The sequence below is a fragment of the Gymnodraco acuticeps genome, unplaced genomic scaffold (genome assembly GCF_902827175.1).
Source record: "Gymnodraco acuticeps unplaced genomic scaffold, fGymAcu1.1, whole genome shotgun sequence".
Taxonomy (NCBI): domain Eukaryota; kingdom Metazoa; phylum Chordata; class Actinopteri; order Perciformes; family Bathydraconidae; genus Gymnodraco; species Gymnodraco acuticeps.
The window spans coordinates 310,710-434,988 of NW_022989742.1; the positions used below are offsets into that span (position 1 = coordinate 310,710).

General features: G+C 40.4%; 1 protein-coding gene across 2 annotated transcripts; it reads right to left on the reverse strand.

Annotated features, from left to right (window-relative positions):
* Positions 1–60,602: 60,602 nt before the first annotated feature.
* Positions 60,603–121,689, reverse strand: stxbp6 (syntaxin binding protein 6 (amisyn)). 2 transcript variants are annotated; one of them, XM_034214501.1, is made up of 7 exons: positions 121,357–121,689; positions 110,353–110,572; positions 75,703–75,833; positions 75,372–75,537; positions 70,357–70,455; positions 63,781–63,938; positions 60,603–62,348 (listed from the first exon to the last, which is right to left on the reverse strand). In XM_034214501.1, exons 2-7 carry the CDS (start codon positions 110,504–110,506, stop codon positions 62,325–62,327), a joined length of 732 nt encoding a protein of 243 aa, XP_034070392.1. In that variant the 5' UTR covers positions 110,507–110,572; positions 121,357–121,689; the 3' UTR covers positions 60,603–62,324. The 2 variants fall into 2 exon arrangements, with proteins under 2 accessions (XP_034070392.1, XP_034071112.1); XM_034215221.1 differs by lacking the exon at positions 70,357–70,455.
* Between the last annotated feature and the right edge of the window lie 2,590 nt (positions 121,690–124,279).

The following is a 124,279-nucleotide window of genomic DNA, read 5'->3' on the forward strand; positions in this document are numbered from 1 at the left end:
TCAGCTGCAGCTCATTTGCCACAGAATCAGCCCTTGCAAAAACAGGGCTGGAAAAGAGCAAATAGAGCTAAATGAGGCATGGCTAAAATGCATGATCTGTTTGGTATTTTGAAAAAAAAACTTCACAGACATGTTTAATATAGGTATGGCCCTACAATATATTATTCAAATATAGCATGATAGGTCCACTTTAAACCATGGCAGCTTCAGTGTCTGATGTTGGTGGGGATGTTGATAGTCGAACCAGCAGGAGAAAGTTGACAATGACAAGTTCTAACATTTCACCTGTGATTACAAAAACATGCTCACATCTATTAATGGAACTAGTCAAATCTTACCCTCTTGGTAGCTTTACAAATTAATCAACATAATTGCTGTGAGGAATATAATACAAAATGTATGAGGCTTATATTATGGTCCAAAAGAATGCTGTGAATATTAAGACAGTGCAATTTATCACTAACCGAACTCAACATTATGACTCTCTAACCAACTTATATTATTCATGTAGATATCATAATCATAATCCATGATGATCAGTCTTTTTTCAGTACAAGTTATAACTACAGCTCTGCTGTGAACGTTCAATCTTCTGCACAAATGTGTTATTTGTTACCAAAGTAAATGTGACAGTTAATAGGAATACAGATTTTTTGTGATAATGCAAAGAGCCTTCATGCAAATGCACTTTACTCTATACTGTATATGTTACGATTATTGTGTTATGTCACGTTTTGTATGTCTTGTTTTGGGTGTTTTGCTGTTCTCCCTGTCATGTTTTCCTCTTGGTATATTGTCTGGTCCTTTTCCCTGTGTTTTTCCTCCTGTCGTTAGTTTCCCTGGTGTCTAGTTGTCTGATTGTGTTCACCTGTGGCCCTTGTGTTTCTCCTCCCCTGCCCGGCTGTTTCTCGTTTTGTGATTACCCCTCCCTGTATTTAGTCTGGTCTCTTCCTGTGTTCAGTGTTGGTTCGTCTTTAGTCTGTGACTGTGTTCACCGGGGAGTGTTCTGATTTTCCGTGTGCCATATCCTTGAAATAAAGGTATTTTCAGTTTTTTCTGCATTTGGGTCCTGCCTGCTTCACTCACCGTAACAATATATGCATGTACATGGACATATTAAATATTCCACCTACACAGCAGAACATGGTAGTTATGTGTGACTTTGTAATTAGTGATTGCTTATTCCTGTGTCTACTACAGTCAGACGAGAAGGTACAGCTAATGAGCTTCCCACCCTCTCACCGGGAGTCAACACACACACACACACACACACACACACACACACACACACACACACACACACACACACACACACACACACACACACACACACACACACACACACACACACCACACACACACACACACACACACACACACACACACACACACACACACACACACACACACACACACACACACACACACACACTCCTCTACAAGAAGATGAGTGAGAAGAGGGGAGGCAATTAGTGGTGCAGACCACATTGAAACACCTGGTCAGAATCAATCATAGACCTAAAGACACAATGTTTTGTTCAGTTTGTGAGTGAAATTCACTCACAAATCGCTGCTAAACTATGCACAGCTGTATGAAAGATTAAAAACTAACAAGTCGACGAGGAAGAGCTGCCTATGGACATCAGAAGGAAAACCAGAAAACATTAACTTAATCAAATATGATCCAGTTTCACCAAAATCGACTTGCCGTAAAGCCTCATGCACTTGTCCCAGGAGTTTGTACGTCCAGATCAACAAAGAAAAACATTCTCCAAATCAAAAAAAACAGTGTAGCCTCAAAATGCTGGTCATTTAAGCTTAACATATTTACATAAAGTTAGATATAAACCTATAAATGAGCTGGTGAAAATAGATATTATTCAACATGGACATTGCAGTCACAGCTGTTACTCCTTGTCCTTTGCATAAAATGTGTTTTATGACCCCCAAATGTGTGAATTCCTGATAGTTGGAACAGATGTCTTTGGTTCTGCATGAAAAGGATGCTAAAATGCAATCCTGCCATTGTAAGATATACATTGAAATATAGCATAAAAATAAAAACTGCCTTCTGTATTGTAAGCTCAAATTCACCCGGCCATTACAGCCATAGCTATTTCTCCTGCTCCTTATTTTAAAATGTCACCATCCAAATATTGCATATTTCCCAGTTTAGCGGCATTTGTACCTAGTCCCATATTCAACAGCCATTGAGAACGCAGGACATTTGCATTCATTTGGAGCATACAGGAAGGTTAATGCCAACTCAGAGACAGATCTGTGGGTCACAGAATCAACACATCAGTGTAAAATCTGGAAGTGACACAGTTCTGAAGGAAATTAATTATGCATGTGTTTTCGTCGGATAATATCCCTCTTTTGGCGTCTTGCTGTATTTTGATGGTGGGGTTTGTTGACGGTGTCCTGCTTCTTGAAGTGCAGGCCAGATCTGTAGCCGCCCATGTGGGATGACAGGTTACCCTGCTGATGCCTGCCTTTTTTAGAGGTTACAGCGCAACAGGACTGGAAAGATTCTCTGCATCCGCCTGTGACATGAAATATCTGCCGTGACACCCTGTTGAGAGGGAGGAGATTCCATAAAAAATTCTGCTGACACCTGCAGACGTCAACTTCTATTACTCAGCAGACATCAGCAAAGTCATTTTCATTGGATAGTCTTCCTCTGTCACCTGTTTCATCTTCTCCACTTCCCTTCTCTTCCTCCCCTAATAAACAGAGGCCAAATGTTAAAGGACAAATATAAAGATTTATTTAAAAATACAAATATTTGTATAGCTTAGCATCCATTTTCATTCCTTTATTTTCATTGCAGCATACTGTCAATGTCTTCTTGGTCTACCTCCCTTTTCTCCTCTGTTCCTAAGGATGTTGCCCTCTGTCCTCACAGTATTGGCTGACATTGAGTGGACATGGGTCACCAGCTACCATCAATAATACTGACAACTGGTGTTTAGACAGCAACTCCACTAGTTCATAATGTATGACAGAGTGCCGTGCGTTTTTTTTGCCATATGAGCAATGGAAGCACTTTTTCCAGATGCTCGGCAGAATGTATAAATCTGAAATATGTCTGCTCTAACGAGTTAGTATTTAAACCCAACAAATACATTCTACAATCTACTGTATGAATTAAATAGCGACATAGCTCCAACCAAAATGTTTTTTGGCTGGTTGAACAACATCTGAGACCCATTCAACATCCATTTTACCAATATATTGGAATTGCAGAGGCTCTTTTCTCTCAGAACACAACTGTTTCTGACAGTTTGTTTGTGTATCCAAGTGCAGTACGTTCCAGATAAGGTTGTCCTAACGTCTGCAACATGTATTACAAACATTCTTTTTAAGAATACCCCATATTTATACTATACATAGAGTGTTAGAGTTACGTTAGAGTGCAACGTTAGAGTGCAACACATGGGCATGACCCCCAATGATAAACTGCTGTTTTTGACAAAGATTGCAACATCCTAGTGTCCTTCATAATCCATAAATCCAAGCTACTGTATAGTCAAAACCCGACACTCCATTACATTCTCTAGCCTTTAAAAGATTGGTTACACCGCGTCTAATGTTCTTTAAAAAGCTCTTACAGCGCTTGCATTGGACCACTGAACCACTCATAGTTGTTTGGTTGAAAGAAATGCACTTAAACAGTTTGACAACATCTTGCTGTTGCTCTTATAGAGATTGAATGCACTTATTGTAAGTCACATAGGAAAAACATCTGCTAAATGAATGTGATGTAAATATACAGGGCCTGAAACCTGCCTTCTCTGTGTTGTAAATCTCCACATGACATGTACAATGATTCTCTGACATATACGGTACTTTACACTAAAATAATACAGCACATATATACATTTTGTGAGGTCTGTTTATAACACATCGTAAATGTTGGCAATAACATTATCATTTTATTTCAGAGTCTCTTGTTTTCTTGGTCATTTCTCTTAGCACCATAATATAATAATTTGACTCAAGGCCATGAATGTCAAAATGATTTATACTTGCGAGTAGTAGGCCATGAATCAATAATTAACATTTGTGTTTTCAGAATAACAACAGAGCATCTTATTTGAATACTACGATCCTTGCTCACATGAATGAAGAATACAAAATATATATCATATGAACATGATCCTGTAAAAGAATATATCCATATGCTCACATTGTTTTTTAGATTTGGTAACAAAGCTACATGAAAATGGCTCTTAAAAGTTATCCCTCCATGCATGATTTAGGCCTTTTAAAATTGAATCAAAGTCACAGCATACAAACTTCCTTTTTTTAGAGATTGGTTGCTACTAAACATTAGCATCCACTAACTGCCAGGTGTGTCTGTGTTGTAGCGCACTGAGCTAACTGTCAAAAACATTAGCTTGCTAATATGCAAACTCTGAGATTAAGGGGTAATACAAAATAAAAGCATATCTGAACATGCATTAAAAATGGTGTTAGAATATAATATAAACTGTAATGATTTTCAAATACATTTAAAAAAAATAACACTACAACCAAGTTTTAAAAAACTAAACATTGCATGTAAAATTAAACTGAATGACCAAAGGACATCTGTTATGTGGGCATGAGATGGTATTTTCCATTCATTTTAACCGCACATTAACATTAGTTTTATGTGTGGGTGGGTCTCGTTGTGTACGTATGTGTACAATGACCCTCATATGTTTTGAGGTTTCATATAATTTATACAATAAATATTCATTAGTTCAACCTTAGAGGCGAATAGTGCTCAAAACGGTGTGCACATAATGGCTCTAGGCACATGCTAATACACTAATGTAGCACTTTAATTTCAAGATCTTGCTCATCTTTTTTAAAGGTTTGACCCCTTTTTAAAATCTAACACGCCACCATTCTCTATCTTTCTAAATCCTACTGAATTTACACATCCACCTGCTGAAAAACAAGTTGACCCGCTGCCACTCCAAAAGCCTTAAAGAGTAATCTATGTACAGAATTAAGTTGGACTATTAAGAGTCACCAGTCAGAAGGTTTGAGGTTAGTCAAGGTGACAAACACTCCCTCGAAAGACAGCTAAAGGCCTGCAGATGTCACTTGTCTTACAATCTGCTTTTCCCTTAGCCCTTTTCTTTCAAACTAATGTAATGCTTTTCTGACAGTACAAGTAGCGGGAAAAATCCCTCTTACCACTTCTGAACAGATACAAATGTTTGCAGCAGAATCTATCTGTCAGTCTGCGGCGACGGTTAACTTCAACCCCCCCTCCCACGTTATAAAGTGTTCTTTGGTTTCCATATCACAGCGCTTTTCTTTCATTCTCTTTAGCTCACAGCTCCATTTTAATCATGCAATGTCAAAAAATACGAGGATTATGAGATTTGCATTGTTTCCACATGAAACAGACTGGGGGGCAAATGTTGGATGTGTCAAAGTGATTGCATTGTTCAAAACAAAAAGCATGCATTCACAATCAAATCCAGACGTGCACACATACAGTACCAGTCACAAATACCCGTAGCCGTACAGTATTAAGGGGTTTTGAATACAAGGCAAGGCCCACACTGGGATTTGAGAGTGGAAAGAGCCCAGCAGCAGGCTCTCCACAGCACACATCATTAATAACCTCATAGAAGAGAGGAGAAGCTCTACTGTTACTCCTTTTGATTTATGGCTCTGTATTTAAGAGTGGATTCAGAGTCTCACAACACAGGCCCCGGCCAGCGGTGAGTAAACCAGAGTCCCCAGAGTGTGAAGGTCAAGGTTTGTTTGCAGAAAGGTCATGTTGTTCTGGATCAGGAGATGGAGAGGGACGCACACAGAGAGAAAGAGAGCAGGGAAGGGGTGTGGTTTCAAGACTGACATAACATCCTGCTGTTTTTCATTCGTCTCCTGGAAGGTATTTGTCCCTCCAGCGACTTTCTGTGCCTCTGTTGGTGCTATTTTTAAGAGCAGCATGCATACAGTTAGATCAATACATACCCAGAGCAAACAGTGAGCACTGGGTATATACCCTTCTGACTGCAGTGCAGAGGGGAGGATTAAAGGTGTGCTAACTCCACAGTGTTCGGGGACATGCTGTTCGAAGCTGTTCTCCCTGGCAGAGAGCTTTCCAGATTGGGAGACACCGAGAGGGCCAAGTCAGGTAGAGGCTTTAATGTTAAGTAAACAGTATGAGAGGACTCTTGTTCCTTCCCTTTACATTTCATTCAGTCTCAGAGAGTGGAGGTGACATTCAAGTGGTGCTAAAAGATCCCCAAGTTAAGGGGAGAGTGTAAAAAAAGCATGGTGAGTTTCCTGAGGAAGAAGTCAAAAAAGATGGAGTTGTTTCTTTTTTGACAGTGTCAGCATCCACATGCACACAGATGCGGGGATGGAAGATGTCTGTTGATTTCTCACTGAGAACCTAGCTAGGCCTGTGGGCTATCCTACCCGATATATGCTTAAAATGCTTAGAGTCAGAAGAATGATAAGGCAAGCAAGAGGGACAGAGAGGGCAAGAGACATAACAAACAATTGCAAAGACTGAAGGGTATGAACAGAGGAAAAAAGAGAATAGAATAATGCAAAAAAAGTCCTGAGTCATGCGAGAGTGGGAAGATAAAGCAAGTAAATGTACAAGCATCAGCACAAGTGCAAAGTTAGGAAATTATCTTACAGCAGCAATTAATTAACACTATCTCTTTGGGTATGGGTAGGAGGAAAAGATAAATCCTGATCATGTCGAGCTTTTGGTTGTTCTGGTGGATTTGACGGATGGAAACTTCTCATCAAACCTTATCATTAATTCAAACATTGAAACGGAGTTTGCCCTACATTATCTCTGGGCATATGAAAGTGCCCCACATCAGGCTTTAGGATCAGTTTTATGTTTTTCCATTACATACCGGAAGCTCCCAAGATTGTGTTTAAATAGATTTGTTGGTATTTTTGTGACTCTTATATGGTAAACACCTGTGATCAGCTGAAGAGTTACACAGATATGAGTTTACAATCAACACCTTCTAATTAGGCTGTCTGAAAAATCACACCCCTCCGTCTCTCTTGAGCTACTAGCAGGAGGTGCAGGCAATGGAGAGCATAATGGGGGAGTATTGATTCTACAATGTTACACAGATTTACTGTTATTACCTTTATTTAGTCGTTTTTGCTGCAATATTGCTTTAAAAAAATCATTACAACAGGGCCATTTCTCCCTAATGCTTAGTGTTACTGCTTAGAATATTTCATTCCTCTCAGTCGGGAAAATAAACATTATGTAGATTGCAAAAATAGTGTGGTTGAAGTGTGAGTCAACATTTTCTCACTCCTCTTCCTCCTGATTTCACATTGCGGGTAAGGGGTGTCTGAGAGAGAGCCAACAGTCCTCTACAGCTAATTTCATAATCACAATGCCACGCCCATTCTGAACTATCCAATCAAATCAAGAGGGTTTGATATAAATCAGTCAGGTTACTAAACCCCGCCCACACGAGAAGTGCACTGTACTGTATTTCAGTCAGTTATGAAATCCTTATCAAGGGAACACCGGTCTTAAGCCTTTTGACCTGTGACATGTGTTTTTCAAGAGAAATACACAGCAAGTAGAGCTTTGAATTGGATGAAAGTGAACAGCTCTCAAATTGTGTGTAATCCTCATGACACAAAAGAGCTAGGGGGCATTTTGGGTAACCTTTTTCCAGTTCACCTCTAAGGCCAGGCTGCTAAATACCATGTTGGTTCAAGGAAAATCCCCCTTACAAGAACACATACTTCTCATATTCACTTGCTGTAAACAGAACGATAGATAGGCCTACTCTGTCAGCACTTTCGTCATATCATGCTTTATTACAAGGTTAGCTGAAATGTCATCTCCTCTCGCTCTTGTGGCATTCAGTTTTATGGCTACATTGTAGCTCGCACAGAAAATGGACTTAACTCAGTATTTTATCTACATGCAGTCAGGGGTGGAGGGATTGCACCGCAGATCAGCACCTTACCTGATCGAATGAAAGACCGCTGTGAGCAAATGTCCCATAAATAAAAAAGATTATAGCTTAGCGTTATATGCATCGCACATAGCATCAATCAACTAAAGGCCCAGGGTCTAGAGCAGGGATGGGCAAATGGCGGCCCGCCGGCCGCATGCGGCCCCCACCTCCTCTTTTTGCGGCCCTCAGATTAATTTATAAACAACGTAATTAATAAAAGAAAAAAAATGTTTTACTTGTAGTACTGATACCGTCCACTAGACTCCTAGTTACGTCGCGAGCTGCGTAGATGATTTCAAATACCGCAAAATAATCTGTGACGCATTTGTGTGTATTGTGTTTGTTTCCCGGGGAAACCCTCACAAGAAACACCGGCTGTTGTTATGCCTGCTGTGACGTTAAGTTGCCTCTTGTAATTATGCCTTTACAAGCTTAAAAGTTGTTTTTATCATCTGAATTTGGCGAAACAAGTTTAATATTCTTAAAACCAAGACTTTGTTTATTTGAAATCAGATGAAAACAAACTGTCACGGACCCTGCCGTGTTATCTATGATTACTACGCTTTTCATTCATAATTTCAGCGGGAGGGAGGGGGAGCGGCGCTGAGGAACAGCAGAGTGCGGGCTGACAGATGTCTGTGTGGACATTCACCTTATTGTGGAATAAGGGGAATGCAGAGACTGGCTACAAGTGTTTTAGGTTCAAGTTAGACAACTAATGTCTGGGTTAGTGTTCATGACTTCATGTGTATGTCATCTAAATGGTTAATCTCAATACACACACATTTTCCGTGCTTTCCAATAGTTTAAAATAGTTTTATTCCACTGTTTAATAACCTGTTCAATACAAACATGCCACTTGTAAAAATGAAATAAAATGTCTGTGAACTGATATTTGTTTAGTGAGCTTATTAGAGGATGTTCCCATTTTTTGGGGATGTTCCCTTTGATTGTAAAATGTCAATGAAGATGTCAGACTTAGTATATTTGTTAATAATTACATACAACACATGGAATTTGTGTGTGTGTGTGTTCCAAGTGAATCTGCGGCCCCCTGGTGGCCAGTACATCAATAATGTGGCCCCCACCACCATCAAAGTTGCCCATCCCTGGTCTAGAGGATAATCTTATATGATACATTAAAAAAATAAAGTATTCAAGCAAGGTCAGAATAAGCAGCAACACCAGACACTCAAGAAAATGTGCTCCAACATCTTTTCTCCCTTAAAATGACCACAATTACCACCTAATTGGTGGTTAATATATGAGGGTGTACAGTGAGACAGCCTTTAAGCTCCATTAACCCTCTGCATAGATCCACAGCTCACTTTATGGGGCTTGTTAGCAGAAGTCTTTCTATGGGGGCGATTTTTCAAGGGCCATATCAATATCCAATAGCAGCTGCAGCATAAGCTCTGAGGGCAGAGCAGTGAGTGATGAGCGCAGCGCTGTCATCATGCAGGGAGGGCTAATGGGAAAACAGTTCCAATGCCTGCTCCTGCATTGCACATATGATTACATATATGCAGTGTGAAGAAAGAAGTTGTGCTAAATGACAGTTGATGACAAGAATAGGAATTATTTACCTCCAAGGTATCAATACCATAAATACTGTAATCTGCACCCTGGTAGGGTTTTCATAGAGCTGTAAAAAGAGCAGATTGAGTTACAGTGACCTGCCTGTTTCCCTGACGTGGCCTACAGTGTGCGGGTGGATGTGGAGGTGGGTGGGTGGAGGAAGACGAGAGAGTATGGGGTTGAAGGAGTCAAGGTTCCCGAGATGGGGGGTTTGATGGTAATGTGGAAACAGGCGTAATTAATCTCCAGATGGGCGGGGGGGTGCTGGGCAGCGGAGTGTCTGTGTCGTGCCTCTCTATGCTGGGGTGTTTCGTGATGGCCCCCTCATCCTCCTCACCCCGGGCCCCTGGGGCCATCCTTCATTCTTATTTATGAGCTTCCACACGGCCACTCAGCTCTGCTGTACCACCTCTGTATCGATCCTTCAAGGTCGACAAGGAGGTAAGCTGCTGCCGGTGAGCTGTATGCACGAACAGCTATAAGAGAAGCGCTTGGTGTGTGTGTGCGGAGACTTTAGCGGCTTCCGACAGTATTTCCATCTGCCCTTTTAAGGAGGGGGGTATACCTTTGAGCATCCATGCAGCAAAAACTCCAGGGTGCCACACCCAGTCCTGCTGCAGAACCACGTCAGGACAAGGTTTCCTCGTAGGAATCACACCCTGCTACAGTACGTAGGATGAGACTGTTTCAAGAACAGGTAACAACTGCTTGTTGTTGCTCTTTGAAAAGTGACACAGGGGAAGCATAAAATGCCAAGTAATTGTTTACCAATGGATATTGAGATAAACATTTGCAAAAGTGTATATTCCAGCAAAGTGCAGGAACACCAAAAGACCCTCAGGAATGCAATATTTGGCATTAAAATACCAAATAAGATGTGTGCTCTCAAGATAATGTAGTATTTCAACTGACTTGAATCAGAGGATGGTAGGAAATGACTGAGTGGACAGGCCCGATAACCTCTGTCCCTGACAGCTCAAGCCTTTCTACTTATAAACTCCACTTTCAATATGTCAGAGCAGCTGCAGCCTTGAGCCTGTTATATCCTTCTGTAACTCAAATGACTAATCTTCCAAAACTCAGTCCTTTTCAGCATCTGCCACACATGTTGTCTGGTACATACGGACTTAGGCTGCAACGTTTTCAGTCGAGCTGTGAGCAAAAGTCTGCATCGTCATCCCTCCTCTAATAGAACTTTGTGGCCCTTGTGCATAAGTGAGATGCTCAAAGTCAGAGGTTAGCAGAGAGGGCAGAAGGATTCAAGTTGGGGGAAGATGTCATTTCTGTATCCAGGCAGGGAAATTCAAGCTGCGGGTAAGAAACTTACTGCGCTCCCCTCAGGGCTGGACAGGCACTGGGTGGGTGAGTGACGCAGAGCTCATAAAACCCTGCGGAACAAGGCACTACATATCACGATCTTACTCATGTTGCTCTGGAGCATCCCCCGTGACTGTCAATCTGTGAGTCACACCAAAGTCTGTGGAGATTCTATTTGTTTTCTATTTGTCTCTGGTTTTGACTTTCAAGAGGAGCAATGATAATCTGTTCCTCCTCACGGGACCTCATGGAACAGGGGAGACTACCACAACAATAACCACATGGGTTGCTGGCGATCAAATGATGGTCAGCTGTGAAAAAAAGAGAAAAAACAATATTTGTATTTGACTTGTGGAGGCAATGAGAAAGAGCACGGGCTACCGAAGTCCCTGGCTTTCCACAACAAATAAAAAATACAGCATTTTCTCATCAATCAGTCCTTTTCAATATTCTGTGGAGTTGTGCTGTCTTTACTGAATGTACAGCACTGTGGTCATTTCCTGCATTTTCATTATGTTGCCCACCCTCTTGATTTATGACACAACTCAACTGATATTGATGTTCGATAGAACACCGCCCATTTGGTCATTACTCTTACGGCTTATATCAACATTGCAGTGTGGAACTGAATTATATTGTGTGGGGTACAGAAGCTGTTGTTTCTATATTTTACCGCCTTCCAAACTGCAGGATTGAGAGGTTGTAAAAATATATTGGTTGTTGTTGGCTGTGGATTCTATCACTTCTTGCTAAATGTCCCTAGGTGTGTGTTTAAAGCTTTATCTAGAGCAGTGTTTCTCAAACGTTTTCATACCAAGGACCACTTAACCAATAAAAAAACACTCGCGGACCACCTAACTCCACAAATATCCAAAATCACATCGTTTTTCTAGAACAGATTACAAATCGCCTGAATATGGTACAAACAAGTGGCAACATGTGGGATGAAGGTGTTGCGCGGGGCTATATCATGCAATTGAAAGTGAAACTTAAGCTTGCTCCATTGCGGAGATATTCCCGCGAGAGTGCGGAAAACTCTAATTAATTAATTAAAAATGTGAAATGTTACCAATATACTCACGGACCACTAGGGGGCGCTCACGGACCACCAGTGGTCCGCAGACCACACTTTGAGAAGCACTGATCTAGAGTAAAATGTTGGGTTGTGGCAGAATTGATGCTAGTCTTGACGCCTGAGTAGTTATACTGATACTGTTTCAATCACATTAGCATGAAAAAGTGACAGATGACACGCCCCCAATTATGCAAATGAGCTAGTCCCGCCTCCCATTGTTCGAGATCCTTTGATGTGAGTGGGTAAAATCATGTTATTGAGCTAAGTCCCGCCTCCCTTTGTTCGAGATCCTTTGATGGGTGTTATAACAGCTAGGTGTGAAAAGCCCCCCTATGTAGTGCCTTTGTTGTCTAATTCTTTGATGTGTTGATTAAGGCAGTCTCTTTGAAGTTATGTTGTCTGGGCCCCTGCCCCCTCACACCCCTTTGTAGTCTAATCCTTTGATGTGAGGTGTTATAACAGGTAGGTGTGATATAAGCCTCTGATGTTAATCTAGGTGTTGATTAAGGCAGTCTCTTTGAAGTTATGCTGTCTGGCCCCTGTCCCCTCAGAGTTGACTAATCTAATTAGCCTTTGATGTTTGCCCTTTGATGTGAGGTGTTATAACAGGCAGGTGTGATTTCACACTGGTGTGTTATAAGCCTTTGATGTTAATCTAGGTGTCTCTTTGAAGTTATGCGTGAGACTGTCTAGCCCCCCCGCCCCCTCCCAGCCCAGGCCTCTCCCCCTTTTCTCCACCCCTTCCTTTTGGCTATGATGCCAACAAATAGTGGGGGTGGAATTAGATGAAAATAGAAATACGCTCAAACTAAATAAAAAGACAGTCATTTCCATTTACCAAGTCACCTTTTAAAAAAAGAAAAATGGCCAAGAGACGCCTCGATATGGGTTTAATCAGCGAGACGCCCGTGACAACTTACCGCCATCCGTCCGGAGCACCAGTCAAGAAACGAATGCAGCATCTGTGCGGGGTTCAGACGCATACAGCCGAAGATCTGTGCACAAACTTATCTCGTGCCCTCTTTTGGTCATGTGCGCACGTTCATGTGTGATGGAGGAAGGGCTCTGTGAGGAAGTGGCAGATTTCCCCCCCGGTTGTGTACTTTCAAATTCTAGCTCACTCGAGATGGTTTCTCCAAAATGATCTACCCCCTACCTTTAAGAACAATTAACACACCACACACACACACACAACAACACACACACACACACACACACACACACACACACACACACACACACACCCACACACACACACCACACCACACACACACACACACACACACACACACACACACACACACACACACACACACACACACACACACACACACACACACACACACACACACACACACACACACACCACACCACACACACACACACACACACACCACACGTTGGAGTTGGCCTTTGATGTGAGGGTTTGAGATAAGCCTGGGATGTTAATCTATATGTTGATTAAGACACTCTCTGTGAGGTGTGAAGCGAGGGGGATGGAGTTAGTTTTAAAAAAAGAAACCTTACACTTTTAGTTGTTCTCTCTAAATTAGATGTAAGGTTTTTTTTTTAATGATTAGTGTTAATTAAGGGCTATTGTTATTTTGGTTTATAAGGGGATAGGTGTTCAACTTAAAAAAATTGCACAGGATCGTTTTAAGAAGAGTGAGAGGGCTAATGAGCCAGCACCATACCTCCTCTATGCATTTTCTTGACCTGTATCTGATCTTGAAAAACTCTGGTAAGTACTTTTTATTTTATTTTAAAATATCATGTAATTATTAAATGTTTTTTTTTTTTTTTGGTAGGGGTTAAACTAGTATATTATGTGGATAGTATATTATTAGATACTTAAAAATATTATGTTTTTTCTGTCAGACCCTGTGTTCTGAAATCTACTCAAACAGAGTACTTCATGGTAGTGGTCAGCTTTTAAACACAAAATGGTATCTTTCAGTAACTTTCTCAGAGAATTTAAGCATAAATCTGTCAAATGTTTCAAAACAGCCTTGTTTCACTGAAATAGCCTCAAAATCACAAACTGCCATTAAGAGTCAGATTCTTAGCCAAATCTACTGACACAAAGTCTACTTCATTATCTACTTTTCAGCTTTTAAATACAAAAGTGTATCTTTCAGTAACTTTTTGAGAGAGTTAAGCATAAATCTGTCAAATGTTTCAAAACAGCCTTGTTTCACTGAAATAGCCTCAAAATCACAAACTGCCATTAAGAGTCAGATTCTTAACGAAATCTACGGACACAAAGTACTTCATTATCTACTTTTCAGATTTTATACACAAAAGTGTATCTTTCAGTAACTTTTTGAGAGAGTTAAGCATACATCTGTCAAATGTTCAAAACAGCCTTGTTTCACTGAAATAGCCTCAAAATCACAAACTGCCATTAAGAGTCAGAATCCTGATTAAATCTACTAAAACAAAGTAATTCATGGTAGTGGTCAGCTTTTAAACACAAAAGTGTATCTTTCAGTAACTTTCTGAGAGAATTAAACATAAATCTGTCAAATGTTCAAAACAGCCTTGTTTCACTGAATTAGCCTCAAAATCACAAACTGCCATTAAGAGTCAGCATCTTAACGAAATCTACTGACACAAAGTACTTCATTATCTACTTTTCAGCTTTTATACACAAAAGTGTATCTTTCAGTAACTTTCTCAGAGAATGTAAGCATAAATCTGTCAAATGTTCAAAACAGCCTTGTTTCACTGAAATAGCCTCAAAATCACAAACTACCATTAAGAGTCAGATGCTTTACGAAATCTAATAAAACAGAGTACTTTCATGGTAGTGGTCAGCTTTTTAAAAGAAAAGTGTATCTTTCAGTAACTTTTTGAGAGAGAATTAAGCATACATCTGTCAAATGTTCAAAACAGCCTTGTTTCACTGAAATAGCCTCAAAATCACAAACTGCCATTAAGAGTCAGATGCTTGACGAAATCTACTAAAACAAAGTACTTCATGGTAGTGGTCAGCTTTTAATCACAAAAGTGTATATTTCAGTAACTTTCTGAGAGAATTAAACATAAATCTGTCAAATGTTCAAAACTGCCTTGTTTCACTGAAATAGCCTCAAAATCACAAACTGCCAATTAGAGTCAGATGCTTGACGACATCTAATAAAACAGAGTACTTTCATGGTAGTGGTCAGCTTTTAAAAAGAAAAGTGTATCTTTCGGTAACTTTTTGAGAGAATTAAGCATACATCTGTCAAATGTTCAAAACAGCCTTGTTTCACTGAAATAGCCTCAAAATCACAAACTGCCATTAAGAGTCAGATTCTTAACGAAATCTACTGACACTAAGTCTACTTCATTATCTACTTTTCAGCTTTTTATACACAAAAGTGTATCTTTCAGTAACTTTTTGAGAGAGTTAAGCATACATCTGTCAAATGTTTCAAAACAGCCTTGTTTCACTGAAATAGCCTCAAAATCACAAACTGCCATTAAGAGTCAGATTCTTAACGAAATCTACGGACACAAAGTCTACTTCATTATCTACTTTTCAGCTTTTGAATACAAAAGTGTATCTTTCAGTTACTTTTTGAGAGAGTTAAGCATACATCTGTCAAATGTTCAAAACAGCCTTGTTTCACTGAAATAGCCTCAAAATCACAAACTGCCATTAAGAGTCAGATGCTTGACGAAATCTACTAAAACAAAGTACTTCATGGTAGTGGTCAGCTTTTAATCACAAAAGTGTATCTTTCAGTAACTTTCTGAGAGAATTAAAGCATAAATCTGTCAAATGTTCAAAACTGCCTCGTTTCACTGAAATAGCCTCAAAATCACAAACTGCCATTAAGAGTCAGAATCTTAACGAAATCTACTGACACAAAGTACTTCATTATCTACTTTTCAGCTTTTATACACAAAAGTGTATCTTTCAGTAACTTTCTCAGAGAATTTAAGCATAAATCTGTCAAATGTTCAAAACAGCCTTGTTTCACTGAAATAGCCTCAAAATCACAAAATGCCATTAAGAGTCAGAATCCTAATTAAATCTACTAAAACAAAGTACTTCATGGTAGTGGTCAGCTTTTATACACAAAAGTGTATCTTTCAGTAACTTTCTCAGAGAATTTAAGCATAAATCTGTCAAATGTTCAAAACAGACTTGTTTCACTGAAATAGCGTCAAAATCACAAACTGGCTGAAACTGTACAGTGAATTGGAGAAATTACAGCACCGAGTTTTCTACTACGACACAGATAGTATAATATATGTGATAAGACAGGGGGGAGATTCCACTGCCCATGGGTTTATCTGGGGGGTCCCTAAAAGTTATGCTTACCAGACCAAAAATCAAAAAAGATGCGTGTGAAAGGGAATACTCACACGCATCTTTTTTGATTTTTGATACACTTTTGTGTTTAAAAGCTGACCACTACCATGAAGTACTTTGTTTTAGTAGATTTAATTAGGATTCTGACTCTTAATGGCAGTTTGTGATTTTGAGGCTATTTCAGTGAAACAAGGCTGTTTTGAAACATTTGACAGATTTATGCTTAAATTCTCTGAGAAAATTACTGAAAGATACACTTTTGTGTATAAAAGCTGAAAAGTAGATAATTAAGTACTTTGTTTTAGTAGATTTAATTAGGATTCTGACTCTTAATGGCAGTTTGTGATTTTGAGGCTATTTCAGTGAAACAAGGCTGTTTTGAACATTTGACAGATGTATGCTTAAATTCTCTCAAAAAGTTACTGAAAGATACACTTTTATTTTTAAAAAGCTGACCACTACCATGAAGTACTCTATTTGAATAGATTTCGTTAGGATTCTCACTCTTAATGGCAGTTTGTGATTGTGAGGCTATTTCATTGAAACAAGGCTGTTTTGAACATTTGACAGATTTATGCTTAAATTCTCTGAGAAAGTTACTGAAAGATACACTTTTGTGTATAAAAGCTGAAAAGTAGATAATGAAGTACTTTGTTTTTAGTAGATTTAATTAGGATTCTGACTCTTAATGGCAGTTTGTGATTTTGAGGCTATTTCAGTCAAACAAGGCTGTTTTGAACATTTGACAGATGTATGCTTAAATTCTCTCAAAGAGTTACTGAAAGATACACTTTTGTGTATAAAAAGCTGAAAAGTAGATAATGAAGTAGACTTTGTGTCAGTAGATTTCGTTAAGAATCTGACTCTTAATGGCAGTTTGTGATTTTGAGGCTATTTCAGTGAAACAAGGCTGTTTTGAACATTTGACAGATGTATGCTTAATTCTCTCAAAAAGTTACCGAAAGATACACTTTTCTTTTTAAAAGCTGACCACTACCATGAAAGTACTCTGTTTTATTAGATTTCGTAAAGCATCTGACTCTAATTGGCAGTTTGTGATTTTGAGGCTATTTCAGTGAAACAAGGCTGTTTTGAACATTTGACAGATTTATGCTTAACTCTCCCAAAAAGTTACTGAAAGATACACTTTTGTGTATAAAATCTGAAAAGTAGATAATGAAGTACTTTGTGTCCGTAGATTTCGTTAAGAATCTGACTCTTAATGGCAGTTTGTGATTTTGAGGCTATTTCAGTGAAACAAGGCTGTTTTGAAACATTTGACAGATTTATGCTTAACTCTCCCAAAAAGTTACTGAAAGATACACTTTTGTATTTAAAAGCTGAAAAGTAGATAATGAAGTAGACTTTGTGTCAGTAGATTTTGTTAAGAATCTGACTCTTAATGGCAGTTTGTGATTTTGAGGCTATTTCAGTGAAACAAGGCTGTTTTGAAACATTTGACAGATTTATGCTTAAATTCTCTGAGAAAGTTACTGCAAGATACACTTTTGTGTATAAAAGCTGAAAATTAGATAATGAAGTACTTTGTATTAGTAGATTTCGTTAAGAATCTGACTCTTAATGGCAGTTTGTGATTTTGAAGCTATTTCAGTGAAAACAAGGCTGTTTTGAACATTTGACAGATTTATGCTTAAATTCTCTGAGAAAGTTACTGAAAGATACAATTTTGTGTATAAAAGCTGAAAAGTAGATAATGAAGTACTTTGTTTTAGTAGATTTCGTTAAGAATCTGACTCTTAATGGCAGTTTGTGATTTTGAGGCTATTTCAGTGAAACAAGGCTGTTTTGAAACATTTGACAGATTTATGCTTAAATTCTCTGAGAAAATTACTGAAAGATACACTTTTGTGTATAAAAGCTGAAAAGTAGATAATTAAGTACTTTGTTTTAGTAGATTTAATTAGGATTCTGACTCTTAATGGCAGTTTGTGATTTTGAGGCTATTTCAGTGAAACAAGGCTGTTTTGAACATTTGACAGATGTATGCTTAAATTCTCTCAAAAAGTTACTGAAAGATACACTTTTATTTTTAAAAAGCTGACCACTACCATGAAGTACTCTATTTGAATAGATTTCGTTAGGATTCTCACTCTTAATGGCAGTTTGTGATTGTGAGGCTATTTCATTGAAACAAGGCTGTTTTGAACATTTGACAGATTTATGCTTAAATTCTCTGAGAAAGTTACTGAAAGATACACTTTTGTGTATAAAAGCTGAAAAGTAGATAATGAAGTACTTTGTGTCAGTAGATTTCGTTAAGAATCTGACTCTTAATGGCAGTTTGTGATTGTGAGGCTATTTCAGTGAAACAAGGCTGTTTTGAACATTTGACAGATTTATGCTTAAATTCTCTGAGAAAGTTACTGAAAGATACACTTTTGTGTATACAAGCTGAAAAGTAGATAATGAAGTACTTTGTTTTAGTAGATTTCGTCAAGCATCTGACTCTTAATGGCAGTTTGTGATTTTGAGGCTATTTCAGTGAAACAAGGCTGTTTTGAACATTTGACAGATTTATGCTTAAATTCTCTGAGAAAGTTACTGAAAGATACACTTTTGTGTATACAAGCTGAAAAGTAGATAATGAAGCACTTTGTGTCAGTAGATTTCGTTAAGAATCTGACTCTTAATGGCAGTTTGTGATTTTGAGAGATTTCGTTAAGAATCTGACTCTTAATGGCAGTTTGTGATTTTGAGGCTATTTCAGTGAAACAAGGCTGTTTTGAACATTTGACAGATTTATGCTTAAATTCTCTGAGAAAGTTACTGAAAGATACACTTTTGTGTTTAAAAGCTGAAAAGTAGATAATGAAGTACTTTGTATTAGTACATTTCGTCAAGCATCTGACTCTTTATGGTCCTCTCTAAATTTGATTCAGGGTTTGTTTTAAATGATTTGTGCTTTGTGTGTACAGACACACAGAAAACACTGAAAAACACAAAAAGAAGGACTGTAATACACATGTATCAGACACGCTCCCCTTGCTATAATGAAGACAACAGTTTTTTAAATGTAAAAAAAACACTTTTTTTATTTTTTCACACACAAAAATCAAAATAGTTACACTGATTGCAACATCCCCAGGACCGTCTCCAGCTTAGAATTCCCCATATTACTGGAAATATCGTGATGGAGTTTTTTCACTTCAGTCAGAATATTCATGTGTATGCTGCTTTCGACACAAAGATGCATTACATCTACAAACAGAGCATACAATGAGAGCACATGATACACTTTTGATGTTTGTTTCATTTCTGAGATAATGTTACAGAATGTTTTGGAAAATGAAGATTCGAGGACCACTTTAAATGTTTCGTTTACAATCGTTTCCCAATGACCCGGAATAGTACTGCCAGAACGAACGATATCCAAAATGTCTTCCAGTTTACAAACTTCAGCCATTATTTTTACACAGGGGTCACTACTCGTTCTGTTTTCAATCGTCCTCATCACCACACTTATTAAAAGGGTATTGACTACATTCTGATCAATATATACAGAGCGTTTTGCATAGTAGTTTCCATTTTTTTTTTTACTTTAAAGAAAAAAAATCAATGTATCGAACAAGTCCCTGGCTTCAGTCAACTGCTGGTTATTAGGCTTCTTCTTCTCCATCCAACTCGGCATGGATCTTTTCAAGTCTCTCCTTGAGGCGTCTGCAATTTTTGAGATTGTGAAGAAAAGCCTCCGAAGCGCCTTGGATCCTCCAATCATCCATGAAAATGTCTTTATCAATAAGAGTCTGGTCGATCTCAGTAATGAAGTCGGTGAGCCAGAGTCTTTTCATTAATGCGTTGTAATTGTTTCTGCAGTAAAAATCGGACATGTCATTCAGAAAATCGTGTTGCCTCTGGCCGGGGTGACTGACTCGGCACCCGTTGCATATTTCTTCTCTGTACCGATGTATCACCCTCTCCACAATATCAACCAACACCGATTTCACTGTGTCCATAAACAGAGATGTTTTGGCCCAAGGAGCAAAATCAGCAGCAGTAGTATTGCAAGATTCGGATGTCCAAAATGGTGGTGATGATGGTAGTCCAGGAGTCTGTTTCTGGCTGCAACTCGCGGGGGGAGTCTTGGTTTTTCTCAGCTCCATGGCTAGTTTACAATGGTCGTCTTAGTGGGGTCCTTCATTTTAGATGATTTGCTGAGTGGAGGGTGGGGCTTATTGCGTTGAATGGGGGGAGTCATTTATAGAATTGAGAGTTTTAAAAAAAAAAGTTCTTTAAGCGTTGTAGCTTTTTCATCTATCATCTCCAACCAAGCAGCAATAGGTCAACATTTAAGAATAAGTAATAGTTTGTCAAGATTTTACGGAAAAAGTCAAAAAAAGTATAGTTTGTCAGAAATATGGAAAAGTCATTGTGTACAAATAGTATGTTGAAAATTAAAAGAAAGAAAACTCAATTCATTACAAATTAATGAATATTTTACCCTGTTCTAAAGTTTTGCACCCCTTAAAGAAAAACCCATTCCTTACCAAGTACTTCATATTATACCCTTTTGTTAAGTGTTGCGTACATCAAGGTGTATCTTAAAGTAACTTGGTAGCAGAAAATAACAAAAATATGTAAGGTTATCAGAAAAGAAAAAACCTTGTTTAACTGAACAAGTGTTGCATACGCCAAAGTGTATCTAAAATATCTTAGTAACACAAGAAAAGAGAAAAAAGCATTGATGTTAACAAAAACTGGATTGTTCCACTGAAATAACAAATAAATAATTTCAAAAAGTGCGCTTAAAAAGAAAAAATGTATTCAGATAAAGTATTTTGTTAGACTATTAAGTCCAAGATGGTTACATTTTTACCCCCTAAACCATTTGTATTATATTTTTGTTTTCCTAATAAAGACAGAGTCACCTGAATTAATTTTGTCTCCAGACCTTTTATTTTTTACATTTTGTAACAATCTTAAAACATTTGTAGAGAACAAACACTGTGGTTAAAATGAGTGTCTTTATGACGTCTCTCACACAGTTGGTATTTTTCACAAAATTCATTTTTAAACACATCATCTTGATACAGAGATAACACATGTAAGACAACCCTGACGCTCTTTTTACATAGGTAGAAAACACATTGCTTTTCTTTGAGGGGCCCTTAGTTTTAAATGATCTGGTGAGGAGGGTGTGACTTGTTATGTTGATTGGGAGGCGGAGTCCTCTGCAAAAGTGAGAGTCTTTTTCACCAGTATAATGTCGATCGATGTCTGACTCTGTTTAAAAAAGTTCTTTAAGCTTTGTAGCTTTTCCATCAATCATTTCAGCCAAGCAGTCAGAGTAACCCGCAAGGATGTCTGAAAAAACCCTGCATGTAGAGTTGAAATACTCCAAAACAAAATCATCAGAGGGGTCCTCCCCCAGCGTCACCAACTGGCTTGCGCGGTAATACCATCGCCCCGATGGTCCGCTTTTAGTTTCCCAGACGGTGCTTGTCAGGACTCTTCTTACTTCTGTCGGCGGGGAAATATCTCCTTCTTCTTCCTCCACCTTGAGGGGCAGCGGTGAAAACTCTTCTTTGATCTCGCATGCTGTCTGCGTTTTCTTTGCTTTTTACTGCAAATATCTTGTGTCACCGTATGTGACGTATGTGGCCCGGTTGTAGAGCGTCCCGAATGGCCATATTGAACCGAATGAACGCCAAGTTGTTGATTCCCCTGGAGACTCGGATGGAGTAGATGGAGGTTGATACATATCAATGTCAGCCATATCAATGTCAGCCATAGCGCTGTCGAGATCGGGTGTAAATATTGTTGGAGAGGATGGGGGTCCTCCAGGCTTTTTCTCCAGGCTGCAACTCGTGGGGAGAGACTTGTTTTTTCTCAGATCCATGGTTAGTGTTCAACAAATGTCCTTGAGGGGTCCTTACTTTTAAATGATCTGGTGAGGAAGGCGGGGACTTGTTATGTTGAGTGGGAGGCGGAGTCATGCTGAGTGGGATGATGACGATGAGGAGGAGGAGGAGGAGGAGGAGGAGCTAGGATTGGGAGGATTAAGACGCAATTCTAAGATTCCTAGTTCAAGAGATTTAAGAATGATTGACAGCATACCCTTTGACAGATCACCCCTTAAAAGAAAAAAAAAAAAAAGACCTCTCCCAAAGTCCCAATAAGGACGAGTTCGATTCCTTTGGACACGATGAGTCCTTTATCCAGGTGATTAGCTATGCGTCTTTTGCCCCCCACAGAGTGAGACTGAGCCTGCATTGATCTCCAGTAGACAGAAAAAAGCCTTCTATGTTTTTGTAAATGACTATTTTAATTTACCCTCAGACTGCTGATTAAGTATTTTAAATGTTTACAGCTTTTCTTTGTTCTGATCAGCCCCACTGGAGCCGCCTTGGAGTGAATGGAGCAGAAACACATTTTTAAAAGATACTTCTCTTTGTTGCCTACAACAAAATCTAATATTACACTCACACAACCTCACACGGCTTCATATCGGGTTTCCTTATAGTGGTGTAAAGTAATTATAAAAAAAGACAAAGATCATGTTTTTTTTTTAATTGTTTTATTATTTCCCTCTTTACGTATTTGAAAAGTACACAACCGGGGGGAAAATCTGCCACTTCCTCACAGAGCCCCTCCTCCAACACACATGAACGCGCACATGACCAAAAGAGGGCACGAGATAAGTTTGTGCACAGATCTTCGGCTGTATGCGTCTGAATCCCGCACTGCTGCTGCATTCGTTTCTTGACTGGCGCTCCGGACGGATGGCGGTAAGTTGTCACAGGCTGATTAAACCCAATTCGAGGCGTCTCTTGCCATTTTTCTTTTTTAAAAGGTGACTTGGTAAGTGGAAATGACTGTCTTTTGATTTAGTTTGAGCATATTTCTATCTTCATCTAATTCCACCCCCACTATCTGCTGGCGTCCTAGCCAAAAGGAAGGGGTGGAGAAAAGGGGGAGAGGCCTGGGCTGGGAGGGGGCGGGTAGACAGTCTCACGCATAACTTCAAAGAGACACCTAGATTAACATCAAAGGCTTATAGCACACCAGTGTGAAAATCACACCTGCCTGTTATAACACCTCACATCAAAGGGCAAACACCAAAGGCTAATTAGATTAGACAACAAAGGGCTCTGAGGGGCAGGGGCCAGACATTATAACTTCAAAAAGTCTGCCTTAATCAACACCTAGATTAACATCAAAGGCTTATATCACACCTGCTATAACACCTCACATCAAAGGACTAGACTACAAAGGGGTGTGAGGGGACAGGGGCCAGACAACACAACTTCAAAGAGACTACCTTAATCAACACATCAAAGAATTAGACAACAAAGGCGCTACCCAGGGGGCTTTTCACACCTACCTGTTATAACACACATCAAAGGATCTCGAACAAAGGGAGGCGGGACTTAGCTCATTAACATAATTGTACCCCCCTCACATCAAAGGATCTCGAACAATGGGAGGCGGGACTTAGCTCATTTGCATAATTGGGGGCGTATCCACCTGTCACTTTTTATGCATACTAATGTGATTGAAACAGTATCAGTATAACTACTCGCCTGGTCCTAGTGTCGTATATATAGTGGAAAGAACCACCCATTTAGAGGAAAAAAATACAGATATGTCTTGCTTAATATTTCAAAAACAAACAATCTATACTAGGGGTATAACAAATTACATTTACTTACAGTCATGACATTGAGGTGACAATAATGTTACCTACACAAGTATACAATAAGCAACCCGGTATCACGGCAAGACGTGAACATGTGACGATTTACCATGCTGGGAGACGTGAAGATGTCACGATTTTGATTTCGTCCCTTCAAACGTGACAGTTACACGGTATTGTTAACATGGCCCAACCAGTGGAGAAATACCCGGAAATGCCAAGCAAATGCTCTACCCCGACGGTCGGTTGTTATTGTCAATATTAATATAATAATTATTTATTTTGTAATAGTCACACTCGATTTCGCCGATTTTCTTGTTGCCCCAGCTGGTTGACACCTTTTTTAGCAGAAACAAAGGCTACATTGGTTGTGGAATTAACGGACGTGACGTTGTGCGATTGCGTTGCCAGGCAACAGCTTGGGTTCATGTTAATTTACAAACTCTTCAACTATAACCCTAGTTATATTTAAAAACATTTTAGAAGGCCTCACGAAATACTTTAATGTAAATTAAAATTAAAATGTGAAGGAATATGTGTATAACAAAATACATCAGTCATAAACAATACCGGAAACAGACGTCGGCAAGATCCTCAGCTCGGTGATTGGATGTTTTAGCCGCAATGCACGTTGGAATATGGTGTTTATGCAACACATTCTCACTCCCAACTCGGCCTATGTTGACGTTATGTCAGGGTCCCTGTCGTCATTTTCCAACGCAAGGGGGGGCCCTTTAGCGTTGAGTTTCAACTATCAGGGAGTCCCATTGACTTGCATAGAGCTCCCTGAACGTTGGTAATAGGCGAGTTGGGAAATGCTCTCCGCAGATCCATTCTCACAGCGTTTATCAACCTTTTTCTAACTCAATATCAAGCCACACTTATTGTGTTTACTTCTTTATTTTAATTGAATAATGTCGGACTTTTGTTGCCGACAGTTAGGGGGAGAGTAGGGGCTCAGAAAACTGAAATCTGTATTGTTTCATCGTGTTTTCCTTCTAATTTTGTATTATTTTCTAAACCACACACTGTTATTTACTCAACAATAAGACACAATTATCCTTGTGTTTATTTATTTGTTTGATTGTATAATGTCGGACTTTTGGAGTCTGTCAGGACCGAGGGTCGGAGCAGCTCATAGTAGTTGCTTTAGAGAATTTTACACCCGGAAGTAAGTATTCTCTCCGCTTTGCTTGACAAACCCTGTGATTAGTCCTCAAGCTCTGTGATTGGATGTTTGAGTGGCAGTGCGCCGAGGGTTACGCCGAGCGTCAAACAGCACTTTGAAATGGGATGGAACCACGGCAGACTATCCAAAACTGGATTTGAATGGGAAGATGCTAGTGAGTGAACAGGTAAAGGAGTTTTTATGTAAAAATAATATCCTGGCTAAACATCAGTCAGGCTTCAGAAAGCAACATAGCACCATCACTGCGACAATGAAAGTGGTGAATGACATTACGAGTATTTTAGATAATAAGCAGAGTTGTGCAGCTCTATTTATTGACCTTTCCAAAGCGTTTGATACCGTTGATCATCGCATCTTAAAGCAGAGTGTTACAACCTTCCTTAACTTAAGGCTGGAAACAAATAGGGAGGCCACACAGAGTTAAATGCCAATCATATGTTTATTTAACAGGTTAACATAAAATACCTCTGAGTAATTGTGTACGTAAGAATAAGACTGTCAGTAGTGTCAGCAGTGTGTGGATGTGTGGAAGTGTGCTGTAGGCATGTTGGATGGTGCATCGAACCAAACACAGGTGGTAGGCTGAGGTTGCTGCAGCAGGCCAGGATCAGAATCAGAGACTGAACCTTCCAGATGGGCAAGCCTTTATACCTTCTTGAGGCTCCGCCTCTAGAAGCAGAAGGGGGGAGGGGTCGTCACAAGAGGCTACTCAGTATTGGCATATCCAGCCATACAGTGGGGTGGTTTGTGAACTACCTCTCTGAAAGGTCCCAATGTGTTCACTTTGATGGGCTGTCTTCTGAGTGGTTAAACATTGCTAATGGTGTTCCTCAAGGTTCTGTTTTAGGTCCACTTTTATTCTCCATATATATCAACAGTTTAGGTGAAAATGTGGATGAAGCTACTTTACATTTCTATGCGGACGATACCGTTATGTATTGTGCAGGTCCCTCCATTAAGAAGGCTGGTGTTAAATTACAGGCTGTTTTTAACTTTATTCAGACTCAGCTCGCTGAGCTTAAGCTTATTTTAAATGTTGATAAAACCAAGGTAATACTATTTTCAAAAGCTAAAAAGACACCAGAGCCTGTTTTAGATATTGTTACTATGCAAGGACAAGTACTAGAAGTGGTTGCCTGTTATAAATACCTAGGTATCTGGCTTGATGATTGTCTTACTTTTAAACTTCATGTCAATGACCTGCTTAAAAAGCTGAGTGTAAGACTAGGTTTATTTTTCAGAAACAAGTCCTGTTTCTCGCTTGAGGCCAGGAAAAGGCTAGTCACTGTGACCTTTTTATCTGTGCTGGACTATGGTGATTTGTTGTAAATGAATGCACCTGCCTATTGCCTGAACAAGTTAGATGCCGCCTATCACAGCGTACAGTAGTGCTGGGGGGAAACGATTATTTTGAAAACGATTAATCGGGCGATTATTTGATCGATTAGTCGACTAATCTAACGATTATTTTTCTGTTGTTCAATTCATAAAAAACGTAATGTAAAAAAAATGTAATGTAAAAAAAATTGTTTTCACGATACTGTGTCTCAGGGGATCTTAATATTTAAGAACCTATTAATGTGTTATACCAGATTAACGGAAATAATCTCAGCTAACTGACGATACAAACCATGTTTACCAAAACAAAACACAAGTCTCATAAGAAGCATCTAAATGACCCCTGAGCGAAAAATGCTAACGGACATTGGCACAGAACTCAAGATAAAAGTACCCTTATTACTTATCGTAGCTGCACATACAATATATCCGATTAAAGCTGAGACTCCACAGATTATGTAGGTATATAGTATCATCACTGAGTGATCCGGACTCGCGACAGGGGAAGCAAATACAGTCATCACAACACGTACCTTCACAGAGCTTCTCGGGAGATCGTCTCACCACCGTAATCTGATCAAAAGACGTGTTCAATGGCAATAAAATGAGAAAAAACGCAGCTGAATCGGTTAATCCATAGGTTTTTAACGTCTATGTATAAAAAAATGATTGAATTTATAATCCATAATTCCATTTTATGTAAAAATCGGAGAGCAAATGCTAGCTGCTAATGGTAGCCACCACAGCTAGCTGCTGCTTCTGCTAGGCTATGCAGCAGTCTCAGTGAGATATAAATATATAAATATCTTTGCGTTTTGGACTAACTTTCAAATATTCCCATGCTTTTGAAGACCTAGGGCGAGATGTTTTCGTTTGGGGGCTTCGTGCGCAATCCTGTGAGGAGGAGGTGGTAGCCATTTCAATCTCCATTGTGTTTGAAGTGCGATTGCGAACTGTTTGTTGCTTTGGGTGACCCACGTGTGTGTAGCGACGCGTCGACGCGGAAATATGTCGTCGACGATATTTTGAAGTCGACGCGTCGACATCGTCGACGCGTCGCTACAGCACTAGCGTACAGAGATATGTCACAAATTGTAAAGCACTTACACATCACTGTACCCTGTATGCCAAGGCAGGTTTTTACATTACATTATGGTTTGCCTTCACTTACTGTAAAGAGGCTCAGTCATTGGTACACGTTTATTTATAAAGCTTTGTTGGGTAAACTCCCGTATTATATCTGCTCTCTGATAACACAGAGAGTTGCAAGCAGCTATTGTCTGAGATCGCATTATGTAGTATTGTTAGATGTGCCAAGAGCAAGGACTGTCTTAGGTAAGACACCTTTTATGTGTGCAGCTCCACTTGCTTGGAACAATCTTCAGCAAGAATTGAAACTGAGCAATCTCATTCCTCTGCATGTTTTTAAAGCTAGGCTAAATGAAATGCTCGTTGATACTATGGGCACTTGTAAATGTCTATAACTATGTAAATGTATCCTATAAATATAATGTGTGATGTCCTTTATTGTTTTATGTTTCATGCGGAACCTATTTGCTGCAGGTCTCCCTTGAAAAAGAGATCTATGATCTCAATGGGGCCAATCTCGTTAAATAAAGGTTTGAAATGAAAAATGAAAATGAAAGTTGGACATTTTTTCGTTACAGCAACATGTGTAACAGTTGTAAATATGCAGTGGTGTTTATTTGTAAATCATTTAGTATAATCACACAAATTCTGTGTTTTATATTTAATAATTCTGTGTTCTTTATTTATTGAATGTTCAATACCTGACAAGGTCAGAGATGAAACACTTGGGTCGCAAGTTCCTCCACAGTGCATTACAAGACATCTATCAATATGTGTGTATACCTCCACCATTAAACTGTCGTATTCTGCACATTTCTTATACTATCTACATACATCTTATAAGAGTATAATACATATTTATAATATCAGTTAAAATAAGTGCTTAAACATACAGTAGTTAACATTGCAGGAAAGCAATATATTAGTACTTTGTCAGGCTTAATATTTATCTGTAGATACCCCCAATGCTTTTTTCTTATTCAAAAGAAAACCTAAAGTATTCTTTAATGTTTAAATAAAGCCTTATTAGTTTGTCTGTCTGTGTCTCCTATTAATATCTAATAATACAAATAATAAAATTCAATAACGTGCTTTAACCACTAGGTGTCCCTTTCTATCAGCTGTGCACCATTATGGTGTAAATATAGCCTATCTACCAATTGGATCAAATATAAAAGTCCGCCAAATTAGTATTGATACTGCAAGGAGACGTATATTGTAAAGAGAAATTGAAGATGTTGTTTAATTGCTGATATATTTATGATCCACGTCACATATTCAGTTTCGGCGGCAGTTCTTCCTGTTTGTCCTGAAGTCTTCTCATCAGGGCTCTATAAATAAAGAACTACGGCAGATGTGTAATATTTAATGCAGCCGAACCGTGTATTACAATGCCGTTATGTGATGACTTCCAAAGAGAAAAGCAAGCACACTCGGAATAAAGTATTATTCTATTTTTTATTTATTTTTTCGGATTTCACATCGCATAAACACCATATCCCAATGTGCATTGCGGCTAAAACATCCATTCACCGAGCTGAGGATCTTGCCTACGTCTGTTTCCGGTATTGTTTATGACGGATGTATTTTGTTATACACACATTCCTTCACATTTTAATTTACATTAAAGTATTTTGTGAGGCCTTCTAAAATGTTTTTAAATATAACTAGAGTTGTAGTTGAAGAGTTTGTAAATTAACATGAACCCAAGCTGTTGCCTGGCAACGCAATCGCACAACGTCACGTCCGTTAATTCCACAACCACACACATGGATTAACATCGATTTAATACATTAATGTAGCCTTTGTTTCTGCTAAAAGAGGTGTCGACCAGCTGGGGCAACAAGAAAATCGGCGAAATCGAGTGTGACTATTACAAAATAAATAATGAATTATTATATTAATATTGACAATAAAAACCGACCGTCGTGGTAGAGCATTTGCTTGGCATTTCCGGGTATTTCTCTACTGGTTGGGCCATGTTAACAATACCGTGTTACTGTCACGTTTAAAGGGACGAAATCGTGACATCTTCACGTCTCCCAGCATGGTAAATCGTCACATCTTCACGTCTTGCCGTGATACCGGGTTGACAATAAGACACATACAGCGGGAGCTCTTTATAGCTTCACAACAGTTCATTTGATTAATTCATAGTCTATTGTATATGTTTTCTTTTGCATCAAGATTATCTGTCCTTTGACAAACTAACAGTACATCCCACCAGGCTTTTAAAAATGTGTTTCCTCCGCTCTGATATGGTTGTCATGGTGAGCCTAATTAAATATGTCTAATTTGAGTCATTCCACAAAATTGCATTGTTGTCACAATATACACGCTGATGAAAAATGCATGGCAAAACCGTGTCATGGGAAATCATTAGCCTTAACATTGCCTCCATTCTTTTTCATTTACCACAGTGCCAATGGGCCTTGAAGATGCCTCTCCATAACTTATTACCTTCAGTGGCATGCTAATAATGTGGCCATTGCTTTAATTGTATTTGCATCAGGAAAACTATCTAGCAGGCACACAAGCATGAATACTATTAGGGAGATACTCATGAGAAGCAAGCAGGAGGGCCATTCACTATGGAATGAGTTTGGCTGGTGACAAGTGTGACGTGGAAAGAGCGCAAGCTATTTCTGAATGGAAACACAACATCATTATATATTCGCTCAAAGTGATTCAAATGCCTGTGCCTCGTTCTGGAAACAGAACATTTGTAGATTAAAAACTGCCATAGTGCAATTTAAAAGGCTCAAAAAAGCAAATAGTTTGACAACAACCATGACAGAAAGACAGTAGGTAAAATAGGTGTATGGAGTTCATTTTAAGATAGAATTATGCAGGTTTTGGAAAAGCACCAATCACACCTTTGAGTTAATAATGCCATAGTTTCAAGGTTCAAGGTTTGCATTAGTCATACGTACTTAGCTACAGTATAGTTATGACGATGACAATCTTAGGTCAAAGGCTCCACCAACAGTGCAACACAATAAAACATAAAAAAAATGTGAAATAGTTTCACAAGTGTTTAATAGTTTCTTGAACCGATTTCGTATTTTGTGTGTGTATTTGTGTTTTTCCTATTTCTCCTAAATTTGCACTCAGATGATCATTTCCTTTATAAAGACTTTTTCAAAATAAACTAGACTTTGAGTCTTCCTGAAAAGCCTCCTACACGGTTCAGTGCATTTTGCGCCTTGAAGGGACACATTGTGAAATACATGACCGTCCGTCCACTCATACAGTACATAATGAATGACCTATCCATTCATACTAAATACTGTTCATGCCTGCATGTATTCAGTTACACTAATATCTCCTCTCAGCACTATTTGACCAGATCACAATATGCAAGCAACCAACATTGGCTTAAAGAACCAATATGGCCGGCACAATACATGATGAAGAGGCCGAGGGGAGCTTGAGGGGAACTTGAAAAGAGCTTTGTGGGGGAAATTGAAGAATGCTGAGAATAAATGTTTGCTCTATAGGATGTACCGGCCACAGTGTGCTGTGTTGGTGAATAAATGATGAAGAGGAAGAGGGCCCTGTCCTGCTGAGCTTGTCAGCTTTGGACAGCTTTTTGTGTGTGTGTGTGTGTGTGTGTGTGTGTGTGTGTGTGTGTGTGTGTGTGTGTGTGTGTTTGCGTGCGTATGCAGAGTTGACAGGATAGCTGGCCCTGTTGGATTTATGCACAGCCAAGTTTCAATGTCAACATCTTATGGGTACTATTCGGCATCCTATTTTAGCATTTGCTTATATTTTCTCTCAGAATAACACAAAGTAGGGCTGAAGCTAATGGGAATGTCGACACCAAATGATATGGAAATGCGCTCAAATGTATACAAAACCTAAAAAACTATACCGGGTGGTGGTGACAAAGCAATCTTAGAAGATTAAAAAAGTTCTCATTGGTATCTGTACTGAATTTTAAGGAGATCTATCAAATAGCTGTGGATATATTTCACTCTTGAGAGATTGTGATCCAAGGGGGTTTGCCTCAGCATGCATATTTCAAACAATTCCTCATATTACAAACTGGGAACCACATCTTCTTGCTGCCACTTAGTCATCTTCCCCACATTGATAATTACATTTTGGCATGGTTCAGTAATGAGATCAAAACACACAAACCGTTATCTGTTCTCTGTGCTTGGCATGAAGGATGACCACAAATAGTCAACCAGTCTGAGCTTTCCTTATATACAGTATATATTTAAAATGTAAGGCTTCGAAAAAACAATCGTTCAAGGTGGGAGAATATGAGGAAAAATGTAATGGCTAGCTATAAGGGTCTTTACAATGTCATCTGTCATGTCTTCTAAATTTAAATTATTGAGGGATGCATTAGATGCTGTGATTCTCTGTCTGCGGACGTGCCTGTATAAGCATGAATATATCGGGGACACCACAGTTAACATCACTAATGCAGCATGGAAACTTCTCTAGTGTCTGTAAAGAGATTCTCTGTGGGTTGTAGCCATTGAACCTGCAATTACACTGACTTTCTGGAAGCTCTTTACTGTACGCTCTGGATGCACATGACAGGCTCTCCCGAAGTACTCTAAAAAGCAATGCGTCAAACACAGCTGACACTTGGTGATGTGTCACTTATCCATCATGTTCCATGCAGCACATAAAGCAAGGATGCCTCGACGTTGAGGATATCATCTCTGTAGTCAAAGGGAAGATGCTGATGTCGTTCCTTACGGCACCAGAAAGATTATGTCACAGATGCAAAGCTGACATGCATCAACACACAATTACATTTTAAACTCCTCAAGAGCAAACGCAGACAAATCCTCAAGGACTTGTTGGAATGTTGAGTCTTTGTCATGAGCAAGATACTGTTGTTTTTATACAAAAGAACCAAACCTGCAAGGACACTCCTAACCTGTGTGTGTGTGTGTGTGTGTGTGTGTGTGTGTGTGTGTGTGTGTGTGTGTGTGTGTGTGTGTGTGTGTGTGTGTGTGTGTGTGTGTGTGTGTGTGTGTGTGTGTGTGTGTGTGTGTGTGTGCCCATACGTGTAGTATTGTGATGAGCCGTGGAGTTGTCACCTGCTACTGCGTGTGGCTGTGTTCCTCTGTGGTGTTGACAGGGAGAGGGGGTTATGGGATAGGTGCGGCGACAGCGGTCTTTCAGACTGCAGCAGGTGCTGTCAGCCCACTGTGTTTTCTCTCTCTCTCCCTTCATCTTTCTCTCTTTCTTCCATCAAACTCCCCGTCCTCTAGTCTGTGTGTCTCACCTGGCTCTCTCAAGATTTTAGTCTCCCCACCAGGATGCATCTCTAATCCAAATATGTGAATAAGACCTGTAACTGTTTTTAAATGAGTATGATTGACTTGAACAGCATGTGTTTTAAGGTTTTAGAATGCGAAAGGAAAAGAATATCAAAAATAAAACACAACTTCAGCACAAGTTGATGTCAAGAGGTTTTTAACCAGTAGCTGTATAATGTAAAATCTGCTAGAGAGCTTAAAGATTTATGGGATTATGACTTCTAATCAAGGAATTTTTCAATGTGGCCCAACATATGGAATGACAGCCTGACCACATGCAACATGTTTACTTTCATCAGATAATTGAACAAACATACCTAAGCCTGATTAATCTGGCATGTCACGCATTCAAGTAAACACGGCATACAGCATATAATCAGTTCTAAACCTACTTAAATAAATAGTTAGTATACAGCAGTGTGAGTTGAGGTAAAACAACTTTATAGGGAATGACAGGAAGCTGACAGCTGCCAGTCAGTGTGTTATGCTCCACAAAGGATTAGTCCTTGCATTAACAAACACCTAATTACCCTAAACTGCTTTTCATTCAGATTCTATGAATATTTAATGGCGCACAGTAATGAAATTGCGTCGAAGTAAATTCAGCAGCTTTAGGCATTACCCTAACCCTAACAATGCAGAGTAAAACTGCAATTATTAAATGGCACAGGCCATCGCAGCATGAGGATATTTAATGCAAGAGTAATTAAAACTGGGCACAATTATTGGCAACAATAACTACGCATAACACTTACTCACAGTTGAGGGATTTAAACATGATGTATTTGCAGTTCTTATCATACATTTGTTTAGTAATTACATTCGTAAACCACAGCGTATCACCAATAAATACTAAAAGAACAAAGTGGATGGTAAACAAATCATTTATATGCTAATACCCTGTGTTGATCAGTGAAGCAGCTTTTGATCAGCAAACAATTGGAACTATTAAAGTGTGATTGCACATTCCAATGAAAGCAGGGGAGCTGATGCTAGACCATGCTCTCAGCAAGAGAAACCAATTAGTGTCTTCTTTTCTTGTGAAACCCAGGAAAAAAAGACATCAGAGGGCTTGTTCCCTGATTTTCAGCTGTGTGTTCACATGCATTGTCCTGGACAGGTATTGATCCAGTGAGAAATGAAGAGAAAGAAAAATCAATAGCTTTTACATGAATGCACATCAAGCTGTTTCAGAACGTGTGTGTGTGTGCAGTATGAGAGCCGAAAGGGTAAAACACAATAGAATGGCAAATGTGCGTGAACCCACGCACATTTGGTAAGCGTATACAGTATATATATGTGCAGAATTATAACAATGGTTGTTAGGGCCAGGATCGGTTAACTGCTCCTGCATTCATTCCCTCTGTAAGGGTATGTTAGGGTGAGAAAGTTATGCCGAGCCGGCCACACTCCACTGGAGAGATTTAAGAGGTCCCTGGATCAAAGCCAGGGATTTCATTTATTTGGAGTATCAAGGCTGACAGTGGCTTAGGTTCCTAGTGATACACACATTAAAACCATCAAAATGCATCCCTCTTTTTTCTTCTCACACACCGTCTTCCTTCCTTCTCTTTCTCTCCTCTGTGTGCATTGAGACGCATGCAGAGCAGTCATAGGCCTGTGACTGATTAGGTCTAAATGACCTGTCATTATATTTGACCAATGGCCAATCAGACCAGATAGAGACGCGGACAGACAGGCAGACGCTTGCGTAGATCTAAATCTACGAGCCAATGTGCCGCCATGGCTGAATGAACAAATCACCAAAACCACCCACTGTATCACCCATCAGCAGCAGGTCCTGGAGGAGTTATTACAGCAGATGTTTATCAGGGTTTAGATGCTGCAGTGCTCATAAGTGTCTGCAACCTGCTTCTGGATTATCATGTTAGATTCAGCCTGCAATGTTTTTTCAAACGAAGGGTCAGGTCACACCAGCATTCAAAATGGCAAAATCTTGCGATGAATATATACATTACAATGGAAAAATCATTAACAAAACTGCTCACAGGGCAGACTAAATTGCTTAAAAAATGTTTTAATCAAGTCTAACCTTCGGGAAATTTGATGAGCAAAGATGTGCCATGAACCCATTGACAGAGCAAGCTGATTTGTTAGTGCTACCTTGAAGAAAAAGAAAGCCTTAAATAAAGAAAGCTTACGTAGCTTATTAGCTGTGTTGCATGGCATATAGTTTTAAAACAGGAGCTGATGGTTAAAATATAAAATATTTCGAAAGATCCACCTGTGAATTGGTTGTCCCGTTAGCAATCAATTTCACCAAGCATGCTCAGAGGACTTCTTTTTAATACAGTTATTTATCTCTAATGTTTTCCTTTCAGCAACCCTTTCTTAAATGAAATGATGTACAGTCAAGATAAACTGACAGAGGGCACTAAACAGTGCAGAGAAAATAGGGATGGCCGTTGTTACGGCTAACGCTCCAAAGCTGGATAGTATTTTAGCAGTGAGCTGTTACAGTAGTTAGCTTTTAGCAAATATGTGCAAATTGTGTTTTGGTGCCTCTTCCTGGTGTGACCAAGCCTTACAAATACGTTCATACATTTGTGTAAGAGTTACCCACATAGTATAAAATCTGTACTAAAAAAAGTACTATTCTGGATTTGGGTTAGTAGAAACTTGTGGTGCAAGCACAGCCAACAAAGTGACACATCAAAAGCTCCTCTGAGTTACAGTAATCAGGAGAGAGGCTCAAATCTGCCAGAGCGTGAGGCAGTGAGTAGTTAAGCCTTGCTGGCATAGCAAATGGGTGGACAAACGTTTGATTGCACTAATTCCTCACTTTGTCAGTGTAAACTTGTCAAAGTAAACGGTGCGTGTGTGCGTTCCCATTTATTTCCCCTTATGTAGTCTCCTCTGGCTACATACCATCTCTTGCTGTAAGTTTAAAAGCAAGTGAGTGTAATCACACACACACACACACACACACACACACACACACACACACACACACACACCACACACACACACACACACACACACACACACACACACACACACACACACACACACACACACACACACACACACACACACACACACACACACACACACACACACACACACACACACACACACACACACACACACACACACACACACACCCACACACACACACACACACACACACACACACACACACACACACACACACACACACACACACACACACACACACACACACACACACACACACACACACACACACACACACACACAGCTGTCAGTGTAGGGTGTCTTGCAAGTAGAACAGAGGCTGTCATAGGGACCCAATGTCAAAGCAGGGCTGGAGTCACAGTTGAAGCTGAAGGCATCACCAAAGTCCATATTAATTCTCTATTTTCCATCTCTTTAACCTCCCATTTTATTCTACAATCAGAAAATAAAGCTTGGTTCTGACACATTTTGCCCTATCTGTTTTTCCATCACAGATCAGAAGAGATTGGTGTTTTAATACTCTAATAAAGAAGCAGTCGGTCTGATAAGAGAGTGACATGAGGGACCAGTGGTAAATGTTCGTGGGGGATTGGAGTCCATTCCTTGTACGACACGTGTCTAGAAACCCATGACCCCCACAGCTCAGTGCTTGCAGGCCCATTAGTCACTATAGGCACATAAAGCCTGTCTTGCTCTGCTTTGTCAGCTTGGGGAGTTGGATTACATCACATCTGAATCAGATTATTTTTGCTCTGACCTTCTTTGGCATCAAAATCAAATGCACAAGAGGAGCTCAAATAGTGTAGGTACGTCTCAAAGAAAGAGAAACTTAATGACACCTTAATTTATGTCGTTCTTTTACCTGCTTTGACTTCCCAAGGTACAATCATGCATTCATATGCCATTTGTTATCGTCTTATTATCCCTCCTGTACTCTTTCATCCTCTTTAGATATGCTATCTCACCGTCCCGGATTAGGCTTCAAAAGGATTTTAAACACTCATTATTCATGGTTGATTTTTGATGCAATATCCATTACCATTTTCAACATCACATTCCGGGGTTTAAGTTGTTTTTTGTAATCAAAATCAGCACACCAAATAAGACCAGTAAATGTGTAACTACAACCCTCCAACCTTACTTGTTTAATAATTTACTAAGTATTGTTTTAGTTTTTTTAAATGAAAGAATAATGGATTTACTGACCCAAAGTAAAACAGAATGCACAAACACATCACATTTGATTGATAGATCGAGTAAAGGGAATGTAGGTATTTAATAAAGGGGGGTCAGAGTCATTAAATGTTTAAAGTGCTTCATGAAGAGTAAAATATATACATCTCTTAAACGAATGAGGAGATCATACTCTATAAAATGTACTTTCAAATTCAATAATAATGTTTTGATTATAAAATAATAACTTACAGTTCTTACTTGTGGTTTTTGATGCATGTGTGGTAGACCCACAGAACGTCAAACATTTAGGATATATACAAATTATATTTACAGAAGTAAAGGGCGTTGTTTATGGAGACGCTGGAGTGAACGAGGACATCCCAATTAATACCTGAGGACTCCTCTGTCCTCGCGTCTCTTCCTCGTGTCTCTCGCTCGCGCTTTACGGAGGCAGAGCTAAGACACAAGGAAGGGACGCGAGTGAGGGAAAGGAGGAGGCTAAATAATCAATTGAGATGAGCTTAGAGTCTTTACTTGCTTGAGGAAGTTTTGTCTTCACACTTCCAGGTACTGTAGGCTTGCCTTTAGTGTAAGCTGATTGACCCTTATTACTAGATGTGTGGATTAGACCAGGATTGTAGACCTGCTCAAGGACTCTCTGTCCTTCCTCTTTCAGCTTCCTACTTAAAAATGTAGTATGATAAACAGTTGCTTGGTTAATTTACCCTTCAGACCAACCTCTGGCCTTACCCTCTTACACCTGCTCTGGTGTGTGTGTGTGTGTGTGTGTGTGTGTGTGTGTGTGTGTGTGTGTGTGTGTGTGTGTGTGTGTGTGTGTGTGTGTGTGTGTGTGTGTGTGTGTGTGTGTGTGTGTGTGTGTGTGTGTGTGTGTGTGTGTGTGTGTGTGTGTGTGTGTCCTAGCATTACTATACTTGTGGGGACCTAAATCTGTTTACATCTGTTGCAAGTTCGAGTCTCGCTGCAGTCAGCATGTCGTTGTGTCCCGGCAAGACACTTCACCCCAAATTGCTCCTGTGGGGATTGACCACAGTACTGAATGTTAGTCGCTTTGGATAAAAGCGTCTAACAAGTGAAATGTAATGTAAAATGTCTTACAGCATGTCTAATTAATTTTTTAATGTAAATATTTAGTCCAGTATATTATGTGTAGAAGAAAATGCACTACTTTATTTCTCATTATACAGTACTGTAGGTCTATTTCCTCCTTGTCATCTTGAAAAGGATGTGTGTGGTTTAAACACTAATTTCTCTCATCCTCACTGTCTTCAATTTTTCAGTAAAGCAAGACAAGCTGTTTCTGGTTCTAAAGAATACTGAAGAGCCGGTGGGAGTTATATTTATTAGAGCGAAACCTATATAGAGCTGCCCTAAAGTCAATATTAATTTCTCACTGCCAGATGTTTGCTGTTTACAGTGCAGCTTCTACCTAAGTAATGCATACTATCTGAAAATAACCCTTAATAACGGTAAGAACAGCTGCAGTGAGCAGAGGCTGTGCAGCTGGGGGCGGAGCTCTGATGCGCGAGGAGTGAAAAACACTTCCGCGTAGTCCGCTTTCATGTATCCTCCCTTTCGTCTCCTCTGGAAGCCTCCTCCCTCACCCCTCCTCGACTCCTCTGTGTGCATTTCAGCAATGGGGACTTCCTTGGCTTCAACATGGCGAGGAGGGGGAGAGAGGAGTCGAGGAGGTACATTGAGTTGAACCTACAGTATTCAATCCAAACTAATTAAACATACGCCAAGCTAATAAGGTGTTGAGGATGCACACAAGTTAACTGCATGAGGTCTTGGGGAAAGCTAACCGCTGTGGTGCCTGCAGTGCTCTCCAAGTGAGAATGTGGATGCTGTCCACTAGAAGCAATGGTGATTGCTTTGGACAATTTCCATAATGAAGCACCAGTCAGTGACTCTGGTACTAGATTACTCCCAGAGAGACTATTTTCACCAGCTGGCCTCACAATATAATCTGAATATGTGTTGTTTTATCTGGCCTGATCTGTTAAATGAGCTTCTGAGAGGAAGACTACCACCTCTGCCTTGTCTAATTGCCGTATTACTCGTACTCTAATTATCAGGATCCTCACCAACACAAACTCAATACACTCCTTCCCTCTCGGTCACTCTATAATTATCTTTCTGCAGGGTTTTTTCCTCGCCCTTCCATCTCTATTAGTTTGTGCTCTCGGCCCCTATCAAATCAATCTCAGCTCCTTAGCAGTGTGAAGTTTCCCACTTCGTCTCACCTGCTGCTATGATTAAATGGACAAGGGACACTCTTGTGTGACCTATCCATCATGCATGTCTCACACTGTATGTGTGTTGGTGCTGGATATCCCATATGACCCGGAGCTGATGTTTGGTTCTGCATTTGCAAATTAAAACATTTGTCAGTGCACGGTAGCATTTCACTATCAGTTTCTGTATATCTGAATTTCGTGTGTGTAGTTTTATTTGTAAGGATGTTTAAGTGTTAAGTCATATGTCTCTGTGCCAAAATGTTGTATTTCCTTTCCACGCCGATAAATAAGGCTTTTTAATTAGACATGCGACATAGGTATCTTCACGTGAGGGTCTGGATGCTTCATGCATAAATGCGCTTTTAGTGAAGAAGTTTTATTCTGCCTTCTGTCTGTGTAACTGACAGAATGAAATCTGCATTTCTCACTCCCCTCGCTGTTGTGTCTACCTCACTCAACTTTATGTCCACTTCCTAACTCTTCACGGCTTCCCATCTGTCTAGCTGCTTCATTTTCATTCTTTATATCTTTTTTTTAATTAAGTTTTCTATCCCCCTCTTTGTCTTGTTTTATTCATTTAATCGCTTGAATCCCTTTGCCTTGTTCACCTTGAAAGGTCTCTGCTTGTCTCCTCCTCCCCCCACCTCTTCCTGTGTGAGAGAGTATCTGTTTCAGAGCCAGGAACTCATAGAAATGCTGCTTGTGGACAGAAGAGAAACATCACCAGCACTCCCCTCCCCACTCGCCTCTCCCTTCAACCCCCCTCCTCCTCTTCTTCACAGGGATCCATGCTGTCTAGATAGAAGTGAATGAAGGTCATCTTGTCGCTGACTAAGAGCCAAACACATTGCTAGTCTTCCTCAGCAGTTCAAATACTGGAGAGCTGCTCTGTTTTCTCTGCTTAAGCTATGTATACAGCTGTGTAGACAAAGGGCATTGACAGTTATTGCAGTAAACTGATACTACAGGGTGAGTGCATGTGTATGTGCATGCATATATTTGTTTCTAACATGCATACGTCTGTGTTTGTCAGTGTGACTTATATGTAAATTGCAGAGACCTGTGGTTGCAGGGGTGATTATAATCAACCGCTTAATGGCTGATGCAGGCCAATCGAAAATGTGCTTGTGGCTACAGGGGTAACAGTTCCGTTATTGATCCTCAGTAGGTAACACCGGCCAAGGCAAGCAGAGTGGCTGTTTAAATGCCTGACTAATGCATAGGTAAAGAAAAAAACAAAACAAAAAAAGGAAATCAGGTAAATAACTGCACTGCAGAATGTAGGGGAGAATATGTTACTGCGGAAATGTCTTCTTTTCAGAAGTGAGCATACTATGACTGCAAAAAGTAAATCCCCAAGCTCTAGCACAGTGAATAATGCTCTCATTTATATGCATTACTAGCTACATAGCTTACTATGCCGATGTTCCCTGGCCACTGAGGCTGTTGGACTCAGCCTTGCCTAATAGGAAAGAAAATGAACAGGGCAAATCATCCTTAATGAGTCTAAATCCGCTAATAAAGAAAATGAGCTCTCAATCATTCAAACGGGCAGATTTTATTTCTCCGTCTCCTTCCCAAACGCTCTGAAGTAATGTACGAAAGGACCTCAGGGAAGACTTAACAGATATATTGCTTGCTGTATGTGTTCATTCACTTTCATAATCCCTCTCATATTTCATACATTTCCGCAGAGCATCAAGTAGTACACGTGCTCTCTGCAGGATTGTACAGTAACATGGTCTGATGCAGATGTCTTACATGTTCTCCGTGTTTTCTCAAAGGCCTGCACAAGTTTTCTGAGGGAGGTAAGCCATCACAATATGGAATTTGGATACACTAGTAGATACTACTTGTTTTTAATTATTTTTATGGTTTATAAATAGACATCATATACTGTAGTACTGCATGCAAAGAAACTGCAACCAGTCAATTGAAAAAATAAGCTGTACTGACTATTGTAACCTCAACTCCACTCTTAAAACTCACTTTAGGCCTCACAGAGGTGCAATTTATGCTTGGTTAAATCATTACATGATAATAACAAGGTAGTGTATCGATGTGCATTTTGGTCATCAGGGTCATCTATTGATCTGCCTTTGATTCTCATGAGGGTCATTTATTGACGACTTCCAAACCAAGATCAATCTGCGCCCTTTAGACAGGTCAATAGTACGTTGCCTCTTCCTACATCTCTTCATCTTAGTTATTCTACCAAAACAAAAGGATGATAGGAGAGGTTAAACAATGGGAGTTTGGTCTGCATGCTAAAATACCAGCTTGAAAACATTATTTGACTCGCCCTTTTAAAACCTAAGAAATACAAAAGTCAACAAAACCCTATACCAAAATGTACCAATAATGTGATAACAAGTATGGGAGCCAATTAACTATGGGTATAAAGGTAGGAACCTATGTGTGTTGGTGAGAGGTTCCGCCGGAAGGCCCATACAGTTTTTGACCACACACGAAGCACACACGGAGAACACACGGAGCACACACGGAGAACACACACACAGACATGGGATTACAAGCAAAGCAAAGGTATTGTGTAAACGGTAATATCGTGTGGTGAATATGGAAAGAAGCAAGTCAAATGGAAACCAGTAAAATGGAAATAAATGGACTGTTTCAAACTGGAAACTTTGTTTCTGACCTTTATTCAGCAGCAAACTTGTGTGCGTCAATTACACCCACCAAGCGGATCCTCAGAGGCTTAAAGCGTTGGCTTAGCCTCTACAACAAGTTTAACAACAGTTTCTGTCACTTCAGTCTACAGAGACATTTTGGTTGGTGGAGAGTTGTTGAACTTTTCTATAGCACAAGTAAAACTGTACAGCATGTGTAAGGAAATGATGAAAAGACTGTGTGTGTGTGTGTGTGTGTGTGTGTGTGTGTGTGTGTGTGTGTGTGTGTGTGTGTGTGTGTGTGTGTGTGTGTGTGTGTGTGTGTGTGTGTGTGTGTGTGTGTGTGTGTGTGTGTGTGTGTGTGTGTGTGTGTGTGTGTGTTGTTCAATGCCTGCAGTGCAGCCTCAGCAACCAGATGAAGTGTCCCTAATAGGATCCCTGTGGGATTCCTCAGCAGCTTTTCACAGTGAACCTGCACACTGTCAGCAGTCAGCACTGACAGAGCCCAAGTCTAAAACTATAGATGGGACATACTACTCACTCTCTTGCTATCTTGCCCTCTCTCTTCCTCCACATCAACTCACATTCAGTACACAAAAACACACAACTACCAGTCATCAAACTGCATCTGTCAGCTTCCAGCCGAGTGTTTTGGAGTGTTGAGATGAGTCAGGCAGCCATAATCATTTGTAGCTTGCTATAATGTCTACTCTCTTCTACCTTCCAAAATAATTGGATGCGTCCTCTTTCCTGTTTCCTTCCCCTACTTGTGCTCCGGTTATTGTCTTATTTTCCCTCCGACACAAACATGGTAACGGACAGCTTCTTAACAAGCCTTCTAATGCGGAGCTGTATGTGTGTGTGTTTCTTTGACAGGTAACCAATGTCAGAGGTAGTTAGACTTTCATAGTCAGTAATTGATGTTTGCGGCATCAGATAAAGGCAGCCAAGAGGAAAATGGAATGAACACAGGTGGCTAATTATTCAACTTTTATAAATGTTTCATAATACCACACATACATTAAATATCTAAATGCAATGTGAATTGAAGTAAAATAGGTAAAGAAATAGCCATTTGTGTGGGCTATACAGTGGATGTAGGAACATTAGCGGACAGAATCACCCCCACAGTGCAACATAATGTAACTCATAGCCTAAAGGATTGGCTGGTGAACATTATACAAAGTAATTAACCAGCTCCTCTCTTTAGCTAATTGGAGATTGGAAGTGTGATAGTCATTAGCAGCTCCCACTTTCCTGTCATGGCTGCACAGCACAAAGGTAAGAAAAGAGTGGAAGCATACTGCATGCAATTCAAACAGACATTTCTGAAAGCCAACAGAAGACATGAATATAAAAATACCAATTAACAGCACATAATACTGTAGGAATGCCCTTTTCCTTCTAGCCAGAGATCACTGTCTCTGCCAGCTGGCTTTAATCCTCGCTCAGTCTCCATTGTACCAACGCATCCAGAATAAAAGAACAACTCAGGGAAGCCAGTAGAAACAGAAACTTTCTGCAAGTACATTTTAACACGTCTAATGAAGCAGACACAATTTAGAAGCCTAATTGCCCGTCTGTGTGGTGAGCATCATAAGACTCCGATAAAGAGAATCACTACAGATAAAGGACACACCATCCTGCTAAAAATGACTTGGCATTAGATTAATGCAGCCCAGCTAAAATAAGCTGTCACCATGCCTGGGATGAATTCCAATACAGTGCAAATGTTCTAGTTAAGGAAGGCTGGGGCAGCTTGGAAGTAAAGACAAATATGAACTATGCCTCTTGTTGCCATCTTTCTTCCCTGTGTCTGTCTCTGGGATGCCGTCATGAGAGTCTGGTGGAGGATGTTTAACTATCAAAGATGCAGGGTGTAAAACACTCAAGAAACAAACTGGAAACAGACCAGATATTTGAGCTTTACTGCTTACAGAGACATCAGACTTAAGGATTTTTAAATCCAGTTTAATCTATTGTCTCATTATTATTTCACTGAGCACAGAATTTTGCAATGGCCTTAGGCTCGATTTGTTCCACTGTTCAGTTATTTTACTATCATTATAATATTACATTATTGATAGCATGGACGTAATAAACTTGAAATTATTGCCTTTTATTACAAGAAATCTATCACACCATTTTGTAAGGCCTATATTGTAGTCCTAGTTGTACTGTAAATAATATGTACATTATTCAATTCATCCACAGTGCTATACATTTGGACATCAAATATTTATTTGGATTTAAGTATGATTTAGCATTTGGGTTTTGTATAATTTATAGCATTTATGTATACTTCAACGTTTTTATATATCTCCAAGTATGTTCATTATCCACACAACCACCACCTACAAACACACAGCTATCTGTTTTATAAGACGGTAGAATTGTCCAGGGTTGTGACTCTGTGTCTCTGGCTGTTTACGTCAGATGCCTCCTTGGTGACAGAATTACTTCCCAGCACCTTCAATCTATATTTGGTGACATCCCAGGTCCTTCACTTCTCTGACTCTGTGTTTGTGTACAGCCCAAGGACATCCATGCCACGATTGCACTACTTGTCATATGCCTGAACGTATATGTGAGCATGTGAGCATGTGTGTGCACGTGTGAGTGCGGTGTCAGTGAGTGTGTGTGTTTGTGTCATCCTGCTGTCCTCTCAGCATCAGACGCATATCCTCAAGGTCACAAATCAGGCCAGGTGGCCATTCGGAAAGATTAAGGCCACATTTCTAAAAAAGAGACACCTTTGATTTATCACGTCGGGCCAATAGGCGTGGCGATAAGAGGGCAGCAGTTAGAGGTTGTGAAGCGGGGCTTTCTGCAGACACCCAACTCCTAAACCCTTCTACAGTACATGTTACACCCCAAAATGATTGCGGTGAAAGCAATGGAGGGCATATAGGAAGGAAAAGTGGGAAGGGGGAAAAGATGGGGGAGGGAGGTAGAAGGAAAGAGACAGAGTGTAAGTGAGACAGAGACATTAAACCCCCACTAGTCCCCTCTGACAGATGCTAGCTAGGACGGCATGCCAGGGAGGCAAAATCTTAAGGTGACAGGCTCTGCCATAGTGAAGAAATTGATAATGCCATATGGCCAGAGGAGAGCGGATATGGATTCCAGTCACGAAGCCATGAACGAGGAATCATCCTCCTGCCGCTGGTGTAGGACATGCTTTTACTGCCCTGTAACAATAGGAGGAGGGAGGAGGCAAAGAGGAACAGAGAAGTAGGAGAAGGTGGAGGAGATGGAAGGAGGAGGGGCATGCTGCAGGACAGGCCGCACTAATGACCCCCCCTCCCGTTTTTCTACTTCTCTTAGGTGCAACCTTCTCACAACAAGCAAAAAACATCCTATCTCCAAACTGGCAGTTTCCTAGATAGCAACACAACAGAGCTGACATAACTATTCTTTCTGATACTAAAATTCGATAAAAACGTGCATAGATTTTTAAAAGAAAGGCAGGCAGGTGGCACTGAGCGTTTGCACACACACACGCTGCAGAGCAGGGATTGTGCATCATCACAGTTTACACAGGCGCTTTATCGAGATGGGAATTGTGTGAAATGCAGACTCACAGTTACCTTTTCCCCAGGTACACAGGGGGACCGGACGGGAGGTGGTGGGCCTATTTTGTGAGGCAAGAAGCAATTAATTTGGAATGTGTAGCACCGGGAGCTCCGAGGTTAGACTTAAATGGAGCACAGCCGGCTACAGAGACCAGGCTTAATTGTTTGATTGATTGGCTGCGACTGCAAGGCATATTTCTGAAGCCCCTCTGCGCCGATCAATGAGTCAATGAGCGCCTAGCCAAACCTCGCAGCTTCCCGGCGTCGCAATTCAATTATTGTGGAGGCCTTGGTGGCCCTCACCTGCGATCGTGTTACAGCCCTGGAGACGAGCATCCACCTCACCCCCTCTCTCATGGAACTGGGAGCTTAATGCAGCGGATACAGGCTCTGGGGCAGGGTGTGTAGATCAGGGGAGAGGTGCAGAGGAAGAAACAGTGGGGGCGGGGAGGTTGGCTTTATTAGATTGGTAACAGACACTACATACTGTATCGGACACAAATCGAGTTACCCCCCTAATCTGTCATTTAAACAAATTATCTTGGGGGGTGATGCATCAGCAGTATCGCTCCTCTCATGGGAGTTGAGGTAAGGGGGAGGGATGGAGGAATGGGGAGAGGGAGAGGGAGCAGCAGTGATGGAGGGCCGAGGCTAATAGAGACACGGAGAGAGACTGACACTTTGTCAAGGGGGCAATGAAGGGAGGAAGGGTGACTGGGGGCAACACTTAATAATTCACGGTACAAGCTAGGTCAATTTGAAAATGCTGTTGGTATTCACAACAGTCCTGACGGCAAAACATTCTAAATATTGAGATTAAAAGCAGCCTAAAACGTTAGAATATGCACCATTGGCATGCGGCAAATACTAAATTGTATAATTGACATCTAAAGAATACCACAATGCATTAAACACATTACTAATATGGTCAAGGCAAAAAGAGAAAAAAAGGGGGAAAGAGAGCAAAAAACAGTTTTCTAAGAAAAAAGGGGAAAGTCATGAAAATATGTAGGTACTGTTGGAAAGCTGAATATCATTTATTTTATCTTAACCAGCTGAATTCAAACAAGGAGAGAGACACTCAAGCTGAAGTGGAGGCGCTGTTTGCTGGCTTTTAAAATGGCAGACAGCTCTGACATGACGTTTGGTCCAGGTCAGGGTCAAGGCTGAAGCCACCATTACTGAAGATTGACAGGTTCATTGAGGGAAAGGCACACGGATAAACAGACAAACAGAAACACCTGCGACTCGGGGGGGCTGCAGAGCGCTGTGGTCACTGTGTTGCTATGTAAACATGATTAAGGTAGCTGCAGTCTCAGTGCAGCATTGGAAACAAAACAATAGAAGACAACTATTATCGTCAGACAGTTAAAAAATGTTGCCAAACGCTACTGAAGTGGACAATATGAGGGTGCAATATACTGCTTTCAAGCAAATAATGACATTATAGACAGCATTTTGATAAGGCTGCTATTGCAATTTCTTATTACACTAAAATAAATAAGCATTTAAAACATACCTCACTATAAGGAATATTCTTAAGACCTATATTGTGTTCATTATAGATATTTCTGATCTAATTAGAGCACCAACTCTCGTCTGTTATAACATTTGCAGACCCAGATAGCTATGGGGGGGGGGGGGGTTGACAGTGACGTCGCAGGTGTATAAGTAAGGTGTGTGAGATGTCATCATTTCCTACTAGATGCGGTTCATTACTTAATGATGTCAATAGAAAGTTGGACATGCTGCAGTTGTCAGGCTGAGTCACATTCATATAACCAATGCAAATAATGACTGCCTGTGCTGCTGTTGACACACACCGCTGCATGTATACATTAACAAAGTCCCATGTGGATAACAATCTGCCTTGAGACTGCAATTCCATTTCTTTATGATAACTCCTGGCTCAATATACAAGATTTCAAAAACACTGGAGAATGGTTAATGGAGCTTGCCAAGAACCGAAGGGGAAATGTTCCTTAATCTAGACATCACTTCAGGAAGTAAAATAAATGTGAAAACTGATCAGCAGAACAGATCCATATACCTGGCAGCTTATTGAAATGTCCACTTTCTGATTTCTTGAGAGCAACGCATATTCAATATGGTAGATAACAGATAACGGGTGTTTGTGAGATATACAGTATGGGTCCAATAACAGTATGCATCCTCTGTTGTTTAAAGATTTTCATTTTGACAACAAATTATACTGCCTTCCTAGCCAAATTATTTAACTAGCCATTGTAAAACATGAGACATCCAGATCATAGAAGGACACACACATCACAAAGAGAAGCAGTGTGAAAGCCTTGACCAGATGAAGGCAGGTCTCAGAGGCGCTCTGCTTCCCTTGGACCCTCCGCCCTCTGGGGCTCTCCTTCAGAACCCCCCCCCCCCCCCGCTCCTCTCTTCTCCCACTGTACATCTCTTGCCCCCTCAGCGTCCTTTGTACCCGGCCGTGGGATGCTGAGCACACACTATCCAACTCTGCCGACTCACAGAAGCAACGGGTCATGGGGTAAAGGTCAGATTTAAATCTATGACCCCTGCCATTTATACTTGACACCAGTGTCCTCTACAGGCTTTGCTTCCTACTGGGTCTGCTGGTTTTTCATTAAGTATTCATTCAAACAGCTCGCTCTGTAGTTTTCTCAGCAAGGTGCAATTGCTGTTGCCTCATTTACCTGTGCTGTAATGTGCCTCCAAGGGGGCAACATGCTAACCAGCCCCTTTTGCATAATAAATACACAACGTCTACATTCATGCAGTAAATGTACACACATACATGCACTGATATACCAAAGTTACTATTTAAATGTAATATACAATAAGTGTATTGTCAGCATGTTGCCTTTTTGGTTTTAATAATGCCATTTTGTCTGGTGCTATTGCCATCTGGTATGTTGTTATCAATACATTGGAAATAAATTAAAACATTGTATTCATTCATAGTCATTTATACAGGAATTTGGTTTAAAAATGTACCTTTGTTTCAATGAGATGTACATGCTTTCAAAATGCATTGCTCATATTTTCTATATAAAGGCATTGTTAAAAACAGAAAAAGTTGCCTCTATTTATTTACCTGTTTTATCTATGGGGTAGTAATAGCTCCTTAATGTGAGGCTTGTTTAAGGTTAATAAAAAAGATGGTTATTAAAAAAACTCACAGTTATGACCATAACTTGAATTAACTTTTTTCTTCAAATATGTGATAATTTAGATCAAAGTGCAGTGTAATGCTTGATATTCCTGGCATATTCCCCATGGAACTGCAAGATTGTCCCTTAAACAGATGGTTAACAGAACAGGTACCTAAAGAATATATTCTTATTCCACCACCCTGACCTCAAAATATGATTAAACCGATGAGTAATACAGGAATATTTACATATATATACGGTACCATGAGTCACAGCTTTTCCCTGAGAATTTGACTCACTCCTTTCCGGTATCACAGGGCCGATAGTTAAGGAAGATTAAAGGCTGAACATGTTCGGTCAACCACAATAATACTAATCCATACTGAAAATAGGATCATTGCCAGGGTTACGGACAACCCATTACCATCTCAGTTGACTGATAATAAACTGAGTAAAAAAATATGATTTTCCTGAAAATATCCACCGCTGTATTGTTGGTAATTTATTTTCTGGCTGTGAGGGTGCCAGCACTTAGAAACAAATCAGCTCCACAGCCAGAGTAATAAACATCAACTCCACACACGGATGCGGAGATTTCATTTTCTCCTAATTGCTTCTGTGCATTGAATAAGTGAGTAGTTTTGAGGCATGCTGTGGCAGAGTGCATCTCAACCCTGAATATGACATTCGGCTTTTTTTCCTTCATCAAGTGGTTAAAAAAACAAATAAAATTGAGGCACACACAAACAGAGAGAAATTGTGAGTGTGGGTGTGATGCAGCAGGACCGATTTTCTAAGTGCTATGGTTAGTATTTATGAGTGTGTGCTCCTCTCTAAGTCAGTCTCACTCCAAGTGGCTGTTGAAATATGAATGCCTGGTGTAACTGCCCTGCTATCCCACTTGCAATGCTTTTGCTGTCACTGTCTTATCGCAACGAGCTGTGATAAGGGAATTCGGGGGGAACGGGTCTGCTTTAAAAGCCATTTCTACTGCCACTAATTGTCTGTCATCCCGAGCTGATGGGCAGCAGGACACTGACAGACAGCAGCGATAACTGAGACAGAACAATTGGATTCTGCAAAGAGGGGCCCGTCTAATGCCTGGATTGAGTGAAAGTTGGGGTTTCCTTTCAAGGTATGAACTTAACACTACACCTGCAGTACAGCTACAGTGGGGGAAGTCCTTAATTACTGCCTACAAACCCTCGTTTCAGTTGAAGTATTATTAGCAATAAATACTTTCATATTAAAGTACAACAGCAGGCAAAGAAACACTACATCTTTGCCTCATTTAGTATTTGTGGAATAAAACCAATTGTAGACCAGTACAAAGTTGTACTAAACAAGAGATAACATCTAGAGCTCAGAGTTTTCCATCATTGATTAGTTGCTGCTATTTTGAATATTTGTAAGTTATTTTTCATGCAAAAATGCAAAACTAGCTTTACTCTATTATTACTCTCTACACACTAGTACTCTAGTGCCCACTGAATATGTATTCACACCTACAGTAACATATGTTCACACATACTTTGATGTCCTGTTGTTCCATGTCCCCCCTCCATCCTCTACATGTAATTCCAGGTATGAAAGACAGAACGCTCACTGTGGCATTTAAATTAAGTGTAAAGCCCCAAAGTCAGCGTTATATTTACCTCGCTGACGCAGGGGGGGCATTGGATTACACTGATTCACCTGCTATGCTGTCGTGCCTGGCTGAAGTGTGAGAGATTCTGAACAAAAGGATAACGCAGAATGGAAAACACCTGTCCCGCCTGCTTGCAGACCAAAGTGGGCTGAGTTGACAAATACTGCATCCTGCTGAATGATAACAGCTTAATTTCCCGGGAAACATTTAGCTGGTTTGGGGTTTGGAGATGGGAGATGGCTTTATTATTTTATTTTTATTTTGAGTTATTTTTTATTATTTCTGAGTAACTGTATATCTCTTTTTCAACTCTTGTTTTATCTCTGTCTCTATGAAGTGAGAGTCCCATACTGAGACAAAAGAAGCATGCTTTTCCTCTCAAAGGTCTTTGAGGATCTGTTGGCTGGACAGACAACCAGCGGCTCTGCTGACCCAGTCCAATTCAGTTTCTGAAAGCACAGGGGGGCTCTTTTACTCTCCACGCGGGCCTGGATGACAGGCCACCCTCCCTTTTGGTCTGATCTAGGAGTAAGACTGACGCTGATGTTTCAGCTGCATTGCAGTCATACTGAGCATGTCCATATTTCACAGGGGAAAAGAAGACAGATCAAAGAAGAAAAGGCAGCTGAGGACAAGACGGGGCCGAAGAAAAAGAAGAGATGGACAAGAAAGTACTGTAGAGATGCAACACAAGTAAGAGAAAATGGCTAAAAAACAAACACTCCAAGAGTTTTTAACATGCCTTATTCATCCCTGAGTCATTAGCAGGCCATGATTTGCCTTTGGACACTTAAGGCCACTGAAAGGACACATCAGAATGTTTCTCATCTCCAATAAGCCCTCACAGTTCACAAATGCAAAAGTTCCTAGCACTAACGTATTCATTTAACTACTCATTAGATTCCTCCCTCTTATTATTCATGACATTCAGAACTCAGAGCTGCACAATTTACATTCCAGCAGTTCATCAGTTTAGCAGACAGCAGGCAGTAACTTACTGTATTTCTGAGAACTGAAACTCATTTTCCTGACACCCATTGGGAGGGAATTAAATAAGATGGAACTGAAAACGTCAGACAGTTGACCTATAAATCACGAGTGGGCCACGGGTGGTGAGGGGAACGGACAGGGAAACATCTTAAGGAATAAGGGGGTAGGATCCAAAGACAGGTCCAAAATTAGGAAGGAAAACATTGAAAATGACAGAAGGGATGCAAAAATAGACTCATATTGGAAGATGATTAGCCTAATATTGCCCTATATTCAGACGACAAGATATGACATATAGTGTGTCCCTCCTCAAACAGTTCTTCAAATCAAATCAAATCAAGTTTTATCTATATAGCACATTTATAAACGATTTTTGGTCGAGCCAAAGTGCTGTACATATAATAAAAATAGCCTACAGTAGAGACACTTTACAGCAAATACAACAGCACAGATTGTTCAGAATATCAGTATGAGAAAAACGACACCCTCTGTCCTTAGACCCTCACATCGTACAAGGAAAAACTTCCAGAGAAAACTCCAGTTTAAAGGGAAAAAATGGGAGAAACCTCAGGGAGAGCAACAGAGGAGGGATCCCTCTCCCAGGACGGACAGACGTGCAATAGATGCCGTGTGTAAATCGAAGAGATAATACATTTTACAGCATATCGACCGAATGTTAGGAAATGCATGTGTCTGTAATAAGAAGATGAATCCACGAGGATGTCAGCTACAATCCTGTGGAAGCCATCAGGGAAGCAGCATGGCGAGACCCAAGGCTGTGAATGTGGCCCCTAGTCCCCTCTATGAGACAAACACAATGTTTTCCTTCCCTTTCTTCTATACTTTAATGTGTTAACAGGTTGAATATGAGCTGTGTAAGGAAGATGATTTTTCATGCGGATAAAAATGCTTTTATTGTTTTGACAATCACTGCAGAGATTTGCCGCAGCGAGGAGCCACGGATAGACGAGAGAAAGTGAGTGAAAGAGGAAGACAAAGTGTAGAGTGGCAACAGGAAAGCATGATGAAACAAGCTGCGTTTAACGGCTCGCAAGATGCAAATAACACTGATCTTATCCCTGAATGTGATTAAAAAGTGATTGTTGGGACACATGTTTAACCTACATACCCAATCTCCAGCGATTTCCACCGAGAAAGTCCCTCTTATCTGCTAATAGACCTTGGTAATCTCTCAAACACGCATGTAGTGCACACTGGCAGCTTCTAATGAATACTGAATGAGACCAGTCTGCTCGAGCCCAGCAGAAAGTTCAAAGCACTGTGAGTGCAGCACTGTTGGACGAAGAGAAGATCCACGTTGCTTTGCATCAGTCAGGACTCCATACAGCAAACCAAATAGCTTCTGAATGACTCTCATTGGATACAATTGACAACCAGATCTGTAGGTAAGGTTGCAGGACTGCTCGGCCTATCGTATGCCACATTGCTGGATACACCGAGCTATCACACTCAACATGGAAGTTTGAAATTAAAATATACAGTCTATATTGCTGCATCCCTGAGCATGTGTCGGTCATGTCTGAATTAATTACATAAGGAATGACCTTAGTAGCATCAATTGCTGATATGCAAAATGTTGATTTAATCACTTATTATTAGCAAAGAGTACCATAAGGATGAATCATCCAGGGCTTGCTGCAGATCACTTGGAGAGTGATGAATAATACAACCTAAAGGTGAACATACCCAGCTCTGCCACATTTTCACTGGGAGGCGTATATTATATTCTAGGCAGGAAAGCAATTTAACTTTAATTACATTTTCCCTGATACTTTTCATATCATACTTTGTAAACTCACCAGTTTAAATAAGAATCAGTAACTTGTATATACATTATGTGTAGGAGAAGCGGGGAAAGAGCAGGCTCCGGGGGGAGTTGGGCAGAAACTGAGTGCGGAAAGAGAGATTATAGAAGACTAGTAGTGGAGATCAGCAGTGTGACCATATCCAGAACATTAGATTAACTGAATTAGAGGGATTAGATTGACTACAGCCGGATTGGACCTGATGCCTCTAAGAAAAGAGAAAGAAAGAGCAACGCAGCGCAGCAAAGAAGAGAGAAGGATTGCCAGAAGAGTAAAATATAAAGAAGTTTCTTTGGGAGTTGGGTGGAAAAGTCGTATTGCGGTAGAGAGAGGAGCGGAAGGAGGAGACAGCTCAGCAGATTTAGGTATTCTGGGTAACTTTTGGAGGCTGGCACTGAAGTGAGCAGCTGATGCTGTCGCGGCCGGTCCTCGCTGCTGAAGGTTCAGCCGGGTTCTTCTGCTCCGCAGGACTCAGCTTAAGCTGCAGTGCCCCTCAGTGGAGAGATCTCAGCATATCTGTGAACCTCTCAGCATGATAGAGTCAAAGGAAGAGGCAGGCAGGCATGGAGAGGAGTTGGACAGGAAACTGCTCAGGCATCCATACAAAAAACTGCATATTGTAAATGATATCAGTTTCTGACTTAAAAATTGTGATTAGTGTTATTTGAATGCACAGGCCTACAATTAATAAGTACATTTAAATGTATTTTTGCTGCCATTCCCTTCTCTTCATTATTTGGCCTGTTTGTAACTCCACCTCCTCCTTCGCATTGAGACATTTGAAGCCATTATCAGCACATTATCCTCAACAGAACAGTGTCCAATATGAAAAACAGGTAATGTGTGTGTCTGTATGTGCAGCAGAGGAAGATGGAGCTCTAACCAGGGGAGATGAAGCCTAAATCGATGCGATTAATTCATGTTAATGGCTGCCCCCTGGTGTCAGTGCCGCAGTTGTTGTTACTTTGCTGATACACACGCTTTGGGCGCCGCCTCTTTGCCCAGAAGATAAATCTCCCACTTCGATTGTAAGACCGATACAAACTCATGCTGCTTCACAGCTTCACACTGCGGTTACCTCCGGAACCAGACACGGCAAAAAAAACTAGACTTACAACAACTTGCCTTACTTCCACCCCCCCAATCCTCTGGTGGAATTTGGAGAATATTAACAAGGCCATGGTGATGTATCATAGACAAACTGGAAGTGACAGATTTTGTTATGAATTCGCCCTCCTGCATATTCCACCCTGATTTAGAGGCTTCACGTAGCCTGCACTGCAAAACTGTAGGGCGTTGTCTGCATACTGATGTCCTGCTCACTCTGAGGATCAGCGGCCTCCTACCATCGCTCCTACAGGACCATCCATCACACAGCAGTAAACAGCGATGTTATAGAAAACATTTGGCAAATGAACATTCCTTTACATTTAAACGTACCTGTCCTATACCTAGTATCTGCAACACACAGTGAGGCAAGGATCCAGGCTAGGACCAAATCGAGGTTAACCATGTTTGAGCTTATCATGCCCCCATCGTTAAAAACCCACCATGTGGGTCAGAGTTTGAATCAGCCTTTACCTCCTCTGCTCACAGATCAATGGAAGCGAATACTAATTGGAGCTGATATGTTAGAATGAGTAATGGCCTGCAATCTGTCATTCCCAACGACATGACTTAAAGAGGCATGACTTGTATAACTCTGCGCTTTAACATCCAGATATTGAGCTTCTACAAAACTTCCCAAAATATGTAAAATCCAAAGGCCTCATTTATTTAATGTTTTGAATTAATACATTCCTTTCTCACACTGAATGATGCTTATAATTCAAAATGTATTTAGAGATGTTGGTCAAATATGGTTTTCATAAGAGGTGCTAAATGAACAAATACAATTTCTATTTTACAAAAACGTACTTCTTGGTCAAATTATGAAATGTCACAATATAATCATTTTGTGAATGGCATCCTTGGTCCTTTCATTACTGCTTACTGCTCATTGGAATCTCCCTGTAAATCTACCAGATATAAAGCACAAAATAAACCCCAAATGTGGCTCAGGTCAGCACCTTTGGGTGTACAGTATAACATCTGGATGTATCTGCACTGACCTGGAATACAGCCTGTTTAATAGTCTTCAAAAGGAGCAGACTGACTCACATGATCCCCTCGTCCACGTGATGGTGCGAGAGTGTTCCCACAAGAGAGAGGGATTGCATGTCACCGCTTGTTTGAAGCCAATCTGTTTCTTCAGTCAAGTCAATATTGTAACAGCTGGATACACTAAGGGAGTGGACTGCTGGATCAATAATGATGCCACTCCATGCCATGATACTCATGTTTGGTATATGTGCACACACTCACACACACAAACATACAAAAAAAGCATTTCCTTTTTTCCATGCTGTCTACAGACATCAAGAGACACCATGTTCTTGTGAGGCTCTATCACACCCTAGCATTGAATTTCCTTTTCAATTTCACAGAATCAGCAAGCATCCCTAATGTTTTGTACCTTGTATAACAACAATAATCCTGTGTATACTGTATTGTGTACATAAATGGCATAAAGGTTCCTCAAGGAAGTGGGTCAGTGCAGATCTTTTGCCTACACCCCCGTTTGTCTCCTGTAACTGGTTTCGGTTCCAGCAGGAGCTTAAGGTGGTATTTATACTCAGAGAAGATTTTCCCTTCAGCTCAAAAATATCCCTTTTGGTTTATTAATAAACACAACAAACAAAAGTAGGTGTTTTGTCTTACCCAATGCAGAATACAAAGAGAACATAAAACAACTTAGCGTACAAAGGGAAAGTGAGTCAATTTCTGACCCACTTCCACGAAGAGGACCGATACTAATAAATAAAGCGTGTGAGAGAGGAAAAGTAGATTCATATGAGGATAATGAATGATGATTCCAGCATGGCTGACATTGCACTCCACAGGAGCTCAAAGGCAGAGGGGCGGACTGGAGGCCTGATTTAGAGCAAGCAGCTGTTGTGCATTTCGGCTCGCTACACATCTGCCAAGTCACTGTGGGCGGGGCGCTGAGGTGACTTCCCGAGCTCCACGGTCACTCCCTGCTTCCTCCTTACATAAAACTCTAATTACCTCTGGTAAGTGACGTCAGACTGGACCGCTGTGTGATTGAGGGAAGGTACACTTTATTAACTCAGCATCTCATGTGCTGACTCTGTGCCTGTCTGTGAGATGTAGCTCTTGTTGGGGCCATGTGACTATCAATAGCTCAGCCAAGATACAAAGTGCGTCATTACTCTGCATATTAATGCTCAATTTGCATTAGATGAGGCAGTCTTCACCATTTTGTTGTCTAACCTTTTGTATGTGTAAGACATAGCTTCAGTTTGTTGTATTATTTTACAAACCCCACTACAGAATCAACTGTTGGAGTTTCAACAAACACATTCTTAATTTTCATTGCTGTTAAATGGATTGTTGTTTGAATATTCAGATTAATTATGGAAAATGCCTCTAAAATGTTCCATTACTTGATATAGCTGTTAACATAGTTTACACTATTTGTTTATTTCTGGAAATACTTCTTTAGTTATATATATATATATAGGTATAGTTGAGTACTGGAATTATGTTTATGTATACATACATACATACATACAATTAAATAAAAATAAACTAAGATTCTGTGTTGACTGGCAAATAGCAGCTCACACAACATCACACCAGCAAGGGTTTGCAGCAGTGTTTAAAAATAATATAATTATTATTTGCAAAGAAGTGGGGTCATTTAAATGAATAAATGAATAAAAAGCAGAAAAATGCCACACAGCAACACAAATCCCATAATATAGAAAACATACATTTACAATTCAAAATATAGTATAACGATGAAAGGCAGCAGCATGAAAGGAGAAATGACCAATGACACGACGTCGACCACAAGCAGAGCAGCAGGACAGCAATAAAACAGCAGCACAGCAGCCTCATAACCTTAGCTCAGAGTGCAAACCAAGCACAAAAATGCTACCAAAATAGCAGACATCAACTCATTCCCACTAAGACCTCTACTTTTGGATTGAATGTCACATTGGAGACCAATAGAGACAGGTAGATAGACAGGTATTTTTTCCACATAGCCAACCTGGGGAAACATGATGGCATCGTAGGCAGGTGAGCACGCACATGAAGTGTAACATGAGCTGCAGTAGAGGCACAAGTTGAAGCAATACAGCTGAGGTGGCAATTTAGCAGTGCAGGTGCAAAGCAACTAAAAAGGAGTGGGAAGCGTTTTAACAGTTTAAATATATGCTCTATGGAAAAGAGTGCACAGAAATACCGGTATGTTGAGGCAAGTATGAAGCCACCTCCCTTAGTAAAGTTAATGGAAAGGCTATACTATTAAATTAAGTAGCATGTACATTTTCTAATTTATCACATTTAAATTGGAAAGTTAAGTCAGCTTTCTGAATACATTGATGAAAAGAAATATACTGTCTAATGTTATGGGGCATTAACTCTACTAAGGTATATAAATGTCAAATCAATTTTAGCCTTAATGACGTTAATGCGTTCCTTTTTAAAATAAATCCATCATTCATTTTTAATATAAAAGTTAACTTGAAAAAGTAATAGCAAGGGTCATCTCCGGGCACCCTCATATTTTACAATGGTTAGAGAGATTTCATTTGGCACATAGCACCCAAAACCAACCAATGTAAAAAGTTTAGGAGCGTTTTTTTCTCACAGTTGTACAACATTTCTCTTGGTCCCAATTTTCCAGAATGCCTCAGGGACACTGGCAATATCCTGCCACAGTTATTACACTTTGACTTTGGGGGGAGATCCAGTCCCGACTAATAGGACTACTCAGGAATCATTGCAGAGATTTGTATGTGATAATGAGAAATAGAAGTACATTCCCATTTCATTCAGCCTTCTCACCTCAGGGTGTAACTTTTAATTACTCCTGTGGAGCTGTGGGGGGGTTGGCAGATTAAAAAAGGAGTTGCCCTGAGGGGCCGGAGCCAGTCAGGGAGTCAGGAAGTCACCGAGTCTCTCCGGGGGACACACACTCCCCTGCTCACAGGAATGTCAATGCATCTCAAGGTGACACCTGACCAGACACGTTCTCTGGATGTATGCAGAGAACGTGTCTGGTCAGGTGTCAAGTAACAAGACCCTGCCACACAGTGTCCCATCAGCATGTGAGAATACGTGTTGAGATACGTTTGAATTACAAATGATATGGAGTGTAGTACATTAGATAAAGTAGTGTTGAGTTGTGAGATACTTTTACTTTTGTTACTTAAGACCCCACTTTATTTGACATAAATAGTTAGTGATTCATTGTTATGAATGTTGGAAAAAAAGCACTGTTGTTAAGAGTAATACAGTAGAATAGACTAAATTAGCCAAATGTGTCCAGATAAATTTAAAATAGTATGTATGCTAGAGTGCTGTGATAATTCAACTATATGATTTTTATATTGATAGTAACTATCAATTAAAATAGATATCTTCTTTATACACTGGGCACATTTTAGGAATGCTTTCTTCTACAGAGTCTGCCATGTTGAACCGCCATGTTACATTGAATCTAGTGGGACATTGTATATTTTTACTGAAGGCATCTTAATTTTCCAATCATTATTGAAAAAGAAAGGGTGATCAGAGGAGTATTGGTTGTAATCTGCAATCTCACGCTAGATGCCACTCAATCCTACAATCCTTTTGTATGGTCTTTGAACATTGACAAAACTGACCAGACAACACTGACAGGTATTTCTAATATAGAAGAACATCATTAGGATATCTCAAAAATAATCCTTTCTTATAATCTTGGGTTGGATAAATGTTTGATGGCTCACTTGCTCTTTGCTGCCGTAACTCAAGCCCCTGTCAAGAAAGTCGCTGAAGCAATTACTGACACAGAACAGCTTTCATTCAGCCCCTAATTCCTGCCCTCAAGCTGCGATCAATATGTACATGACACTGAAATTAAACATTAATAATCAGTTCTACTAATCAATAAACCACTGGGCAATAAAACAAGCTGACAAAGGTAAAACAGAGGAATCTTCGTACAAGGTTAGTGCCCCCTCCAGTGGTGAATAAGGAGACTTCAACTGTATGTACATGTGTTAAAGGTAGAATATGTTTTATTCCAGTACTCCAATGATCTAGGTCACAATCTGACAGAAAACACTTCCAGGTGTTAAGAAATAAGCTGGGATGTGTGTGCTGAAGTTGAGGAGCAAAGAAGACACTTTTGGGACCTCAGTGTTAAGTTGGGAGGGAAAGAGAGAGGAGAGCTTAATGATTAGAAGAGCCAGGAATGATTCACAGGATTTGACAGAGTGAGTAATGGTAGCAGAGTCCTGCACCGGGGCTTTTATGAGGTACTTACTTCCTCCCCTCTGCACCACTATAACCTATACATCATGCATTTCAACATTGCTACCACGCTTGCTGCCCTTCTGCTTGTCAGAACGGGCCGCATCATTAATTGGAAGATTAAAATACTATTAAGAGGCGGCAAGCAGGGAGAAGATAACATATATATTTTGATTTCTGCTCACTTGACTCTGCAATGTCTTCATTAGGATTCAGCTTTCTTTCTATATTCCATACAGTGGATGGGTTAAAAGCTCAGGGTGCTTTGCTATGTAATTGTTTGCATTATCTTAACTACATTTGTGCTGGATGTACACTTTTTTAAATTGCAGTGAGATGATAGCTGTTGAGGAATGTGTGAAAATGTAAAAAAAATGTTTTCTTGGATTTGTATTACACTATAAATTTGCAATCTTAGAAACAAATTATTTGGAGGATGGAGGTTATTTAAGTCATCTGTTTTTTGGCTCAATTGCTCATGGCTCACATGACCATAGGAGCAGCAAACTCAACTCGGTCACAACTATATAATATGATAACCTCAGGTCATACACAGATTCAATTTCACAAACACTTCTATAGACGTATTAATATGAAGAAATCAGAATCATTGGTTTATTTCGAAACTATTCAAAGGGTTGTTTTGTCCTGCCAACAAGCATTACTGATGTAAAAAAATCTTAACTTCTTGTTTTAAATGACATATCAATCTATTTGGGACAGTAACAGGTTCCAATAATGTGTATGGTGTCATTGTGGGGCTTTGGTTTAATGTACAGTATTTACTGCAACCTGGACAGAGGACACAGTCAATAGTGAGCAATTAAGACTTGCTGCTTTACATTGCCATCTCCTGGGGAAACAGGACAAGCTCACTGGCTGCTCACAAAGTATTACTGCAGTGCAAATACAGTGATGAGTCAGATGTGAAAAGAACAGTGTTTCGATTATTATTTCCATAATTAAGAGAAAAAACATCAGTGAAACAATAGTATGTAGGTGCACAGAATTTGACCAAGCATGACCATCCAACTTTAACATATTGTGCATCATTCTCCTCTAGACATAACACAAGAGCCATTATTTCATTGAGATGACAACCAAACCTTAAACCGGTTTGACCCTGGTTTTCCAGATGAGGCAAGAACAATATTAACACTGAAATACAAACGTAGGCGAGTCATTCAAAGCAAACAGCACTAATAACGAACCATTGTATTTGGATTGGGCATCTGACTTTATTACACAATAAACAGTATAATATAGAATTAATCACTGTGATATGAGTATTGTTTAAGCATGACGTGAGACTACATCAGACCCTTTAGACACGTTAAGGTTTTGGCAGCTTGTTGTTCATGAGAAGAGAAAAACCATGCATGAAACACACAAAATGCAACAACAACCACAAAGAAACCCAACAAAATAAAAGGTACAGCGTCTGATTCCATTATTTTATGGCAATGTGAGCGCTGGTTATAAAAAAGACACTGACAACATTATAAAATATTTATTTGATCAAATAATAAACATCCAAAGTGTTTGAGAGGAACAAAAGCACACCAACAGTGAGGCAACTGGAACGTTTCAGTATGACCTTGCCAGTGCTCCGCAAGATAAAGTTGTCAGTGCTTGGCAACAATGTGAATAATAAAATATTCAGAAAAGAAATCAAAACATCTCGATTGTGAGGGCAGCATCTTGCAAGTGAGAAAGCCAAGGTTACCGTTAGCGTGAGAGCACTGACAACAAGTAAACTACTACACACTGCTGCTGCTATTTGAGACATTTTGACCGTTATCTATCAGCAAACACAGCCTTTTATTGACCGACCCAAATTATAAAAAATAGATAAAGAAATGACTACTGAATGATTAACGTTGAAATACAGCCAAGAGTCATTTATAAGATCCCATGGGAATAGGACAAATTAGCTCCACAGACACCTAGATCATAGTACTAAGATATTCCTTATGCTGCTTTATACAATGCAGAAGCTGGTTTACTGAATTCAACATAAATTATTATAATTAAAAAAAGCTTTTTTCAAGACAGAGTTCGTCAAGTACACTCCCAAATATGTTAGGAACTTTATTACATGTAGTTTTGGTTGTTTTGGAAGGGTAGACAGAGGACTTCACTATTTCACTGTTGTCATTTATTGTTATAGACACAAACCCATCCAAGCCGTGTCATGTGCAGTTTATGAAATAATATATTGAAAACATTTTTGACTAATACTGTTGTGTTATCCCTTTTTGAAATGATGCAGCAAAACAGAGCAAAAGACTGCAATGTCTGAATGTCGACGAAAGAGAATAAAAGATTTGATTATTCCTTCTACCTGACATCACATCCTACCTAATGCATCGTCAAATTATTTACCTGGTTACAACCTAAGCATCAGATAAGAAAATCTTCAGGTATGTATGTGCTATATATGTGTTTTTTATATATGTTTTGTGTGTACACAGTCAACCAATCCAGTCACAAACCAATGACAGCGGCTGCATAATCACTGCAGTGCTCATAAATAATTCTCACCAATTAATACCCAGCGATACAAGCTGTTCCTGGTCTTTGAGTGATTGCTGATAATGACTTGTCAGCATGTTGACTCTCACACGAGCGTGTGAGCATATAAAGAGGGGAAGTGTTCTGATTGGCTATGTTTAAGACAGTCATAGCTTGTGAATACATTTGGCAAACGGGAGCACGAAACATTCGGCTGACAGTCTGAAGTAGCGTTGGTTACCTCTGTTCCTCCCCCCAGCGAGATGTGTCGCCGTCAGATGATGTACCAGAATTCAACAACCCAAAACATTAAAATGTTAACATTGTTAACAAATAGTAATCATATTAAATCTATTAACAATAATAACATCTGGAATCCTTCTCCTGTACAGCGACTGGCAATTGGTGACCAGTTGGTTTTGGCAGTGGTCTAACACTTGTGCTTCATGGCAAGCTGTAGAACAAATTAGGGTGGGGGGATAATACAATGAGAATTTGTATAATCCTATCAGCAAAATGCTACCCAGCTATAGAAAGCAAAGGTAGTGTAGATGTAATGCAGGGAAAAGTAAGCACAGTGAGTAAAATGTGGTACAGTATAGATCTGACTTAATTAGAATACTTCCACAAAGGAGAACAAGCTGTTAGGGTGGGTTTATAATGACGCTGGTTATGGTGTTTTTCTATTCAGGCATTGACAAGGCAACTGCATTCATTGCTTCATCTAATGGCTTGGCTGGAGGCTCGTTAGAGAGATGACCAAGGAAACAAATCTAATACAAAGCTATGGGGTGTTGACGTGAGGAAGGAATACACACACTATTACACACACACACAGACGGGTATGGGGTATGTTGCTATGGAAAAAGAAGAACTGAAATGTGCTAGTTGAACAAGTGGGGGCAGTAGAGCAGCAGGCAGAAAAGAAGGGTATTTTTTAAACTGAGCAGTGTGGCGAGATGAAGCTGCAGACACTTATCATTTCAAGATTCTTACAACGCATGCAGTAGGATGTTAAAGACGTACAAAAAGCTGTTGATTGTCTGCCTTTGCTTCAGACATGCAGAGCTCTGAGACTTGATAATAGTGTGCAAACAAATATAAAAGCTAATGGCATAAAATGAAATGAGAAATGGCAGAAACTGAGTCATTCTTCATGGGGGTTCTACACTCATCTTCTACAGAAACCACCAGAGCCGGGTTCTTTTTCTTTGCTTATCACAGTTTCAGAAATTCATCACGGCGGGAAAGCTCGTCTCTGAGCAGTATGAGGGCCTTGTAAGGCAAATGTCTTTCAATTATACCACCAGCGTGTTCAAAATAGGCAATGGATAGCTCTACTAAAGTGATTGATATTCCACTTTAAATGGCACATTTCTCAGTGAAGACTCCATTCACAACATGACTGCAAACCCAGGGTTGTGTGATATACTGCGTGCTATTACAGAGACAGTTATGATGATCGCTATCAGGTGCACTCGTTACAAAGCTAACGATTTTTTCGTTTGTTTTGCAGGGGAAAAAGGAGATTATGCTAATAGCGTCATTATAGAGAGCATGCAATTAGTTTTCATGACAAACAAGAGATGTGGGATGGATGGAGGATGAGGGAGCCCCCACTACCAAACAGAGTTAATGAGAAGAAGAAAAAGATTATTATGTTTCCCGAGCAGAGAAAGCTGAAGTCACTATGAGGCGACTCTTACAAATATCCTCAGGTTGAAGTAAAATATGTATTCTTTTGGCTGAATTAATAATGACTTTAACATTTTTACTAGATGTTCCAAAACATTCCATAACTAATTCAGAATTTCAATGCGCTGCATTAAAGCAAGCCTACCCTGAGATTATGAATTGTAATGCGTCTTGCTAACATATTTCCTCACCTTCTGTGCAGTAACAGAGAACTGTTCAGCACTGTTCATCATGTCCGCGGTCCTCTCCTCCGCCCGGCCTAATCGCTCGCCGCGCTCGTTCAGAGCCTGACTCGCCTTCTGTACGGCACTCGTCACACTGTCCGCAGCCGAGTGCAGTATGCTGTTACCTGCAGATAACAGCCGGACGGAAGAGAGGCACACAAGAGAAGGAGAGAAATGACAAATTGTGAATCATCTGTTGAATAATAACATGAAGTAGACAACAAATTCACCTGTGACATTAGATGCATGTAGTTGAATCAGTGACCTTGAGCATTAGTGTTAATGGTAGAAGACAAAAAGTTAATGGCTTCCACCAGGTGCAACGTGGGAAGTTGGCTAATGGCTTTCCTTCAAAGTTGATTTACTTCAGGGAAAGATCAAGTGAAATTAAGCTTTTCAAACTTCAAAGTACGCAACGGCAACCCCGCATTTTATTCGTTATGACATCCTCACTGCTTTTCCTCAATTTTGAACCTGTGCTGTCAGCTCTGCGGTTACTCTCCTCTGAACTACAGTGTAATAAAGAGAGGAGATGTGCTTGGCAGCCCCGAAGACCCAGTGCTGGATATAAGAGTGATAACACATCTTTCTATAGCAGCGTTAGCCCTGCGGATGTTTCCGCTGACAAGTTATTAATCTACAGCACATCGGGAGTGATGCTGTTATGTGCTACGCTAACGCACGGACTTCGAGCAGCACATATTTCTGCTGCTTTATTTTTGTCGGCAATACAGTTGTATTATTCCAGTGGGGTATAATCTGTCACATGCACCAGGCCAGTATTGGAAAAAAATGGCCTTTGTTTTAAATGCGTCACCTATTTTTCATGTGAACTGCTACTTTTCATTGACCAAACATTTCCATCTGTGGTAGCAAGGTCCTGACGAGCCTTTTTTTTTATAAAACGTTGTTGCGCCACCTCAGGGTTTAGAATGTAACAGTAAAATTATTATTATTTTGCCTTTTTTTATATTTAGGGAATTGATTTAGTGAGGACCATCCCAGCCCCTCAAGGAACATTCACTCTTCACTTTGAAAAAGAAAAAACACAACAAACACCCAGCGGAAGGAAAAGCTAGATTCGATTTTCCAAAGTCTATATCCCTGGATATACAGTAAATGAGTTAGAGGAGAAGGAACAGACGGAGGGAGAAGGTAGCGACTGTATTAAGACTTGACAAGCCTGATTCTATCTGCTGCTATACAGTGAGTGTGTGTCCCGTGGCATGAAGGCAGGTAGGCTGAGTGACAGATAATTGGGACGACTCGACTGCAGTGGGTGTTATGACAGCCCGAGCAGCTGCTGTTGCTTCAACAGAAGTTCATTTGATAAAGTCAGAGCTGTTTATGTAGAGACACACCTGTGCTGCACACACACAGATGGATGTAGAGTTGATCATCTCCACAGCTATGAATAACAAAAAGGATAGAAAGGAGGAAACACATGCACAAGGCTTTTTTTATGGTCAATTTCCAAGGGATTAAAGTCAAATAACTACAGAATGCATCCCACATTGCACATAACTACGGAGCCCTGGAGGGTTCATAGAGAGAAAAATAAATAAAACGTGTTACTAAAGCGTGCGCACGAGTTACTAAAGCGTGCGCACAAATTAATAAAGCGTGCGCACAAATTAATAAAGCGTGCGCACGAGTTACTAAAGCGTGCGCACGAGTTACTAAAGCGTGCGCACGAGTTAATAAAGCGTGGCCTCGTTTTGTGTGTGTGTGTGTGTGTGTGTGTGTGTGTGTGGGGGGGGGGGGGCATTTGTTTATGATAGTATCGTTCGTTCCGGCGCACTCGGGCAGGACTATAGCACATCGAGATTAAGATTAAACAAATTTCTTTCACTTGGGAATACACTTAACTATGGAGAACCAGATTTGTGTAAAGTACTGTTCGTGGTAATTTGAAAACAAATGCCGGTGGTGTCGGACACATACGAACACGCACACAGAGCGGAGCTGAGCACACACACACACACGCACACACACACACACACATCATGCGCCCCGGTGACAGGACATCTCCTTCATAAAACGAGGGGGAATACTCTGGTAGTTCGATGTGTGTATAGGTGTGTGTGGTTAAACGCAGCAGCCTCGATCTCTATTCAGCGGTTCTAATGAAGGGACACGCAGTGAAGTAAACAGTAAAAGGCACAGCTCTTTGCAGCTGGTGCTGCTCTTCTCAGATTCTGCTGGGTTACACGTTACTGCCTCCAGTGCCCTGTACGACGAAGCCAGTTCAACAGATCCTGGACCTGGATATGTTCGATTTACCCGGCTTAACTAACCCTAACAAACGCGATGTCGATAAGCGGTCCTACGAAGCTGGTTATCAACTCAGTAAATCAAGCAGGGTTTCTCTGTCCGGCTGAGAGCGCGTTCACGTGAAAGGGACGGGGTTAGCAACATTTGACCAATCACAAACATGGAGACGCGTGCTGACAGCGCAGGCTCATACTTCATGAATGAATAGTGTAAATAGCTAATCCTGCTTCGTAGTACAGGCCACTGGTGCCGCAGAGATTTCATAAAGTGAAGGAGGTTTTCCTTCTATAAAACAGCTGTGGGCAGCAGATACTGTGAGTCATGGACAGGAATCCCTCAAGTTAAATAAAAGGAGGCCACGCTTTATTAACTCGTGCGCACGCTTTATTAACTTGTGCGAACGAGAAAGTAAAACGTGGCCACGTTTTATTTATTTTTCTCTCAATGAACCCTCCAGGGCTCCGTACATAACACATCTGGACCCGTAACATAAAAGTTTCAAACCCGTCAGGATTTATCTTCCATGTGGTTAAAGGTTTATATTGTATCTGTCTACAGCAGCAAACAAGAACTTAAAAGTCCACGGCTACAACATTTTTACATGGGGTTGTATGAGTTACTTCACTATAGCAAGTGTTTTACTGTACGTTCAGTGGATGGCAGACAGGAGCAAAAGTGGATTCTGGTTTACATAGGCTTAAAAACACATTCCTTCCCGGCTTCTATTTAGGAAAATAAACACTTTCACTGGAAAACTTTAGGTCTTCACTAGAAAGGATAAGACCTTTTCACCTTCAGAGGGATTCCTCTTAATCCTCTCCTCCTCGGAAGAGCCCAGGGAGTAATTATACCATCATCTTCAATATAACCCCCACTCTGACAGCCCCTCCACACCATCCACTCAGAGAACATCTCCCTTTAATTTCCCGCACACAATTCTTCCTCTCTCTGGTCTGGTCTTTCTCATTCCCTCTCTTCTCCAAAGACGAGTGGTGGGCTGCAGCGTGGGCTCCCCCAGTGGAGAACGTAATTACAGTAAAACACAGGGTGGAGACATTCTTGAGAAGCATGAAGGGGCTGCAGCATCAGGAGCAGAATGAAAATGTAGGAGTAAATTATGTTATGTGGTGCCAGCGCTGTGAGCCTTAGCGCTTATGTTATCAGTGGGGATAACAACAGTTCTTTTATGTTCCTGAGGAGGTTATCGGGTGTTATTACAGTCATTTTAATGATGCAGGACCCTGATGTTGCAAAGGTAGATCTCAAACAAAGGCTTTTTGTGATGATTTTGGCATCTTACATTGTGGATTTGGAATAAGCTATAGAACAGTACAGGCCAATCCTAGTACATCCATGGCACGCCTCGCTCAACAATGCAGGAGGAATTGTGTTGCTATACCCCATGATATTATGTCAAGCCAGGGTTTCTTTAACAATGGAGACTGAACAAAAAGTCAAGTTGTTTTCTGCCAACAACATTTTCCAGAAAATAGAAACTATGTGCAAAGACGAACATAACAAGGAAGGGGAGAGATCGTTCAAAGTTAACCCTTCCTTTTCCAGTTCAGATAACAGGCAGCTTTGGAAATAAGAAAATAATTGATGGTTATCAACGGGAGCATGTCAGATAAACTTCTCAAGGTGCCGACAGCCAAGACAAAATGTATTTTTAAGGCATATTGGGTTAATTAGATTCAACTTAACAATAACACAAAGAGATCCATTCATATAAAATGATACTGCAGTGGCTTTAATATTTTCATTTGGCAGACATCATATTATCAGTGTGCTAGGATAACGCTGTGGGTAAAATGTGTGGGTGTAGGAAGGGAGAGAGAGTCGCACAATCATTTCTTTTAAGTATTCGCGAGCACATACTTATCTGCACTTCAACAAGTAACATCAAACATCATTCTGATATTACCAGAGGGCTTGAGGCTGCCGCTATTCATCCAAAGAACTTATGAAGGATTCTGTCAAGGATTTCTCTAAGTTCTGTAACTACATATAAAGAGCCTCTTGACTCTCAAGTACTCAGTCATTTCTGTTATTTTCAACCATGACCTTGTTTTCAAAAATGTTGACATTTAATCACTTACTTTTCCCTTTGCCAATTAGGAGACAACATAGAACAAAGAGGCAAAATAGGCAAAATAATTAATCAATTTGATTTATATGGATAGTCAACTGTACTTTACAGACATGTATTTTATTGAAGATACAAATGTATGGTTTAATTTAGGGAAAATGTATTGATATGCAATTATTTCAAATGTTGCCGTTCCAAAATTAAGATTAGTTTTACCTGAATAAACATAAAACTTTTCCTCCTGCTTCTACAGTAGGTGTTATCAAAAATTATAGGACGGCCAGCTGTAAAACCCAAGTAAGGAAGTGTGTAAGGAATAGTTGAGCAGTATCAAATATATGTATATATTGTGTTACCATGATAAACATATTTTAATTTATCTTTACAGAATATGTTGTGAGTAAATGCGCTATTTTGAAAGTGTCAGTTTCCTGTATATTGAAAAAAAGAAAAAAAATACCTACAGTATGTTCCTATTTGACAATTTAATCAACTATAAAATGTGACAATCAAAAAATGGCTAATGGAATAGACATCATAAGGGCCTACAGACAGCGCTATGGGTCTCCTACCGCAAGATAACTCCCCGCTGCCGTTTCATTAATGCAAATCTTGACATTATCCGCAGCCGCATAATGAAACTATAGCAGAGGTTCAACCAGGAAGGGGCGGCTCTCTGGATAAAAGGCTTAATAGGTGTCTGTCAGGAGTGCCAATCACTTTTCTCCACATCTTACAGCAGAAACTCTACATATGGTTCATTCTCTCTTTCCTCTTTTTTAATAGTCACTCCCAAACTTTTTATACAGGGCAGTACCCCTTTTCTGTATGTTCTTACAACATTAATTAAAAGACTTCCCTCTTTTTCAGATACCACTCCCTCCCCGTGAAAAATGTACCTTATAAACCCTTGTCAATATGCCTTCATCATTATACTACAACCATCGGTCAGTCACATGTTAAATTAGAGGCACACAAAGTCAATAGTTATTTAAAATGTGCGATTCAGTACACAGGTTCAAATGATCCTATTATAAATCACAATTAATTTGTCTGATTGTGTTAGACCCTTGCTTTAACCACATTTAATAATTTTTTTATGAACATATTTATGTGTCCTACACAGGTACTCACATGTACTTTGGACTGAGGTGGATGTGTAGCCTGAAACCCTCTTTGTTAACCACTCAGAGAAAAGCAAGGAGATTAGTCAGCCGCTGACATTATTTCATGACGGGATCATTCTTGACCTTGCTTGCTCAGTTGTTATTTAGTTTAGTCACTGTCATGCTGGTTCAAAAGCACAAAGAACACCAATGGGGAGGAACATGGAACATTCTGTACTGAATGTACCACAGAGCCATTTAGATACTGACTAGTGTAGCTGAAAAATAGCTACTAGGTATTCATGCAAGCAGCCTTCTCTGTGCATTTCATCAGCAGATCAATGTCAGCATCATATAATGTATCAGCCTTAATGTCCGTCATTAAAGTCTTAAATGTTAATGTATGAAATTATATAGAAAAGTACAAAATACTAAGCAAAGCATTAGGGAAGAAACAATTCATCACTGTACTGCCCTCATACGTTATGTGAGTTACCTCAGTGTTAGTCAGTGACTCTGCACAGTCTGACGGAGAGGGGCAAGGACCGTGAACATAACTCACATAACCTTTGGATGTTTCTTTAAAATCCCTTTCAGCATGTAGTCAGCCCCCACAGTGACATACAAACAGTGACATAGGGAGGAAAGCTCTGTTAAATACAGTATATTTCTATAAATGGCAACAGAGGAGAGTTAATTCCCTCAAGAGCCAAGAGGAGAGCTCTCAGTTCAGACGGTAGCAGAAAGGTTTTATAAAAATGTAAATTCAACTTTGGGGTCATTTGTGGAATTAATTGTAATATATTCCAACTGTTTGAGACTACTTTATATCAAATGAAGGTTGTTATTTTGTTTTTGTTTTTTACTTGCTTGCTGTAAGATAATGTAGTCTCCTATAAACATTAACGTACTTCTATTAGTTCTATCATTTGTTAGTTGGGGATACACATGTTTAACAAAGAAACTTTTTTTTTGTTTATTTATTTAGGAACTCAACACTTTTTAGTTGGGGGTAAAACCTTTTTTTAATTTACAGTGGTCCCAGTACTTTTGCATACTGTACCACCGGCTTACCTTGTCTTAGTAGATGGCCGTTGTGTGCAACAAATGCTTTCCTCTTTCTTTTCAAATAGACCTTGCAACGGAAAATGACTGAATCTACAGTTTGGTATTCTGTGATGGGAAAATATCAAAACATCACAGTCAGTTTTTATGTTCAAAACATGATATCGTTTTAAAATGAGTCAAGAAGGGTTACTGTTTTTGAAATGTTAAATCACAAGTTAAGTGTCTTCAGTTGTCAAAAATAATATAAAAATGGTTACTGTTTGATTATTCATCCATCCTCCCTAATAATAAAATGTACATTTAGTTTAAACCACTAGGAGACAGGTTTGCAAAACGCTAAGTGAAAAAAAGGATTTACTTGGGTCACATATTTAACTTTTCATTTAGAATCAGTTCATGAATACTTTGTCAGTCAGCTAGAGAAGCTCAAGTGAAAATAAGGGTATAAAAGGGTCTTATAGTGTGGGCAGCAGCCCAAGTCGGCACTGATAACAAGGCAATTAGCAACTAGCTGCTTTTATTTCTGGACCAATTACATGCCCCATCAAGGTTTAAATACATGGGCCTGTACATCTAGACAGCTGCAAGAGAAGTTTAAAGTATCCCCTCACTGAGAAAACTGTTCACGAAGACATCTTAATCTTAAGTGTTAATTATACTGTTTACATCAGAATAACACTTCCAAAACCTTCAATTCATTCATCAGGTGCATTTTTGGCTCCATCATAAATGTGACCTTATGAGACTTGAGATGACACCCTCTGATTAAATGCAAACACACGGATGTAATGAAAGGATAATATGGCTGCTGTCTCAATTTTCTATTCACAATCGACAGGACCTCATGTAGTTACAACCAGCATGGGGAAACAGGGAAAGATTAAGCTGACAGACTGCTGATGGCATTGTCATGACACCTCTCCCACACAGAGAAACTGACAACTAATATCATGTTGACTATTTGTATGCTCCCCATCTTGAATGGCAAACCCTACTGTCCCCTCTAGGGTACTTCATAATGGTGTCGATAGCACACAATTCTTGTTATATACACGGTATACCTTTTGTGATTTCTGGAGGCTGCCATCTCAGAGGATTATGCAGATAAGAGTCGCCCACAGTTATGGTCCCACACCTGAGCAGCGTCGTGATTTTTGTTTTGCACTGGTGTGAGACTTAAACTGGGGTGGACAGAGTTGGCAGCGGGCTGGCATCCTCTCTCCTCCTCCTGTCACAATGTACCACTGACCTGTCAACTTTTTAGTCTATCAGACACTATCCTCTACTCTCTTAGAGCCAGGAGTTCATTATCAGACCATCGGCCAGATGGACTTACAGCATGTTGTCAACGGCTCTAAAATACTGTAGCTGATTCTACAAAACCAGAGGGTTGGCTATTTTAAGTACAGAATTATGCTACAGGGCGTCCAAGTGTAATTTTCAGAAATACTGGAGGAGTGTGGTTGCAACATTAGCACTCTATAATCCATCCTATACTAAAGACCACTGTGTTCCTAGCTCTCTGGGAGACCACTACCCTAACACCTACACATAAAATATGCACCAGAGTCTGTTTAAGTATGTTAAACAAAACACAGACATGGTTTTCAGAGTAGGAGGGAGGTCAAGGAAACATAACAACATGCAGCTTTATCGTCAATCAGTGCATAGTGGGCGCACACAAACACAAAGTAAAGTAACAAAGGAAGTTCGATATAATTTACACTGAACAAAAATATAAACGCAACACTTTTGTTTTTGCTCCCATTTTTCATGAGATGAACTCAAAGATCTAAAACATTTTCTATATACACAAAATAACCATTTCTCTCAAATATTGTTCACAAATCTGAAAAAATCTGTGATAGTGAACACTTCTCCTTTGCCGAGATAATCCATCCCACCTCACAGGTGTGGCATATCAAGATGCTGATTAGACAGCATGATTAATGCACAGGTGTGCCTTAGGCTGGCCACAATAAAAGGCCACTCTGAAACGTGCAGTTTTGCTTTATTGGGGGGGGTCTGGGGGGGGGTCCGAAAACCAGTCAGTATCTGGTGTGAGGGGTAGGGTTAGGGTTAGGGTTAGGGTAATGTTGTGAATCGAGTGGCCCATGGTGGTGGTGGGGTTATGGTATGGGCAGGCGTATGTTATGGACGACGAACACAGGTGCATTTTATTTTATTGATGGCATTGTGAATGCACAGAGATACCGTGACGAGATCCTGAGGCCCATTGTTGTGCCATTTGTTGTGGAAATAATTATCATAAGACGCCAATTAGTAACATACAGGACAAACCTCGATGTCTGTTTACCTTCTTTAAGGACACAGGCGGCTTAGCCAATAATGTTATTGTTCCCATTCTGTGACCGGTCAATACTGGGATACAGATGGTCTGTGTTGTGGGTACACTGGGACACTTCCTTCTCTGTATTTGTGGACTCCAAGGTAAAATCTTCGAGGTCATAAGTGTCCGAGGCAAGTAGCTCTGTGTTCCCACACTGTTTAGGCTATCTCCTCAAATATGTTGTTTACTCTCTGCGAAACCAGTTAGATGGGCTGGCAAGAGAGAGGCTCTCCAGAATTGACGTGGCAACTCTACCGTGAAGTCAGAACCTCTGACTCTTGGACTTGTGATGTGAATACTCTGGTACCAACTCCAAATAAATCACAGTGGTTTGACATCAAAGCTCCGACTCTTCCCGTGTCTCCTTCCTGAGTCGGTGACTCCACTGCATGCTACACAGAAGTTTCCTCTACACCATTCATCCACGACCATCACCTCATGTTGCAGCATGATAATGCACGGCCCCATGTTGCAAGGATCTGTACACAATTCCTGGAGGCTGAAAACATCCCAGTTCTTGCATGGCCAGCATACTCACCGGACATGTCACCCATTGAGCATGTTTGGGATACTCTGGATCGGCATATACGACGGCGTGTTCCAGTTCCTGCCAATATCCAGCAACTTTGCACAGCCATTGAAGAAGAGTGGACCAACATTCAGGCCACAATCAACAACCTGATCAACTCTATGCGAAGGAGATGTGTTGCACTGCATGAGGCAAATGGTGGTCACACCAGATACTGACTGGTTTTCGGACACCCCCCAGACCCCCCAATAAAGCAAAACTGCACGTTTCAGAGTGGCCTTTTATTGTGGCCAGCCTAAGACACACCTGTGCAATAATCATGCTGTCTAATCAGCATCTTGATATGCCACACCTGTGAGGTGGGATGGATTATCTCGGCAAAGGAGAAGTGCTCACTATCACAGATTTTTTCAGATTTGTGAACAATATTTGAGATAAATGGTTATTTTGTGTATATAGAAAATGTTTTAGATCTTTGAGTTCATCTCATGAAAAATGGGAGCAAAAACAAAAGTGTTGCGTTTATATTTTTGTTCAGTGTATGAGTAGGGATGCTCCGATCGATCGGCCGCCGATCGACATCGGCTGATATTCACTCTCTGCGGTGAACAGATCGGTGCTCTCTATAAATTCCGATCGGGAGAGCCGATCCCATGACGTAAAATACATGACACTTTTCTCTGTGCGCGGCAAAACAAGCTCGCCAAAATGGCTTCACCAGTCTGGCAGTATTTTAAGGTGTCCGAAAAAGACAGTAAAATATCAGTATGCAACGTGTGTGAAGCAGAAATCCTGCAGCTCCACCCGCTGTGACGGACCGGTAAGCGGAGCAAAACACACACTAAGAGTTAGACCTAACACACTTAGCTATTTTATCTACCTCTGGAACTAGCTAAACTAGTTATAAATATGTTTATTCTTCACTGTCGGGTCACTCATTACTGGATCAGTGAGCTGCATGAGATACTGACGGGCTGTCAGGAGAGAGAGAGGGAGAGAGGAAAAGAGAGCGCTTCCGCTCATTTCTCCCGTGTTATTATCCAAAGTTAATGTAAACTTGAATAATTTACTTCATCTGAATGTAATAATTATGTTGGTTGTCGTTTGTGGAAGCGCCAGTGAATGAGCCAGCGAATGAGCCCCATTAACTGAGTTTTAAACATCACTTTAAATGGAAGATCCCCATAGCCCCCCCACCCACTCGATCGGATATCGGCCCCAAAATTGGCGATTGGAGCATCCTACTTGTCAGTGATTTTATATATTAGTTTTTACAGAACTCTATTTGAAACATGAATGAACTTTTTATTTTAAATATCTATCTGGTAATTGCCTCTTGTATATGTGGGGCAGATGAGCATGCAGCAGGAGGCGGGTTGGCAATGTGGTCCATAAATAATTCCTCATGCAGGTTGAACGTTGTTTAAAGATGAGGGTTTGGGGGTAAACAGATCAATATCTGATTAAACCGCTCAGGATGCTGCGTTCCCTACTGCGATTCGCTGAAGAGGAAACCATAAACCAGCACCCCCACCCTCAACCTCCTGTGCAACAAACACACAAATTGCAGATAGGAAATAACCAATTACACAGTTTTGGATGTACAATTTGTAACATTTGGGAATTGTGCTCTGACTTGTTTGATCAGCCTGTCTTCATCTATTAATTGATGAATGATTTTTAAGTGAGAGGTTAGTTTTCACTTGTCTGTTAGAGCTTTTACTGTGATTAGTTTGAAGGGTGGAAACCAATCATAATAATAATAAACTGCACACGTCAAGCACACAATGTAACGTGTCAACATCACATCAATTAGGGGAAGTTATTATTTAGTGCTGTATTGAGTATTTCAATGTGCTGGAAACCAGTTGATCTGTGTCTGATGCTTTGAGTCACAGCTGATGAATGTTGTTGGACATCCTCGTTGACCTCACTTCAGCAGAGTGCTCAACAGATGCTGTGTACGAGGAATAAGCATGCATTTTCATGCACACCAGGTGCTGGTTGTCATCATACATAATCAGATTCAAACTGGCTTACAGCACAGTATGACAGTGAGTCTGGCAAAGCAGAGCCACTGTGTTCTGAGCAGGAATATTACCAGAGGACAGTTAGCAGTTGTTGTTATTTTAACTGTCTTACCCCCCAACAGTTTGGACTGACAGTTGACGAAATCTGGTTTCTGTGCGGAGCTGTAGCGCTGGCAGGTGTGGTGAAGGATTTGGATGAAGGTGCACTTCTCTCCTGCTGAGCAAGCAACCCACTGGTCAAAAGCATTCTCGAACATCAGGTCAAACTCTGGACAGTCCTTAGAAAGAAAGAAGGAGACATGGGTGACAGATGAGTGGGGGAAGTAATTGAAAAGAAACGTTGAAAGCTGGACACAAGAAGTATGTTGTAACAGCAATAAGTAGCAATTCCTAGCGATAGTAACTACATTAATAGCGGTTGAAAGGCACTATAAATGACATACTTTATTGGAGTCGATGCCGTTGACCTGCCGTAGCTGGTCAATGGTCCACTGTGACCTTTTTACGAAAGCAGAAGATCCTTGGAACTGCTTCACCTTAGTGATGGACACGCAGGAGGGTTTCTTATTAGTCACTGTGGAAACAAAACAAGAAAACGCAACAGATAAGTATTCAATTCCTGAATATAAGGTTACAGTTTAACTTGTGGCCCTGATGTAGATGATATAGTTAGAGAAGCTTTGGATAAGGATAAAACAGTCCAGTTCAGGTCGGAAGATAAGGAATATTAAAGAGTTAAATAAGTGTAAGCTTGCTTCTGTTGGTGGAAGAAACAAAGGCTTGAGTAAAACCCTGGACATTTCACTTTTGGAGCCAACAGCAAAAAAAGACAATGATAACATTCCCTGTGCAGGAAACACAGCATAACTATGAACAGACAAACCCTATTAACAAGCACTAGACTTGATATCTATCCTGCAAAGTAATACACATACATAGAGAACAGTGTTCCATGCTACTGGTTTTAAGAGTATAACAGTTGGATATAGTGTTCCTGTCAAAGCAGAAATTGTGCTGGACACAACACATTTATATTAAAAGAAGTGATATATTTCTTCTAGTGCTCTGCTGACTAAATACAAACAGGTAACACATTGCATTGCGTTCAAGCAGAGAGGTATTACATTTCAATCAAGTCACAAGAGACTAAGAACATAATGATGACATATCCTCACAATGGCATTACAATGCACTTCCATCACAGCTATGATTAGGTATTTTGGAGTTTTAGCAGTTGGTGTGGTTTCAATTATGCTTAGTAGTACAACAACAAGGGAACATAATGTTTTTTAGAAAAAAAATACACTGGATGTTGCCTAAATAGAATATAAAAACTGAAACAATTGAATTCACATACCAGCAAGAAACAACTGTCCACAGTTGACTATAATAATGATAACAATGAAAATGCTAAAGGAAATTAAACCAAAAAGCAAAAATGACTTTTTCACCTCCTGTCCGATGACATCATCATTGTCCTTAGCTTGGCCTCACTCGCCTAAGCATTAAAAAACCTTCACTTCCCTTTCCCTTGATATCATGGTTCTTGTCTCTGGACCACGTGATGTGTGTGTGTGGCTGGATACGGAAACTCTTTGTACTTCTCAGGGGTAACATGCTCCTTTGTTGCTTTTTTAACCCCACTAGGGAACCTTTGCTTCCGCTTTCCCACATTTGCCATTGTGTCATCTCAGATAGATGGAAATGTTGGGGTCACTTTCACTGCTGGTGCTCTTCACTCTGCTTCTCATCTCAAAACAACTCCTTGCGGCTGTTTCCATCTTACATTCTGTTCAGGTTTCTTTTCTAAAAAATAATCTACCACTCCTTATTTGATTTAAAAAATAAAGGTAGGGCTGGATGTTACCCTAGGTGATACATTCAGTAAGCACATTCCCCTGAGATGAGGGATGTTTGGATATGTTTGTGTATCCATTTATACAGCTGCTGTTAATACTTAAGGTGCCGACCTAAGGTTGCTGGGTGGAACAGATAGAATACAGGCAGCCGGTCATCTCTTTCTAATCTTTTCCTTTATTTTTACTCAATCACACCGTCACAATCCTGACAGGAGTAAGTGAATGATCAGATCTGTCTGGGGTCACACACAGACCTGATAGAAACTCTAGATACCATTTTCAAAAGAAGGACGACAGCTGGATGTAATGAACCGGTGAGTTGAAGGGAATGAGTCTCGAAGCGACGGTCCTCAAATTTGCAGCGAGCAAGAATACTTTTTCTGAGCTACAATAATGACAAATGATATACTACAGCACAGAACCACTACTTTCCCAAAACTGATGAAGTAAAAATAAGGCCTTATTGCTTTCATTTGATAAGTGGAGGAATGGTAGCTGAGTACAGTTTGATTTCAACTGGAAACCATTTCTCTTCTCGCGCCTTCATCATATCCTACCAGAAATGTACAATTGGGTTGGAACTCTTTTTCTTCATTAGCAATGCCTGACGTCATTTGATTTCTCAAAAAATATCATAAAATAGCAATAACAAATTTGAAAGAAAATGATGACTATGAATACGTGTGTGAATTAAACTGGTCTGTGAGCCTAACTGCAGGATTATATTGAGAGATAACATTGAGAAATCGCATAAAACATGTGAATCACAAACTACATGAAGTGTTGCCCATATTAAGAACAATTTAAAGAATATTCAGTATTAAACTGGTTACGCTGTTTGGCTATTTCTCAATGTTATTACACTGACACCTGAATGCTAAGATGTGTCAGTGAACGAATAAAAGAAAACTGGCGTCTCAAAGCCCTGGGGCTGAATCGACAACACAGAGGACTTAATTAAACTGCCAGACACTTTTGAGTCTCTAAAATCAATTTCACATTCAGCTGGGGAGTCCCACCTTGTCTGAGTTTCTCCCCTGCATATTAAACAATTACAGAAAGTTAGAGGGGTTGGCTTTATTGAAAGAGCAAGTCAGGAGAAAACTTCTCTCATGATATTTCAACCAATGAGTGACACTGTGAGTTTGGAGAAAACATGTATAAAGATAAATACTTTAAGGGCAACACAATGTCAATAAGCAGGACACAACTACTGATGACAAAAAGTGTTTTTAACCGATTATCATTACTCGTGTTATCAATACTTGATATGCAATAGGTCTGATGTAAATGTTCTTCTTTGTGAAGAAAAAAACACAATTGATTATAAAAATGGGTATTATCCTGTTGCCTTATGGTAGTCACACTAATTGTCTGACATTAATTGATAATTCAGTTTAATTGAAAGGTCAAGTTGAAGTATAGGAGTTATTCCTTATCAACAGTGATGTAAGATGACTTGAGTGTCACTCTGTGACGCGAGCATCAAATGTGCACTTTTGTATCGCCAGATAAACAAACCACATACTATCAGATGTGCGGAGAAGACTGGTTACAAACGCTTAAGAGATGGGTGAGTAAAAGAAGAAGGGAACTATCTTTGGACTATTATCAAAGACACTCACTTCAACATGTATACTTACGGTATAATACAAGTGGTCATAATGCTGAGAAGCTCTTTAATTGGTGTGTTGAGATTAAGACTCAAAGTTCACTGGGCTTGACCTCTTGTACAGACTAAATAGATAAAGATAAAAAGATCCCTCCCTGTACATGAACTGAAGTCAAATGTGAAAGTGGATTTGACCAGCTCTCATGACTTGTTTCACTTTTAGAAAGCAAACATAACAATCCCAATCACACCCTAAACACAATGTAAAAGCATAATAAACTGAAGTGAATGAGCAAACACTGTACAACCACTGAGGGGCTGCCAGAGCCATTGTTTCCATGTGGGCTGTCAGAGGAAGGCCATGGAAAAGCTTCCTGTCCTTCTTCTTTCTCATGCTCTGATGGTGACATGCTCTCACTTCCTCCAGGGGATCAGTCCCTTGTTGTGCTTGGCAATGCTGCCTGAAAGAAAACTGGTACTGTACTAGTCACAGGCTGCTGACATCACAGAGGAAACCTTCTCAGGATCAGCTTTCTCTAAAGGAAATATTATCATAGTTGTGGTTGTGAAATGTGAGCACTAGGAGGAGTTCTCTCAAAAGCAGTAATGACATAAATTATGTGAGAAGTGTGCAGGTTGTCGATTATGAATGCTTACAAGCCAAGAGGAAATACAGCACTATGGAAACACATTAATCCAGAACAACAATGAATGCAATAGTAGGTATGGAACAACTATGGGATTAATGCAGCAACATTTGAGTTTGCCAATGTAAACATGAGAGCTAACAGAGTATTGAGAAGGACCACCCACATTGGCATAACATTAATTACTTCCTTTCCCTGATATAATACAACTTCATCCTTGTGTCAACAGTGATGCTTATCAAACATCTCAATCCACAAGCCAGAAATATGATCAACGTTGGCATTTTAAGCCAGCCGAGGGGAGATATGAAAATACAAAACCGCATAACAACAAAGTTTCCCGTCGGATAAGGGAAGAAAGTTTGAAATTGTTCAGTCAGCGAGGCACCATGTTTCCCTTGGAATGAAGGGTTGTTCCAAGACTCACCCACCAAGAAGAAGTGAAGTAATAAATAAACAAGATAAAAGTCTGGAGGCTCTACACGTACAAACACTGCACAGATTACATTTAGGAAGTTAGAGAACTGCAGATGTATCTGTGTGACCAGTACTGCAGTGTATACTTACTGTATGACTAAAGTGTTACCAATAAGGCAATTCTGTGCTTGTTAAAACATACAATCCGCCAAATCCTGTGTGCGACAAGATATTTAGCAGCAGAAATGATCTGACCTCAGCTGTCTGGAATAGTAAATATGAAAACTATACAGACCATTGTAAGACAACGCACTGTAGTCAAGCTTAAAAGATGAACTCACGTTTATAATAATTGTACTCCTATCTGTTCGGCTTTAAAGACACATTTCACTGACTTTATCTCAACTAGGTGGGCTATGGATCTCTTGATCGCCATGGCGATTGCATTAGCATAGCACGAAAGACACCTGGAGCCAGGACTGGCACCTGGCCAGGTTCAAACGGGGACAGCCAGCTCACATGCCATACTGACTCTTGGCAGGAATAAAATTACCATGAATAGAAAGTAATTTGGATATCATTAAGAACGTAGGAAATGCTAATTGACAAAGTGCAGAGAGCTGTGTCCTGCTGCCAGTTTGGCTTGGCTGAGGGCCAGAAAGTACCTAAAAAGTGATTCATCTTGTGCGTTTGCAAAAACTAAACAGCTGAATCTACAGTACATGAATCAGTCTCATGCAACAAATGATGATTTTCAAAAGAATGTCAAGTATCACTGATTAGATATAAAGAGAGGAACAAGAACGAAAAAACGACATAAACAGTTATTAGGAATTTCATGACAACCATTTCAGTACCAACCAACTTTTGTCCACAGTACTGCAGGTAATTAAGCTATCATAAGAAACATAGTTAATATAATTACATAAGAGCTGTAGGTGCCAGGCAAACAATGCCTCTTAGACGTGTTACAATCCAAAAAGATTGATTCCTCTCTCCCGAACAGCTGTTGGCACATCTACCTCTTCCTATCTCTTGCTAAACAAAATAGCACACGCTTTCATTTTTGTGACAATTTATTAAACTCACTATGACACATTTCGTCTATAAACATATTCAAGTTTACAGTTTACAGAAATATATAAAACCTATTCAGTACTGAACATGTGGAAGTCTTTTTTGTCTTCCTTTAACATATTTTAAAACAAAGAACCAGTCTGGGTTTGGTTGAGAAGATATGATGACCTTATGCAATTTAGGAAAAGAATAAGCAGAATGTTTTCATTATTAGAGTCAAAAATTAAGAGGCATCATTAAAAGGTGGGGTAGGTAATTTTGGAGAAACCAGCTCGAGTGCGCTAGAATTTGAAAGTACACAGCCGGTCACTCCACAGAAACTGCCCTCCTTGCTGTCACTGAGGAACTGCACACTGCTAAAGCAGCTTCCCTTCTCCTCTGTCATCATCCTGTTGGACCTGTCTGCTGCATTCGACACGGTGAATCATCAGATCCTCCTTCGCACTCTCCAAGAACTTGGAGTTTCAGGCTCTGCACTTTCCCTCATCACCTCATACCTCAAAGACCGCACCTACAGGGTTACTTGGAGAGGGTCGGAGTCCGACCCTTGTCAATTAACTACGGGGGTCCCTCAGGGCTCTGTTCTTGGTCCCCTCCTCTTCTCCTTGTACACAAACTCGCTCGGATCTGTCATTAGCCCGCATGGTTTTTCATACCACTGCTACGCTGACGACACCCAATTGATTCTGTCCTTTCCCCGCTCAGAGACCCAGGTCGTCGCACGCATCTCTGCTTGTCTAGCTGACATCTCTCAGTGGATGTCTGCTCATCACCTCAAGCTCAACCTTGACAAGACTGAGCTGCTCTTCCTTCCGGGAAAAGATTGTCCCACTCTTGACCTAACAATCAACATCGGCACCTCTATTGTTTCCCCGACTCAGACTGCAAGGAATCTGGGTGTGATTCTAGATAACAATCTGTCCTTCACTGCAAACATCGCTGCTACAACCCGCTGCTGCAGATACACGCTTTACAACATCAGGAAGATACGTCCCCAGCTGACCCGGAAAGCGACGCAGGTTCTGGTCCAGGCTCTCGTCATCTCACGCCTAGACTACTGCAACTCCCTCCTGGCTGGTCTACCTGCATGTGCCATCCGACCTCTGCAGCTCATCCAGAATGCAGCGGCTCGTCTGGTTTTCAACCTTCCTAAATTCTCCCACACCACTCCGCTCCTCCGCTCCCTTCACTGGCTTCCGGTAACTGCTAGAATCCACTTCAAGACAATGGTACTTGCTTACCGTGCTGCGAATGGATCTGGCCCTTCCTACATCCAGGACATGGTTAAACCGTACACCCCAGCACGTGCACTCCGCTCTGCATCAACCAAACGGCTCGCTGCACCCTCACTGCGAGGGGGACCCAAGTTCCCATCAGCAAAAACACGTGGGTTTGCTGTCCTGGCTCCAAAATGGTGGAATGAGCTCCCCATTGAAATCAGGACAGCAGATAGCTTACACACCTTCCGGCGCAGACTGAAAACTCATCTATTTCGACTCCACTTCGAGCGATAGAACTATTAACAAAGCACTTATATACTAATAAAGGACTGGCTTACCTAAAGCCAGTTGAGTAGCACTTGAAATGTTTGGCTCTATGAAACCTGATGTACTTATATGATTCTGTTTTCTTCAAGTTTGTATTTTGTTGGTCGAACGCACTTATTGTAAGTCGCTTTGGATAAAAGCGTCAGCTAAATGCAATGTAATGTAATAATGTAATGTAATAAAAGAAATCTGCCACTTCCTTACAGAGCCCCTCCTCCAACACACGCGAACGCGCACATGACCAATGAGGGCACGAGATAAGTTTGTGCACAGATGGAAGGCTGACAGGCAGGTAGGCCATCCAGTTATTTTAGCCAGGCCGGCTAAAATGATTGGTCGTGCTTTTTACAGTACTACGGCTTTTATGGATTTTTTGTCAAAGCACTTCAGATATTTATTGCTATCGGGATGTTAAGAGCATTCCATAGAATATAACAAAAAGTGTATCTCGAGCAGATTTCTCAAACGTACCTACCCCACCTTTAAGTGAGTTGAATTAAATAAAAACATATTGGCTTATGTATGAGCTCATTACTTGAGTTAAAAAGAACAACAACCTGAAATGATATCTGCTGCTATACTTATGGGTTAGACCCTGTTTAAGCATCATGGTAGCAAGAACACTAAAAACAGTGGAAAACAGTCTGCCTTACATGTTGAATTTCTGCAGTGTGTTATTAGAGCTGTCCTCGGAGAGCACGTCCAACACTTTCACTGTCTGGCTCTGTGATTACAGGTCTATTGGAAAGCTGCTTGAGCTGGAACACACTGTTATCTTCAGAAATAAGCTGTCACTGGAATGAACCACGGCACTGGCTAGACTTGCAACAGCACCCCAGAACAAAAGCCTCTACAGTCTGTTCATTGAGTTGAAAACAAAGTGACTCCATTGTATAAGGCCTCTTCAGATAGGATGGGTGTGATGCAGTGTCTAGGCACCAATAGTAGAAGGGAGTGCATATAGCATGGTGAATAACAGATACAGAATAGAGATCAGCTTGGTTCAACCCTCGGTGGGGACAAGTTACTCACACAACCGATACAGAGACTATGAGCCTAACTAAACAGCCCTAACAATGGAGCTATGCAGAGTTACACGTCGTCATACAACAATGAAACATTTGCTCAAGACTGTGACAACGCACTCACTATGAAAAGTTCACATTAACGTATTCAAATATATATTTAAGTATATATAAACTTTATTCCATGACAACATTTGTAATCAGCCAGCCAGCAGCAGCAAACAGTAACTATCTGACTTTCACTTTAATCACAACTAAAAGGCAATGATCCTTTAAATTGCATTTTTGCAAATTATTGATATAATATATATATTTTCAATATTTGTTGAGATACGGCTGTCTGTCAGGGCTGGCTGACACAGTTCACAACAGTTACAAGAAAAATAGTTCTTTTGACACCTTATAAACTTTTATTTAAGCAGCTGTATTTTTTTATTCTGTGACAAATCATCACTAAAAACAGCAATTATACTAATAGATGTAAACCCTCACAGTAGGAATATGCATTAAGTACTGCTAATGGCTGTTAAAAGCATTCAAACAGCAGGAGACTATGAATCGTTGTTTTTTTAAGAAATGTTTCCACATAAATAAAACACATTTTAATGAACCTTACAATAACTCACATGGCAATCATATGACGTCAAGTTTGCATCATTTTCAAACCATATGTTCATAATAAAGTGAGTCTGGCTCTTTTAAATGTCAAGTGGGCCTACTTCTTTTCATCTGAGCTCAATCAAACAGTAAGAGTTCAACGCACAAATGAACTTTTCTGTTTTAATCATAGCAGCTTTTGCCTCAAGTTACATCTGTTATCCATCCAATTATAACACTCACCCAAGGAAACACACATTAAAACAAATTCTGGAAGCTTGACAGATCATGGGCGTCTGCCTATTACAATTAAAAAAAAGTTTCTTTAAGTTCAGTTTAAACTATAGACTCAGAGAAATTAGTTATTGAATAAATGGGGCTGACCTGAAATGTTCAATACAAGAGTTACTTGAATTGAATACAATACTTATATAATAGTGAGCAAAAACAAATTAATTGAGTAATTTAAAGAAAATACAAATAGTTCCCGATGTAATTGCATAACATTTGGGGCAACGCCATATATTGTCATCTAAATACTTACAATGTGATGTCAGCTTGTTTCCTTCTTTTGTTCAGATAATAGTTTCACTAAACGTGACTTGGCTTCAAACAGAAAAACTTTAATCATAGCAATCAAACACGGGGAAACTCAACACTTTGGTGTCAGGGTGATGAAATGCACTGTTAACAGCTTATGATACAGAGCAATCACTCTACTGATAACACACATTTTCCTTTGATGTTTGACATGTTGAGTGCAGCTTAAAAACTATGAAAAATGAGGGTCAGTGGGAGATAAAGGTAAGAGGAAGCAAAGGCCATTGGAAAAACAGAGATATGAAAGCGCTCCTAACACTAGGATGGGTCAAATGCAGAGAAACCGTTTCATTACTGGTACCTGTACTATGTAAGGACAATACAAGTTGAATCATTTAGGGCTTCAGTTGCCAAGACAAAACAAATGAAAGATATATTTAAGTTTCATAGCAAGTGATAAATGGTTTCACACCCACAATACATCAGGCATTTATAATACTTAAAGGTAGGGTAGGTAATTCACTTCAGAAACAATTTTTGTTATATTCCATGGAATGCTCTTCACATCCCGATAGCAATGAATAAATGATTTGACAATAAATACATACAAATATTTCATCTGTGGAAGCCGTGGCGCTGTAAAAAGCTAGTCCAATTATCTGCCTCGGCCTGCGGCAGTTAATTGGATGGCTTACCTGCCTGTCAGCCTTCCATCTGTGCACAAACTTACCTCGTGCCCTCATTGGTCATGTGCTCGTTTGTGTGTGTTGGAGGAGGGGCTCTGTAAGGAAGTCTGAAGGAAGGGGCAGATTTTTTTCGGTTGTGTACTTTCAAATTCTAGCGCACTCGAGCTGGTTTCTCCATTCTTACCTACCCTACCTTTAATATCTTATTGATGCTTTTTGAAGTTGTTTGTTCGGGACTAAAGTCATGGTGGCAAGTTAGAAAAATGTCAAGTGTTGCCAAATAAACCCGTATGTGTGGTTTTCTACCCAACAATTCATCAGGAATCGATCAAGCATCGATTCCTGATGTCAGAGGAATTGATATTGGAATAGGTAAAGATAAAATCCAATAGCAACATTTAATCACAACGAAGGAAAAGCATAACCTCTTGGACTTATAAGATAAACCATGGAGAAACATCACTACCAAAAGCAGAGGGTAAGAAACCAATCAGACCGCCTGCTGAGACAGGTCATCGTGTTTCTCTTTTTCATCTTGCCTTCTGCTCCTGTGCATCCAGGGAGGAAACACATGGTCTCTGTGAGGCCTGTGTTCCACATTATGACCCTCTGAGCTCGTCCATCACCCCCTGCTCCATGGACCACTTAATAACCCGGCCATTCAGCCCCCGCCCACATAGTAGTCATTCCTCCAGAGCCAGAGCCCACGGATTCAAGGAAATATTTAATTACAATGGGGCACCCACCTGAGGCTTCTTCTACTCTGATGCTCTGAAACAAACATCCTTTCAGCCTTTCATTGTTCCCAAGGGGTCATGCTTAACCTGAACCGATTGTGTTTCTGCATGACCAGTTTTACGCGATGACATGTTTTGTTGTTCGTTTGTTTGTTGGAAGAAGAAGTTAGAAACAAACAGGAAGACAGGTAAATATGACTGTTAGAAAGATAACTTGTAGAGAAAGAGAGTGAGGGATGGAGACACAAAATCAAAGGAGGTGGTGTCAGGTCAGTTTTGAAGTACACTCATCTCAGTGAGGAAAGAGATAAAACACGTACAGAACCTGTTGCACGTGCCAGAACTCTGGAGAGTGTTAATAAACGAAGACCTCATTGCAATGTAATCTGGATATAATCACGCAATAGCACACGTGGTATTTCTAACAGTCAAAACAAAACATTCCTCAACACTTACTTCTTCAAAATGACCTAAACTAATGGGCCTGGAAGAAAAATGTTCAAATCCAAAACAACCTCCCTGTCAAACCTGGGCCACGTAATGTTATACGGAAATAATTAGTGATAACCTGTTAGTGAGCACGAGATGGATAGTGCTTTCAGATGGGAGGTAAATATGTTGTTGATCTTAGAGGCATACTGAACTACCTGTTTACCATAATAAAGAAACATGTCTTTAATATAACAAATCTGAACTGCTCGTTTATTATTTCACTTCTATGAATTAGACCTTACTTGCTTTAATGTTATCACACAAACCATCCTACCTTACTCGTTATACCTTTTGGGATACAAGGGTATGTATCCATTGTCTGGGTGCTCTGGCTTTCGGTTTTAATATTCACAATCTAAGAATTGAACTCTAATCATTTAGCAATTGATTGATGTAACTATTATCCCACCATCTTAAATTGTCCAGAGCTATTACTAAAACGTCTGTTGGAGTTGGATTAAAAGCTGGTGAGTCATGCAAGGGAATTCTACCTTAAGCCCTAAAAAGGGAAGTTAAATGATGAATCAAAGCATTACACTTCAGGCTTGTTTCCAGATCTCATTTCCTGGCCCATCTGTTTTCTTTTAGACAAGGTTTAGAGAAGCACCGTCTGTGACTAATATGGAAGGAGAGACATGTTGCACAATCCACTTCATAGAATCAAGAATGTTTACTGCTTTTTAAGAAAGCCCTTCAAAAAATAGACACGTTTCCTTGTCATGGTTCTGATTCAGAGAAAGATATTTTTGGCACGAAAACGGCAGAATTTTTTTTTGGAATAGCAAAGAAAATGATTGAACCATGTAATACTATGCTGCACGGCACTTTGCTGTTTTGAGCTTTCAGACAGTCTACTTTTCATAAGATTAAGGATACAAAAAGGATTGTTGTTTTTGTTTCAAAGGACATGCAATAGTAAAAGGTAATCTCTAACATGAGGGTCACAAAATTCACTTAACTTATACACTCTACTGCATCAGGAAAGTAACTGTGGTCTATGAGTCCTGTTCCCAGAATAGTTTGTTCACAATGGGGAGGAGGATGATTTATTTAGTACCCACCACAAATACAATAACAAAGAGAGGGAAATCTGGCCATATAAACAAATACAATTGTACATTAGGAACATGTGTGCTGTGATAAACAGTGTTTTAGAGTGACTCATGGCTGTGTAACACAACCTGGATCTGTATCAAGAAGATCATGTCAAACAGACACGTGAGATGAATAGCTGCAGTCTGGGGCCTTTAATTATGACAAAACAGAACTGTAAACCTCAATGACACCTGGGTAAATGAGCCTAGTTTGGTCACACTTTAATGAATGTATGATGTTATCTTGTGTGATGTAGTGTTGTATGATTTTGAGCTATTAAAGTAGGTATGAAAACAAGCAGCACCACTGTGGTGGCCTGCTGCTAGTGTATACAGAGAAAACGTGTGGCCTCTAAATTGCTGAAGTATTGGAAAAGCTACCATTGTCAACAATAACAAACCTGACATCCAGATCAATACCTTTTTCAAGTATCCAATTAGACGTGTTGGCTCACTCGCTGGATGTATATTATATTGGTTTTCAGAACCTTCATAGGGACAAGTATGTAGCTGATTTAACCAACTTCTAACTCAAGAAGTTTAACAGCAAGTAGTGCAGAGAAGAATGATGTATTCCTGCTCGTCTCAAATTTTAAAAAGGGGAAAATTCCAGTTAGAGGTATCTGCATATTTACCAGCTCCTCTGTCTATCATTTCAGACAGACAGTATATATTTCCTAATGAACAGTTATTTATGAAATGCATTGTGCTGTTGAAGCCAAATGAGGTCGATTTTAATTTCATAAGGTGCTATATTCAAAACCCATCTTATTTTACACATTGTATGTTATTATCTATGGATATAAATGTATTAAGAAAGAGTTGAGAGAACGTTTTGTGCAAGGGCATAAACCCCCCCCCCCAACCTATCTCTTTGCGCATATGTGGCGAGTTTTCTGATCAAATGACGGATCACAAAAACCCACACACACACATACTACACTGCAACAGGGCACAGATTGCTACCCTGGCAGGATGGATCACAAACATGCAGGAAGTTTCCTTTGCTCCCATAAGTCATAGGGTTTCCATCTGGTCTTTCCATGGATGAATGTTTCATGTAGCAGGAAAACAGCTGGGGGTTGTGAGAATTATATTGAACTGTATGATATCATTTTTCTTTTCCCTTCCAACTTAAATGCAAGAGGAAAACATCGATGGTTTTGGCTTCAGTTCATCTTGTAGAACCCACTATCAAGCAATTTCAAACAGCTGAACTAAAAGGAACGTTTTAAAATATCCCCTGATGTCCCACAGATCCCCATTGTCCTACCCTGTGTGTGCTTGACATCCCACTAGTACACAGTGTGTGCTGATACAGCACTGTGAAAAAGTCTGTGCTAAGCCATGCCCTAAATGTGAAATACCAGCACAGAGCCCACCCAGTGTCTCACAGAGGAAGTCTCAGCAGTGGGGGGGTAGAGCCCCTGCAGTCTGCTGTCACCAGGCTGTTCAGCCACACCGCTGCCTGGAGAGAGTGAGAGGCCAACGTGCCAGAACACATCCTATCTAACCTTTAAATACTGATCACTCAGCATCAATCCCCCTGACTAACTAGTGTTAGCCTGAACACCTGCTATGAAAAAGTTATGAGTATATTTTTGTATCTATATATTATTAGTGCCCTTGGCAAATCAAACTTTTAAAAACCTCCACAGCAGTCCCTGCAATGCATCAGCAAATACAACAAATGGTTTGGTGCATAATTGATCCTATCTTCTGGTACTGAATGTCTTAATGCCGACATAGTTTGTGGTCCAATTGGGTCTTTTTAATGTTTGTAAGTAGGGAGGCGTGTGGCGCAGTGGCCTAGGGCACAGGTTCAAACCCCACTGCAGTCAGCATGTTGTTGTGTCCCTGGGCAAGACACTTCACCCCAAAGTGCTCCTGTGGGGATTGCCCACAGTATTGAGTATGTAAGTCGCTTTGGATAAAAGCGTCTAACAAGTAACATGTAATGTAAGTATCATGGCGTTTGGTCATGTACATATTCTATTCCATGCATTTCTACTCTAGATGCATCACGAACAAAGTTGCAGATCAGCACTTTAGTTGACCTCAAAGCAAAGTATTGTATGTGTGCTCAACACCCATCAAGGATTGCAGCAGTGAGTAGTGTTATGTATCCCATATGATACACAATACTACGAAATAATGAATCTTTGCTGTTGGTATTAGGTAAAAAACATGTATATAATGCCAATTGTAAGGGCTTAAGGTAATGACAAATTACCTGCTTAAAAAGACTGCAAACTTGAAAAGGGTCCAACCAGCACAATTGTTAAAGATTTTCTTTTCTTTTGCATTTCATGAAAGATACTGTATGAAATTCTCATTCTGACTGGTCCTTCTCAGAAAATGTAATAAAATGTAAATAAAAAAAGTTGAAAACTTTTTGCCCAGGTGTTTTCCATTCCCACACATCGTGAGTAAATCCCGGCATCTCAGCATTTGCTGATTCTTGCATTTTCAGATTAGGTCAAAAGCCTTTGGATTATGTCAAAAATACATTGTCACCTTTCTAAAAACAAGGCTGTTTCTCTCACTTTGAGGAAAGTTGGCACTTTCAACCAGAAAGCAGCAAGAGGCAACTGAGCCAACTATTATGGATGTGCAAGAGACAGATGTATTCCAGCTTTGTGGTATGTAAGACAGGCAGAATGAAATGGCAGCTTCTGGTCATCTGGTTAAAATAAAATCGTTAATGATCACATTGCACTGAGAATAATCTAAGGACAGCCAAAAAATACAACTTCACTTAGATGTGGAACTTTCTTCAATAGCTGGATGGCAATGTATGGCTAAAAATGACTGTAGCCATGACATATATCAGCGTTGTGCTCCTTCATGCAACTTTAAATAAAGTACAGCGTTTTGAGTTAATGTTCGTCTTGATAGTTCTTGATCGTAGTCTGGATCATGGACCAAGTTGTGTCTCACATATCCAGCATGGCCTTGGGCTCTGATTGAACATCTCAGTGGCGTTCCTGGGAAAGGTGTGAGGTGGTGGGGGGGGGGGGGAGCATATGGTGTTTTTCAGTTTGCTGGTGAGGTTCCCGCATGGAAGCAACTTCCCTACAGTGAGTGTTGTAGATACAGAAAAGGACTCCAGCTGCTCCTCTGAGTGACCTTCATTAACACAATTAGCATGCATGCCACTCACAGACACACTAGACTTGGGTTAATGCTGCTCTAAAAGCCTATGGAGAAGAGTGAGGGGCATGACACAGCTGCCCAGTGAAAGACAAATAGAGACAGAACAAGTTGAGTTCACAAAGTTCATCGCTTTTGCCTTTTATGTTAAATACCAAAATGTGTATTTATTCAAAGTTGACAAGCAGAAATTATACTGTCATTGCCAACTTAAGTAATAGTAGCTTACCTGTAAATCGTTCTGTACTTTAGAATAATGAGACCATGATTATATATTGTATAGCCATCTTCTTTGAGATTGGACATATATACTGTATAAAACAATAATGAGTCACCATGCACATGGAAACTTAAGAAAACACCAGGCTAGATGGGCAGAAATATTTGTTCACTTGAGACTTCAGAGCGTGGGCATATCCCCTAAAAAAGGTTTTGTTGCATAACACCCATGAAACCCCAGACTTAACAGCACAGATTTATCGACGTGTTCATGTTCTTGCGAAATGAATTTCCACAATAAACATATTGCAAAGGGCAACCTATCGATGCAGAGACTCATAAAGCCGGCGGCCCCGGGTCCCTCTTGGCCTGATGGACCAGAGCTGTAATAAAGACGAGCCCTCAATCCCAAACTTAACTGCCAACAAAAGAAACAACAAAAGATGCAATTTTATAGATATAGACCAATTTCAGGCAAGTGACCCTACTTTATGTCTGAAAAAAGCCAGATATGAACCAAAGAGGTGCAGCTTAAATGATTTTGCAATGAAGTAGTGTCACAGACAATGCATTTCTTATTAGCCCAATATGATACATTAGCTCTAACAGGCTGTATTCCTACAGCACAATTCAGCCGTGTTTTCGAATTGTCCAAATGTAGTTTGACTTGCACTTTATAATTATTAATTGCACCTTTTAATGCAAGTCCATTTGTCTTGCATTAGTAAAAACTGTGATAATGAAATGAGTTGTAAATGCGACTAAAATATGGCTGACCAAACAGCAGTAATGCGACTGAGCATGTGACACAGGACTGCAGCTACTGTTTTTAATGTAAGGAGGGCAAGAGACAAGGTTGACATTCAATCTTCAAAAACATTTGTATATTCATGTTTCGTCATTAATTGCATAATCACAAAGTTGGGTTGGACCATCTAAAACCTCCTACAAACTAGTTACAAAGACAGCTTTCATACTATAAAAAAACCAATGAGGACAAAAGATCAGCTAATGGGCGCTTTATTCAGGAAGGTTTGTTTGTTACCTAAATCTGGTGGATAAAAGGCCAGGCAAGGTGAACGGTGAGAGCATTACCTCCTACGTTCTACTTCTACCCATCAATTAACATTCCTCTTTATAAAAAGGCAAGAAAAACAAAGCTCCATTATCAAGTGAGATGTTCTAATTTGAACTGACAGCAGAACAGGGCAGTGTTAGACTGCTGTGTTGCCATGTGTGTTACTGATCTACCTGATGGTTAAATATTATAGATGAAGCCGATGACGACAAGTATTTGTGTGAGAGCATGATCACTAACTGTGAACATGTGCTGCTTACACTGATGGTTTTCAAAACAAAAATTAATTGTTGAAAATATTTTAGATATAGGGGCACTATTGGGAACTGTTTCAACACGTTTTCACTTATCAAAAGCACATCAAATGCAGAGAAAATATGAAAACTAGACTAAAATAGAGAGAAAGAGGAGTATTTACATAATTCTACAATGTTGAATTGGCTTGTGGGTTGAAGGCTACACTCATGCAAATTGAAATAGATTTTTTGAAGGAGTACATTACTCCAATAGTGACCCAAGGTCAGATGACACACTCTTAAAAAAATACTGCAAGTTAATATTCCACTGGCCACTGCCCCAAACCCATAGACTTTTATTGATTTGCAACTGGCAGCCAAGCCAAGTGAAACTGCAGTGTGTTTTTCTCTGATGGCGTTTTGGCTTCCTGTCAACGAGACCACTTAAAGGTCTAAACGGCATAAAGAAAACATAGTTCTTACATAAAGCTGTAAGTCACACATGAACCAGCACCTCAGGTCAAACCATTATTAAAGCATCAAGCATATATCAATAAGCGCTTTCACACCAGAGTACTTTTCCCAGTATAGTTCCGATATAGTTCCGAAAATGTGCGTTCACACCAAAAAAAAATCCGTAACTAGAACTTAGTTTGTGAGAACCTTTCCACCCACTTTTCAGTCCCTGCTAGAGAGCAGGGACTTTCATGGGAGAAAAAGGTTCCCATTTCTGATTGGCTGGGCGGATTGCAAACCACGCCCCGTAAAACTCCCAAAAAGTTTTGTGAAGCCGCCATTTTATTTGCTCGCATTAGCATTATTAGCATTAGCATTAGCCCAGCGCACCAAAGGAGAGAGACTAACTTATGGCCACACAAAAAAAAACGTGGGAGCGGTGGAGTGATGAGGAGGTGTCGGCGTTCTGGCGATTTACTCTCAAGGCTTCAGTAGAAGCTGCTGGGACTCCCTACTGAAGACAGTCCCCAACTCCGGGGACTTCCGGCCGGGGACTTTGGGGGGCAGTATACGCCGTGAAGTGGTTTGCGGCCTGCCAGTAAACCCAAAGCAGAAGAAGAAGAAGTGACATCAGCGGCTTCATTTGCCTAATCCTCCCTCAGGGACTTATTCCGGTGTGAACGCAATCTGCTCTTTAGTTCATGAGAACTAAAGAGTTCTAATGAACTAAGTTCTCATTAACTAAGTACGGCAAAGTACTTGGTGTGAAAGCGCTTAATGACTTCTTTAGGGAATGAGGATGAAAATAATTTGCGTATAAAACAGAGATAAAGTCTGATGTGGTGACATATAGGAGAGGAACACAGTCTGTCAATTACATATATATATTTAATATAAAACACTTCCACCAACATCCAAAGGCTTTCCTGTCATTCCAATCATCCAAAATCTTTCCAAAAGGAATTCAAGTGACAAACATGCACACACACACATCCCCAAAGCTCACGGTCCTCTGATCATTTGCTGTGCCTCTGAGGAAGGCTTGCATTAGCCTTCATAGTTTCAAATCCACAAGACCCCAGCTTGTCATTACAATAGATAAGATCCAGAATGAGGAATGACTGTATGAACGAGATGAATACCAACAGATGTTAGGGAGGCGTGATGGAGGAATAGATAAAAGAGCTATCACAGAAACAGGAAAAAGATGAATAGATTAAAGTTAAGGGCAGGAATAGTCATATCCTTTTAGCCCCTTGTTGTTCTATTAGAGTTGCGGTTTGCATGGAAAGAAAGAGTAATGGAAAGTCAACTCCATATAAACTTTCATCAATGTTGAAAGATCACAGGCCATGGGAAGGTCTGAACAAAGCCTCACAACAGCTGGACGGACTCAGTCACATGATCTGCTCTGGAAAAAGTGTTATCAATGTTTAAAAACTGAAACATCTGTATGATGTCATTATCTTCTTAATCAAAAGGCGCTTGTGCAACAGTAATATATTGTAGTGTAGCTATGAACTTTATGCAGTCTCTGTATTTCTGAGATTATAATCAAACAACATTGTTTTGATTATTTAATTTCACAATTCTGATAAGATTATCAGACTATGTTATTTCATGTGTCAAATAAGACCACATTTTATTTTGGCAAGACCTGCAGCCTGTTGGTTCATTGCATGGCCGTCATGAAGTTCCCTGATTAAAGAGCAGCTTGTTTGAAAAGAGCAACGCATAACTGGTCGTGTTTAACAAACATGATAACTGCCAATGATGCTGTACAATAGCTGCACACTGCTCCTAGTACTAGACTCCTGGTACTAGGATGGGTTAAATGCAGAGGCCAAATTTCACTGTGTGTGCTGTGTGCTCTGCATGTGTGACCGTTAAAGAGGGTTTCATCCCTCCCAATTCTATTCTCCAATTACGAGGAAAACTGATGAAAATGTGTTTTCCCTTTTTATATTTAAAAAAATTGCTCGTGATAACTCAAACTACAAATATGATTATAGAAACTTCTATTTCCAAGTGTATTAAAATACACGGACATGGCGCTTCCTACTCCATGCAACTTCAACTATTTAGTCACAAGAAACAATGAATGGCCGACACTGGAATTCAGAATCAATAGAAATGTCTAACCTGAACCCTGTGGGTAAACAAATGGCTCAGGGAACCTAAGTGTCACTACACTGAGAGCTAAGCTATCACCCACAATCCCTCTGAAGCCACTGGGTAACAGATTGTCTGTGCAGGGAGGCTTGTCAAAACTTGGCCTTTACACCACAGCAGTTATTTAAGCAACTTTTGACTTGTAGCCTTTACATCATGTACAAACGTACAGATACAAAGAAAATCATAAAATATATATTCTATACAACTCGAGTTCCTCTAGGTATTAAATACTTCAAAATAAACTATGATTTATCTAGCCAACCTTTAATAATGATTATAAGTACTTCTGTTTCCAATTATGCTAATGCTGGTTTCACCTTTTCAAACAGCCTTTTATGGTAGCCACGTTAGTTGCTGTAGATGTGTGAAAATAAATTGTGATATAAGTCTAATATAGTATTTTGGAGATTTCTCCAGGAGTTGTAAATCACCTGGTTTTTAATAAAATCCAGAGATATTAAACCACATAAAAAGTTTCACCTCAGTAAAAGTTAGAAGGTGTTGACCAGAGTTTGCTTCCTCTTCTATCACAACAATGCAATCAGTCAAACTGATTTATCTGAGCAATCTCTCTTTCTAATTACGTGACTGGAGTATGACTCAACCCTGATGATGTATCAGATGTGGTGCTGGAAAAAAGGAAAACATTTGTCTTAAAAGGTTTGTATTCTAATCTCACAAGAGCCTGGCTTTTATCTGATGACCCTGACAAAAAGTGATGCGAAGTTGTGTTTGTGTTTGTGTCAGTGCTGTCATGAGTGTGTGTATTTTTACAAAAGTGGGTCTGATGTTCCCCACAAGGTCTAATTACTCAGGCTCAGTAGAGTCAGTGCTGTCTGTTTGCATTAAAGCTAATTCACATCCAATGGCCTGATCTGACCCAACACACAAGGCCACGTTCAAAGAAATGCACCACTCCCACCATCCCAAAAAAAACTGAAATCAGCAAAGTATCCCCATTGGCTGGTTCACAGTCTGTACTGTAGCCTTCCTCTCAGGCATTAAACCGGTGTCTTGGCACCACACTGTCACTCACACTCTCTCTTACTTTCAGTTTCCACTTGAGCTTTTTCAATCAGTCACTCGCTTTGCTTGTAGCCCTAAGTCAGTGAACTGGAGGACTTGGACTTTGTTTTACTTGCTAGCATAAGCACAATTCAGTGCTGAAGTTTGTCTCATACAGATTTATCTTTAAGTGTATCTTGCACAAAGAACATAAATAATAATAATAAAGCAGGTGAAAAGGTAAAGGAATCCATTTATTGAAACAGTGATTTATTCACCTCCAACACACTGTTTGACACCCTTTTTTAATACAGGAAAAAAAACGTGCAAAATGAGATGAGCATAACAAAGTGTAGAGTGTCGTATCAAGTATAGTAGACTGCAGACTAACTCTGGATATTTGCTTGGAAGGCAGAATTCCTCTCCGTTTAGCGGCTGGAGATAAATCTACTCTCCCTTAAAGGGGACCTATCATGCAAAATGCACCTTTGTACGTCTTTTATACATGCATATGTGTCCCCGGTGTGTCAGGGAACTCACCAAGAGTCAGAAAACACAACCCTCTCTCTTTTCCTCCATACCCAAAATCTCTAAAAACGGGGCTTTAACGGATCTGATACAGACTGATCCAGATTTGAAAATAGTCTGACGTCAGTGACGAGGAGCTCCGCCTATATGGCCAACTCTCCACCAATCAGGGGAATGTGAGGTTGCCGTGGCATGGTAACATGACGCTCGTAACTCCGCCCCCTCCTTTGCAGGGGGGCATGGTCAGTGGGCGGTGTTTGGGGCAACAAAGACGGCTGCGGCTGCTCCGCCTCCGTGGGCGAGGCGGGCGAAGCCGGCAAGTCGGGCGGGAGGACTGTCCACGACAGTGGCCGCGGGTAACGTAATGTCCACATGATCTGAACTGTTACTGCTGGCGATAAGGGCTGGTTGTTTTAACCATTTTCTGATGTCCATCATTGACTATATTCTTATTCTTATTATTACTACAATAATTATTATTGTTATTATATATGTAATATTTTTCACTTTAGATTTTTTTTCACTTTTAACTTTTCAAATGAGGGTCATAACGACTCAAATGAGGGCGCAATGCACCCTTATGCACCCCCGTAGAACCTGGCCTGGATCTGTTTGGTATTTTGAAAAAGAAAACTTATAAATATACCTTATATAGGTATGGCCCTACAATATATTATTCAAATATAGCATGATAGGTCTCCTTTAAAAGAGACTGATAGAGTTAATTCCAGATACACTGGCTTAGCAAATCCATGTGCTTCACTTCAAAATCAATACGAGCTGCCTTAAAATGATATAAGGATGATCAGTCCAGGGCAGCATGTAACCGTGGAATCAGATACGGCCCTGAGCTCATTACATGTGATGGTAGCAATCCTGCTGTGCCTTATTAGAACTGCTCACAGGGAACCTTTTTCCAGTCTTGGAGGTAAGAATTGACTGGGAGACATCATAGGACTGAGTTATTAATGAATGGAGCCTCAGAAAATAGTCGCCTGCGGCCAGTAAAATGTAGGCTTTTAAAATGCATTTCAGCATTAAGTTCAACAAGAACAAAGAACATTACATTTAGGTACAGCATGCCATTTTCTATTAAGAAAAGAGTGTTGCCTTCTTGTGTTGTGATCAGGATGGTTGTGGATTATTATTGTATCCTCCATTCACAACATGTAACAAATGAATGCCTTCTAAATGTTTCCGATCCCATTAAACTGGCACTTTGCTCACAGCCTGCAGGACGAACAGGAGGAAGCATCTTTAATTCATCATACCCTGAGAAAAGAATATCAAGTAAGAGCATTAAGAAGATTCACCTCTGTGAGGTGGTAGCAGCTACATGGACTTCCTGTAGTGAATGCCCAGTTTGCAAGCAGATTAAATGTCAAATATTAAAATACATGATAATATAAATGATGTAGATGCATCTTGAAATTCATGAGAACTGAAACATTCCAGCGACAAGGTACTTTCAAACTGCTGAGGTATCACTTTGTGACATGACTCATGAATTAAGTCCAATATATAGCTACACCTCAGCCCTGGCAGACAACATTCATGAATTGCATTAATGGAATGGACGGATCAGCATTTCTACATGGTTTCTATATTTATGAGTAGAGGTGGGGGGGGGGGAATACTCAAGTGTTAAATGTTTGCTTTTCCAAAGTATAACTCAGCGTAGGCCGTCTGCATTGTTCTCTAACCTCAGCAGGAGAGAGACAAACAAATACTTACTTTGAGAGCTGAAAGGCGTTTTCTGCCAAAGAGCCCGATCGATAATTCTTATTCCGATCCTCAATCCCTTACAGGCAGTTAACAAGCCACTTCCTCTCCCTGAGCAATGGAAACACCAGTTTATAGCAAAGGCTTGGGGTTTTAAAAGATATGATAATGTTATTTTATTTCTCTTTCACTATTTTCTCTTTTGCTACATGCATGCAACACACACACACACGGCAAAGATGGCGGAGAGAACTAAGCGCTCCAAGGTGTGCCAAAAGTGCAATAAGAGTTTAGCATTTAAGGGCGGTAACACGAGCAATTTATCTAAACATCTTGCAAAAGTGCACCACATTCAGACGGAGAAATGCACCCATCCACGAGTAACGTTTCCACGTCAGGTATGTTATGTATGCCTTAATCTACCTGTATGCCCCACCTGTGTTGCTCTGTACTGTTTTTTTGTTTGTTTTTTACAGTTCTGTAAGTTCACATTATTTACAATTTGTTTAGTTCATTACCTTTTTTTTCTTTCTCAAAAGAACCGATAAGAGTATCATTAAAGAACCGGATCAATGAGCGGTATCGATAAAAGTAGTAGTACCGTTAAAACCTTAACGATACCCATCCCTAAGTATAATAGGGGACCTTTAAGTACTATATCCGAGGTTAGGACCCTTGAGATATTTCCCTCCTTTTTTTTCTCCGACATCTCGTGGTCTCTTCCAGTATCCACAGCTCCTCCCTGTCTGAGCGGGTATGTTCTGGATATTTTACTGCTCGGGCCTCCTTTCCTTCTGGCTGATAGTTTCATGCATCTCGCATGGTCTCTAATAACAAGATAAGTCTTTCATGACAAGCAGTCCCAGAGGGGCTCTTCACTGAACAGATTTAGTGGCTGCACATGTAGATTAACACAAGGGAGATGCAGACAAAATCCCATTTGTCATTTCTATCCAATTATAATGAATCACTTTTATTCCTGGAAATATAATATATATTTCAAACTTTTGTGCACTTCCAAATAGATCTCCAATTTGTTTTAAAGTTAATACAATCTTTGGGAAGTACTTATTCACATCACAATTGAGTACACATTAAGACCAAAACTGCCTCTTTTTGCACATTCTACCTAATAAAATGTGTAAAGTAATTAACACAACTAGCTGTACCTCGTTTTGCAGCTCTTTTAACTGAGGTGGATATTTTTTGCAGATGTACCAAAGGTTTGTCTGCCAAACATGATACATTGTACTGGAGGCATGAAGCCAGGATGCTTGTGCACTGTGCAGTGTCAATTTTCAAGATGCATCTCACTTTGGTAAGTCCCTGTGTGCTGACAAAGAGCAGGTTGAACTGTTGCTAAGGCCAACTTGTTGTGAATGTACTTTTATCAACAAAACATTTTCAAAAACATAGTCACCGTTAGATATAGGCTGCTATTGTTAAACCCCCTGCCCCTATCCCCCTCTGCCTACTTTACTCCCTTTAATCCATTCCTGACTTATCCTCTCCCTAATGGTAAAGTTCATTGTATTGATCATCTACTTTCCCCTTCTTCCAAATTAATGACCCAATCCATGTACACTAACGTCACTGCCGTCAGACAGCTAAATTACTAGAATTCTTTCTGTGCTGCTGTCAAGCCTTAATAGACCGATGGCGGTGGTTGCTGTGCATAACATGCTGGACATTGTGAGACAAAATGTGTTCCTTCTGCAGCATATACAAGAAATGTGTTGCAATGACACCCAACACTGAAAAATGTGTTGTTCATCAGTGAGCAACTGACAGTAGATGTTTTGCTAAACAAACAGCTGACCTAAGCATCAGCAACACCGGTTACCATAGTTTCACACCTAAAAACACCCGTACGTGTAAGTTATGCAAATTAAATGGGAATAGGTAATGGCTAAAAGGGACCAAATGATGTGTTGCATTTATACACCGATTCCCCAGGCCCGTAGTAGCAATGTAGGAAACAATGGAGAAAATGAATTGCAGCTGAATAAGGGGCAATATCCTGAAATAGGAGTACTTCTTGCAAATATCTAAGAAGAAGACAGAAAAGAGGTTTTAAAATCACAATTTTCTATAAATATATGCTTTGATTAAAACATGTTTAGGTTTTAATTATTAATTATAAGCTGCTTAGAGCTAGTGTTTGTGAGTTATCCTGTCACTAAGAATTCTATATTTAAAACCTAATGTCGTAAATGTTTGATTTGGAAATGGACGGCCATTACAAAAGGTCAACTCACTGTAGAAAGATGTGGCAGACAGATGCGAGCCGCTGTAGTGAATGATCGGTAACGCACAGTCATTTGTGGTGCTACACTTTACCATCCCTAAAAACTACTTTGATCAATTTCACTTACTTTGTCCGAAGCTTACCACATACATGACCTGATCCATCATCAATTACACTTCCACCGTGTTTGACCTCCAAAGGATGAATTGCTCTACACACAGCAGCAGGTGGCTACTTTATGCATTTCTCTGGCAACTCCTTGACCTAAGGGGAAACTGTTATCCTCTAAATTGCTGTGACTGAGAAAAACAGCCATCCCAAATATCTAGAATTAGAATTCACAGCCAGGACATTGGACACATGGAGAAACAAAACTGAACTCTGCTGGAATAAGACTTACTTCTCAACCCAGATCATAAAAAGATGTGTCTTCATATGAGCCATTTGTACTTGCCATATCTTCAGAGACACTTTTAATGCACTGTTGGAAAGTCAGTTGGACTGAGTAACCGGAGTTGGTTAAATGTGTCATTGTGAAGTCTCTAAGTTGAGCAGAGCATCAGCTAATTATATGGATGGCTGACTTTCTTAAAGCCTGGACTCCCCACTCTTTTTTATTACAGCTGTCTTCTTTCCTCCTTTCCTTTTTCCCTTCATTGCACACTGCACAGATGAGAGGAAGGGTCTGGGGAAAAAGCTTTGTTTGCACCACGAAGATGTCTCCTACCAGGTATGCAGGGAATTGTGTTGACACAGTATCAAAAACATGTGTGGTGTGGGCCTCTTCTTGAATAATTACCTCCTCAATGGTTCCTAAGTGGATACATCACCTCATCTCTTTGGGCTATTCCCTTCTACCATGTGCCATCGACACTTTCACAACATTCAGAACAATAGCAAGCCAGGAAGAATGCCAGAAACTGAACCTCTTCACTCTGAACACTTCTGTCAAAACAAGAAAAGTCATGAAGTCTTTAGGATAAGAAGAAGAACCATACCTAGTTGTGTTGTTGTAATGACACGCTGGGACTGTGAGTGGACCCCAAGCTGGGAAGGGTTACGGTTAGAAAGCACCTCAATTTAAGATACATTTATTTATGGACAACACAACATCTGTAAACAAAATAAAACAGCTGCAAACTTCCACCGTAAATTAATTTTCTAGCTATAGGAGATGAAATAAAAGAATACCAACCAAGTATTTTGCTTCCTCTCATCATTTCCATCTCCCACCTCCTCTGTGTCTCCTGAGTGAGCAGGAACCCTACTGTTTAAAGCGGAGCTCCACCCAAAACAACAAAACAGTGAATGAGGAATTTAAAAAGGGAGCTGAGGGACATGTTCCAAACAAAAAAAAACACGCACTGACGCCAATAATCATATTTCTTCTAGAAAGAAAAAAAAGAACCCTACTGTCTCTGCTGGAATATAAGAGACAGAAACACAAAGCAGGGGCTGATGAAACTCTCTCATGAAGCAAGATTTAAGGTTTGTTCCTTGAATCAAAGTGCTGTCTGTTTGGATAGAATAACAAGCAGACACGGTACGTCACGGTACGTCCACACAGCCACATTAAAATAATCTTGGAGGTGGGTGTATCTGAAGCTTGGGGATTTTTTGCGAGCAACGCGACCAACAACCAATCACATGAATCTCCCGCCCCGACATACAAAGTAATAGCAATGTTAAAACGAAGTAAACTGGAATATGGAATCCCCAAACAGGCGAAAACCTACCAGTTTCACCCACTGTCTCTGCCACCTCCCTCCAAGCCTGGTTCCTCCGGTTTGTATCCCGGTAAGTTAATAGGGACTGGTCATAAAGAACCGGGTGATTTGCTACCGCAATAACTAATTTCTCCTCCATTTTTAGGAATATAGAAAATGAACTGCGGTATGTCACTCCCAGCTTGCACGCGGTTTGATTGGCTAGCGCTTGTACTGTCAGATTTGCATAAACGGGATTTGATTGGCTGAAGCTTCCACCTCAGCTTCAAAAGTTGAACATTGCTCAACTTTTGAATCCTGAAAATCCTGGAAATCTTCGCTTTGCTTCCCACAATGCAGTTCGGCGAAAACTGAGGCAACGTGACGTCACCCCATTCAAAGTGAATGGGCAGAAGCGTTGGAAGATTTGTTAACTACTGCAAGAACCTAATTAGTGTAGATACAGACTGCCAGAGCCCACTGATACAAAGAGGTCTTGGAGTGATGGCAAAGTACACACTGATGCAAAAAAACACACACACACACACACACATACCGTAATAAGGACTGTTTGAGTGGGCGGTTATTTCTCAGCTCTCAGTCAATACTGAGAGGCCAGCATCAGTCACTGCTGTACACTGTCCCTGTGAGAAACCCACAGAAAGCTTCTTTCTTCACAAGAGAACAAAGACCACACCCGACCTAACCTTGTCAACAAACATTGGGCCAGACTCCCGGAGATGTTTGAAAACGTTTGATCAGTTAGATATAAAGTGAAAGTGAGACCAAACTGAAAAGAACCTCGCTCAATATTTCATGCAGTTTTGTCAGGAGGAGTTGATCGAGTTTGTTTAATCAACACAGAAATGAGTTCACCTTAACGTAAGACTTTTTTCATTTGAAAAAAATGAATTTCAAGTCACTTTTGTTTGTATTTGCTTCAATGCCGGTGTTTAAATGTGTGAGTAGTAGGTCAAAAGATATTTTTTGTATTAATCATTTTCCCATTGTTGTCAACTGAAGAACTGACAAGAGCTACAGCTATTCCATGCTTTAGGTAAAAGATGAACATTGTGGAGATTACCCTTCATTTTGAGGGGATTATACCTGAGAAACATTTATGTTTTTCTTTGACCTTGAACTTCATCCATGGTCTCTCTTTCTGTTTCCATCTGGATTTAAGGATGGGCCAACCTTGCCAAGCACACAGAGAGCCTAATATGTATTTATGTGATCACAGAAAGTCAGAGTTATGTGTTCTAGGACTCTGTAACCAAGGTCATAAGTGATCTGACTTTCTAAGCAGCCTCGTCTACCATGAGTAACACAATCTGCTGGCCCATTCATCTCTCTATGGGATCAATAGCCGCAAGGCCGCTGATGATGAATGGAGCTAAATCGAAAGTGAATTTTACAAACTTGTGTGGTAACTGTGGAATAAATATTCTACAGGGCCTTGGAGAGAACATTGACACAGGGCTGTGATAATGAAACTGACATAGACATAGGTTGAAGATAGACAGGAGTGACATAACATTACCACAGTTATAAATCATTGACTTTAAGTTATTAAAATTGAATAATCCCTGTACAAAGAAGCTTAAACCTCAAAACAAACAAAACTAAGATAACAAACACTGCACCAAACCACACCAACAGAGATGCACACTAACCGAGTCAACAGTATGAGCTTCTCAGCATGTGATCAACATACTGTAAGACCCAGCCTACACACAAAATTAACATGTGAACCAACCCACAAAATAACATGCCTGCATAAACCCACTGTGCATGAATACACGCATAAAACATGGTGCCCACATGCTTCCCACAGAGACCACATTAACATAAAGCATCAATGACTGTTTACATGCGCACAACTACCCTGGTCATGGCTTATATCCCAGATATGCGCTTCAAACATCATATCCTTAAGTCAGAAACCCATACATGCTATCTGGAAGTTCTAAGCTGAACAGCAATGATCAGAAATCTGGGATACTGCTCGGATCATGTTTTCAAGCTTATGAATAAAATACATTCTAAACCACAACTTAAAAATGGGATAATAGTGTGAATACAATAACACTAAGGCACTAGAACATTTGCTTACATTAGGTGAGGGCATTGCTTGGATAATATAGGCGCTTTCACACCAAGTACTTTGCCGTTCCCAGTGATTAGTTCATCAGAACTCTTTAGTTCTGATGAAAGCAGATCGCGTTCACACCGGAATAAGTCCCTGGGGGAGGATTAGGCAAATGAAGCCGCTGACGTCACTTCTTCTTCTTCTTTGGGTTTACTGGCAGGCCGCAAACCACTTCACGGCGTATACTGCCGCCCAAAGTCCCCGGCCGGAAGTCCCCGGAGTTGGGGACCGGCTTCAGTAGAAGCTGCTGGGACTCCCAGTAAATCGCCAGAACGCCGACACCGCTCCCACGTTTTTTTTTTTGTTGCTATAAGTTAGTCTCTCTCCGTTGGTGCGCTGGGCTAATGCTAATGCTAATGCCAGCAAATACAATGGCGGCTTCACAAAACTGTTCGGAGTTTTACGGGCCGTGGTTTGCAATCCGCCCAGCCAATCAGAAATGGGAACCTTTTTCTCCCATGAAAGTACCTGCTCTCTAGCAGGGACTAAAAAGGGGGTGAAAAGGTTCTCGGATCTTTTTGGTGTGAACTTAACATTTCAAGAACAATCGGAACTACACTGGAAAAGTACCTATTGATTTAGAAACCAACCTAAGGCTCTATATTTACTTCACTAAACCTTCCAACTTGTAGTAGGGGCGTTTATTGATCAGGACAGATGTATAGACCTAATGATCAATGACCCAATAGCAGCGATGAGAGAGGGCAGTAGAATAAATGTGATAGCTTGGAACAGTGTATTGGTCAGTGAAAAAAGCTACAGCTCTTAAAGACCCGAGTCAAACTCCAGTGACTTGCTTGCAACCTGAACACAAAAGTGATGGCGGTTAAACCTAAAGTAAGCAACAACACCGGCTGCCCAGGCTCACTTAAGCTGAGCTTGAGATGGACTTGCTATTCTTATTTTAGTGAGACGCTTTGAACAGAAACTAGACCTCCCCTGATGCAGTTACTTATACACATCTATGTAAAAAGGGCAAAAGGTACATATGGTATGAGAAAGGAAAAAAATGTGTGTACCACAACAACAACAAAAGGAATGAAAAGCATGCAGCTAAAAGTCTGCTCCAGTGAACGTTCAGTGTCTTATCTTGCTCTACTGGCCTCACATCTCTGCTGCCAAACATTCTGTGGGCGGTCCAATTTTTCAGCGCTGAGATCCAGCCATAAAGGCACCGCATGAAGCCCAGTGATCAAAGAGAAAGCTCACTAACCAACAAGGTCCAGCTTTTGGCTTTTCTCCAGGACACTCCTCCCAGGACCCCTGATGTTGTTGTGAAAGTTATAACAGGAGTTTCTGTGTGTATTTGAGCCACTCTCTGTGAACGTGTATGAGTATAAGATCAAAGACATCATATAAGATTCATCACAACACTAGAAGCAGCTACTGGTAACAGAGGTGAGGTGAAGCCAGAGCGAGGCAGCAGAGTTTAGTGTTGTATCACATTTGGTTACACATAACTTACACATCTCAAACACAACATGTGATAAGTACAGCCAGAAATAAGAGCTAGGAAATAAAACATCCTCAATGAGTCAATGACTCATCATGATTTAAGTGTTTGACTATGATATATCAACGGATATTGGCCGCGTTGTGTTCTCCCCAAAAAACCACACCACATTGCACTCTGAAGGACACTAAGATCCAGACTTAGAATAAAACCCACAAGACTGTGATAGCAAACTGCAAAGCAAAGTGGACAACATGCAAAGTGTGTACAAAACAGGTTTGAATATAAATATAATCATGCACTTAAAACATGGCACAGCTGCCTTTTGTCAACTACTGATGACGGACTATCAGATAAAAAAGGCTCGGGCAATTTCAGAATATGATGGTCCCACTTTGCTGACTTACAACTGAATTCCAAGATGTAACCCTGAAGCTAAACAAGTCTTGTTTTCCTGGAGCCACATGTTCTTCTGAAACAAAAAGCACTGCTCCTCAAGTAGCAGCTGTCCAGGCCTTATTGTTCAACTGATAGATGTGGCGCTCTACCTTAGACAAAAAGCCATGTGTTCAGCCAATTCAAAGACTAATACACTGAAAGAACAGTGCAGACTGCTTAGGCCAATTGCATAACATCCAATAAATGGCTCTGAGAGGGGGACTTATTCTATACAGATAAGAAACAAATGCAAGTATGCTTCTGTATTTGCGGTATTAGTCATAGTTGAACATTTTGTTTTTCATGTATACAAAGTATGACAGAATCACAGCCTATGATCCTGGAGTTGTAGTGTTCATCCTTGCACCCTGCTTGAGAGTGCCCGAGGTCTCTCTAAAGTACAGTTCCTCTTACTGAAGGCTTCCTCTAGGCGTGACAAACCACATGATTACATAACGCTGCAACTACATGGTCCCTCAACCCTCAACTATCTGCTAATGTAGCCATGAGACTGTCAGCGGCCCCCTTCCCCCACCCTTCACAGCGCTCTCACATAGTTTACACACAGGCTGAACACTCAAGAGTCACACACACCAGTGTAGAATGCTTTAACACTCAGGCTACACCGTACACGCTCAGGAATACAAAAACACACTTTCACACACACTTGAAACAATGCTTGGCTGGCTTAAATATATGCCACATGACTAAGTCAACCACATAACAGTGTTGGCCTTTACTGCAGTGCTCCCACATGTGACACAAAACAGCAGCTCAGTCAGCAGACTATTGGGGAAGAGCAGACAGAAACAAACTTTGAATAGGCTAACTAATGTCAGACATTAACCTCGGCGATTGTCGCGATGCTAGTTGTACGGCGGCGTATTAGGGTGTTTTGTAGGTGTAACAACAATAAAAAATCAATACGGAGCAGAGGCATGGGGGTATTATTCCAAGCAAATACACAGCACGTCCGAGATGGAAAAATTAAACATTCACGAGAAAACTATTTTCTTGATTTGTTTTAGAACATTATGAGACATCCATTTACACATACATCATATTGTTATTCTTAGGACACCAAATGTTCCTGCTTTAAAATGACCAATATTGGATAAACAAAATACTCTTCAGCAGACAAATTAAATAGCCTGATGCCTGTGCTCATAATAAGCAAAGATGGCTGTGAATTAATAGGTTTGTTTTCTCAATCCTACTTTATGTAAAAAACTGACCTCCCACTCAAATCCCCCAAATGCTTAAACAGAAAACACACCTGTTCAGCTGGGTTATATACAGGGCTGCACATAACTGGTGCGCATGTGCGCCTCCGCCAAAAAAAGAGCACCGGGTCATTTGAAAAAAGGCGCATTTGCGTACCAACATTGAGAGAGAGAGAGGAGAGAGAGAAGAGAGAGAAGAGAGAGAAGGGAGAAGAGAAAAGAGGAGAAAGAAGAGAGGAGAGAGAGAAAGATATTTGCGAGTTGCATATGAACTCAGGGCCGGCCTGTAGCACTGGCGTTATAGATGTTCGCCTAGGGCGCCAGATCTGGGGGGAGCTGTGCTGGCAGTTCTGGGAGGGGAAAAACATTTTTTGACCGTTGGTGCTCATCCTAATTTTCGGCCTTGATGTAACAATATTCATAATTAAGTAAATGTAACACCCTTTTCACCCCGGTTACACGTTTCATTTGCCCTGTACGATGGACGCTGTAAGTGATGAAAATGGGGGATGTTGGCTTATCTGGCGCCCGCAGCTCACAGCCAACGTGCGAGGGAGCGAGGGAGGGTGCACCGGTTCCGGCGCAGTTGTTATTAGAATCTGGTGCTAGCTGCTCTAACGGATATAAGAAGAAGATGTTTCTCCAATGATGTGGAGGGAGAGTCCTCACCAGTCAGACTGAGAGGCTGATAACTACAGCTCAGTGAGGTAAAGGACTCTGAGTGTTTAGATAGTTCACTTTAGTCTAAGTTATCTCAGTGGGTCTCAAACGGTATGGTCACAATTTATGTAAACACATATTTCCAAGGCACTCCTTTATAATTATTGGGATAAACAGGTTTGAAATCATTCCAATGCATACTATAGGACAGTAACCAAAAATATCCTTTAAAACTGGATAGACAAAAAAAAATGCATAAATAAATAAATGTTAAGGTAAAATAAGATATGAATGAACAACAACAATAAAATAAGTTACATTCATTTGTTATTGGCTATGGTAGGTTATTGGTTATGTTCACATACTTATTTGATTACATCCACTTGTCTAAGATGACAACAGAGACTTTCGACCCAAAACAAGCTGTTGACTTGTGGATGCAAGCAGCTAATCGCAGACTCAACCAGAGAGAAAGAAGTAGGCCTACATCATCAGCTACCATGTCTGACATAGAGGAAGACAGTGAGGAGAACAGTCAGGAGGGTAGTGATGACAGCTTGTAGGAATACTGGTCGTGCTAATGTTGTCTTGAGTTCACCTCTGCATGTGTGTTCTGTGTTCACCTCTGCATGTGTGTTCAGTGCCGTGTGTCTGGCAAATAAACTCAAGACCCCCTCAAAAGTTACGGTTTATTTCATTTTAAGGATGAGCACCAAGCAACATCTCCAGGTACTCCTTTGAGAACCAGGGCAAAAAAGTTATGTGCACCCCTGGTTATATACAAACATAAGTAAGAATGCAACATCCCACAGTACAACCTTAGGTTTCCCTATCCTTGGCATCACTGCATTTAGAAAACCTATCTTGCTCCAACCAGAAGAAGCAGAGATTTGGGGTATATCCTCCACTGATAGCAGCTTTAGGGCAGTTTAGATTGGCTACCATTTGATGCCTCCCAGAGGATTTAAGGTTGACACTGCCTCAGTCATTCTGATTTCCCTCAGCCAGGTTACACTGACCTACACACTGACACACACACACACACACACACAATCAATAATTATACCAGGGATATTGGGATTTATTGTCAACGGGCGGTCAACATTTCCAAAAACAGTGATAATTGATTAAACCATTAAATAATTTATGAAGGGAAAAGTTTAAAACAGTTGCTGATTTTTATAGAAGAATTTACTGCATTTTTCTATAACATGCCAATTAAAATTGGATTTCTGGACAGCTGATGGGTTCTGAACAAAATAAAGGGTCTCTGGGAATTCATCAATTACAAATAGACAAAAACAATCAGTCAAGCCACTTGTGGGATTCAAACAAACTGCAGTCCACTCTCTCTAATCTATCGATATACTGCCATGTATTTTGTTGTAACCAATTTTCTTTTAATCAAGGAAGCTACAAGATCAGATAATCTATGCATTTTAATTACGCCATGCAGCTAAACAGTTGGGATATCCAGTAACTTGAATAGATTTTGGAGCAGCAGAGCTCGAACTGGGCCCAAAGGTGGAGGGGACGTGATGACACTGACATAACAACAAGAGGATATCAAACCGCCCTCATTTCCACATCAAAGGAGAAATGACTCATCATAAACCTCTCTGAAAAAGGCGTTCTTCTTTCAAAAACCTGTGGTTAATTGTAACTTGCACTTCATACAAATTTGTTTGCATTTGAGATTGTAAACACAGAAGATCAGTGTTGAGTAACTACCAGAAGGCAACCTTGAATCAACATCGAGAGTGCGCACCGGCCTTCCAGCAGTAGACATACTTTCATTTCCTTTCTTTCCTCCTTTAGCAAGTTTGAAGCTTTAGTGATGAAATCTGCTGCTGCCAAGGCAGAGTTTAATATGCATTTAAGTGGCAGGATTAAGAAATGCCATTGATCTGCATAAGCACTTCTTCTGGCAGTGAAATTAATACGCTCTAGCTATTCTCTTCATGAATAATACGCATGGCTAATTCAATTAACAAGCAATATCTCAGCTAATGTTTAAAAAGGTAGAAAAACGAAATAATTAAAACCTCAAATTCTGGTGAAACAATTATTCACTTTCAGCGTAGATCTAATCGATTTAAAAAGGGATTGACCTAAAGCCCAGCAGTAAACTGATTTAGCATGTCATTCGATTGGCAGGGGAAAGGAAAACATGCTCATCAGTGGGAACATTAGTGGGACATTAAAGGAGACATGCTGAAATGTGAACTTGGGTCGCAGCAACAAAACCCACACATAGTACACAAACACTGTAAAGCCCTTTCAACAGAAACAAAGCAAAGGTTTGTCCTCTGACCTGAGATGCAGATGAAGGTCATGTAGTCTCCCTGACCACCTGTGGCCAGGAAGGGGATCTTCTTCTTGGTCCTCCTCTTCACCTGCGCAGCAACAAGCATCTTCTCATCGTGGGGTATGAAGACCTCCTTGTTTATGGCCGACTTGACGCTCATCGCTGAAGAAGGTAGGAGTGAACAGCTGGAGAATAGTTTGAGTGGAGAAAACGAGATCCACACTTCCTGAAGAGCAGAAGAGAACAGCAAGTTAAATTAGCAAAATATGTTGGACCAGGCTTACTATATATAAAATGCAGATCTAGAATTTCCTACTAAAATTCTACACAATGACTTACATTACTTGCATCTATTTTTAAAAGTTTTGAGATATAGAACTTTTTTATCCAATGAAATAGTCTATGAAAACGGTTGGCCGTATGTTTTGGGTATTAATAAATGAACAAGGTAATGACTGATAGGGAATTACATGTAACATTGTGCGTGTGTGTCCCATTTCCAACTTTAAAAAAGCAGCACAAATAGCCTTAATTGATCATATAGGTTTCACAATCTTGTTTGTATTATTACTATTTGTCTCCATTGGCATTACTGTGATTGGCACAGCTGTTTCAGGGCAGTGAGAGCAGTCACGTGACTGCTGGAAAGGATATATATTAATCAACAAACCCATTGACCTCTACTGCACTTCAGCAAGCCCTTTTGCACTTACTGCTGCTGCTGCATAACATGAAGCAAACATCAGAGGCACTTGGAGAGTCACCTTGTCTGTGCTCCTAAAGCTAACTGCTTTACACTTGCATGTCAAAAAAAAAGCCCCACACTATATGCACTTGCAACCCCTCATCACAGGTTGTTTGTCTGAGTAGTGAGCAGTTTACGGCCAGCTGATAAAGACACACAGGATTTTGATAGCAAATATTAACAGCAGGAAAAAAACTAAATAAAAAGCTGTTGAACTGTAAAGCTTGATTCTGTGTTCACATCCTCAGGCCAGTCACTCCCTTACGGCACGTCCACACGGTTCCGTCACGTTGAAGCTTGCCGGTGGGCGTGTCTGGCGCGCGACCAACAACCAATCACATTCATCTCCAGCCCCGGACACACAAGCACACGGTTTGATTGGCTAATGCTTGTACTGGCATATAATTTGATTGGCTGGCGCTTCCGTTGACGCTTGAAAAGTTCAACTTTCGAAGCGAGCAACGGAGGCAAAGCGACGCGACAGAACCACAATGCAGTTCGGCAAAGTTTGACATCACCCCATTCAAAGTGAATGGGGTGATGTCAACGTCTCCGTTGACGCACGCAACGGAACCGTGTGTAGACGTACTGTTGGACTCCAAAACGACATACAATCTACATTTTACACTATACTGCTCACAGTGTACATCACAATGAAGTAATGAGTTTAAGGGTTCCAAAACGTAGATTCTCTGTGTTGCAGCCAGTCTCTACGCTCTCTCTCTTTAAATGTTTTGCCAATGTTCTTAGTGGAAGTACAGGCCCTCGCAGAGATGAAATGTCTCGAGCTGAAGCTGTTAAGAGTACTGGTAAGTCTTACTGATACAGAACAGCAATCATGTTTCTATTATTACAAGCCAATGTCTTCTAGGAATTGTATTTTGTTTGTGGCTGGGAATAAACCTCAAGAGACACAGAAGTATGTCTGATGTAGCAGGGAAAACTGGGCTCGAATGCACAACAGCCAAAAAGAAGTGGGTGAATTGGTTACAAATGCTCTCCTGAGGACCATGGAGCTTAATTACATGACATGAGCTTAATCATTCTCTCGGCTCACAACCACATCCTGCTCAGCCCACCCTGATGAAGCGATCCGATTAGTCAGTCTCAACCAGTCGATGAATTACTCTACTGCAGGCAAAGCCAGTCAGACATCAGAGAAATGCCTTCATTGAACTGGCTGGCTAATAAATGGCAGATGAGGAACAAACACCAAGTTGTTTTCTAAAAGTGAAACAAGTTTTAGACTGAGTGCTCAGCAGTTTAGGAGTCACAGTTTAATTAACTTAAAAGCACAACTTGCAGCAAGTTTACATGGACAGTAATAAAGTGCATGAGCCAACTTCTCCACCCCCTTTACTAGCTGCTGAAAGGCTGCCATTGTTGACTAGTGGTCATTGTTAAAGGAGGATTACGTCAGGTCAGAAGGAAGAATTCAACAGCAGTGAAAGCTTTAGATACAATGCCAGGGCTACAATATAATGCAATAACACTTTTATCGTTTCATTTTTGTTGAGTGTGTCAACTGTATGGTGATTTCTGAGACAGCATTTTGTGGCAGCTTTAAACTGAACGGCATTTCAGGCAAAGGTAATGTGTACAGGTGGCACTAGTAGTAGTAGTTAAGTATTCACCTTTCTGACAGTCAAAATTGAAAAGCAGTCCAACATCCCAACCATTTTTGCTAGGGAAAGCTTCAATTATAGCTGTGACAACAAGCACAGAGTAGTTTTGCAAACTACCTTCTTTCAAAAGCAAGAAAGCTTTTTCAAGCTGAGCCTCTTGAGCGAGCCAGGCATCGTGTAAAAACGGTGCCTCGAGTTGTTTGTGCATGTCGTTCTGAGCTCTGATAAAGACTGCAAGACTACTGTACCAGTCTAACTTCAAAATGCACAAACAGTACAGCACTGAAAAGACTTGGACATCATGTCCTGTGAATAAATCATATTCGGAGGTCAGCTCTGAACGTATCCAGCATTAATGTCTTCAACAAGGACGGAGGTTTGAACTCTTATGTGTATCAATTCTGTCAGGGCTTTGACACAGTTTGTAACCAGCAACAAATTACTTAAAGGTCACCTATTATGCAAAATCCACTTTTTCATGTCTTTTATACATAAACATCTGTGTAAAGAGATTCTGGAAGTTTCAGGAAAAAAGACCCCTCACTTTTTGTCCTGATCCATTTATATAAAAACCTGTCTGAAAATGAGCTGATCAGATTTTGGCCACTTTATGATGTCATAACGATTGTTTTGGCTTGTGTAACCATTAGCCAATAACCAACCAAGGTAACACCTTATCACCTGAATCTCCTCCTAGAGCACCATTGTGTTCTTTTTAACCAAATATCTCTCATACCTCATACCTCATTCACACCAACGGTGTTTCAGGGCCGGTTCGGAGCTGGAGCTTGAAAAGCACCGGGTCTTCCTGTTCACACCGCAGCGGAGCCGCCTCTTAGCACCGGAATCCGGTTCGTTTCAAGCACCAAAACATTGTCCGGCTAGAGCAAAAGCACCACATACGTCACGCTTACGTCGAGGCGGGGGCAGGGGGAATCGGAATCGTCGTTGAAGTTGATGATTGCGATTGTAAAGCAGTTTTGAATGTAGCATGTAACGACTGTAAAGTTGGTAGTAAAGTCATCCCATTTCTTTCATTTCGTTTCGACAGAGCAAAACCAAAACGAGTAGTGCTTCAACACAATCGGCCATTGTTGTTGTCGGTGTGAGCTGCGAGCTTTCTGCGCGGTTTGACTTTATGAAGCAGGCACGCAAACGGTTACGTCATGACGCAAACAATGACGCAATGACGCAGCACCAGACGGGCTCTGGGCGGTGTGAAAAGAGCCTCAGAGGGGCGTGGGGAGTGGCTCTCCTTCTCTTCTCAGTTATTGGGATAATGAATAAGAAAAGAACATTAAGGTGAAATCTTGAAAAATCTACTCGTCTTATTTTCCTCGAACAAATGACACTAGTAGACTTCCTCTCTGTGGAAGCCCTTATCCGTAACATGCCTCCCTCATCTCGTCTTTCCTCCAGCTGAGAAAGAGGGTTGCCCACATCTCCATGCAAGCTGTCACCAGGCAAAGGGTAGCGCCTACCCCCCTAAGGTGGCCAGCTGAAGCATGACGGGAAGGAGGGATAAGGGAATGGGGGATGCGAGGAAGAAAACAAGGAGGATGATGAAGAGGAGGAGGAGACAGAGGGGAGCCTGGAGGCAGGGAAATGTAGCCAGTGACAATGCATAGCTTATGGTTTGACTCGAGCAGTCTTATGCAATGCTCGCAAAGCAGGGCCACGTTAATGTACTGGAGCGGCTGTGGCAGTAACGACGTACATATATTTGACGGCTGCTTATCACCCCATTTCCAAACACGGCCCTTTTCCAGAACACTTCATTACTTGTGGCCGTGTATTGCCAAGCCGCACTGCTGCCTGGCTGCGCTCTTGCCCAGTGTGTTTATGTGAAATCTGTTCAGTCTGCGCTCACAGCTCTCATAGGACCTTTATTGGGTTTTTGTGTTAACTTATTTTAGCATCAGTCCTGCTCTCAGCCTGTGCTCACGAGCCCATAGGAACCTGCCACTGTAGCAGGAGTTGCAGAAGAGAGGGGCTCAAAAGACAGGTGGATGTCACAGGCCTCCTGACACTGAATGGAAGGTGTATCTTTACAAATATACAAACTCAAATTCAACCCACCAGGCTTTAGAAATACATGTAGGGAGGAACCGCCAAGTACCGGTACATTTACTTTTCTTCATATACTTTTATTCAGCTTGCGTGAGAATTAAAGACAATAAAAATGGATCACATAGATATGAAAAATATAGCTGCAGTATGTGCATGGACTCTTGACTAAGACAAACTGAAAGACATCTAAAGGTACTGCGATATTGGTTGGGATGGGTTGAGCAAACAAACGTCAGTTAGGGTTAGGGAATGTGTACACATGCATCAGAAATAGTGATAAGCATGGGAAAACACACATGTGCCTTATCTTTACTTATTAGCAGGGGTGCACATAACTTTGTTGCCCTGGTTCGCAAAGGAGCACCTGGAGATGTTGCTTGGTGCGCATCCTTAAAATGAAATAAACCGGACCTTTTGAGGGGTACTTGACTTTATGAACGGGGGGGGGGGGGACTGCGCTAGTGAGCACGCTCATGAACTGTTCGCCCGTGCCTCGCAGTGGGGTTATATGTGCGGAGCAACATAAAGCAGACCCTTCACGCGGATAGCGAGGGGTTTAGAGCGAGGGATCGCAGATGCCGTTGTGCTCGCGGACGGATTAAAAAAATTAAACCTAAAAGGCTCGCGAATTATACTTTGGCAGCCGTTAATATACCTGGGCGGCCCGCCCAAGTAAAATGTATGTGTGGGAAGTAGTAAATCAATGAAGAACAAATTCTTAGCAGGAAACCCTGCTACCTTACCAGTTCTTATGCAACTCGCATCTCTCTCTCTCTCTATTGCATATGCATTGCAAAGCCTAACAAGTTAGTTTGTTATGGAAACTGAACATTTTTCTGACTATTTACTTAAAATTGTGAAGGTAATGCATTACTAATATTCTAAAAACAACACTAATATGTACGTGTAGTTCTGGAGCCCGAAGTGCAGTATTTGAGATAAAGCTGAAACAGTGTACCTAAAATGTGCATGTTCAGAAAAGCATACAGTGCACTAGACTGGTATGTCAACAATCATTTTGTGTAAACAATATAGGCAAAAATAACCAATTTTACAAATGCAGAGAACAATAAGTAGAGCAAAGTTAGCAATATCACTTGCAGTTTTTGTGTAGACTAACCTTTGCTGAATGAGTATGAAGTACAAAACAAGATTTTGGAACATTATGAGTGATGGCAAGATAAAAAACAGATAATATAATAATTCATCCCCTGTATCCACTTCTCCCACTGACATTAGATTGAAGTAGTTTCTTTATTCCACTCACTCTTAAGGAAGTGTGAAAGAAACACTTTGCCTCATCTGCAGCTTATCATGCATGACTTTTCATGTTGAATTGTTGCTCTGTACCAGGCTTTCATTTGACAGAAAAAGCATTCCACAGTGTGCACGTATTCATAAATTACATCAGATGTGTTACTTTGAATGAGCAGTATCCATCGTCGCCACATAAACAGATCCCAAATGTTATAAAAGAATAGAGAGAGTACAATGTCTACCCTGCTGTTTTCTTTTTGTATAACAGCCAGCCTGCGATGAATTAAAATCTAATTCTACACAGGACGCTAGAAAACAACAACAACAAACGAAAACTGCTGACATGCGCAGTAAAACCCTGTCAGTCACACATCATTTGCAGGTATCAGGTATCATGTTGATGACAAGAGCCAATTATGCCAAGAATGATTATGCTGTACAACTACACTTCAGTTCCAACTGGGGAAAGCTACATCTGGTGTTTCATAATACATGAAAGTCAGTAGAATATTCATAATTAAGTCAAATCTGACTGCTATGCTGTTTTAGTAGACAATGATTTATAACTAGCAAAGGACACAGGGCTGCAAGAGTATACACTTTAATAATAAACAATATCAGGCTTTATAAATGATGGCAAACTCTACCAACAGAAATTATAAGTAGTACTGCACCTCAACCATGTTCAAATTCAGCATCTGAATAACAGTTTAAAGCATGACAATGTTAACGGGACACGAAACTACAAAGAAGTTATATTCTCAAAAGAGATTCAAGGTTTTGCACAGTTAAAACATGTGTGCACTGCAAAGGGGTCAAACTGATGTTGAGATAATGATTGGGGAAACCTATAACAGCACCAATAGCTGGCTCTTCTGAGAGAGGCTGGGACTGCTTTGTAGGAGCCACTTCATCCTTGAAGGCAGTTTGTTTGAAATGCTCTCAGACAGAGCTCTTTCGAGGAGGAGCATGAGGGAGGAGAGAATCAAAACCATTTCTGGCTTTAAGATCCTGCTCATAATTAAGTATAAGATGTGTCTTTGTCTCTTCACTACACAGTAAGTGTGGAAAGCAATGTACTTTTTATATTGTGGGACATAAGATAAATGCACACAAAACGGAAAACTGCACATCCTGCCCTATAGCTATTTCACAATATATAAATAAGAGTTGATCTCCATAGAAGCAGCTGGTTGAATAGGAACTTAATCTTTTACCACAAAAAGGAAAAGGCTAGGGCTGCTCAATTAATTGTATTTTAAATCGCAATTACGATTATGGCTTGCAACGATTACGAAAACAACGTAATCGAAATAAAACGATATTTATTTATTTGTATTGGTTTTTCAGTTGAGTTATACTTAAAGTTCAGTGTAATCAACTGTTGAAAACATACTGTTCACATTTTTTTTCTCCAATAAATGGATGTTTTCAAAGTAAATGGATAATCGTTTTTAATAATCGTGATATCAATTATTGACCCAAATAATCGAGATTATGATTTTTGCCATAATCGAGCAGCCCTAGAAAAGGCCCATCTACAGTGGAGCAAAAAAGTATTTAGTCAGCCACCAATTGTGCAAGTTCTCCCACTTAAAAAGATGAGGCCTGTAATTTTCATCCTAGGTACACTTCAACTATGAGAGACAGAATGGGGGAAAGAATCCAGGAAATCACATGGTAGGATTTTTAATGAATTAATTGGTAAATTCCTCGGTAAAATAAGTATTTGGTCACCTACAAACAAACAAGATTTCTGGCTCTCACAGACCTGTAACTTCTTCTTTAAGAGCCTCCTCTGTCCTCCACTCGTTAACTGTATTAATGGCACCTGTTTGAACTCGTTATCAGTATAAAAGACACCTGTCCACAACCTCAAACAGTCACACTCCAAACTCCACTATGGCCAAGACCAAAGAGCTGTCAAAGGCCAGAAACTAAATTGTAGACCTGCACCAGGCTGGGAAGACTGAATCTGCAATAGGTGCAGCTTGGTGTGAAGAAATCAACTGTGGGAGCAATTATTAGAAAATGGAAGACATACAAGACCACTGATAATCTCCCTCGATCTGGGGCTCCACGCAAGATCTCACCCCGTGGGGTCAAAATGATCACAAGAACGGTGAGCAAAAATCCCAGAACCACACGGGGGACCTAGTCAATGACCTGCAGAGAGCTGGGACCAAATTAACCAAGGCTACCATCAGTAACACACTACGCCGCCAGGGACTCAAATCCTGCAGTGCCAGACGTGTCCCCCTGCTTAAGCCAGTACATGTCCAGGCCCGTCTGAAGTTTGCTAGAGAGCATTTAGATGATCCAGAAGAGGATTGGGAGAATGTCATATGGTCAGATGAAACCAAAATAGAAGTTTTTGGTAAAAACTCAACTAGACGTGTTTGGAGGAGAAAGAATGCTGAGTTGCATCCAAAGAACACCATACCTACTGTGAAACATGGGGGTGGAAACATCATGCTTTGGGGCTGTTTTTCTGCAAAGGGACCAGGACGACTGATACGTGTAAAGGAAAGAATGAATGGGGCCATGTATCGTGAGATTTTGAGTGACAACCTCCTTCCATCAGCAAGGGCATTGAAGATGAAACGTGGCTGGGTCTTTCAGCATGACAATGATCCCAAACACACCGCCCGGGCAACGAAGGAGTGGCTTCGTAAGAAGCATTTCAAGGTCCTGGAGTGGCCTAGCCAGTCTCCAGATCTCAACCCCATAGAAAATCTTTGGAGGGAGTTGAAAGTCCGACAGCCCCAAAACATCACTGCTCTAGAGGAGATCTGCATGGAGGAATGGGCCAAAATACCAGCAACAGTGTGTGAAAACCTTGTGAAGACTTACAGAAAACGTTTGACCTCTGTCATTGCCAACAAAGGGTATATAACAAAGTATTGAGATGAACTTTTGTTATTAATACTTATTTTCCACCATCATTTGCAAATACATTCTTTAAAAATCAGACAATGTGATTTCCTGGATTCTTTCCCCCCATTCTGTCTCTCATAGTTGAAGTGTACCTAGGATGAAAATTACAGGCCTCTCTCATCTTTTTAAGTGGGAGAACTTGCACAATTGGTGGCTGACTAAATACTTTTTTGCCCCACTGTATATTTCTCAGCAGCTGGTGAAGGTTATATAGAGCCAGGGAGAATGAATCAATGAATTACATGTCAGGCCCCCAATGAGCTGATTCTTTATAGCTCAGCATCTTATGACGATAAAACATTTGGGAGGGACTGAACTGTCGTAGGTAAATATTTGAAAAGTAAATATAAAGCACTTCCTAATATTTGATGTCTCAAATACAACTGAAGAGACAATGATCCATTTGTATTCTAGGGAATGGGCTTGAGGCATTCATTCAGGATACAAAAGTGAATGTATAATTAGTTTGCATAAGGATAAGCTAAAAGCGCCAGCACTGCATGTCTATGTACATAGCCAACAAAATGAAGTATGGATTATACACTTAGTGCAAAATCAGCAAAACACAGAAAAAAAAACAGACAAAACACAAACCAGACGTATGTCAAAATGTACTACTTCTCCATTATATGTCTAGCATACTGAGTTAATGCTAAGGATTTAGCAAAGAGAGCCTGCGAGAAGGAAAACCACAATCTCAGGATTCAGATTCCTCAGGGTCATCTTGTCAGACACACTGACGTATCATTATATGAGCAGCAACAAAAACAAGGCTCTTTATGTCTGCCTTCAAGAATATCTGTGCTTTTTGGCAATAGTACGCTGAGGTGGTGGACACACAGGGAGGGAGCCAGCTCAACAGTTTATATTATGCTGACTGTAATTGGACACTGAAGTACGGAGAGGCTTAATCTTATCTTTTAGGGCGTGCCATAGCAAATTAGGACTCTTGTATAGGATGCAATATTTTAATATAAGTGGGGAAGTTAATGCCATTAGGAGTCGGGTAGGATTAGGGGACTCGCTGCTAGTCTGAACCAGACATCCCTCTGGGTCTGAACCTGCCGCACACACAGCAGGGGAGACATGTGGTAATTGGTGTTCATAAATACAGGCATTCTAACTTTGGATTCAGCAAAGAGCAAGCCCAAGCATTTTGGATCGTTAAAAACAACCAATATGAAGTACAATTAAAACATATATATAATGAAAGTGAGAAAAATAAGTTGTCTGGATGGTTTCTTTTTCATATAAAATAAGACAAAACGTGTTAAATATGATTTCAACAAAGAACAGGACTTCATATTTGGTCACTGTGAAGATACAAGCCAGTTTAGGAACCAGAAACTGACCATCCTATCCTATATAAGAAAAAAGGAGGTTTCTGTAAAGATTAAATTATTGGTTTCACCTGAGAACCCAGGTAGAAATTTGCTATTGTTGGGGCCCCATGTAGCCTCTGTTTAGTTTGCATATGCCTGAGCCTAGTTCTGGTTTAGTGCACACTCAATAACACCCAACATTCAAAACACAGCCCCAAAAACAAGTTTTCACTATAGTAACACTAACTTAGTAAAGCCACCGTCTGTTAAATATCACATGTAATGTTAATCAATATATTGACTAATCTTGGGTTTCTGGGATAAATGTTTTTAAAATGTTATTCCATTTTGGTTTGTTTGCACCAGCACAAACCACCACATGTACTTTATATACTTTTGATTGTATGTGAATATTGTGACCTTGTGAAATAATTGTCATGTATTACTTTACGAGTAGCCTAAACAGTGATGACACATAAGTAAGACGATCATAATACTCGGCTATTTAAAAGTGGGCTACACCCAAATTCACTTGACTGGGCTGAAATATATTTCACTGGAATATTATCACTTCCAAGATATGAGTAGACGGGGGCCAACTTGAATGAAACTGATAATATGTTGTAAGACTTAAGGCTTGACACCATGAATGCATTTGTATTGTATTTTCAACCCCAAGTCACTACAGCCTGCGTTTATGAAGACAGCTCAGGTGCACGGTGCACCTCCATGAACACCATAAAACACACATTAACCTGAGTTAATTTTCTCAAAGCAGAGATAAAAATAGTTCCCCATCAAGTTTACAGAAGAAACGTTTGACCACGCTTTGTTTCCACAACACAAGCACATGCATATATTCAGCCAAACAACCCGCGCGCACACTTGTCCTGAATCCAACCGTAAAGTGGTGGAAAGTGTTGACGCAGTATTTTAATCCTACGCTTCTCAATAAAGCGAAAACTGATTCTACATTAATTAAACTTGACCACACAATTACTATTTGAATTGAAATGTCTATAAAGAAGCACAGTCTGGAGTTAGCGTTACTTACCACCGATGTGTTTCAGTAGTAATTTCCACGTGCGGCGGGTCCCCGAGTCCTTCGGTTAATTTCTCCAGCTGCTGTCACAGTTTACTCACTTTCCGCAGCCTTGTTTTTCCCAGTCTCCTCACACTACACGGAAGCCTTTCACTTTTAACATCGCGTCGACTTTACTTCTGCGACAGTTGTTGTTGTGTAAGCGGCGGGAGGAGAGTTTGTTTCCTTGCTGCTGTTTCTGCGCAGAGAACGTCTGTCTGTCTGACTGACTGCGGCTGTGTGTGTGTGGGAAACCAGTAGCAGGTTCCCAGACACACACACTCCCTCCCCGCCAATCACGTACAGTGACACACCACCACGTATAGGCATTTCACATCTGCATGTATAAGGAGTCTCTTTGAAGTGCCAAAGACCCAAGCCAGTTGAAATGGAGTATTTTAAATGGATGTTTATGGGTTAAAGTTAAGTTCTAAAGCATATTTAGAGAAACTTTTCATGTGACATGTTACTAGTAGCATGGTTGTTAGCCTGAATATGTTTACAAAAACACCATGCATTCTACCGTCAGTACAAGGTGCATCATAAGAATAGGAGTTGAAAAATGATGTTTGCTAACTCGTTTTTATGGGTATATTATGTGTTAAGGTGTGTATACACTACTGTATTTGACTCCAACCTTTAATATCTCTGATTACAGTGGCTAACCCTACACAATAACTCATGAACATGTTCAGCAACTTTCAAAGACTCATATCAGAGGCATGTTAAAGCCATGAAGGGGATATTAGAGAAAAGGACATTTGTGAAGCATAACAATAGCCTATGTTTTTTATTAAAATGTTTTTATATACCTAGGCCTATTGGGTCCTTCTTGGGCTCACAATATAAAAACCTAAGAAACATAACTATTTCAATACCTTGGTTGTACAGTAGACTAGTGGTTTTTTTTTTACATATATATATTTTTTTACTTTAAGTTAGTAGCTATTATAGGCATAACAAGACAGAAATGTATAATTCTTTTTTTAATAGAAATGTTTCTTCTGCGCATAAAGTGTCCGAACCAGGCTTTTCTGGATAAACGCATTTTTAAAACATAGTCATTGTCCATGCCGGTTTCAGTTGGATTATTTGTCACAGTTGGTCCGATCAGATCGGTCTCCTCCATTTTGTAGATTATTTACGACTTTTGAATCCACATATACACATCGGCAAAATCCGGCTTACTTTGAGCATGTGTTTTAAACAGTTTAATCCCCTTGTGAATTGTTTCCACTTGCGCCGTCCTTTAATTTCTTCAGCGGGAATCCAAATGAATTCATCCTGAGTCCAATAACCATCAAAGTCACTCCAACAGTGCTCCTTAATTACGCTTTAATCCTCCTTTAACAAAATACTCCACATTCATCCAGTTTGTGACAGTAGTTGTAGCATTTTTGAGACTTTTAAACTTGAATTACCGCTGTTGCGCCCCCCCCCTTGTGTGTGGGGGGGGCGCAACTTCCAACAGGATTCATTTGGGGGGGCTCTTGGGAAAAAAGGTTGGGAACCACTGGACTACACTATTGTGCGGGTCACATTAATTACTTTAAATCCTTTTAAGGATTACTCTACTATACTAGGACTATAAATGTAATATCTTATAGTTGTAATCAGCCTGTCTCTGTGACTCAATCGTAATACATCTGATTACATCATGACTGGGAAAGAGTAGGGTCTTCCCCAGGGTGAGCATACCAAAATGTAGCTTAACTTCTTTCAAATTGCCTGTTTAAATAAGCCTACACTAGTGGCATATTTCCCTATAACTCTCCTGTGGATGTGTGGGAGGTGTCAATGTTCAAGTCTGCTGTAAACTGCCAACAGAGGTTTACTACAAACTTTTGTTACTCCAGCCATGCCAACAGAAATGTGTTCCCTGGGAATTCACACACTTGGAGGCCCTGGAACTGTGTCTGTCTAATGTTTTGCTTGGCTGGTTGCGAGTCATCCAATTTTCCCTCTCTAAATCCTCTCCTGGTGGATTGTTTTTTTTCATAAGCTCTTTCTTCAGTTCAGACTTGGACAATGCTGCCTCATTTGAGATAGTTCACGTTTGATGTGCTCCTGTTTCTTTGCCTCTGGGTCTCGGCAGCTGATCGCTAACATGTTGCAGAGCCATCATCTTTTAGGCCATATTTATTTGTCATGATAAGCAGTTGCTAAACTGGTTGTACTGCAGCAGATGCCTGTGAGCCAATTGACAACGCTGTAATATTGAACGCATGATGAAAGATAAACAAGTGCACTTATGGCTTACATACAGTGGTCCAGTAATAAAATATCAATGTTTCTGATTATCTTCAAATTATGTCATTGCCTACACTTAGCTGGAGTTTGTCTAGCTTTGAATTTATGTGCTACAGTTATATGCTGCAACACAGAAGTCATTTAAAAACACAGTTAGACAAGCATACCATTCAGTTTTTCACCTATGAAAGAAATCCATTTACCAACTAAAGCTCCTGGACAAACTATTCCCTAATCCGTGCAACCAAATCATACTTGGCCACCCAATGATCAAATTGATTGTTTCCATATTCCTCCAGCCCTTGAAGCTTCCTCTGGATAATTTGACAGTTAGTCTGTCTTTGTGATTTCCACGCAACACCAACCATCTGGTAGAACATGTGGAAAAAGTTAATTCATGAATTGTAAATGCTAAATGTTGGATGAGTCTTCTAAGACAGTTTATTTACACTTGCCTTCAAACAATCCATCTTTTAGTGTCAATTTGGATATGGAGTTTTTGCTGCTGTGACAACACGACAGCAACGAGAAAGTATTGGACGTCACTATAGAAATACTGAACTATACCTCTGTGTTCCCCCACACGAGCAAAAACTTTCACTGGAATGAGTCATTTTTTCCAGGTTGAGGCAAACAGGGGCAGTGG

Coding starts and splice junctions, on each gene's coding strand:
- stxbp6 (XM_034214501.1), bottom strand. CDS start 110,506: ATGAGCGTCAAGTCGGCCATAAACAAGGAGGTCTTCATACCCCACGAT. Junction 63,939..70,356: donor CGGCCATCTACTAAGACAAG/GTAAGCCGGTGG, acceptor TGTTATCTGCAG/GTAACAGCATACTGCACTCG. Junction 62,349..63,780: donor TCTCTGTTACTGCACAGAAG/GTGAGGAAATAT, acceptor TTTGTTCTACAG/CTTGCCATGAAGCACAAGTG.